Source organism: Dasypus novemcinctus, chromosome X (assembly GCF_030445035.2).
Source record: "Dasypus novemcinctus isolate mDasNov1 chromosome X, mDasNov1.1.hap2, whole genome shotgun sequence".
NCBI lineage: Eukaryota > Metazoa > Chordata > Mammalia > Cingulata > Dasypodidae > Dasypus > Dasypus novemcinctus.
Window position 1 is genome coordinate 175,014,970 of NC_080704.1, and position 144,179 is coordinate 175,159,148.

The following is a 144,179-nucleotide window of genomic DNA, read 5'->3' on the forward strand; positions in this document are numbered from 1 at the left end:
ACACCAGAGCACGAGGTGCGCCCGAGCCAGCACCTCCACCTGCAGCGCCCACGACTGCTCGGGTCATGGGGCCACAGGGGCCACTAGGCTGCGGATTGGTACCTCCAGTAATTCCAGGTCTGCGAGTGCCACTTGTGCCACCAGGTGCGTTCTCATCCCCTACATCGATGGACTCCACTCACCTGCCTGCCTCTCGGAGCCCTGAGGACATGCGTCTCTCCTCTTCATCTGCCTCTGCAGGACTGAGTCACCCCCCAAAGCTCTGCCCTCTCGGATCCCTGCCCCGCATGCTCTCAGCGTGCCTGTGCCAACAGCTTCCTGGCCAGGCTGCAGGGCACATGACCACTTCCCACCCAACTTGCCGCTGGCTCAGAGGTGCCTGCCCCCTGTTGACACTGTGCCAACACCAACCTGACCCATCTCCCATATGGCCCTCCCCCTGGCCTGAACGGCAGGACTGGGGTCGGGTGGTGGCCCTCGGTCATGAGGGGTGACCTCACAGACTGAAAGACTACAGGGCAGGTTGGAGAGGCAAGGACTTGATTGGGGATGTAGGACTTCTCCACAAGGGCGAGGATGGACAATGAGTAACAGGGCAATGGATAGTGCCTGCAAAGACTGCTGGGTCAATGAGGGCTGAGAGGAGGAGCCCTTGGGGGCTGAGGGCCAGGGTAAGGAGCTTGGTCTTGATCCTGGACGGACTAGGGCACTAGGGAGCCATTGAAGGTGCAGGGTGCAAAGCAAACAACTTCTCACAAAGTTCACATTGGAGCCTTTTGTACTACCAGGGACTGTTACTCCTCAGTCTCCCAGTGTTCAATCACTTACCATTATAGAGTATTTCAACCATACAGACACAAGACATGGAAATAATCCCCAGAGCACAGATAGCACTAAAGTGTGGTAAAATAAATATAAAGTAAATAGTTTTGAAAATTTACCAACTTTGTTTTAATATAAGAGATTGGATCATAAGGTTACGTAGTTGGCATTTTAATAACGACTTCATTGAATAACCAAGTCACAAACTTTCTGCCAGTTTATATTCCAGCATTCATGAGCCAGTAAGAGTCAACCCACCAGTGCTTACTGGTCCCTTTCACATCCTTACATCTCTGTTGATAATCTTTTCTTCTTTAAACTTCAATCAAGGACGTTTGAGTATGCCATTACTGTCCTGCTGATGCCATGCATATGTATGTGTGTGTGTATGCAGATTTTATATGTATCAGTCAGGGTTCATATTCAGATAACAAAAACCTCTCTGAATAGTTCAACACAGAAAACAAGGTACATAAAACAATCATTTCAAGAGCTGTATGTAGTCTGGAATGTAGTCTGAGTTTCTGGAAATAAGTCCCAGAACCCCACAGAACTGCCCTGCTAAGGAATGTGGGCCACAAGAGGAAGGCAGAGAATCAGGAAGCTCCTGACTGCCGCGTGGGTTCTGGGAACAAACTGTCCTATCCTGATCCAAATATTAAGAAGTTTCTCCTGCAAGCATTGGCTCCAGAGCCACACAGGCCCTGCTCGAGTGCACCGGCTATTTCAAAATGGTGCCTTGGACCTAATGGTGTGCTGGACTCTCAGGAAGGGATGGGGATGAGCCCTGATTAACAGCATTTGCTGATTTCCTTCATGTTAATGCTTCCACTGCAGCCAATTTCAAGCTACCCGCAAGACGGCAAGGAACATGGAGTTGGGACGATATGGGATCAATTGGCTCCATCCAACAAGTAAACATAAAATTATGCATATAATACCTAAGACGTGAAGTAAGCATCAATACAACAGTACGCATTTCTGCAATGAGACTTCAGGCCAAAATGTATATGAATTGTTTCTTACTTCTACTATATATGTCATAATCCCTTTGGCCTCACCTAAATCTCACAGCTGATTTTACTTCTTTATTTGATGGGATGACACAAGATTTCACCCTGCAGGGATCTGAGCACTTGCTGATCCTGTCCATAAGGGGTTGCTGTTATCTTCCACTAATTTTTGCCACTGTCCATAGCAGTACTAGCAGGCACCCCCGAAAATTCTGTGGGTCTAGAAATACATTCCTCTGACCCCACTATGTAGTAGCGATTCTATTTCCTCTTGATACTCAGGATCAGTTGTGCCAGCCACCTTAATAAGCCTCCTTTGGCTTGCCATTTCAAATGCTCAAGCTTCTCCAAAAAGTCATGTGAAGTTCTCTTAACAGTGGCTCAGTAAATTCTATTTTTTGGATACTACGATGAGGAAAAAGACTTTTAGTAAGTCTAAGGATGTTATTGCTGGCAAATCAATGCCAGTTGAGGAAGGCAGGTGGTATATATACATGAAAAAATGTCTTTTGGAGAGATTGAAAAAAATGCTGTCCCCTGCATAATAGAAGGGCTCAATATAATCAGCCTCCACCAGGTAGTTGTCTGGTTCCCGTGATGAATGGCACCATAGGTTGGGCTCTGCTGTCAGTCAACTGGACACTGGGCAGGTATTGTACATAGATGAGCCTTGGTGAGAGAACTACATGGTGCTTAGCCCATGAATAATACCCATGTCTGTCACCATGGCCACTTTGATCACAAACCCACTGAGCAAGAATATTCTCCACCTCATTATCAAAAGCCTCCTCTGTGGTAGTCACATGTGTGGGAACATTCACAAAAGATGCACATTTCCTCACATTCTGGGGCCATTCTCTAAAGTCCATGTATCTGCCTCTTCCCCAGACCATCTTGTTATCAAACCTCCAGGCTTGTCCCTTCCAAGTCCTGACCAGTTGACCAAACTATTGTCCACTTTCCATTAACCAGAGTAGATCTCCACTTCCAGCCATCGTCTTCCAGACAAATGGAACAATAAGTTCCTTTGATCGAAGTGGTGTCCATAAAGAGAATTCCCTTAACCACAGTCTTCCAGGTTCACTTTTGCATGGAGATGTAACACTACAGCAGACCACTTCAAACATTATCAGGTTATCATGCCAATCTATCTGTAATCCAGATTAAAATGATTTTCTCTTCTATCCACGGACTATAGAGAACTCACCATGAGGCTATAAGTGTAGGATGTGGAAGAAATGACATCTTATCAGGATTAGGAAGGATGAGCAACCTGTTTATGCAACTTATTGGTGCCTTTGGAATCTGGATGCACCTAGTATCTTATATACCAATTCAACTGAGGATGAATGCTGATGTTAAGGACAACCCTTAGGCCTGTTGGATAAGATAAATCTCAGGTCATTATAGCATTGTGTCACATGGTCACTTAACGTTCCATGGTACAGTAGCAACCCAGCAACTGTAGCTCCAAAGAATGGTATTCCCATTAAAATCGATGGAAAAGGTCTTGACTGCTTTGAAGAGACTGTTGGTAAAAATAAGGATGCTAAAGGCAATTCCAAAGAGACCTTAGACAGAAGTGATGAATGTGACCTTGCAAACTGGAATAAAGGTTACCCTTATTTTATAATGGCAGAGAATTTGGTAAAACTGTGTCACAGTGTTGGATAGAGGACAGAATTTGAAAGTGATGAGGTTGGATATTTAGTTGAAGAGATTTCCAAACTCAATGTGCAAAATCTGGTGTGGCTTCTACTTCCAGATTATAGCACAATGCAAGAAGAAAGGGGTATTCTACAGATTGAAAAGAAAAAACAGGAAAGAGAGGGTTGAAGGAGAATGTAGTGAGAAAAATTCTGTAAGATCATTAATTTAACATTTTGTGTGATCTATGTATCTTTTTTTAAAAAAATTTATGATCTCTTTATGTTTTTTAATGTGCCCAGAGAAGGAAAGAGTCAGGGTGTGAGAGGCCAAGAGGGAAAGAGTTGGGGAATGTGATAAAGAGTGCAGCACAGGATGGAGCCTTAAAGTGTCCCAATCTGCTGCCCAGTACCTCTCGCTGGTTCCTTAGTGGCCACCTACCTCCCAGGTACGTGGATGAGCACACAGCACTCATCTGGACTTGGTTGTCAGGGGAAAACTTGCAAGGACCAAAATGACAAAAAAACAGTAATACAAAAGCAGAAAAGAGAGAAACGGTAGTTCTAATCTTTCCTTCTCCCAGTCCTGCAGGTGGTGGGGAGCAGAATTTTAAGATTCCTACTCTCTGGAGTGCCCGTCCTGTATGATGACCTCCTCTGCTATGTGACCATGATGGATGGCACACACATGCTTAGGCTGTGTTATGTGGGAAAGGGGAAGGATTTTGCCTACGTGAAGATGGAGAAGGTGGAGGTCCCTAAGCTGTGTGAAGTAAAATGGGATGTCTCCTTTGGTATGTGATATAGAAGGTGATGGCCCCTTAGCTGTGTGATGTAGAATGGGAAGTATCCTAAGCTGTGTGAGGTGGAAAGTGATGGCCCCATAGCTGTGGTGTAGAAGGTGAAGGCACCTAAGTTATTTGACTCTGGGTTATTTAGAAGGGCAATCACCCTGGGTGGGCCTGACCTAATCAGATGTCCCAGTGCTCAGAGACTCTCCTGCTGGCTTTGTGCAAGCGTCCAGCATGAATCCCACAATGAAAAGGAAATGAATTTTTTGCACCACCCTGTGAGCTGGAAAGAGGCCCCAAGGCCTCAGATAAGACCCCCACCTTGTCCAACACCTTCCTTGTCGCCTTGAGGTACCCTAAGCAGAGGACCCAGCTGAGTTGTGTCTGGATTCCTCAACCATGGAGACTGCGAGATAATAAATGGGTGTTGTTGTAAAACTCTGATTTTATGCTGATGTGTTACACAGCAATAGAAAAACAATGCACATCCTGGAGGGGTTTGGAGAATCTCCAGATGCTTCACTAGGCATGGGCAGAGATAGCTGATGAATCCAATATATGTGTGTAAGCCAACTGTGCCCACAGACGTCACATCTTCCCAACATGTTCAAACAGAACAACTCAGACCCCTCTACCTCATACCACTCAGAGTGATGAAAGCAAAGCAGAAATTTTGAGATAGGAAAAAATGTAGATTTCCCAAACCAATGAATTTCACACACATCTGACTTATCTGATTAAGAAACAAAGATAAAACACAAGTAAGTAAGATTAGCATTGAGAAAGGGATGGAGATTAAGTGCAAAAAATTAAATCTAGAGACTATGAGGTTAGAGGAAAGATGATGCCAGAGGCAGAGATGGTTTACCTTTACCTTGATTTTAAATTATAACACTCACACATGTAGAATGAACTTTAACACTTCATCTCCCTACATTTATCTAGTGTAATTTGTTTCTGTTTAAATTAAATAAAACTTCTTTATTGCTCTATACATGTAAAACTGTATTAGATAATCTTTACCATTATATTAGACTCAATAAATTGCCTATTAAATGCTAGATAACTTTGGCATTTTATGAAATAGCTCTAGTGTATTGGGAACACATCCCCCTAAAAGCAACTATACTTTAGGGTATGTGGGCATTTCTAAGCATTGGGAGAAGTGGGAAAGAGGTTAGGAGATCCAAATAGTTTTAGTGCTTTTCAAATTCAGAAACGATGAGAAATGATTAAAATGATACAGATTTTCAAATTAGGTGAAAAAACAGATTTGATTTTGTCATTTGAAAATCATTACAATGCTAATTTTTAAATTCCTAATTAATTTTTTTAATTCCTAGAAAGGATATTTATTATTTGGCACCACTGAGAAATCATGAGGATATTGGACTTTGATTATGAAAGAAAGTACAAATTTTCTGCCTAAATATTTTCCTATTTGCTCTCATATCCATTCCTTGTTTTCACCCTCCTCTGCTCAGCTCACAAATTACATTTTCTTGATTTCTTTGCCCACTGGTTTCAAGTTAGTTTTGGTCAATGGGAGGGACTTATGTGAAACTGGAGGGCAAGAAGGAAGAAAGGGGTGTGGCTTTCCTGCCAGTGACTAAAAATCCTCTGGGATGCAGACCCCGCCAGGGGTCCTCTCCTCCATGGTTCAAGCTGCCGAATGGTGGGTCGAGCCTCCTAAGTCCTCAGCTGTCTCTTCCTCCAAGGCTTTGGCTCCCTCTGGGTAGCCCTGGCTCCTGTACTCTGGCATTACCACCTCCTTTCCTTCTCCTCCCAGCTCTGGATTTGATAAGGGCTGCAGGTATTAACTCTTAGTTACCTCATGTTCTCTTTACTCCTCTGTGACTACTTCCCTTGTTAAACTCCCATGGATGAAATTCATAACATGGAGTCTGTTTCTCTGACTGGAGGCTAATAAAAAGTAGTTTGGTAGAATATGTTAACATTATTACTTATTTCACTATTTTAAGACTATGGTGTGGGTTATTATTCCTTTATATATCCTCTCCATGAAGTGAGTATTTTTTCACACATACTCCACTTGGTTTTGAACTAAAAATCACATGAAAAATTCAATATGACCTGACAAAATCATCTGAATCATAAACTATCTATCTTAACGTGTACATCATTAATTACTGAAATAACTCACTTTCTTCAAGAGGATACTAATAGTGGCAGGAAGACCAATTTACTTCTCAGAAACTTTTATGCATAAAATCATGCTTGCTCACTTTATGACTGATTTTATTCATTTCAAAAACTGATGAACTTTATAGAAATGTTAAAATAATCCTGTTGCTCCAAGTTTCTGTGTATATGACCATATCAAATCCAAAACTGGAAACTGCACATTTGCTGGTGGAAATGTCAATTGGTATAAATGTATTGGAAATGGATTTGGAATTTTCTTATAAAGCAAAGCTTGCACTTACCATTATGACCCAGCAAACATTTCTGGGTATTTACCCAAGAGAACTGAAAATATATGTCTACACAAAGATGTTATGTGAATTTTAATATCAGCTTTATTAATTATAACCCCAATCTGGAAGTAACTCAAAGGTCCATCAACAGGTGAATTTTTTTTTTAAGATTTATTTATTTTACTCTCCCCTCCCCCCCACCCCAGTTGTCTGTTCTCTTTGTCTATTTGCTGCATCTTCTTTGTCCGCGTCTGTTGTTGTCAGCGGCACGGGAATCTGTTTCTTTTTGTTGCGTCATCATATTGTGTCAACTCTCTGTGTGGGCGGTGCCATTCCTGGGCAGGCTGCACTTTCTTTTGCGCTGGGCGGCTCTCCTTACGGGGCACACTCCTTGCGTGTGGGGCTCCCCTACGTGGGGGACACCCCTGCGTGGCATGGCACTCCTTGTACACATCAGCACTGTGCATGGGCCAGCTCCACACGGGTCAAGGAGGCCCGGAGTTTGAACTTTGGGCCTCCCATGTGGTAGATGGACGCCCTAACCACTGGGCAATTCTGCTGCCAACAGGTGAATGTTTAAACACGTTGTGGTTCACCCATACAATGTAATACCAGACAGCAATAAAAAGGAATGACTTACTGATACAAACAACAATATGGATGAATCTCATAATCATTATGCTATATGAAAAATGTATACTGCCAAGTATCAGCTAATGATATAACTAGAAAATGACCTTGAATAAAAGGGTCAACTCAGACCAGCAGAATATCTCAGTCTACATGTAATACCAGGTGTCAAACATGATTTTTGACCTTGAATAAAAGGGGGATATAGAAAAGATAAATGAGTTTATATGGCTATGAGTCTCCAGAAAAGAGTTGGGAGGTCATGAGAGGGGTCACTCTTACACATGCCTCAGCAGGGTCCCACAGACAACCAAAGTAGATACAACCCTAGGTACTGGTTCTTCTGAGGGCTACAGAGACCCACAGGTTCAATGGTCATGACAGACGGAGTTCAGTGCCATGTCAGTTGGTCCTAACTTGGAGTTTGTGTTCCTGAGTGTAAAGGAGTTGAACTCAGATGTGATCATTGTTCACAAGCCTATCCTCTTACTTTTACTGGACCTGTGGTTGGTGATGGGGTTTGGTGTATTCTCAGGGGGCCTGAATCTGTGGACTGTCCATGTGATAACCAGGCCCTGAGCCTCAACAGACCTGCAACTCCCACCCTCTGGTGTAATGAACTTACTCCAGCCATGTAACAGGGAGGTGAAGAAGGTCAACCACCACACCAGGGAGCCAAGAGTTCTTACAACTGAAAGCAGGAGAATTGCATCCAGCATCCATGTAGAATCTAAGCCCCCTCTCAATATAGAGGTGGAGTGGCCTTAACCATCCCAGGATCCACAGGGTGGAGGAATAGTGTATGGATTAGAATGGACTTACTGATATTCTATTCTGGAACTATGTTGTTTAGTAATGGAAGAAAATGTAGCATTAATGTGGAGAAAGTGGCCATGGTAGCTGCTGAATGTAGGGAGAAGGAAGAGGAGATATGATGTGGGAGCATTTTTAGGACTTAGAGTTGTCCTGAGTGGTACTGCTGGGACAGTTGCTGGACATTATAGGTTCTGCCATGACCCACTGGGTGAACTGGGGGAGACTGTAAAGTACAATATAAACCACTATACATGTGGTGAAGCAGTGCTCCAAAATGTATTCACCAAATGAAATGAATGTGCCACATTGATGAAAGTGGTTTTAGTCGTGGGAGGTTTGGGGTGAGGGGTTGGGGGTCATAACAGAACCTCATATTTTTTTAATTTAACATAAAAAATAAAAATAAATACATAAATTTTTAAAAAGTATACTGAAAAGAGTACATACAGTATGCTTCCATTTATTAAAAATTCTAGAAAAGGTCACACTAACCCATAGTGAAAAAATGCAGAACATTGATTGTCCAGGGCAGAATGTTGGGGAGGGTCTTGAAAATGAAAAGACACAAGGTGAAATATTGAGAGTGATGGAGATGATCCTGATTTAGGCTGTATATACATTTTCCTACCTCATAGAATTGTATACTTAAAATATACCCAATTTTGCATGTAAATTTTCCCAAGTCAAGTAAAAACAAAACAAATATGATAAACCAGAAAATTAATATTAGAATATTAGACTTGTATCATCCAAACTTTCAGTACTTATATTAAATGTGAATTTGCCAAACACTCCAATGAAGAACAGACATTCAGTTCCAGGAAGATGGCATCAAGTAGGAAGGCAGGGCTCAACTCTGTCATAAAAGCAATGGAGAAAGGGCAGAAAGCTATCCAAGGGACCGGTTTAGGGATTGGCAACCCAATACATTGCTGCAAAACTTCCAGGAGGGTAAGGGACAGAGAGATGAAGCCCCTGAAACAACAAATGGGAGTTACCAATCCCCCATGGCAATTGAGAAGGTCTCCCATCCCCAAGACATTAAGCCTGGCTAAAATCCTTTGCTCACTACAGCCAGCTGAGAGGCGAACGGTCATCTTCCTCCCTGTCAGCTGTAACAAGGGAGGAGGGAGGGTGAGTCCGAGGGTTTCTCTTCAGTGAATTTGGCCAGCAGACCCTGCTTCCAATCTTGGCTCTGGCCAGACCAGAAACACTGGAAAGCAGAGGCTGAAAGGAACACTTCTGTGGTAGTGATGACCAGAGAATTTCATCTGCTGGCCCTCCTGGAAACTGCAAGGATGAAAAGTTCCTTTTAGGTCTCTCTTTAGCTCCCTGGGAGAAAACCTGCACCATGTTAGTGAGTCTCTGGCCTGATTTTGATAACTTAAGCTGAGCAGGGTTTTTTTTTTTTTTCAGGTGGTAGTTTTTTTGTTTTGTTTTGTTTTTGTCTTTATTTTTTTAATGTTACATTTAAAAATATGAGGTAAGCTGAGCAATTTTGAAGACTCAGAATAAAGAATAAATTGAATTTAAAACCAAGGAAAAGCAGTGAAAAAATAGACCCGGCATGAGAAAGAAATTGGCTTGCAGAATAAATTTACCAACATATTCCGTTGTCTATACCTGAGCAAAAACTACAAGTCAAACTAGGAAACAGGAAGGAATGGCCCAGCCAAAGGGGAAATAAAAAAATTAAAAAAAAACAAATATCCAGAAGAGATTCAGGATTTAAGACAATTAACAACAATTAACATCTCTCCTAAATCATGCCCCATGCACAAGGAGTACACCCCGCATTCAGCCATCCTGCGCACGCAGTAGTGGCACCCCACACATGGAGAGCTGACGCAGCAAGATGAAGCAACAAAAAGAGACACAGACTCCTGGTGCCCCAGAGTATGCAAGTGGACAAAGAAGAACACACAGCGAATGGACACAGAGAGCAGACAATGGTGGAGGAGGTGGAAGGGGAGAGAAATAAGTAAAATAAATTAAAAAAATACATTAGAATACACAGCTAATTTGATTTCCCCTAAGACAGAATTATTGCAAGCTTTGGAAAATGATGTTTTGGTTGCTATGTTTGCAGTGGCTTCTACAGCACAGGGATCATGTCCACACAGGGTCCCTCCTCATCCAGCACCCCAGCTTAAGTGGAATGTGGGAGAGCCTCCACTGTCTCAGGAAGTGACGTGGCAGACCTGGTTTAAAAAAGTTACACAGCAAACTTCAGACGTCAAGTGCATCAGCCTTCAGCTCAGAGCTGGACCATGCCCAGGACCCCTTCACTGCATGGTGCACTGTGTGTCCATGACATCCCAGCCCAGGAAACAGGTTGTGTCACCCACAAGGCACAACACTGTGTCCGCTCACCCACAGGCTTGTGGGCACATGGGGGAGGCCAGAAACCCCCTGGAGGACCCCACCCCAGTACTTTCCCTTCTACCCCACGCTCAGCAGCAGGAATCACACACAAACACATTTGCGTGCTAACTCATATGCTAGACAGCTTGAAGTTCTTGCCTATGAAAATGAAATTTAGGGATTCCCACTCCTTGGCTGGGGCAGAGTAATAAGTTAGGGGTTGAAAAGGAAGAGCAGTGACAAGGAGAGGGAGAGTTTGGACTTTTATCTCTTTTTGATATATGCAAACAGAAACCTCAATTCTCAAGTTTTCCTGAACACAAACCAAAAATCCCACTCAACCCTTTGTCAGGAAAGAACTTTACTCAACCACCCACAGCCTCGCTGCCTGCAAGGCTGTCCAGCACAGCCTTCAGATGGCCTGGGAAACCCACGCAGAGCCCCAGCCCTTGGAAAACTTAGCAACCTCGTGAGGGCACTTCAGCCTCTGTGTCCCATAGTGGACATTTGTTGGCAAAGGTGGGAACTCGTCACATGCCAGCAGCCTCAGATGAAGACTGTTTGCGCAGGCGCACTTTGGTGGAGTCCCGTGCTGAGGGGGGCTCAGACTGACTGTTTTCCGGGGCATGGGCAGGGCCTGCTTGGTGGAACCGATCATGTGCCCTGAGGCCTCACCAGGGCTCTGTTTGCGCAGGCGCATTTAAACGAAGTCTTGTGCTGAGGAATAGAGTTTCATGAGTGAGGCTCAGTTTGATGTGCTTTCCAAGCCCTCCGGCAGAGCCCTCTTGGCGAGAACCAATCACTGCCCTGGAGAGTACCAAGAGGCCTGTTTACGCATGTGCATGAGAGTACTGTCCATCACTAAGGGGCGGAGCTTCGTGAGTGCTAGTGTGGCCCTCCACAGCCAGGGCAGGGCTTGGTTGGCAAGAACGGGTCACGTGCCCTGCCGCCTCCCTGGGAGCTTGTTTGCACAGGCGCACTGAGAACCCACGCGGCCCAAAGCGGTAAGCAGCTGCGCTTCCGTGAGGAAGGCTGAGTCCCTGGCGGCAGGTGGAGAGGGAAGCCTGGTTCCCGCAGCTGTGAGGGAGAGGGAAGGCTGAAGCGTGGCAGCCATGCAGGCGGAGGACGAAGGCGCAGGCGCTGTGGGTGAAGCGGCCTACCCTGAAGGCCAGGGTGCCATGGGTGACCCCGACCGCCATGAGGAGCCTGTGGGTCCTGACGACCAGGGCGACCCCAGCGGCCCTGATGGCCAGGGTGGCCCCGGCCGCCCCGTCTGCCAGAGCATCCCTGCTGACTCCGAAGGCTCGGGGGTCCCCAGCGGCCCTCGCAATCGCTCTGACCCCTGCGGCGCGGGAGGAGAGGGCGCTGGCGCCCGGGGTGCGCTCTGGGCCCCGCAGGCACCACGTGCCCTGGGGTCTGGAGGAGACGCAATGCTGATGGCTGGAGGAGCAGGAAGCCGCAGATTTCTGACCTTGTATCCTTTCCCAGGGGCCCCAAGGGACTGGCCAGGGCTGGCTCTAGGTGGCGGGGCTGCGATGGGTGCTGGTCTGGGGGATGAAGGGGGGATGCATGGGGGGTCGGAATGGGGAAGGAGGCAAGCTAGAGCTGGTGTGAGCTGACAGGAGGGCGGAGAGTGGGTCGCGTCCCAGGGACCAGGTGGCCCAGGTGAAGGCAGCAGAGGATGGTCCCTTAACCGCGCCTCCCCCAGCACCCTCACCATGCCCTTTGGGTCTGCACTGCAGGCGGAGATGGCCTGCAGGTCCCTGATGCTAAATTCCAACCGCCAAGGGCAAGCGGTTCAGAAGGAGTTCATCGTGAATGGCAGCGTCCTGGCTGTGTGAGTTCTGGACGGGGCCGGTTTGGAGGGTGGCGGCGGGTGTGGGGCCCATCTCACCCCGAGGAAGGTGGTCTGAGGAAGGTGGTCATGGAGACGGGGAGCCACCACAGGGTTGGGTCTCTGGAGGGAGCGTGGGGCCCCGGGCCTAGGGCAGCGTTCTCACCTTCTTCAACTTGATATTCGCCCCTCACATGTAGGAGATGGAGTGCCGAAGACCTTAGTATTCTCCGAATTGCCATCAACACCTTGTTCAACCAGCTCTCCCTGATCGTGTGGAACATCCAGCGCCTTGGGCCCCTGTTTCCGTGAAGCCTTGTCTGGGAGAAGAAATCTGAGACCTCCTTCCCCAGGGCATGGGCCCTGTAGGCCCTGACACTTTATTGTGCTCACCTAATGTGAGCTCCGGGCACACTTGTTTTGTGTGGCACTTAAATGTCTATTAACTGCATACAGTAAAGCTGAGTTGCTATTCCTTGTCTGAATTTCTTTTCATTTCCTGCACATTCAGATTGTATTACCTTGTCTTCAGGTCGAAGGGGTCGATCTGGAATTCAGGTATGCAAGTAATGCAGAGAAAATAAGGTAATTTAGAAAATGTGAAAGCATTTAAAATCAATTCTGTTCTGTCATTTAGCTTCAACCACTGTCAGTACCTTGGAATGTTTCCTTAGTTCAGTGATCAGATTTAAATATTAAATATATAACAACCATACTGTATGCTTGATAAAGTTTAGCATTAATTTTCCCTTATTTTTTCACTTAATATATGAGTTTTCCTCTTTCTAAAAATCAGTGGAATGGATGCATAAAAATACTTTATAATCTATTTGTTAATTAGTTAAATCGTTTCCAATTTTTCCCTATTATAGGTAAATATAAAATGCCATCCTTGTATATTTTTGCAAGAATGTCTACTTACTTTAGATTCCTAGAGGTAGAATTATTGAGTTAAATTAATTTTCTATTTATTTTCAGAGCTCTTGGTGTACAATATAAAATTCTTGTCCAGAAAATATACCTTCCACCAGAAGACTGGTTATAGGGGTTGATGAAGCCTGCTATGAGAAGGCCCTCTGTCGCCTCTCCCCCCATTCTGCCCCTTCTCCCTCGGGCCCAGCCACACTGGACTTCTAGTCCTTTTCTGAAGCACAGCAGGCCCACTCCTGCCTCAGGGCCTTTGCACTGGCTGTTTGCAGTCAGGCGCTCTCTTCCCCCAGGTTTCTACCTGGCTCACTCCCAGACCTCCAGGTCCTGCTCAGACACTTCCCTCTCAGCTAGGGCTTCCTGGCCACCCAATCGACAATGGTACCCACCTTCCCACCTGTCTTGACTCCCCCCTCATTGTACCCCAGCTCCTAGAGCAGTGCCTTCCTGCACAGAGCAGCTGGACACACTCACTCCTTCATCACGTCTCGCCAAGTAACATTTCCTCGACCCAGAACGATCCAGGTCTGTCCCAGCCCCACCTTCACCCTCCTTTTACAGGTGTAGGTGTCAGAGGTAGGCAGGTAGGTGCCCGTGGTGGGAGATGCAACTGGGACAGGAAGGAGCTGCCAAACTTTAAGGAGTCCTGGGAGCAACTGAAGCCCTGCAGGGGGGTGAGCAGAGGGGGACGTGACCTGCCTCACAGCTTTGCAGGATCCCTCTGCCTCCCCCGCTGAGAACAGGCTGAGGCGGCCAGGGTCGACGCAGGCAGACCAGCTATCCACGCAAGAGGAAACAGTGGCTGGGACCAGGGTGGGGACAGTGGAGCTGTGGAGAAGTGAGCAGATTGTGAAGAAATCCAGAAGGTCGAGCCAACAGGATGTGCTGAGGGACTGGACATGGCCTTGGACCTCCCCAGAATCCTGGGAAATGGCCCTTTCCCACACAGAGAGAGCCCAGCTCCACCGCATCCCAATGGTTCTCATCTCTCACCCCTGAGCCCCTCCAACTCCAGAGCTTTCTTCTCTTCTTCTCAGCCAGGGTGCACCCACTCCTGACAGGGCTCTCTGTCTGCGATTCCTCATTTCCACTCCCCCCTGACCCGACTCTCACTGCTGCCATCGGAGTGGTTCCTGTCCTGTCACTGAGACCTTCTTGGCCCCATTACCTGTCTAGTGAGCTTGTGGACACTTCTAGGTATACCCAGAGGAGGTGGGAGGAGATGTCTGTGGGTGGGAGTTTACCTGGGCCCGGAAGGGTCAGAACTCAAGAAATACCACCCAGGACAGGCAGGCAAAGCTGGGTGCTATGCCAATTCTGTACACTTTCCACTTGATGAGCATGTGTGTGTGCACGCGTGTGTATCACGTGGAAGATGCACATACAGATACCTAATACATGCATGTAGAACCATGTGTGTGGTGGGGAGAAGGCTCAGGGGCTCAGCAATCCTGGCCTCTGCAGGAGACTGGTCTGACCTGCCCACAGCTGACAGGTGAGTTTTTAAAGATACAGTTGACTTTGTCTGTGACCATACATGGGTGAGGCCGATGGAGGGAGAGTCACCACTTCCCGCGCCAGTAACTGATGAGAAGCCAGTGGGATTAGGAGTGCACTTGAGGAGGATGGGAGCCCTGCCCTGGGAGCCTGCAGGAGGGGGCTTATGGACTGGGGGACCTGGGCAGGAGCCCAGAAGGAAGCAGAGCAATCCTTCTGGGAGGACCTGCACCTCCAGCAGACCCAGACCTTCCTTTCCTCAAGCCTGGGGACTCGGGACGCCTCTTCCCTGGTGAGCAGCAGGAGTGGCATGACCAGAGAAGCCCTTGTGCCTACTGGTCACTGCAGCGTTTCAGGGCACTTGGCACTCCATCCAGGGATGCCCTTCCCACGGGCACAGGCAGTCTAGTGGGAGCTTGGCCTTCCACATGGCCCCAGAAGAGGGACACCAGGCAGCTTGGTGTGCGCAGGCTGTGCTTCCAGATCTACAACTTGGTGCACAGGCCCAGGTGGGGGCCTTGGGAATTTTCAGGGCAGAATGGAGAGGGGCAGGGGGGCCCAGGCAGAGCTGGCCACTGGTCCAGGGGGCCCAGGCAGTGCATCTCAGAGAAGGGACTCGAGGGGTGGTCACTATAAAATTAATCTCAACACTTTTCAAAGAGTTTGTATCAGAAAGTATTTGAATGTGGTGCAAGTAACATAGAAATCAATACCCAGAAGAAAACTCAAAGGAGAGAATTTTCATGTGAGCTTTTGTGCAGGGTATTAAAAGGAAGAGTATAACTTGAGATGTTTCTCTTTCCCAACAAAGAATAGGGAAGCTGGCATCCCTTTTGTAAAAATGACCTTTTATTTTGCCAGGTCAAGAAACAGGAACCTCTGAGTTAGTTGATTTGTTGTGGCAAATCCAGGAATTCTGAACCAGAGAAAGACACAAAAGAGGCATTCTAGAGAGGTGGGCAAACAGATTTATTATGTGTGGGGCCAGAGGAGAGTCAATCTCCAAATTCTGAACCCCGCTTTTCAGTTTCATAGGTTTATATAGAATTTCAGGTGTGATCAGATTAACGTTTGCTCATTGGCTAATGTGTTGCTAGGTGAAATTTTGCCAGTAGGGGGTTACAGAGGCAGAATGCAGCTGGAAGTTTGCAGAATGATTTATAGAAGGGGGGAGGTGATTGGAAAGCCACTCGTTTGATAGTTTGATATCTTTCTACTAGACCATGTTTTCACAGGCTGAATTACAGAAACAGGGCAGGAGTTGGTCACTTGATTTTCTCTTGCAAGGCCATGCCCTCACAGGCCGATCCACAGAAGTGGGGACAGGAGTGACTTGTTAGATACTTTTGTATGGTTATGCTTTTTGTTTCTCAACATTTTCTCTCTCTGATGCCCCTATACATTTTTTATAGTTTGTGTGTTACTCATGCTCAGTGGAAAAACAAGTTAAGGAAGTAAAGCATTCTAGAAGACACAAGTATGCTATTTAGATTAGTGTCCTTTCAGCTACACTCCACTTTCTGGGAATTGTAGCTGCCAGTCTCGTTCCAAACTGCCAGCTGAGCAGTCCGAAGAGGAGTAGGAACCAAAGAGAAGAGAAATTCATCTAGTCAGGTGATAGTGATAATTGGTGGGTCTGGGTAATTCAGATTTTCAAGGGATAGTCAGTTACAGGGTGTGTTGTCCTGTTGTTTTGTTTTTCTTGGAGTGTATCCTTTTAACCCTAGTATGATGAATCTAAGGGCCTGTACTTGAACCTTTGAGAGCAGTTTGAGGGCTCATCCAGGTAGGTTAGAGGGGCTCTTTTTCAGTTTGTTTTTTTACCCAAAGTATGTTTCCTAATGGGTTGGGATCCTGAGACAGGACAGTTTTGCTTATTTATGCTAAGATATTTTAACTGCTAGAGGATACAAGAATTCCCTTGAAGGTTTGAATAATTCGCTGTGGTTATTTAAACAGAACTTCAAAAGGTAAAATGCCTGAGGGTCCTGGGGTGCAGTCTGATTTAAAGAGGGCTAATGGGAGTAGATTTACTCACAGGAGGCCAGTTTTTTTTTTTCTTTTTTACAGACCTTGGCTAGGGTGGTTTTAAGAGTTTGATTTATGCATTTAATTTTCCCTGAGCTTTGGGGCCTATGTTCTGTGTGGAGTTTTTACTTAATTCCTAATGTTTGCTAGGTCTTGTTAAACGGCTGACCGGGCGTTGTTGCCGCTTATGGATAAAGGTATCCCGTGCCAGGGACGTGACTGTGGGCTGCCTCGCTCCTTCCAGTACCTTCTGAGGAGCGCTTCTTGACCCTGTTGAAGGGCCGCCCCTGAGCTGTGACAGTCCCAGGCCGGCTGGGCTTCCGGGGCCGCCTCTCGGGCCCTTTCCTCTGGCTCCAAGACACCTGCGCGGGCCTGTTCTCACCACCACTTTCTGGCCTCCGTGAGGATCCGGCGCCTCTCCTCTGTATTGACCAGGCTTAGGAGGCGTTGGCCGCAACCCTCCCAAGTGGGGCGGTGGGTGTGGAAAGTGGACTCCATGAGGTTGGTAAGAGCCTGGGGCTTTTCTGAATATGAAGGGGTGTGGTGATTCAGGTTTAAGAGATCTGCATTGTGAAAGGCTGATGAAACAGGATTGGCCTCCTGGGTTGGACAGTCCATTCTGCACTGATCTAGGCTGGGCCATGTTTAATGGAGGGCCATCTGAAGTGCAGGCTGTGTGAACCGAAGTTTTCTTGCCAAAGGGGTGTCAGGATCCCCCTCATGGGAGGCTGACGGGCCCAGGGAGACTGAAGGTGGAGGAGCCTCCGGGAGATCTGCTTACGGAGGCTCCAGGGCAGGAGATGGCCTGAAACAGCTGGAACATAAGGCAGGGTGAACTGTCTTCCTCCCGAGGTCCTCGTGGAATAATAGGCTTTCAAGGTCTGGCCACCTGCGCTACTAGGGCCCTGCTCTGACCCTTCCTTTCAGCACAGAATCGAACCTAATGGGGCAGGGTTTGGGCAATGTTTGACCAGGAATTGATGTGGGGAAACTGATCAGGGTGGCCAGGTCTTCAGTGACTGCCTGCCAAACTGCATGAACTTTCGCCGCCTCTAGGGTTTTCTCTGACGGCTAACTAAGACTAAACTTAGGTCACTCGAATTTGCACAGAATCCAGAGAGTTCTGGGGGACATAATCCCAGGAAAAGCCTTTTTTGAAGTTGTTTTTTTTTTAACATACACTCTATGACTGTGAGTTTGGACTGTGATGATCACATCCCTGAACTGGTGTCGCAGAACAAGCAAAGAAGGGGGGGCTCTCACGAGGCCACTCAGATGCCCATCAATCCGTGTCTCTCACAAGAACATAGACTCATTTTAGCTAAGGCATCCATGTAGAGTCCGAATTAGCCACTATGCCGTATGACGTAGCTGCGGAGTGCAGTTTGGGGTGCACTCGGACTCCATAGTGTACAACGTGGAGCCACAGACAGGATCAGCAGAGGCAAGCCTCTGTAGGCTCCATTCATTCACTCACTCAGAGGTTATACAGTCCCACCCAAGGGACTACTCTATCCTGGAATGTCGAATCTTGAGGTTTCAGAAGGTGATCAGTCTCCCCTTCTGTCCATAGACGGGCCTGACTGGGACTCAGAACCCTGCCTGACATCTGATATAATTCGAGTACAACCTCATTTCACTTCTACTAAATTGAACTATTTACAAACCTAGAGTCTTCACCGGAACTGAACTTAGTTTGGAGAAACAAGAAAACCTAGTTTTGATTCTGACATTTGGCTAATTATGAAATTTCTTAACAAATGAAAATCTCTACTCTGTCTTTCTATGAAGTAACAATGTGTTCAAATATTTGTAGTGAACTAAAGAGGTGACCATTTATCAAAATAATTACAATAGATAAAATAGTTAAATATTAAAAGAAATCTCTAAAAGTGTAGCAGAAAAATAGAAATTTCTCCAGTTTGGGGGTGATGTGGGCTATGGGTGACAGGCTCTTTGTCTCTTCAGAGATAATCTAAACTATCTGTGACTTGTGGGTGTGGGATGATGAAAGGCTGCAGTCCTGCCCTTGGGGAGCAGGAAACAGTTTAACAATGCAAGGTCTATAAACTTTAAGTATTCAGGGGAAATGCAAACCAAATAGGCTAAAGGCTTATCTAGAATGTCTGGAGTCCATGCTAAAAGCTTACCTAAGATGTGGAAGATATATATGCTAATTGAAGCCTATTGAGAACTGAAACAAAGGGACCATTTGGCCTTTCCTCAGGGTATAAAAGACATTTGAAAATCTTGTTCAGGGTTCGGGATTCAAACTGAAAGCTCCCAAGTCCCGCGGGCCCTCAATAAACCATTTTTCCTTCTCAAAATCATTCCTGAGTCCTGGCCTCTCTATACACAAATAATTGAGCCTCTCTCAAATTCTACAACAGGGGTAGGAAAAGCTATTGAAATCATAAACACAAGTGAAAAAATCCTAAAAGTAAAGTGATAAATTTGAAGCTATAAAATTTACAACCATAAACAGAAGGCCAAATACGAATTGGGGAAATATTTTACAATATAGGAGACAAAAGGTTAATATAGTCAATATATAAAGAACATATATGAATCAATAAGAAAAAGATGACTATAATACAAGAAGGGACAAGTCACATAAACAGTCATTTCACCAAAGAGAAAGACAATTGGCCAATAAAGAAGAAAAGAAAGACTGGATCTCGAAAGGACTTTAAAAACTAAAACACAGAGATAGAGATTTCTCTTACCAAATTGGTAACATATATTTTTAAAAAATAATATCTCTACTCTTGATAGGGTGAGGGGAAATAGTTTCATATACTTCTGTGGTCAATAGGAACAACCTTGCCAAAGGGCAGTTTTGTACAGGGATTTAAAAATCCAAATTCCCATTAACCTCATAATTATGCTGGCAATTTACGCGAAGCCTCTGAGTGTTGGCCCCTTTCCCGTCTCTCCGTCTCTCCGTGTGCTCCCCCATCATCTTGCCTTGTGTGGTGGTTTTTTGATTTCCACATCCACACCTGCAGCCTAAACTACTCCCTAAGCTCCTGACTCTTATATTCAGACTCAGCATCTCGACGTGGGTGTCTAATCGGTGTCTCTAGTTAACACATCTGTGGTAGAGACTTAATTGTCCCCAGTACTGGCTCTCCCTTTCCTGAACAATAGTATGCCTGCATGTTAGGAATACAGAACTGCACATTTTCTGGAGCTTGATGTGGTCATGGCATTAGGTTCTGGCCAATTGGATTGCGTGGCTGTGAAGGCTACTGCTGCTAAGAAGTGCTCCTAACAAAGGTGTCTGCACTTGTCATCATCATTCCCTCCCTTCTATTTTTTATTTCCCTTGGGGGGAGCGGTTCATTCACTGTTCTTTTTTTCATGTGAGATGTACTTGTTTCTCCTTAAGATCGATGGATCATTGATCTGCAGCCTCCTTTTTTCTCTAATATATACATTTAAGGTCTAAATTGCCCTCTCTGAGCAGATTTAGTTGCTATTGGCTACCACATGGTTTCAGATATAACATTTTCATAATCATTCAGTTAAAAGTATACTCAATTTCCACTGTGATTTCTCCTTTGATAACAGGATATTTTGAAGTATATCCTTAAATTTTAGACATTTTGAAGTTTTCTGGTTACTCGTATTCTTTCTAGCCTCATTGAACTCTGGTCAGAGAAAATATTCTGTATGATTTCATTACTTTGCAATTTGCTTTAGGTCTTAGCATACAGTTTGTTTGTGTAAATGGTCCATGTGCATTTAAAAAGAATATATTGTGTAGTTGTTTGGTACGGAATACGTGGGAGTAGGCGTATTTATTGCATTGTTCAACTATTCTGCATCCCTAGTGATCATTTTGTGTGCTTGTTTTACCAGTTACTAAGTGAGGCACCCTAACATCTCCATTAGGCATTTATCTAATTGTCCTTTTAGTTCTGTCATTTTTTACTTTTGAAGGGAAACTAATGAAATAAAAACATGTATAGAATAGTAAAGAGAAAAAAGCCAAAGTTGGTTCTTTGAGAGCAGTTAAATTTTTACAAGGTCAGTCCTGTCAGAGTGGCACTCATCTGCCCCCAACTCTGCCCCTTCCATCCTTTCCTCCCCTCTGCTCTGGCCCGGGAACTTGGCTCCAGGCCTGCTGACATCTCGAGCCCCACCCTCCCTGCAGCGCCTACGTGCTCCAAGCTCACTGACCTTCCCCAACCCGGCCACAGCCACTGACCTTCTGTGTGTCTTCTTCTAGAATTTATTCTTTTATCTTTTCAATTTCAATATGAACTTATACTTACAGAAAAGAAGCAAAGACAGTACAGAAGTTCCCATATAATTCTTACCCACTTTTTTTATTATTCATTTTTTTGAAAATATTACATTAAAAAAATATGAAGTCCCATTCAACCCCACCGCCCCCACCCCCCACTCCCCCCACAGCAACACTCTCTCCCATCATCATGACACATCCATTGCACCTGGTTAAGTATATCTCTTGGCATCGCTGCACCCCATAGTCAGTGGTCCACATCATAGCCCACACACTCCCACGTTCCATCCAGTGGTCCTGTAGTTGTCCCTGAAGTACCACCCAGGACAACTCCAAGTCCCGAATACGCCTCCCCATCTCATCTCTTCCTCCCATTCCCCGCACCCAGCAGCCACCATGGCCACCCTTCCCACAGCAATGCCACATTTTCTCTGTGGACATTGGATTGGTTGTGTCCATTGCACATCCATGTCAAGTGGGGGCTTAGAATCCACATGGATGCTGGATGCAATCCTCCTGCTTTCAGTTGTAGGCACTCTAGGCTCCATGGTGTGGTAGTTGACCTTCTTCAACTCCATGTTACCTGAGTGGGGTAAGTCAAATAAATCAGAGTGTAGGAACTGAAGTCTGTTGCGGCTCAGGACCTGGCTATCATATTGTCAGTCCAGAGATTCAAATCCCCTAAATATATCTTAAACCCCAACACCAACTACAATTCCAGTAAAGTAGCATGAAAGTCTTGTGAAAAGAGATTCCATCTGAGTCCAGTTCTATCACACAGAAACACCAGCTCCAAAGAAGGGCCATCTGACATGGCAGTGAACCCCGTCTGCCACGACCATAGAACCCGTGGGTCTCTTTAGCCCTCAAAAGAACCAATACCTGCGGTTGTATCTACTTTATCTGTCTCTGAGACTCTGCTCAGATGTGATTAAGGGCAATCCTTCTGACAACCTCCAGACTCTTTTTTAGAGACTCGTAGCCATATAAACTCATTTCTCCTTTCCATTTCCCCCTTACATTAAATTCTTACCCACTTTCAACTATTTTTAACATCTTGCATAATCATGATTTAGTGATGAAAACTAGGAAATTAACATTATACGATGCTGTTAACTAAATTCCAAACTTGACTAGAAAATCTTTTTAATCCCGGGGCAGTGTGTTTGGAAAAGGGTGGGGTGGAAAATAATGAAAAGAGCAATACTGAGCTGGCATTACTGCAAATGAAATTGTTGTAGAATTTGGATATTAAAAGTGATCCCCATGGTAACCACAAAGAAAATAATTTATAAGTCTACACAAAGAGAAATGAGAAGCTATCAACAGAGCTCCTTACAAAAGATTGTCTAAACAAAATGAAGACAGTAACGAAGGAAATGAGGGACAAAAATATAGAAGACATTCAATAAACAATTCACAAAATGACAGAAATAAATCTTGCTTTATTGGCAGTTTCTTAGGTATAAACAGATGAAAATTCCCAAACAAAAAGCATAAATTGGTAGAATATATTAAGTAAGATTCAACTACATGCTGTTTATAAGAGACTCACTTTAGAGGGAAACAAAAACGTAGATTGAATGCTAAAGTTGTAAAATATTTTACTGATTAGGAAACAAAAGTGAACTGAGATTACTATACTATCAGATGACATAGTCTTTAAGTTAAATAAGTTACAAGGGGCAAAAAGGACATTAAATATTGAAAAAATGGTCAATTCCATAAGAAGATATTGATGTGGGCTATGGGTGAAGGGCTCTTTGTCTCTTCAGAGATAAGTAAGTTGTTTGACTTGTGGGTGTGGAACGGTGGGGGGCTGCAGTCCTGCCCTTGGGGACTGGCAGGGGCTCCAGTCCCAGGAAATGTTTAACAATGCAAATGTTTAACAATGCGGGGGCTATAAACTTTAAGTATTTAGGGGAAATGCAAAAACCAAATGTGCTAAAGGCTTATCTAGAATGTCTGGAGTCCATGCTAAAAGCTTACCTAAGATGTGGAAGATATATGCTAATTGAAGCCTATTGAGAACTGAAACAAAGGGACCATTTGGCCTTTCCTCTCTGTATAAAAGACGTTTGAAAATCTTGTTCGGGGCTCGGGATTCAAACAGAAAGCTCCCGAGTCCGGCCGGCCGTCAATAAACCATTTTTCCTTCTCAAAATCATTGCTGAGTCCTGGCCTCTCTATACTCAAATAATTGAACTTCTCTTAAATTCCACAACATTTTTGGCGACCCAGATGGGACAATAAATGAAGGCCAGAGACGGTAGCATTTTGCTGCCCCTTCCAAATCCCCGAGGAATCCGGGAGGACTCGGGTGAACCCCAAATCTGGGCGCCCCTGGATTAAATTTAATCCAGAAAAGATGTGGGCTCCACCAGAATCTTCCCGACAAAATTGAGGGGCAATGGAAGGTCTGAAGAGAAAGATTCTGGGAACGAAAAAGAACTCCGAACATGGAAGAAGGTAAGACTCCCCGGGTGAGCACAGTCCGGAAGGCCCTAGCTTTAATTGCTAGGAAGGGGAGGCTGATCACCTCCCGAGAGAACCCTAGTAGCCCCAGAAGGCTGGGGGGAAGCCGTTCTCTCTAGGCTTGGGAAAAGGAGGAAAACCGGGGGAAAGCCCTGGTGTTTTGGGTTTGTCTAACTGCATGTTAGAATCTGGTACTGGTCTTATATCCACTAAAGGAGTGGAGTCTCGATTTTAATAGGAAGGGCTATTTATAGGTTCAAGTCCTAATGTCCTGGAAATTGGTCTAGATTAAGGAAAACAAAACTTGGTTACAGGAAAATGGATCGGCTTTTCTGGTGGAGCTTGGTCTGGGTGTAAAGTTTAAACAGTGGAAAAGTCTAGCTGAAATCTTTTGTTATGGTGCTAATTTGTGAATGAATTCGCTTTATACCAAATGTTAAGTGTTCTGAGGTTTGTGATGGCTGTGGGGGCAGCCATGGTGAAAATAAATATATAAACTTGTGGGTCAGATTAGTGACCTTTGTGCTTCTGTCTGTGTCAGCTCAAGGCTAGTGTTGGAGTTGTATCCTTATGTAGAGTGGAATTACAGCTGAGCTGGAGCCCTCCCTTGCCATTGGCAAGGGGGTGAAATGATTCTGGGGCAAAAGCTGAGGAGACTGGATGTTTGCGGAGTCTAGATGTTTGTGCATGCTCTGCTGTCTTGTCTCTGGTCTGGCCCTTTGCCGGGGCTTGGAGGCCATCTGTGTCCGCACCACGCACCCAAGTTTGTTGGGGATGTCCCAGTCAGGGTGGCTGGGTCCCTGGGAGAGTTGCCAAATTTGAGTAGGTTCTGTCTGCCCATTTTGGCTGAAAGCTGGAAAGGGGGGAGCGGCTTGCCCCTTTCCAGTGAGTCCACCATTCTATTCATAAGCCGCATTCCTGTTTGTTGTGCGCCTGACTGCCTGGAAGGGGGGGAAGTGAAGGAGGTGAAAAGCAGAATCAGAATAAATGCAGTAAAGTTCCCTCCTTAGGGTGTCAAAGCCAAAATACGTTTGCATTCTGCTCAGGTTCTTAGAAGGTATTGTAGTAACCTTAAGTAAGAGAATGTGTTCTGTGAAGGTAAAATTTGTCTTAAGGGTATAAATAATTATAAAAGTTCTACAAAGCATTGTTTAAGGTATTTAAGTGGCTAATTGCAGAAAGTCATTATTTAACAAAACTGAATTGATAAATAATAATAATAAAAGGCAATTTTATAACAAACTTATTCGGCAGCCAATCTCCCCTGCCAACTTGCTTCCAAAAAACTGTTTCTGGTATTACATGCTACTAAGTATTTAAAGTGAAGAAAAGTTCATTATTTTAACAAACTTGTTTAGTATTAATGGCAATTATATGTTGTAAGAAGTTTGCCTGGTAACTTAGTATGTGGGATATATGGAGTGTGTTTTATTGTTAAGGCAACAGAAGATGATTTTGTCCTAAGATAAAATGATTGATTATTGGAAAGAGTAGAGTGTGGGACAGAACCTGAATGAATACTGAAAGTGTAGAAGGTTTGTGGAAGGGAAATTTTTATGATTAAATTGAGTAAGATCAATATACAAAGAAAATATTTTGTCAATAGCTTCTTGTGCTTTAACCTCATCATATCCTCAATGTTTGAAGAAGAGTCTTACCTCTTTTAAAAGAACATTTTATGTTCTAGAAATCAAATCCTGAAAAGTAGCCTTTTATTTCAAACTAACTGCAAGAGATTTATTCTTTTACTTTAAAGGAAAAATTAAAGTAATGGTTAAGTTCATTTAATATGTTATAAGTTGAATGAAAGATATTTAAAGGTGTTATAAAATTAATATGTTTTAAAAAAATTAATAAAAACTGTAACTAAGAGTTAAAATCATTTATAAATGCATTTATATTATAAAACAGTGGAAAGACAATAACTGAGATTATAGCTGGATGAATTTAGCCTGAAACTATTATTTAAGTGTAAATTCTACACTAACCTTTCCTTTGTTTATGGTTACTTCAAGCCTAACCTCACCCTTTGCCTTTGCCTATGGTTATTTCATAATTGAGAAGAGCTGGGACATCACTGTCTCCTCTCCTGGTATTAGTAACCCTTTCTCTCATGAATTCAATTGTAAACTAAATAAATTGCTGCCTGATAGAATAAGGTTAAATGGCCACTGGAGTTTTATTATCTCCAAAACCAAAAAGGGGGGTGGAGGGGGAGAAGTCTCCTGCCTTGACGGTCAGTGTTCCTAAGAGTGGCAATTCATGAGAGAAAGCAGTCTGTCTCCCTGAGGCTTCAAATAGCCTCAGTAAATATATATAAAATTAATCTTGTTGCTTATCCAAAATTCTGCTAATTTCAAAGTAAAATATAAAGTTCTAAAACAAAATGGTGCTAAGGCATTGAGAACATTTTGGTTATTACAATCCATTAAGTAAGAAAGAAAATTCTTGTGGTAAACTGCATGGTCATAGTGCAAATTAAGAAGAGTTTCAAAAGTCTTTGAAAAGTTTAAAGTAACTAAAGTCATGTTGTTGTGTCAAACTATTCATGTCTGCCTATTTGCTCAAATTGTTGAGGTTAAAAATGCAGTTATATAAGTAATATGCATTTCTGGACCCCTAATTAATTAAGCTAAACAGTATATAAAATAATGCAAATTACAAGTAATATCAATGAGTTGTGTTTGTGTCTAACTCTTTGTGTCTGCCCATTTAAAAAAAAATGCTCAATGTATGCCTTCATACATCAGGATAATATCAAATTAACAAATAAAAATTCTTAAAAGAGGTCTATTCAAATTGTTAAAAATTAAATATGCAGTTATATTTATAAATATTCTTAAAGCCCAAATTGAACTAAGCAGGATGAAAAAGTCATAGAAATCTGATTATGGAAACAATTGGGAAAGGGCCTCCTCTTTGCAAGAGCTTTTAAGGCAAGACTAGGTGTGGCAGATTAAACCTATCTACTAGGCTAGGGAATTAAGAATCAGTTTGCCTGGTAATTTCCCAGTTTAAACCTTTGTTAGCCATAAATTGCAAAAAAAAAAAAAAACACAAAGATTAGGTTAATTTTCACATAAGAAAAATGTTGATGTAACCTGGCGGCCTGCTGCCTCAGTCTCCCACTCCCGGGTTGGACAGCAGTGGAGGAGACCAGTTTAGGCCAGTCCTATGGGCAGTGGAAGGATGCCCAAGAAGGAGCTAACTAAGTCGGTGCCATTTCAGCACTAAATTCTATTCCTTATTTGAAAAAGGGGGGAGCAGGTAAAAACTAAAATGGTTGGAATGTGATAGAGGAAGCAGTTAAATCAAACTTTTGCGTGGGAAAGTTAAATCTCAGATAAGCTGTAACTTCTGAAGTATCCAATCTATGGAAAAACAGGAAGAGCTTGCATGCTAGGCTTAGGGGTATAAATTGTGTCATTTTTCTTTGTTCGTGGCACCAGCCATATCTGGCTCTGCACCCCTTCTTGCAAGATTGAGAATAAATTATTTTCTTCTCCACAATCTGGTGAGCCTTAATTCTTCCAGAAGATTTCTTTCCAACGAAATAAAGGTAATTAGTGGCTCTATTAACAAATTTCAGTAAGTAAAGGAAAGTCCATAAAAACTATGGAGAGATCTTTCCTGGGTTATGATTTTAAAAAAATTAAGTAATTGTGTAATGTGTTTTAAAACCTGGTAGTCAGTATGCATGTGTTTTAAAACCTGGTAGTCAGTTATGCTTTTAAATTAATAATTTTCATAACTTAAAGAAAAGAAGTTTTTAGCTTCCTGTAAGGGAAAAAGAGAACATTCCTTGCATAAACTATTATGGTTTCAATTTTATTTAACTTGAGTGTAATCTCCCATAGTTAATTTATAAACTAAATTAACATTATGTACGAAATCTTTAGTGAGTGAAATTAGGCTGAAGGAAAAAGATTGTAGATATGCTCTCTTAAATAGAGTAAATTTCTTTCATTGGTAATTGTAATTTAGTAAGTTTATTTAAACATGAGATGTCTAGTCAATGCGGTTATAGTCAATAATAAAGAGTTTGTAAAATATCTTCCAAACTGAAAATGTTTAAATAGTTCTAGTTGTAGAAGTCATTGTTAACTAAAGAAACTTAGATTGGTATTGGTAGCAGAAACAACTTCATGATAATAAACCTGTCTGAAGGCCACTGCAAAATACACATTTAAGTAAATGGTAATAAAAAGTTGTCTTGATTCTATTGGAAATATTCTGTTTTCATTCTAACAATGAAAAATAATATTTTTCCTCTATTACTAAAGTAAAGTACCTACTGTTATCTTCATAGTAAAATTGTGTAAGTAAATAGTCATTTGATATATGTATTGCGTTAAGTTGTTTAAAATATATATAAAACAAGGAATAAACTTTAACATTGTCAAACTCTTGTGCATTCGAACCAGGCCTTGTATACATTACAGGTGGCCTCTCCATGTGAGTTATTGGCTAGGCTGGTCACTGACCCCTCAATTAAAAATATGTGCTATATCAGTCTCTGGTTCTGCTCCTGAAGTTGATGGAAACTATATTGCAGTTTCAAGCTCCTGCAGCCAATAATGACTCGGTACAGCCAAGTGTACAATGGATATCACCTCCAGACTGGCACTGTTCCATGGTGCCAGAGAGCACTATGCACCAGGCTAGTAGAATACTGGAAAATCTCTCTAAGATGAAGGATGCTGCAACTTGCTCACTGCGTTGAAGAACATGCTAAGTGGAGCCATGATACCAGGATACTGTAAGTAAAACTTAAACACAATTGGCATTATGGCCTGCTCTCATGGAGAGATAACATGTAAGGTATTACAAACCTGAAACTCAAAACTAATAATTGCAACTCTGAATACTTATGCATTAAGTAATACATTAGTTAATATTAAGTGCTGTACTTTTATCCTGTACTAAATATATGCCTAATAATTGTAATATTATCTTTTCTATTTTGGATCAAGTGCAGAAGTATATTAGACATGTTAAATCCCTGGTAAAATCATTTTCTAAACAGTTAATAACATGTCTATAGAATAAGGTGGCAGTCTCAGCCAGTCTCAGTCAACTTCTATATTCTGCTGTACTCTGCTGTGTAGCAAAAGTGAGGCTTGCTTGCTGATGGTGAGTCACCTATTGAACAAGTCAAAATTGCTAGAAATTGTACAATGAAAACCAAGGTGTAAAAATCTTTATTCTGTAGTTCTGATCACTCCCACAGGTGAAAACTAAGAGTATTTCCAAATTAGTTTTATAATCCTGAGTGAAGCCAGTTGCCCAAGGAGTGCCAGTTCACCAGGAGCATCTGACAGAGCGAATGAGTGTCAATCATTGAACAGCTTGGAATGTGTCTTCAGACAAAGCTAAGTGTCTGTTGCAATTTCTCTCTAAAGATGGATAACTTAAAAAATATATATATATGCTGTTCCCACCAGCTTTTAAGGAATGCCATCTTTATAGGCACCTAACCTTGTCTACCTCTGTAATCCAATGTTTCCCCTTTAAAAACAGGTATTCCAAATTTTTAATTAAGTTTGTTTCTTTCAGAGTGAACATCTTATTAACCATATGAAAACTTCATCCAACTTCGTACAGAATGCCAGATCCATCTTCCTCCAGTTAGAATAAATTAAAGAGTTTTACACCTTATTAGGCAATGACTACAGCCCATGGCCAGCAGGAAGCAGTTACAGAAAAGAGATCGTCTCCCTTCAGCACCCCTTTTAAATTAAAGGTGTAAACTCTTTTAAATAAAAGTAATAGATGGATCTGGAACCTGACTGGAAATCCACGTGAGTGCCAGTGGCAGCAGAATAACTGCGGGAGGCCCCTGCCCAAGATTCTGCTGTCCAGAATGAAAAGTTCTAAACTTCTAAAAACAGTCCTGGATGCTGTACTAAAGACTGATAAATAATCAATCAAGACAACAAACAGCCATCCACCTCATAGCTCCAACAATAATTATGCCAAAGCTTAGCAAGTTAAACTTTGGCAGAAAGGGGGAAATGATGTGGGCTATGGGTGGAGGGCTCTTTGTCTCTTCAGAGATAACTAAGTTGTTTGACTTGTGGGTGTGGAACGGTGGGGGGCTGCAGTCCTGCCCTTGGGGACTGGCAGGGGCTCCAGTCCCAGGAAATGTTTAACAATGCAAATGTTTAACAATGCGGGGGCTATAAACTTTAAGTATTTAGGGGAAATGCAAAAACCAAATGTGCTAAAGGCTTATCTAGAATGTCTGGAGTCCATGCTAAAAGCTTACCTAAGATGTGGAAGATATATGCTAATTGAAGCCTATTGAGAACTGAAACAAAGGGACCATTTGGCCTTTCCTCTCTGTATAAAAGACGTTTGAAAATCTTGTTCAGGGCTCGGGATTCAAACTGAAAGCTCCCGAGTCCGGCCGGCCGTCAATAAACCATTTTTCCTTCTCAAAATCATTGCTGAGTCCTGGCCTCTCTATACTCAAATAATTGAACTTCTCTTAAATTCCACAACAATATAACGATTATAAACCCATGTGTACCTGCTAGCTCCACTCTGCATTTGAACCCCTCTAGGGAGTTTTTCATCTCTGTTGTTATGGTCTTCAATTATGTTTGGTTCCCTTTTATAATTTCCATCTGTCTATTGATATTCTCTTTGTCTTCATCTATCCCTTTCCTGATTTCCTTTAGTTCTTTGTCCATATTTTCCTGTAGATGTTCGAGCATACTTACCTATGTTAAAAAATCTTTTTTCTGGAATTTCCCAGTTCTGATACTCCTCATTTAAGGTCTCTAATGATTTAATCTTCACCTTTGCCTGGGCCATCACTTCCAAGGGCCTAAATATAAGAGCAAAACCCTAAAATGCTTACAGAATAATATAGGGGGAAATCTTCATGCCTTGTGCTTTGGCAAGGAATTATTAGATATGACACGAAAAGCACAAACAATAGATAAATCGATTTCATCAAAAGTAAAAATTTTGTGCATTGAAGGACATTATCATGAAAGTGAAAATATAACCTCTAGAATGAGAGAATAATTTGCAAACCATGTATCATTTAAGGGCTTAATATCCAGAATAGATAAAGAAGGTTGACAATGCAACAAGAAAAAGGAAAAAAAAATTAAGAAATGGTGACCCAAGATGATCCAGGTTTCCATTCCCCCGAAGAAAACTGAAAAACTAGCAAACATTGGCAGAGTCATCTTCCTCAGAGCTCTGGAAAACAATGAAAAGGTTGCAGTAACTGGGCAAGTACTGAATCAAGAAAATGCCACTTAAAACTAAACCCTGCACCCCCATGTGAACAAGTCTTGGTTAGCTACCTGGATTATGTGACCTAGTCACCTTCACTGCTGCAAACAAGAGTCAGTCACCAGAAATGTGAGTGAATCCATCCTAGACCCACCAGCCTCCAGTCAATTCACCAGTTGACAAGAGTCATGAACAAACGAATCCATGCTCATTCCAGCCTAGCCCAGAATTAATACATGATTATTGTTTTAAGTTTAAAAACAACTATGACGAAGAAATTAACAGACGTTTTTCCAAAGGGGATATACAAATGGCCAGTATGAAAAGATGTTCAGCATAATTAGCCATTAGGGAAATGTAAAAAAAAATGAAAACAGGATACCACTCCATACCCACATGGATGGGATGCCTGTTAATAAATAAATTTTTAAAAACACAGTAAGTAAGAAGTGTGGGAGGGGATGCATAGTAATTAGAATTTTGGGGCATTGCCAGTGGGAATGTAAAATGGTGTGACCCCTGTGGAAAGCAATATGGCAGTTCCCCAAAAAGGTAAATGCAGAATTATCTTATGACTCAGAAATTCCACTCTCAGTTATATATACCCGAAGATAGTAAAAACAGGGTTTCAAACAGATGATCGTCCACCCATGTACTTAGCAAACTTATTCACAAGAGCTAAAAGGTACAAACAACCAAATCGTACACCAATAGATGAATGAATAACAGAATGTTGTACCTATATACAACAAGGTATTATTAGGCCTTCAGAAGGAATGAAATTCTGAGTCACGTTGCAACATGGACAAACCTTGAAAACAATATGCTCAGTGGAATAAGCAAGGTGCAGGACAATTATTGTACAATGTCAGTGATATGAAATATCTAGAAATAGCAAATTTGCAGAGTCAAACAGTGGGTTAGAGGTTACCAGAGGATGGAGGGAGGGCGATGGAGGGATTTTTGCTTGGTGAATATATAGTGTTTATAAATAAAAGCTAATAAATTCAAAATGACAAAGAAAAGAATGGCAATGTGCTGGAGTGACAGGCTTTGGTACACAGGGCTGAGTGAGCAATGCACGTTCTCTGCAGTGCCTTGAAACAGTCATCATTCATTTATTCAGGCAATATTTAGTGAGCGTTTCTTTTTTTTTACTTTATTATTATTTTTAATTAATTTAATTTTAATGTTACATTAAAAAATGAGGTCCCCATATACCCCCCAATCCCCTCTCCCCCAGTCTACCCAGTGGGCCATGGAAGGACATACAATGTTCATCATCTGTCCCTGCAATACCACCCAGGACACCCCCAAGTCCTGAAAATGCCCCACATCACATCTTATCTTCCCATTCCCATCCTCAGCAGCTACCATGTCCACTTTCTCCATCTCAACGTTACATTTACGTCCACTACTAATCACATTAGTTCCAGAATAGACTATCAGTAAGTCCACTCTAATCCATATTCTATTCTTCCATTCTTTGAACCCTGGGATGGCTATGCGCACTCCACCCCTCTATCGAGAGGGTGCCTCAACTCCACTTGGATGATAGATGCAATTCTCCTGTTTGCAGTTGTAGGCACTCTTGGCTCCCTGGTGTGGTGTTTGACCTTCTTCACTTCACCTCACTTTTAACTGGCTTGGGTAAGTCCAATAAACCGGAGGGTAGGAGTTGCAAATCTGTTGAGGCTCAGGGCCTGGCTATCACATGGATAGTCCAGAGATTCAGGTCCCCCAAGTATACACTAAACCCCAGCTCCAACCACAGGTCTGGTAAAAGTGACAGGAGAGGCTTGTGAACAAAGATCACACCTGAGTCTAACTCCATCACACTCAGGACCACAAGCACCAAATTAGGGCCAACTGACATGGCACTGAAGTCCATCTGCCATGACCATAGAACCTGTGGGCTCAGTAACCCTCAGGAGAACCAATACCTGGGCTTGTATCTAAGTTAGCTGTCTCTGGGACTCTGCTGAGGTAAGCATAAGGGCCACCCCTCTGATGACCTCCCAGCTCTTTTTTGGAGACTCATAGCCATATAAACTCATTTGTCCTTTCCAGTAACCACTGAGACCCTGAACAAGTCTGCTAAACTCCCAGAGCTTCGGGCTCATTTTCTGCAGATGCACTAACCCTTCTAGACCCAGGTGTTGTGATGTGATGATGCAACTCTAGCAGGAAATGGGGGTGCAGGGCAGTGAGCATTCCCTGCCCCTTGCTCCCTGCTTTCTGAACTGTTCCTTTAGGAGGCAATTGGTATCAGTTTAAAGCTGCCTACCTAAATATGAAATTCAGCACCATTTTAGAACTCTCTGACAGGGCAGGGCATGGCAGGGTGGGACAGACGGCAGGTGTCTAGGAGCAGAAGGACAGGGTTAACCGCCTCTCACCCCTTTTACCCTCGTTAGCCCCACCCATTCCCACAGGGGAGCCAACATGAAAAGTGATGAAAGCAGGGTCTCTGCGGGGCACTGGGCCTCCCTGTCCTGACCCACGTTCCAGCAATTGCCCTAAGCACCTCTCCCGAGGGGTCTCCCCCCACTGCCCCATTGCTCCTTAAGTCTACCTCCAGTCAGGAGACAGGCCTGTCTTGCGACTTGATGGATATGGGGGCTGCTATCAGTATCCCCATTTTGCAGATGGGGGTCTGAGTCCCTGGGAGGTGCTGTTTTTCAATTGCAAGCTTTAGCCCTTGGTGCGATAGTCATGAATAACCCCCATGTCTCCTGATCGACAATCAGCTCTTCTTTCGCCCCTGCCAGGGTTCACGCCGTCCTTCCTCCCTAAACGCCCCACACACTTTGAAGGTGCCCTGCTGCCCTTTTCTCGGCGGCCCTCCAGAGCGATTTCCCCTGTTCCTTCAGCGTCCTCAGGAGTTGAGGAGGTACACTCTGGTCCCTGCTTAAGGGACGCTCTGCAGGATGCGACGCTGACAACTGGGGGAACAGGGCCTCCCTGTGTCCGTCCTGATCCCGCCTCTAGCCCACTGTTATCTAACAAGACTTTGGTTCCCGCAGTTCTCACAAGCTGTGATGATTACAGTGCCCCATTAGGCCCTAGGGGCAGGTTCTGTCTCAAAGCTGCGGTCTGTAAGGGGACATGCCAAAGGCAATGACAGGGACAGAGAGAAGGCGCGACACACGGTGACAGAAACAAGTCTTACAAAGATAGGGGGAGACAAAGTATGACAGGATGAGCTTCACAGACAATGACACAGAGAGGGAATGTGACAGTGTGTGAGACAGACCAGGAATGTTTCTGAACAAAGGAATGTGACAGAGAAGGATGACGTGACTGAGAAAGTTAGAGACAGAGGTGACAGAGAGTTTGATGCAGACATAGTGAAAGAGTCACTTTGTGGCACAATGAGTCAGAAATGTGGTCTAACAGAGATAAGAATGTGACAGAATGTGATTGAGACAATGATGGAGTGACATAGGAATATAACAGAGAGTGTGTGACAGAATTAATATGACAGCCATGCATGAAACATGTGTAAGTCAGAGTGTGTGAAAGAATGATTCTGATAGAGAGTAACACAGAATATGATTGAGGTGTGACAGATTGAAACAAAATGAATGTGACAGCGAGTGTCTCACAGTGAGTTTGAGATAAACACTGTAACAGGTAGAAGTGACAGAGAGATTATGTGACATAGGAAAATTATTCCAGAAAGTGGGTCAGACAACACGAGTATAAGTGAATGAGTGTGACAGAGACAATGTGGTGACAGAGAGGATATATCAGGGACAGTGTGAAAGACAGGGTAACTGAGTGACTTCAAGACAAATTGGGGCACAGTGTGTAACAGAGAGAGTGAAACAGGGAGTGTGACAGAGAGTGTGTGAAAGTGTGACAGGGTGTGACTGAACAAAAATGTGAAACAGAAAATGTGGGAGCAGAGGAGAAAGTGAAAGAGGCAGCCTGTAAGAGAGAATTTAATAGATGGGGGAGAAATTAGGTGATAGAGTTTGACAGAGAGATATAAGCTAACAGGAGGAGGGTATGACAGAAAAAAGATATTGGAGAGGTGCAGAGAGACGGTGCTTGTGTTGCAGAAAGAAAATGTGATGCAGAGATAATGACAGAAAGTGTGACAGGAAAAAATATTAGAGAGTGTATGAGAAGGTGAGAACCAGACCAAAAGAGCAGCAGACAGTGGGTATGAGAAAAAGCATGTACTAAACTCAAGAAAATTGAGTTGAGTAGAGAAACAGTAGGAGAGATGGACTCTGAAAAAGCTTCGGTTTTACATAGAAAGAGTGCAACTGAGAGTTTGAGAGAGGCAGTGTAATAGTGTATATGAAAGAGACGATGACACAGAGAAATTGTGACAGCAAATGGATCAGAAAGCAAGTGTAACAAAGAGTGAGTTTGAAAGAGAATGTATGACAGAGAGGATGTGACAGGGAGAAAGTGTAAAAGATTGTAATAGAGAATATGAAGAACAGAGTGATAGAGTTGGAGTCTGACAGGGAAACAGTACCGAAACTGAATGTAAGACAATGTGATGTACAAATTATGAAGGAGAGAGAGTGTGAACAGGCAAGAAATCCGACCAGGATATCTTGGTCTGTGTAATATGACAGTGTGTGAAAGAGAGTGTGACAGAATTAGATTAAAGGATAATGAGTATGTGTGTGAAATGGGTGACAGACATGATGTGAAAAAGATTGTGAAAAATATAGGGTGATAGTATTTCTAAGTATGACAGGGAATGAATCTGACCAAAAAGAATGACAAGGTGTAAGGGTGTGACAGGAAGACTGTGAAAGAGTGTGACAGATATTATTTGGTGAAGAGAAAATAGAGACAACCTATGACAGAGTGTGATAGATTTTCCCTGATAAAAGACTATGACAAAGATAACATGATAGTGTTGGAGAGTGCAACAGGCAAACCATCTGACGGGAGCTAGAGTGTGACCGGGAGTGTGTAAAAGAGTGACTGGATGGAAACAATTTGATGAAGATGTGAGAAAGTGTGTGATAGACTGTGTGGAATAGTGCGTGAGAACATGACAAGGAACGAATCTGAAAGTGGAAGGCGACACCTTGGGTCAAAATCTGTCTTAAGCCCCAACCCTTCCCTTAGCTGGGCTGTCCCAAGGTCCAGGTGGGCGGTAGGGGTTGGCACGTCCCCTTGTCCCTCCCACCTAAGCCACATTCTTCCAAATCAGCCTTAGAAAGAAGTGATATTTTTGTTGAAACATGTCAGAGACTCATTTTCAGACGGAAAGCTGACCAATTTGAAAGGGATGAAAAAGGAGTCCACAGCAGGTGTGAGTCGAAGATATTAGTGAACTCCTTGGAAAGCAAATGATTCAGCTTGTCCAAATAACGAAGCCACGCGTTTTTCTCAGGAGGAAGCAAAGGGGAGGATCAAGCCCTATTGGCCAACCCTTCAAACTAAAACCCTCTGCTCACAGCTCCACCTTTGCACGCCCACAGGATAAACTGGAACAGAGCATTTGTTTTGTCTCCTGTAATTGATTGCGAGGGTTGAAGTCCCACTTAACTTTGTACAAGGGCATGTGCAGATCTTGCTAATCTTGCTGCCCACTGCCCATTACTCAGAGAAACTTTTTACTTGCTCGCTTTCTTCTCATGTTTGCTTCTCTGGTCAGAGTCTTAACAGAAAGAGTCCCTGAGGAAGCACAGATTGTACTTACAATCTCAAATCAGAAACCTAAGGAACTAGTAGAAGAAGAGTGCACAAATTCAAAACTATCAGAAGAGAGAAATAAGAAAGATTAGAGCAGAGAGGAATGAAATAGGCAATAGGAAAACAATGGAGAAAATCAACAAGAGCAGAAGCTGATTATTTGCAACTATCAAAAAAAATTGGCAATTTTTCGTCCAACTAAGGAAAAAAGAGGTTGTTGATGTGGGAGGAGTGGGGGCGGGTTGGGTTTCTGAGGGAACCACTTACATTTTATGTGGTCTATGTACCATAAATAAAATAAATTTTGTAAAAAATATAAAGTAATGCAGAAAAAAACTTACTTGATATAACATCCAGATGATGACCTGTGAGTACTTTCTATTTTAATTTTCATAAGATTCTTTAATTTCTTTGCTAAGCACATATTATTTTCACAATAAAAACAATGGATGGCATTTGAAAAAATCAAAAAAGAAAAAAAGAAAAAAGGGACAAAACTAATAACTAAAATCAGAAATGGAAGTGGGGGCATCACTACTAAACTTAAGAGAAATAAAATGGATTGTAAAAGTATACTGTGATTAACTGTATACCAGCAAATTAGATAACTTATATAAAAAGGACAAATCCCTAGAAACACACAAACTAGCAAAACTGACTGAAAAAAGAAAGTCTGATCAGACCTATTGTTGTAGCATTTGAGAGAAGTTTAATTATTTGAGTATAGAGAGGACAGGACTCAGGAATGATTTTGAGAAGGAAAAATGGTTTATTGACGGCCTGCCGGACTCGGGAGCTTTCTGTTTGAATCCCGAGCCCTGAACAAGATTTTCAAACTTCTTTTATACAGAGAGGAAAGGCCAAATGGTCCCTTTGTTTCAGTTCTCAATAGGCTTCAATTAGCATATATATCTTCCACATCTTAGGTAAGCTTTTAGCATGGACTCCAGATATTCTAGATAAGCTTTTAGCATATTTGGTTTTTGCATTTCCCCTAAATACTTAAAGTTTATAGCCCTTGCATTGTTAAACTGTTTCCTGGGACTGGAGCCTGTTGCCATTGTCCCTAGGGGCAGGACTGCAGCCTCTTACCATTCCACACCCACAGCCTTCAGCTTAGGTTATCTCTGAAGAGACAAAGAGCATTCCACCCATAGCCCACATCACCTAAGCTGTGTGATATAGAATGTGATGACCCCTTAGCTTTGCGATGTAGAAGGTGAAGGTCCCTTAGCTATTTGACTTTGGCTTATTTAGAAGGGCATTCTCCCTGGGTGGACCTGACCTAATCAGACATCTCTGTGTTCAGAGACTCTCCTGCTGGCCTTGTGAAAGCGTGTGGATGAGTCCCATAATGGCAAGGAAAAGAATTTTGCCAACCACAATGTGAACTGGAAAGAGATCCCAGACCTCAGATAATACCCCAACCTCATCCAACACCTTCCTTGTAGTCTTGAGGCACCCTGAGTAGAGGACCCAGCTAAATTGTGCCTGGATGGAGTCCCCTCCCATGGAGACTGTGAGATGATTAATTGGTGTTGCTTTAAGCCTCTGAGTTTATGGTGATGTGTTACACAGCAGTAGAAAACCAGTACACGTCCTGGAGGAGTTCGGAGAATCTCTGGATCCTTTACTAGACACATGCAGAGAAAGCTGAAGAACACAATATATGTGTGTAAGCCAACCTGTGCCCATAGGCATCACATCTTCCTATCATGTTCAAACGGAACAACTCAGACCCCTCTACCTCATACCACTCAGAGTGTTGAAGGCAAAGCAGACATTTTGAGATGGGAAAAAATGCAGGTTTTCCCATCCAATGTAGTTCAAACACATCTGACTTATCTGATTTAGAAACAAAGATGAAACACAAGTAAGTAAGATTAGCACTGAGAATGGGAAAGAGATTAAGTGTAAAGAATTGAATCTATGTATGTCCTCCCATGGCCCACTGGATGGAATGTGGGATAGTGTGGGCTATGGTGTGGACCACTGACCAGGAGGAGCAGCGGTGCTCAGAGATGTATTCACCAAATTCCATGAATGTCTTATGATGATGGAGGAGATTGTTGCTATGGGCGGAAGAGGGGGGTGAGGGGGGTGGGGGTATATGGGGACCTAATAATTTTTTAATGTAATATTAAAAATATATATATAAAGACAAATGCAATAACAACAACAACAACAACAAAAAGAATCCACCACCTACCACCAGGTCTTGAAGGTATTTTCCAGTAATTTCTTCTAGAATTTTCTTGCTTTTATTTTTAGTTTTTGATCCATTTTTAGTTAATTTTTGAATAAGGTGTGAGATAGGGGTCCTCTTTCCTTCTTTCAGCTATGGATGTCTAATTCTTTCAGCACCTTTTCTTGAATGGATTGTTCTGCCCCAGCTGGGTAAGTTTGACCAGCTAGTCAAAAATCACTTGACCATACCTGTGAGGGTTAATTTTTGACCCATAAGTTTAGTTCTATTGGTCTACTATATCTGTTTTAGGTCATTACCATGCTGTTTTTACCACTACAGTTAGGTGTTATGATTTAAAGTCTGGAGATGAGGGTTCATTTTCCTTTTTATGACTTGTCTGATTTTTCAGGACTCCTTACCCTTCCAAATAAATGTAATGATCATGTTTTCAATTTTTCCTTTAATGCTGGTGTTATTTTTATCGGGATTGCATTAAATTTGCATATCAATTTGAGTAGAATTGACATCTTCATGATATTTAGTCTTCCAAACCATGAGCATGGAATGTTCTTAAGGGCTTTTTTGATTTCTTTTACCACTGAGTTGCAGTTCTCTGAATACAAGTGCTTTACATCATTGGTTAAGTTTACTCCTGACTATTTGAGTTTTATCTGTCATATTTTATTTTCATCACTCTTTTGACACTTTCAGTTACTTTTATTAATATAGTCTTCATTTCTAGACTCTCTTCCAGGCCTCTCACTACTGTCTTTTCTTTTCAGGCTCTAGCACACCCTTTGGTATTTCCTGAAATTCTGATCTCTTGCTTAGAAATTCTCTCAGTTTCTGTTTATCTGTGACTATTCTAATTTTGCCTTCATTTCTGAAAGACAGTCTTGTTGGATATAAGATTTTTGGCTTGAAGTTTTTCTCTTGCAGTATCTTAAATATATCAGACCACTGTCTTTTGCCTCCATGGTTTCTGGTAAGAAATCAGCACTTAATCTTATTGGGTATCCCTTATATGTTATGCATTGCTTTTCTCTTGATGCTCTCAGAATTCTCTCTTTGTCTTTGGTCTTTGGTATTCTTATAAGTATGTGTCTTGGAGTTGGTCTATTTGGATTTTTTCAGGTGGGAGTGTGTTGTGCTTCTTGGACAGGGATATCTATGTCCTTCAGTAAGTTTGGGAAATTTTCTACCATTATTTCTTCAGATATTCCTTCTGCCCCTTTTCCCTTCTCTTCTCCTGCTGGGACACCCATGACACATATGTTTGCACACCTCTTGCTATAATTTAGTCCCCTGAAACCTTGTTCAATTTTTTCGATTTTTCATCTGTTCTATTGTATGTTCACTTCCAGAGGCCATTTCTTCTAGCTCACCAATCCTTTCTTCTGCCTCCACAGATCTGCTATTATATGAATCCAATGTCTTTTTTAGTTTCATTTATTCTACCTTTCATTCTTATAAGATCTGCTATTTTTGTATTTATGCTCTCAAATTCTTCTTTGTGCTCATCCAGTGTCTTCTTAATATTCTTAATCTCTTTAGCAGGTGTCATGACAAAAATCAGAGAGATATCCATCAACCAGTCTCCTGCAGAAAGTGGGTTGGGTTGGGAAGCAGATTTGGCCCAATGGATAGGGTGTCTGCATACCACATGGGAGGTCCAAGGTTCAAACCTAGTGCTTCCTGACCCATGTGATGAGCTGGCACACAGGCAGAGCTGATGTGCATAAGGAGTGCAGTGATGTTGTAGTGGAGAAATCGGGTATGCGCGGTATCGAAGGCCAGGACACGAGAATACTGAGAAGGAAGGTGGTTTATTTCGACTGGCCGGGCTCGGCGGACTCTTGTCCTAATAAAAACCGAGCCCCGAACAGCCTTTTCCAGACCCTCTTATACAGAGGATATAGGATTAGGAAGACTAACAGTGATGGTAAACAGACCTTTGGTTAGGTTCTTCAGTGTTTGATCTTAGTATCAGATAGGTTATTTCCTCCAGGTGAGTTACATATTCTCCACATCCAAGCCAGTTTGGATTAGCATATCTTCCACATCGTCTGGAGGCAGCCCTGAATACACACTCAGTCTCACATCCCTTCTGAACATTCAAAGACTGTAGGGCCTATATTACTTATTTGGCCATCTTGGAGACTAGGTACTCTTGGAAATAATTTTGATTTAATGCACAGGCTATATCAGTGTCTTCTGCATAGGGGAGCCCCAAATGCAGGGAGTGCACCCCACAGGGAAAGCCGCCCTGCAGGAGAAAAGTGCAGCCTGCCCAGGAGTGGAGCTGCACCCATGGAGAGCTGATGCAGCAAGATGATATAACAAAAAGAGACACAGATTCCTGGTGCTGCTGACAAGAATACAAGCAGACACAGACGAACACACGTGAATACACATAGAGAGCAGAAACCTGGGGTGGGGAGAAGTGGAGAGAAATAAGTGAAAAATAAGATAAAATCTTTAAAAGAGATTAAACAAACTTGTCAGAATAATGATTTGGCTTAGTTTTATGCAACCATAACTTCTCTGCATTTTAAATACCTAGTAGCATGCAATTCTGGAACATTGATAGTTCAAAGGGGTTCTTCTCAGTGATATGTTATGAAACTTACAAGGACACATTTCATGAAACAGCTTACTGGAGGCAAGTTATCAGAGGTGCTGGTTGCTATCAGGGCTAAGTCATGATTTAATTTCAGGTTTACAAAAGCAGATGGCATTTTATTTTATAGAGTTGTCTAATTCAAAACTTACCAAACTTAAAAAACAACAATTTCCTTAATGTGGTTATCAAGACCCAATTAGAATTAACATGGAAACAGAACAGAGAACATTAATGTTGCAAAGTTTTCCCACTTCTGTAGCCGTGCAGTTAAACCAATTCAAGTTGTGATTTCTTTGACAAAACGAATCCAATTGCAAGATAGTACAGAAATTTAAAGATTCATTTTTACGTTACTTTTCACTGTCATCCAATTTATGCTCTGGGCAGGCCACGTTGTAATAGAAAATCTTTTTTTTTTTCTGAAGGGCTTCCCTCCAACTTTAGACCAATTCTCTAATATACAACCCAGGGGAGACATAGCTATCACATTCCGAGTGTTTCCCATGGGTAGGCCACCACAACAAAAGCCGCAAAGCACACCAAGAACTGGAATGCCTCAGTCAGCACGTTCCTCAATTCAAAATACAAAATCAGCAGGCAAACCCTAAATATGATTTATGAGCTTGTAGGTATGAGCAGACTGACAAAGTGAAAGAAAGCCCAGAGCAGAACCAAAGAAAAAGTTTCACATACTTGCCTAGCACTGGGAAAGACCCAGCTTCAAAATCACCTTCACACGAAGCTCTCAGCGTCTGTCCACAGGACCAATCTCTCCTGGAATCTCTCGCTTTAGTCCTCCAGGGAAATCCCTGGGCAGATGCTGGGCATGGAGCTGAGAGATCCAGGGAAACCCCATGGCCAAGGAGACACGGATTAATGTCCCTCAGGGTCTGCATCCCAGAGTAGTATGGCTCCTAGCTGTCTTGCCAAATTTTTGTTACCATAAGCACAGCTATATGCAATAGAAGCACTTGCCCAATCCGGCGCCCCAAAGGAGAAGCACGTCTCTCGGTGAGAAGGTGATTTATTGTGAGTGCACAAGTAAGGGACTGGAGTAATATACCCGAAACCAGTTCAAAGTGAGAATGGGAGCTAGGGTTTTATAGGTAAAGGCAAGGGAAAGGGGAGAAGCAAAACAAGAAAGAAAAAAACGAACAAAACAAACCAGTGATGTCAGGGATGTCTGAGAAGATCTGGTTAATTGGTTAATGTTTGGGGAACTAAGAACAAAGAGTAAAATCTTCACATTAGATTAATAGAAAACTATCTCAGTTATGTCTGGGAAGATCCAGAGTTGCTCAGGTGAAGAAATTTTTAATAAGTACATACTGAAGCTATCAATTTCTCCACCCCTTAAATCTGGGCTCTGCTTGGTGACTTGTATTGACCACAGGACATCAGCAAACTTCCCTCAAGCAGAGGCCTGAAGAGCACATGCACATCGGGGCTTGCCCTCTCTCCTTGTTGCGAACACTTTTTGACCGTGTGATCAAGCAGGCGCCAACCTCCTGTAGCCTGAGAGATCACATGAAGAGAAGAGCCAGACATCTCAGACATCATAACCATCTTAGACACGTGAATGAGAACATTAGATCCTCCAGCTCCAGGCCAATTAGCCTAAACCAGAAAAATTGCCTAGCCAATGCACAACACTGAGAACAATAAGAAATCCTTGTGGTTTGAAGCCATTAAGTTTTGGGTGATTTGGTTTGCAGCAAAAACTAACCCAATGAGTGTCCATATATATAGATTTGTTTAGCCTTATACAATTAAACTTTTTTCAGAACTTTCAGAAAAACAGAAAGGTTACAGTGTGCGATGCGATCAAAACAAAAAGTTGAGTTAAATATTTATGTGCTTACATCACAGTATAACAACATTCTTAACTAATCAATAATAGAAAATATGTAACTGTCCATTAATTTCATGAATTCTGAAAGAACTTCCAAGATTAGATGTTTGATAGGCAGTTGAACCAATTAAACCTTATTCCAAATAACGTGTAATGCCCTAAGAACTCTTAGAACTTATCTCTCTGCAAAAGTCTTTTATTAGATTTGATGGTCTTACAACGTCCCCATTTGATAAATTCTGTTATCTGGCATGGTCAGGAGAAACAGAAACCTTCCTTATTTTGTTTTTTGTTTTTGTTGTTATCCCCCCTTGTGGCTTTTTTTCTGTGCTGTGTCTCTCTGTCCATTCACTGCACATTCTTCTGTGTCTGTATTTATTTATTTCCCCTCCCCCCTTCTTGCGGCTTGCTTGCTGTCTGCTCTCTGTGTCCCTTTGCTGCGAGCTCTTCTGTATTCTCGCTTGTCTCCTTCCTTTTTGTTGTGTCACCTTGCTGAGTCAACTCTCCACGGCATCTGCAGCCAGGAGGCTCTCTACTGCGTGAGGGCGAGCCTGCCTTCTCAGGGAGGCCTCGGGAAGCAAACTGGGGGCCTCCCATGTGGTAGGCGGGAGCTCCTCTGATTGAGCCTCAGCCACTTCCCCTCCTTTTTTAGTTTTTGAACATCGAAGGAGAAACTGAGTTGGCGGATGTGAAATAAGGGGAGTGAAATGCCACATGAGGAACTGATGGCAAATCACAAAAAAGAGAGCCACAATGACATGATTTTACATAGATGCTGATAAAGCAACACAACACAAAAGAGCAGCACATGCCACAGCTAACCTTCAGGTATTTCCATAACTTGTGTTACATTTCTCTTTTCCTACATCAGGATAAAAGGGAAAAATATCCTATATTACATTATCAAACCCAAATAAAACGTAGGGAAAGAATGGGGCAGAAAGAAAGGGATAAAAACAGGTGTTAGTAAATTGCTTTTTTTCCACTTACAAACAATACAGGATAAAAGGTAGAAAGATGGAAGATGCTACTTTCTAATAGCTTGTTTCAGTAATTCACTTCACAAATATGCCCCAGCAAGGAATGAAACAGCAAAAAATTCCTAATTGCATCTGAAATGTATTGAGGGAGAATATTTGCACAATGTTTCATTTCAAGAAATAAGAAAATGATAAAGAAAGAAAATGAATTTAAATTAAACATTTTACCAGAAAGAAAAGAACAAAATACTGCTAGAATAAATTCCTTACTTAATCATTACTAAAGCATCTGTCAAGCATGAAGCAGTGAATGCAGCACACTTTAAAAACGTGATGTTTAATTAGCTGTTTAGGCATCTCCCTCATTTCCCAGTCATTTAAATGACAAAATAAGTATTTTTTTGGTAACCCAATTAAGGCCTAGAACCATGCAACTCAGGTTCAGAGTGGAGTTAGGGTCTAAGAAAGAGTTCAACAGCACAACGTACGTCGTGGTTCAAAGCCTTCATTTGCATATCTTAAAATCCACTAAAAGAATCTCAACACATAATTCTTTCTCCTCCCCTATCCACTTTTATAGCACCAGGCAAATACACACAGCACTTCCCGGATTTCTTCTCACTCTTCTCAGTCTTTTTCTTTTTGCCTGAATTATATAGATCGACCTAAGCACTGTTTAGCAAAAAAAAAAAAAAAAAAACTCCTCTTGTGACTCTGTATCTAAGGAGAAAACAAAGGAAGTTACAAGATTCTCTTTGGCCCTGAAGGAGGGTGTTTTAAAACTGAGGCCCGACTCTGTTCTAAATTTTGGTCTATGACATTTCTTGCAACAATTTCAACAACACAGAATTGCCTAAATTCAAATTGTATTTTGTCTTCATGTTTAATCCCAATATCTGATTAAATTTTATTAACAAATTGATTGGTATCTGTCATCAGTTTTTCCCTTTATTACAGAAAAATACACAAACATATTTACTTAAATGGAATATATCTATGTTCCTTCTACGTAAATATACCTAGATGGTTGTTCTTGCAAGAGAAGGAAAGAGTAAAAGAGGATGGGCAGACAAGCAAGAATACCTCAGTCATATGGCAAATGAACATACAAAACAGGAGCATCTACTAATTCAGTACAATTGTTCACGTTGCTGTAATGTAATCACTCTCCATCTCCATAAAACTTACAAAATCAAAAATCATGTGTGACTGTGTGTGTGCACTTGGGAGGCCAGGAAAGAGGGAACATTCAGGAAATGACAGCGATCCCTGTCTGGGCAGATGGCATGGGAGAGGAAAGAACTTTCCTGTAATGCAGGGAGCGGGGGAAATAAAGGAAGAATTCAGAGTGGACAGGCAATTGGAGGCGACCTTGGTCATAGGGTCATAATGCGCTGAAAATCCACTGAGTTGTCATTATTATCACTGGATCCTCCATAGACCATAGAACAAGAGTTGAAGTCACATTTCTTAGTTTCTAAAAAGCAAGGTGATCAAAGGCAATATGTATGTCCAACTGTAATCAAAATATTGCCCTCCACATCTTAATAAAATTAAGAAAACCTATGTTGATTATAATTTTCCCTTCTTTTCTTTATCCCTGGGAATTGCCGGAACTTGATGTTTCTCAGTACGTTTGTGATAAAGATTGCTTATTTTTTATCACAGATGTACAGATTAAAAGCAAGTTCTGATTTATAAGAGGCTGCCAAAAATTTAAAATGAGATTTTAATTGCTATGAGGATAGAAAATTAACAAGGAGAGATTGTATCTTGCATCATTCAATGATTTTATTCATGCAATCCAAAGGGAAATTTGAGAGGACGTGTGGTGGAGGTGAGTGAAAAGGTAAAATCATTACCAAGATAAATTGTAAGCCTTTACATGGATGACGAGGCTTGTTTTGATAAAACATGGATAGGTAAATAGTTACGGTGTTTGTGATTGGGGACTATTTTGATTGCTTTCCTGAGTGCACAAAGGTAAAAACATAGGGTGATCTCGAGGTATTGGTCAGAACCCATGTTTCTCTGGCTATAATCCAAGAGTAACAAGGGTTCCATGCATCACGGCCATGGAGAGGGCAGGCCTCTATTTTCATTTCATTTTTATTGCTTACTTTTTTGTAAGATTATATCTGAAGAAATTACTCGATATCTAAAAATAAGTTTTATAAACCAGCCAGCGAGCCAATGATAGTATTTTAATTTGGAATAAGTAAGAGCAATGGACTTCAAATTATATATCTTTAACTGTTCTCCAGTACAGCACCCTTTTTTTTTAATTGATTCTGTAAAAATATTACATTAAAAAAAATATATGAGGACCCATTCAACCCCACCACCCCCATCCCACCACTACCCCCCCAGCAACACTCACTCCCATCATCATGGCACATCCATTGCATTTGGTAAGTACATCTCTGGGCACCTCTGCACCTCATGGTCAATGGTCCACATCATGGCCCATACTCTCCCCCATTCCATCCAGTGGGCTCTGGGAGGATTTACAATGTCCGGTGATTGCCCCTGAAGCACCACCCATGGCAGCTCCAAGTCCCAAAGATGCCTCCACATCTCGTCTCTTCCTGCCATTCCCCATACCCATCAGCCACCATGTCCACTTTTCCCAATCCAATGCCACCTTTTCTCTGTGGACATTGGATTGGTTGTGCCATTGCACCTCTATTTCAAGAGGAGGCTCAGATTCCACATGGATACTGGATGCAATCCTCCCGCTTTCAGTTGTAGGTACTCTAGGCTCCATGGTGTGGTGGTTGTCCTTCTTCAACTCCATCTTAGCTGAGTGAGATGAGTCCCATAAATCAGATTGTAGGTGCTGGAGTCTGTTGAGTTTCAGGGCCTGGCTATCACATTGTCAGTCCAGAGATTCAGATCCCCTAAATATATCTTAAACCCCAACACCAACTACAACTCCAGCACAATAGCATGAAAGTCTTATGAAGAGAGATCCCATCTGAGCCCAGATTCATCACGCATAAACTCCAGCTCCAAAGAAGGGCCATCTGACATGGCAGTTAACCCCATCTGCCATGACCATAGCACCCATGGATCTCTTTAGCCCTCAAAGGAACCAATACCTGGGGGTTGTATCTACTTTATCTGTCTCTTAGACTCTGCTCAGTTGTGCATAAGGACAATGCTTCTGACAGCCTCCAGACTCTTTTTTAGACACTCGTAGCCATATAAACTCATTTCTCCTTTCCATTTCCCCCTTACATTAGGTCAAACAGCATTTTAAAATCATGTTATTTTATGTAGACAGGGATATTCTGCTGATCCGCATTGAACCTTCCTTTCCAGGTCATTTTCCAGTTGCATCATCAGTTGGTAGTTGATAGTGATCCCTCGGTGCCAGGGAGGCTCATTCCCGGGTGTCATGTCCCACGCTGGCGGGAAGGCATTGCATTTACATGCTGAGTTTGGCTTCGAGACTGGCCACATTTGAGTAACATGAAGGCTGTCAGGAGGAAATTCCCAGGCACAATGCTGCTCTAGGCCTTGTTCTTATTTCAGGCATATCAGCTCACAAGCATAGTCATTAGCGTCAGGGGCTCACTGTTGGACCCTGATTCCTTCCCCGGTCCTTGCTGCTGCACCTGGGAGACTGTCGCTGCTCCCCTAGGGACCACGACAGAGCACCTTCGGCCAGGAACCCAGTACTCCCCCAGCTGTAGTTTTTAATTGTTGCCACTATGAGTATATCCAAACATTACCATGCACCCTAGACATATGTCCTGTATAGCTCCCTGTCAGCCATATATCACCTGTCAATAGTATCCTATACCAGTATTCCTCCATTGCCATTGTTGAACCACTCTGTGATCCAGAACTTCCTGAAAATTGAAGCCCAATATAATGTCAGGATCCCTTACTAGCTAAATGGCATATAGCGATGGGTTTAAAGGTTAGATATAGAATACGTGTTGACTTGGAAAAAATTCTACATCCTATCTTTTTCCTTTTTTTTTTCCCCTAATTATTGAACTTCTCTTAACAAGAGCCCTAGACCACAGCAATTCATATATATAATATACAGCACTCCCACACATCCATCACAAAACCTTTTCCCTTCCACAGCGATACTCTTACACCCTATTCACATCATATTTACTTAAATTGATGTATAGAGTCTGAGACAATAGCTTTCAAACAAAGTGACATCTGTGCTTACATTGTGGTGCATACTTTAGGATACACAGTTTTCTAATTTTTTAGTTATCCTATGTTTTACATTATGGTTTACATTATCAGTCTGTTGTCTCCTATATGTTATGGTGTAATATTACATGTTTTATATCCATCCTGTGTACTCTCGCGAAACTCCTCTCTTACCCCCCATTTACCTTGGTTCCACACATTTAACATCCATTTTCCCATCCACCTTGGTGCCCACGGTGACAGCCAACCTCCGTTTCCCGAGGAGCCACGTCCTGAGATAGTTGGAATAGTGTTCAGGGCCTAACTTGCTCAACTGCTCCAATGCCCTGGGAGCCACCCTTTCTCTCGAGAGATACAGTTCCCTCTATTTGATGGCATTAGTCCTCCCCAGGATGTGGGTCCACCCCCACTCTCACTACTTGGGTCTCTACACAATGGTGCCACCCACTCTGGCAAAATGAGCATTCACACATTCCCCAGGAGCCCGTCCCGCATTGGACCATCCCCTCCAAGCATTCTAAACAGGTAACACTCTTAATTATATTTTGATACGATTTTCTCGGCATTTTACTCTCCACCAACACCTGACACTCTCCTATGTTCGTATGCTACCCCTCCCTCCCCCTACTTTTGGGCAATATTACCCATCCGCCCATCCCCAGCCACCCTCAAACCCGCAAAGCCCCTCCCAAAGGGAACCCCTTGCCCCCATTTTATCTCTTCTTTGTGTTCATACTTACCACCAGCCCGTCGTAAATTCCACCCCTGCAGACATCGGCTCACTTCCTTCCTCCACCCCCCGATTTCCTGTAAGCCTATCGTTCAGTCTCTTACTCTCTGAGGCAGCTTGCTTATTTCATATCATTGAGGTCATATAGTATTGTCCTTCAACGCCTGGGTTGCTTCACTCAACATAAGGTTCTCAAGATTCATCCATGTTATCACGTGTGTTTGTAGTGTATTTGTTCTTATAGCCGAGTAGTATTCCATTGTATGTATATACCACATTTTATTGATCCACTCATCTGTTGATGGGCATTTGGGTTGATTCCAACTTTTGGCAATAGTAAACAATGCTGCTATGAACATTGGTGTACATATATTAGTTTGTGTCCTTGTTTTCAGTTCTGATGGGTATATACCCAGCAGTGGTATTGCTGGGTCATATGGCAAATCTATGGCTAGTTTTTTGAGAAACCGCCATACTGTCCTCCAGAATGGTTGGATCCTTCTGCATTCCCACCAGCAGTGGATGAGTGTTCCCCTTTCTTCACATCCTCTCCAGCATTTGTATTCTTCTGTTTTTTTCATAGCTGCCAATCTTATTGGTGTAAGATGGTATCTCATTGTAGTTTTGATTTGCATTTCCCTGATAGCTAGAGATTTGGAGCATTTTTTCATGTGCTTTTTAGCCATTTGTATTTCTTCTTTGGAGAAGTGTCTGTTTAAATCTTTTTCCCATTTTTTAAATGGGTTGTTTTCTTTTTATTTTCAAGATATAGGAGTTCTTTATATATGCAAGTTATAAGTTTCTTATCAGATATATGGTTGCCAAATATTTTCTCCCACTGTATGGGCTCCCTTTTTACTTTCTTGACAAACTCCTTTGAGGTGCAGAGGCTTTAATTTAGAGGAAGTCCCATTTATCTATAAGTTCTTTTGCTGCTCGTGCTTTAGGTGTGATATTCATGAATACATTTCCTATTACAAGGTCCTGTAGATGTTTCCCTACACTGCTTTCTAAGGTTTTTATGGTCTTGGCTCTTATATTTAGGTCTTTGTTCCATCTTGAGTTGATCTTTGTATAAGGTGTGAGATGGTAATCCTCTTTCATTCTTCTACATATGGCTATCCAGTTCTCCAGACACCATTTGTTGAATCGGCCACTCTCTCCCAGTTGAGAGGGTTTGGTGGCTTTATCGAATATTATGTGGCTATATATGTGAGGTTCTATATCAGCGCTTTCAATTCGATTCCATTGGTCTGTGTGTCTCTCCTTATGCCAATACCATGCTCTCTTCACCACCATAGATTTGTAGTATGTTTTGAAGTCAGATAGTGTGATTCCTCCAATTTCGTTTTTCTTTTTCAGTATGTCTTTGGCTATTCGGGGTCTCTTTCCTTTCCAAATAAATTTCACAGTTAGTTTTTCTAGTTCCTTAAAGAAGGCTGTTTTGATTTTTATTGGGATTGCATAGAATGTGTATATCAGTTTTGGTAGGATAGACATCTTAATAATATTCAGTCTTCCTATCCATGTATAAGGAATATTCTTCCATTTATTTAGGTCTTCTTTGATTTCCTTGAACAGTCTTGTATAGTTTTCAGTGTATAAGTTTTTTACCTCTTTAGTTAAATTTATTCCTAAGTATTTGATTTTTTTACTTACTATTGTGAATGGTATTTGTTTCTTGATTTCCTCCTGATCTTGCTCATTATTGGTGTACAGAAATGCTACTGATTTTTGCACATTGGTCTTATAACCTGCGACTTTACTAAACTCATTTATGAGTTCTAGAAGCTTTGTTGTAGATCTCTCAGGGTTTTCTATGTATAGGATCATGTCATCTGCAAATAATGAAATTTTGACTTCTTCCTTTCCAATTTCAATGCCTTTTATATCTGGTTCTTGCCTCAGTGCTCGAGCAAGTACTTCTAAGACAATGTTAAACAGAAGCGGAGACAATGGGCATCCTTGTTTTGTTCCTGAGTTTAGAGGGAAGGATTTTAGGATTTCTCCATTGTAAACAATGTTGGCTGTAGGTTTTTCATATATACTCTTTATCATGTTCAAAAAATTTCCTTGTATTCTGATCTTTTGAAGTGTTTTTATCAAGAATGGGTGCTGTATTTTGTCAAATGCTTTTTCTGCATCTATAGATATAATCATGTGATTTTTTTCCTTCAGTCTGTTTATATGGTGTATTACATTGATCGATTTTCTTATGTTGAACCAACCTTGCATACCTGGAATAAATCCCACTTGGTCTTGGTGTATAATTCGTTTAATGTGTTGTTGAATACGATTAGCAAGTATTTTGTTAAGTATTTTTGCATCTAGGTTCATTAGAGAAATCGGTCTGTAATTTTCCTTTCTTGTGGTGTCTTTGTTTGGCTTTGGTACTAGGGTAATGTTGGCATCATAGAAGGAGTTAGGCAATGTTCCTTCTGTTTCGATTTTTTTGAATAGTTTCAACAGTATTGGTGTTAGTTCTTTCTGGAATGTTTTGTAGAATTCACCTGTGAAGCCATCTGGCCATGGGCTCTTCTTAGTTGGGAGATTTTTAATGACTGAGTCTATCTCACTGCTTGTGATTGGTTTGTTAATATCATCAATTTCTTCTTTCGTCAAAATGGGTTGCTTATGTGTTTCTAGGAATTTGTCCATTTCCTCTAAATTGTCATTTGTTGGAATATAGTTTTTCAAAGTATCCTCTTATGATAGTCTTTATTTCTGTGGGGTCAGTGGTGATATCGTCTTTCTCATTTCTTATCTTGTGTAATTGCATCTTCTCTCTTTTTTTCTTTGTTAGTCTCGCTAAAGGTTTGTCAATTTTGTTGATCTTCTCAAAAAACCAGCTCTTTGTCTTGTTTATCTTTTCAAGTGCTTTCTTATTTTCTATTTCATTTAGTTCTGCTCTTATCTTTGTTATTTCCCTTCTTCTTCTTCCTGTTGGGTTACTTTGTTGTTGTTTTTCTAATTCCTTCAAATGTGCAGTTAGTTCTTCAATTTTTGCTCTTTCTTCTTTTTTGATATATGAGTTTATGGCTATAAATTTCCCTCTCAGTACTGCTTTTGCTGCATCCCATAAATTTTGTTATGTTGTGTTATCATTATCATTTGTTTCAAGGGAGTCATTGATTTCTTTTGAGATTTCCTCTTTGACCCACTGTTTTTCTAAGAGTGTGCTGTTTGATTTCCAAATCATGGTGTGAAATCTGGGCCTCTGTCCCTTGCAAATTTCCTGCTTGACTCCACTGTGGTCGGAGATATTGTTTTGTATGATTTCAATCTTTCTGAATTCATTCAGCCTTTCTTTGTGGTCTCGCATATGGTCTATCTTGTAGAATGATCCATGTGCGCTTGAGAAAAATGTATATCCTGCTGTGTTTGGGTGTAATGATCTATATATGTCTATTAGATCCAGCTCCTCTAATATATTGTTCAAATGTTTTGTTTCTTTAGTGATTCTCTTTTGAGATGTTCTGTCCAGAGTTGATAGTGGTGTATTAAAATCCCCCACTATAATTGTAGATGCATCTATTCTTTCAATTAGTTTTTCCAGTGTTTGCCTCACATATTTGGAGGCACCCTTGTTAGGAGCATAAATATTAATGATTGTTCGATCTTCTTGACAGATTTTCCCCTTTCACTAAAATGCAGTATCCTTCTTTGTCTCTCACAATTGTTTCACATTTAAAGTCTATTTTGTCTGATATTAATATAGCTACTCCTCCTTTTTTTGGTTGTTGTTTGCTTGTATGATTGTTTTCCAGCCATTCACTTTCAATCTCCATGAGTCTCTGTGTCTAAGATGTGTCTCTTGTAGACAGCATACGGATGGGTCATATTTCCTTATCCAATGTCCCAGTCTGAATCTTTTGATAGGTGAGTTTAATCCGTTGACATTCAGTGTTATTACTTTCAAGGAATTGTTTGTGTTAGCCATATTTTAATTGTATTTGTGTTTGTCATATTTTCTATTTTTTTCCTGCTATTTTTGTCTTTTTTTGTTCCTCTTATACTCTCCTCCAACTCTGCCTGTCCTGATTTTTCCTTTCTTCCTGCAGAACTCCCTTTAGAATTTCTTGAAGGGGAGGTTTCTTGTTGGTATATTCTTTCAGTTTCTGTTTTTCTGCGAATATTTTGAACTCTCCCTCCATCATGTTTGAATGCTACTTTAGCTGGATAGAGTATTCTTGGTTGGAAATTTTTTTCCTTTAGTACCTTGACTATATCATACCACTGCCTTCTTGCCTCCATGGTTTCAGAAGAGAAATCAGCACTTAATCTAATGGAGCTTCCCTTGTAGGTGTTGGTTTTCTTTTCTCTTGCTGCTTTTAGGATTTTCTCTTTGTCTTGAGCATTGGATAATTTGACAAGTATATGTCTTGGGGTGGGCCTGTTGGGGTTTATGACTAGTGGAGTGTGCTGTGCTTCTTGGATATGTACATCTGTCTCTTTCAGTAGATTTGGGAAGTTTTCAGCCATTATTTCCTGCAACACTCCTTCTGACCCCTTTCCCTTCTCTTCTCCTTCTGGAATGCCTATAATACCTATGTTTGAGCGTTTTGCATTGTCATTCAGGTCCCTGAGTCCTAGCTGGATTTTTTCTATCTTTTTATCCACCCCTTCCACTATCTGTTTGATTTCTGATGTACTGTCTTCCACGTCACTAATTCTCTGCTCTGCCTCTTCTAGTCTGCTGATATTGGCTGCAAGTGTATTTTTGATTTCTTGAACTCTGGTGTTCTTTCCCATCATATCTGTTATCTTTTTGGGTATGTCGGCAATTTCCCCTCCAAGTGTTGTCTTCATGTTGTTAACCTCTTTCATTAGTTCATCAAATTTGTCGGTCATAAATGTTCTGAGATCTTTCATTGCTTGTGCGAAGTTCTGCTCTCCTTCCTGATTTTTAGTTTGTTGATTGGATTCAGCCATGTTTTCCTGATTACTGGTTTGATTTGTAGTTTTTTGTTGCTGTCTTGTCATCATTTTATCTTGACGGGTTTATTCAGTTCCTTAGCTTCTTTGTCTACTCTTGGAGATTAGTTAGCTGTTGTTTTTGCGTAAGTGTTATATCTTCTCTTTGTCACTTTGTTCTTCTTATTCTAATTTCTTGTTGCTGGTTAAGTTCACTTTAGAGGAAAGTGTTAGTGCCAGGGAAAGGCAATTGTGTAAGCAAGGAAAACGTGTAAAGTAGTATTGGTGATATATGTTAACAAAGCAAGAATATGAGATCTGGGACAGTGGAGGTTAGATTCGTGTAAATTTTGTAGAGTTATAGCAGTAGGTAGAATACCTATTATGAGGTAGATGACTGAATATGGGAGGAATATGGTATGCGCTAAAAAGCTATTGTTTTCGTGAGAGAGGGAAAGAGAAAAGAAAGGTAATAGTTTCAAGAGTCTATAACAGACAGAATACAAAACAGAGGTATTAGAAATTAAGAGTTAGACACTTTGTGGATCAAAGAAACGGAGGTGGGAGGTGGAATATAGGAGAGACAGTAGATGATGGCAGATATCAAGATGTAGGGGAAAGAGGATAGTGTTGGTAGCCGAAGTCAGTTCACACAGAAATGAGGCAGTGGAGGATGCGAAAACCCAGCAAATGTGAGGTTTTCCCAGCAGCACTTATTGTATAATTGATTTAAAATGAAATAAGTAGAAAAAAAATTTTAAAAAACCCTAAATAACTGAATAAAAAAAAGACTTTAGGGGATATGCTGGGAGAAAAGACTAGAGGATAATGCAATAGTAGCAATCAGGACATTAAAAAAAATAAAAAAATAAGGTAAAATGAAAATAAAAACAAAACAAAATGAAACGATAAAGAAAAAACGCAAACGTTGAAGGCTAGGGCATTCAAGGGTCTCAGATGGATCTCAGGGCGTGATGGATTCAGTGGTGGAAATTCTGAGATATTGAATACTCAAGAGGTGTGAGTCTCGGGTGTGGGCCACCAGAATTTAGGGGATTTAGATCTGGCAACGTCAAATCTGGTCAACAGGGAGCCTAGGAGCCCCGCCGTGTAACACAGCCCTCAGAGAGCCCCGCAGCTGGGTGTCAGCCCTATAGGGGAAGTCAGATCCACAAACTCTATATTATGTCTGAACCCTGCAATTCACTTACTCAGTAGGGTTTTTTTTTTTTTTTTAGGTAAATCGACAATTCAGCTTTTGGACAGCTCCCACCCTGTGATTCCCAAAAACGGCCAGCTGAGGGCGCCTCTACACCGCAGTCAATTGACTGAAGCAGATCCGAAGCCCGCCGAGGGTTGGGTTACGGTTGGAAATGCTGAAAACGGATTCCAAAACTGGAATTCCCAAGCTCGACGAAATATTCCCCAATTGGCTTCCTGACGTGTCCCCCTCCCTCACCGCACCCTGAAACTACCTCCCAATTACGTCCCTTTGTTACTAAGAATCTAATTTCGTTGCATATGGGCAGCACGGCCTGGGGGACGGGGCTCCAGGCAGAAGCGCTATTATTTGTGTCCGCAATCAAAAATTCCCCCGCTTTACAAAACACCGTCTGTCTCCCCAAATCGATCCGCAAAGGCGTCCGTTCCCTCAACCTCCCAACAGCCCGCCGAGGATTCGCGAATTCCCCAGCACCGCAGAGCCGCCAAAAGCGCAGCCGGAGGGCCGATACCCCGGTTCCCCGCCCCCCCAAGGAGTGAGCAACCCGTCTGCCGGTCTCACCTCCGGGCAATCGAAGCCAAATTATAGCTTATAGACCAATCCTCTCCGTTACCTTTCCACCAAATCAATGTCCAGACACTTCCTGCCCTGCAAAAATCCTGAAAAAGCCCGGCCTCAGAGAATCTCCTGCAGCGCCCAGCCTCCTTTTCCCACGAGAGACCGCAAGGCAAGTTCACTCAGCCACCATCTTGGACCCTCCCCTACAGCACCTTTTAATAAAATTTCTAATACTTTATATCTCAGTGATATTAAGAAGAATGATTCTCTAACAAAATAAACCACAGTTTGTCTAATACGACATCACACCTTTTTTTGTAAAAATTTAATGTGGATTCTTTGAATGCACTAACATTCATTCTCTCAATGAAATAAATGCCGCTGAGATGTATGTTCTCTTTTGAATGAACACATATCTTAATACAATTTAAACAATTTTTTCTTGGGACACTTTTTACCTATCAGGCACGATCATAGGAAGTAGACAAATCAATTAGACCATTTGCGCCTTGTACTCTTTCGGAATTCAAATAAAGTGCTTCATACTCCTTTTGCAGAATCCATTATATCTGTCACTCCTAAGAGAAAAATGACCTGCCGTAAATTTACTGGATGTGCTCTTTTAGTAGCTATTAACTACAGTTGATCAAGACACATTAGAGGCTCATGAAATTAATTTACTGGTCTTAGCTAGAAGGTATTAGATCAGAAAAGTTTAGATTGTATTGCCTCTTACAATGTGCTGTGTATTTCTTATGGTGGTTCACGTTTTTAAAAAGTGTGGATAGCGCTGAGCTAATGCATGCGCTGCTGAGAGGTACTCTCTGGTTTGCTCCTGGAGCCTTGGGCTTTTACAATAAATTCCATTCCTCAGCACTTTGGCAGCTTCCCCTTGAAACATAATGCTAAATGGAATAGAAATTGTGAGCCTACGCTCTCATGTGGATATATGAATTTGGGCCAGAGAAGAAGCCCACTAGCTGGAGAACCATGTCGTTCAGCCCAATACAAGAAATGTCACTGCTGCCTCATTAAAATCCTATCCCCTGGAGACTGGCATTCAATAGAGTGTGTGTCCATTTTCAATCCCATCTAGGAAAAGTTCATAAAAGACCTAGGGACTTGCTTCAAGGCAAGTTCCAAAGCATGAACTTCAAGAAACATATTTTAGAGAAAATCCAGTGTTTCACCAAACATGAATAATGATGGATTTCTGAGGTGATCCCCTTCACCTCTTTCCCGATAAGCCTGCTGTTTCCATTTATCAGCGCTGGTTGAACACGTGGGTATGGCACGCCTGGATTTGCATCCTTGACATGCAACCTTAATTTTTTGGCTCTGATGTTCAGCAAGGTCTATAACTTCTTCAAGCCACGTTGTTTATTCTCATCTGTAAAGTGAGTAGATTAATGTTTTTTGCCGTTTGGTTGCTTTGAGAATCAGATGAGAATGTATGCCAAAGCGATTGCACAGTAGCTCACACCCTGAAAGTGCATAATAATTGTCCCGAGGAGGGATTCAAGATGAATAAATTGTTATTCAAGACTTAATTTTTTGAGCTACTCTGGGACACATAATTCCTAACACGAAATTGTACTGTTATACCAGATTTCTGTAAGGCACTTCAAGATGTGCAGTACTTACTAGCATCTCCATTTCTCTCTTTGCTTAATACATCCCCGTTCCCTGTCTCTGCAGTGAGCAGTCCCGCCAGATCAGATATTTTTACAGACCAACAGCTCGAGATGCTTTGTCCTAGGTTTGCTAATTCCCTTCATTCCCAGGGAGATGGGTGTAAGTTTAGGCCTGTGTGTAGTTGTGTGTGCGTGTGTGTTTTGGTGGAAGGGGAGAAGGAAAACTACAGACTGGTTTAAGTGCCTTTAAAGAAAGACAATGACATTTGGAGTGATGGAATCTTCTCTTCTTTGAAAGGTTCCCATGGGTGTCTGAGAACCAAGGCCAGTTAGAGGGCAAGGGCACAATCCCCAAGAAAAAATAGAGTGAGTATAACTAATTTTAGAGTCTTCCCAATGTTTTAAATCCAAGGAATACTGCACCTTCACGAGCAACTTCACCTACATTTTTAAATTTACCAACATCAAACTGTCTCCCCATTAATGAGGGTTTCCTAACATATTAATTTTTAAAAATTTTAAACTAGGAACAATGTGCCCAAACGGTCTCCATATTTTAATGGCCTAACGCAGTACTCTGCAAAATAAACTATCCAAGCCCTGCCCCCAAAAGTCCTTCTCAGGTGTTCAAGTGTGAACATATGTTGTCATGTTTATGTACACACACACACAAAGAGAAACATGGGCTTCCATGTTATTTTGGAGAGGGTAATGTATTGCTAATAAAAACGATGTTAGAAGATTTAGATTTGAGGTCTAGATTAGGTTGCATGATTTGAGGCAGCTGACCAGCGATATGCAAATACAAACCCTATCTCCTCGTGTACAGCAGTGTGGGCTAAGCAGGCTAATATGTGTTTACACTTGGGTGGACAATTGTAAACTGAACTAGAACTTAAAAGGAGGTGGGTTTTCACAAGATAGGATGGGGAGAGAGGGTTTGGAAGCCACGGTGAGCACTGACAAAGCCCTCTCTTGCATCTAGAATCTGAAAGTCCATGGGGTGGGAGAGAAAGAGCTGCTTCCCTCTGACAAACAGGGCTGCGGAGGATCCTCAGGGGAGAGCTGGCAAGACGGTGAAGACCATGCTTTGAGAAGAAGTTACAAACATAGGGCAGGGTGTTAATGAAATAAGGTCTCATTGGAAACACAATGAGGCCTTATGTCTCTAAATCCCGATATCAACCTTGTGAAGTAGGGGTCATTATTTCCATTTTACAGGTAACAGAAAGCAGGTTCAGAGGGGTTGATCGCCTTGTCCAAGGTCACACAGCTATTGATAGGACTTTAGGGCTCAAATCCCCGTCCTTCTGATTAGAGAGCCCAAGATCCTAAAAACGACACATATTGACTGTGCCAATATGATAAAGGACCTGGGTAGCACACAAGTCCCAAATTGACCAATCCAGACGAAACCATCCTGACCCGCATTTGAACACAGAGAAAAAAGGGGACTGAAGGTGCCACCTACCTATGTAGTTCATGATAAATCCCTGACCCTTCCCAAAGATGAGGCCAGCAGGGTCCGAGTGGAATGGGATGTTCAGCTGGGGCGTGGAGGGGGACAGCTTCTGGGGGCCGCCGTTCCCCTGGCACTGCCCCGGAATGTGTGGCCCGGCCTCGTCACCATCGTACATGATCAGGATGTGGCTGCTGAGGAGGGTCAGGCTTGCGGGGCAGAGAAAAGAGGCGGGAGGGTTCTGCAGAGCGACGGGCATTCAAAGAGGCTTTTGTTTATTTTTTCAGGCTATCCATGTTCTCCAAAGAATTCTTAGGGTCAGGCCCTGGGCTAGGAACCGGGGGCGAGGCAGGCAGAGACCAGAAGCGGGAGGCAGCCCTCCTGCCAGCGCAGCACACAGGGGCGCGCGGGTGAGTCGGGTTTCCAAAGAGGCGCTTAGGAAACTGTCTTGCCTGCCAGCTGCCCTGGGGGCAGAATTGAATGCTGCACGGAAGAATGGCCTGCGACAGTCCCTTCCTCCCCAACCACAACCGTGTAATGCGCCACACGGAAGCGGCAGGCACGGGGCTCCTCCTTCTTCTTGGATGTGGAACTTGCTGGTGGCTGGAGGGTGATAACTTGCCTTTTTGAGCAGGCGTGTGGCATGACTGAGCAACTCACTGCCAGAGGACAGGAATTCCAGGACCTGATGCAGACTGTCCACGGCCTTCCCACCCACAGCCTCCGCCAATGTCCTTGATGGACGTCCTTGACAGGTGCCTCAGCAGTGCTCCTTCTCCTGCCCACACCCAGCAGCCGTCTTTGCTGCCAGTCCTGGAAGGGGAATGGAAACTCTCCATGTGGATGCCTCAGATGGTAAGAATCAGAAGGAAATAGAACAGAGATGCAGAGCACATCGATGAAGGGTTGCCTCTGGAAGGCAGGACTGCAGTGTATCCATCGACGTAGCTTCTATCACACCTCACACAGGGCTTTGCATGAAGCTTCCCCAGGGCTTGTGTGGGGAGATTCCAATGGCCCCCACAATCTCCATCAGTGTCCCCCAAACCATCCCCTTCCCTCTACATCAAAGCTGTCTGCTTGGTTTGCACAGGTGGCTTCAGGACAGAGCCCCTAGGATTCCCGCCCCCGCCAGTTTCCAGCTAGACCGCAGCCCCTACACCCCTACTATATTGAAATTGTGGAGCCACCCCTTTCCCTTGTACACAGAAGGTGCTCCATAAATGCTATCATATGCAAGAGGGGGGCCGAGGCCTGCTCCTGACCTATGGGAAGGAAGAGCCTCTTGAACTCTGAGTACCGTGAAAATACCAATAGCTCATGAACGGGGTGAATTCGACTCGTGTGAGGCGTGGGAGGGGGCAGGGATTTACTCCTCACGCCGACCTCACAGCCACCCACTGCTAACAGCGCGCTCCAGACAGCGACCCCCTGGACTTCATTTATCAGTCATCTCCATAACATAACTGCAGTAGAAGGATCTTCAAAGGTGCAGATAGCTTCCTTTTAAAACTCTTTGTTGTGGGTCACACAGGAAGGAGCAGGGCACTGGAAGGAGCACTGTGGCTTGGAAATCAGGAGGACTGGGTTTGTTCTCAGCCTTGCCACTTTTAGGGAGAACATGGGGGTTTCCTGAAGTTCCTTAGCTCTGAACCGTGGTGAATATTTGATGTTTGAGTTCCTCTGGCTTTGCCCAGGCTGCTCGAGGTGGGGGGGGGGGGGCTAGGCGGACGCACAGCGGGCGCGAAGAATGCTGCGGAGACGGCGAATGGTGGCAATGTGCAGTCTGCTTTATTCAGGAAGTGCTGGACAATATATATTGTGGGGTGAGGGGACGGGGCAGGCAGGAGACGCGTGTGGGGCATTGGTCGGTTGGGGCTGGTGGGAGTTAGGCAATGTGAAAGTTGGCCGGCGGGGATTGGCCGGTGGTCATTGGATGGCATGGCCCCGGCGAGGGGGAAGAGGGGGAGGCAGTAGGTCCGGCTCGGCGGTGAGGCGGGAACGGTCGAGAGGGCGTGGCTCGCCCGTACCTCGGCAGAGCGGGCGGCCCGTTCGCCAGACAGGGAGGGCGGGACTCGCCCATGCCCCTGCGGAGAGCAGGAAGCCCGTCCGTTCTACCGGTTCCCTCGGCCCACCGCAGCCCGCCTAGATAGCCTTCCCTCAAATATTTCCTATTTTTGTCATGGCTTTGGGAATAAAAGATCTGGGAGCAAATCCCAGGTCCATCTGAGCAGCCTCAGTCTCGTGCTTTGAGCACATACTCCAATTTCCTTACCTGAGGAAGGGGCGCCACCACCGCCCCCATCATCCCTCTCTGGATTCCTTTCTATGCCAGATAACAGCATGACATCAGACGACTTCAATCAGGCTCTCCACTGGGTGCAGTATGGCCACCCCCACCTGCCAAGAGACACCTGGCAAGGGCTGGAGATGGTTTTGGTGGTTACAACTGGGGGTGGGAGGTGTGCTACTGATAATCTAATGGTAGAGGTCAGGCGTGCCACTAAACGTCCTAAATTGTACAGGACAGTCCCGCCCCTCCCATCCCAAAAAATAATTCTTGGATCCAAAACGCCCGTCGTGCTATAGCTGAGAAACCCTGGCTTCCGTGATTGCCCTCTGTAAAGGGTATGTCACACACGAGGCACTGCAGCTCCTGTCGTCCTGGAGTGTCATCGGGGCCCCCTGAGCTGAGCATCCCTCTTCCTAAAGGGAGATACTGGACCACACTGAGCAGAGTCCGAGCAGGCCTGGGGTGCAAGTGTCTTCCCTGGGAGGCCACCCCAGCAGGTACTGGTGGGGAAATGCGAACAAGGAAGGCAAGAGGAGGAGCCGACGCAGGGGCCATCTGTGAGCAGGTGCCACGGCGGGCGCTGGACTCAGCCCTGCGGGAACTCTGAGGGATCAGGCAGAGGACAACTGAGAGGAGGGGGAGCTGGGGTGCTTAGCCTGCAGCTGCCACGCCTCCCAGGCTGGGTGTGTCCAGTCGCCAGCCCCTCTGGCCCGCCCCATGGCACAGGCTTGGGTGGAGGCCCGCGGGGGCTCCTGTCTTGGTACAGTGGCAAGTGCCGCAGGGCATGGCTAGGGCCCCAACGGCACCTGCTCTGCCCTTGAGGCAGCTCTTCCAGGTTGAGGGCTCCCCCAGCTCTAACTAGAAAGAAGTCGTTAGTGTGGGAGGAGTGGGGGGTGGGGAGTGGGTTATATGGGACTCTCATATGTTTATTTTTTTTTTAATTTTTTATTCATTTATTAAAAAAGTATTACATTCAAAAAATATGAAGTCCCATTCAACCCCACCGCCCCACAGCAACACTCTCTCCCATCATCATGACACATCCATTGCACCTGGTAAATACATCTCTGGGCATCGCTGCACCCCATAGTCAATGGTCCACATCATAGCCCACACTCTCCCACGTTCCATCCAGTGGGCCCTGGGGGGATCTACAATGTCCCGTAGTTGTCCGTGAAGCACCACCCAGGACAACTCCAAGTCCCGAAAACGCCTCCCCATCTCATCTCTTCCTCCCATTCCCTGCACCCAGCAGCCACCATGGCCACCCTTCCCACACCAATGCCACATTTTCTCTGTGGACATTGGATTGGTTGTGTCCATTGCACATCTATGTCAAGTGGGGGCTTCATATGTTTTAATGTAACATTTTGTGTGATTTATGTATCTTTAAAAAAGATAATAAAGTAACAACTAATGTAACACATCGATTATATGTAGTAGTAAAAAAAAGGAACAAAAGAAGACTGAAATTGTCCTCTGTCGTTGAAGAGGCTGCCTTGGGGGGAGCTGTCACTGTGGGCGGAGTATCACAGGAGGGGGGTCAGAGCATCACTGTCACCTTAAGTCTGTGAGAGTGGCTCGGCAGGCTTCCGTGGGAGTTTGAGGAGCAGTGGCTGGATTTGATGCTCGCCAAGGCAGGAAGAGGGTACAATCTTATTGGAGCTGCCCACCCGCCCAGGGGCAGGGCAGAGAGTGCAGGGGTGTTGGGAGGGGGCTTCCTGTCACGGAAGAGGGCAGGGCTGCTTCCCGGGGATCAGCTATGCACCCCACAGCGGTGCCTGACAGGGTGGCAGGGCCCCAGGCAGTGGAAAGTCAAAAGCCCTGCTTCCAGAGGCTTCGGCCCTCATGCACACCAAAGCAGAATACCAGAAACCCGCATTTTCATAACTTCCAAAGCACAAGCGCTGTCGAGGTCAGCCTTCCTGCGTCTTTCCTCAGAAAACAGCAGCCCTTTCTCCTGCAGATTTCCCAGGCTGAGAAGCCTCTGCAGAGGGAGGTGTGAAGTTTCAACACAACTAAGATTGAGAGTTATGCAGTTGTTAGACCGAACTGGACTTCTTGTGACCAGAACACCTATGAAACGAAGACTTCACCCTGAGAAGCAAAGTAAGAGAATGTGTGTGAAGGAGCAATGAGAGAAAGAAAAATAGGTACTCTCTGTTGCTTCCTTCAGAATCCACCACCATTTATTTATGTATTTTTAGTATCATTATTTTCACTTCACCCCGAGATGGCTCCCTCATCTGTTTGCTTGTTTTCTCTCATTGTCTGCTCGTTGTTGTTTTCTTGCTTGTTGTCTGCTCATTTTTTTTCTTTAGGAGACACTAGGAACTGAACTCGGGACCTCCCATGTGGGTGGCGGGCACTCAACTGCTTGAGCCTCATCCACTCCTACACGTTTGTTTCTGTCCATTGTCTGCTCGGTGTTTTCTGCTTCTTGTCTGCTCATTGTCTTCTTTAGGAAGCACCAGGAGCTGAACCCGGGACTCCCATTTTGGTGGCGGGAGCTCAGTTGCTCGAACCACATCCGCTCCCTCCTGAAACCACGACCGTTTTTGATGGATAGGTTTCACGCATCTACACAAATATTAGTGATCTGGTTTTTTTCCCCTCCTGCAATCCAAAGACAAGCCTGCATTTTTGCTTGCTCATCCAGCAGCATCTGACAGGCCGAGCGCATCCAGGGTCTGGGCTGTCCTGCACAATCAGGGTGGAAATGCAGAGGATTATGGGTGAGGAGACTGGCCACAGGGCAGAGCGGGACTTAGTGCTGAGGTGTGGAGCCAGATCTAATGCCCATTGCTTGGCGGTGAGAAATCGGGGCGCAGTTTGACTCCAGCACAGACGGGGGATGGAGAGGGGCTGCCAGGCAGGCGGGTTGATTGACTGGAATTGGGTACAGCAGGATCACCCTTGGGGAGAATCCCAGGGCAACCCGAGCTTCCCAAGGCCAGCCCTTCCGAGCTGCCGGAGGGAAAGGCTTCCACCTGCGCAGCCTGCAACCTCAGCTGCTGGGAGCCCCCTGCAGCCCGCCCCTTTCTCCTGGGTCCAGTCCCCGGGGTCTCCGCCCTCTTTCACTGACCTGCTGGGACGGCCCCTCACCGCCTCCAGGGCTCCCTTCCTGCCTTGCTCCCTGCGTGGGGCGGGCGAGTCCTCCCCGCGCAGCAAACTGGCCCCTTCATTCCCTTGCTCAAAACTCACCCGGGTAAAGCGCAAGCCTGTGGGCCTGGCTTGGTTTGCTGACCCTCCCCGTCCCATCCCTGCATCCAGTCTCCTGCTACCCCTCCATCCTGCTCTTCTGCCCTCCAGCCAGAGTGGACGAGCTTCCCCGCCCTGGGTTTCCACCCGCCCTGCTTCCTCCTCCCTCCCTGTCTAGACCCAGGCCGCCCCTGCCCACCCTGCAGCCTCCGCCTCCCCTGATCCCCTCACCGGAGGCCCCGCCGCCCCCTGGGTCTGGGCTGGGAGCGCCCTCTGTCTTGTCCCCCACAGGGAGCCCGTGTGCCAGGCTCTCAGCACAGGGCTGGGTGGGTGGGGCGGATGAGGGGCAGCCTGCACCGAGCGTGGCCCTGGCCTGGTCTCCGCCTGGGACCCCGAAACCCCAGGACTCTTAGCTGCTCCCGCCTCGGGAGGGGCCTCCTCTCCTCCCTCCTTCAGCACAGGTGGCCCCCAAGGATTGCCACCCTCCTGCCCTGCCGGGCTCCTGCTCCCCACCTCCTCCATTCTTCTTGAGCTCACAGGTCCCCAGAATCAAGTTCGATGCCCCCGACACCCTCTTGCCCATCACATAAGAATCTGCCCAAGGGAGTGGGTGTAGTTCACGTGGTTGAGCACCTGCCTCCCATGAACGAGGCCCCAGGTTCGATCCTCAGTACCTCCTAAAAACAAACAAACAATAAAACTAACTTTCACTGTGAAGACGATGTTGCTCAGTGGTTGTGCACCTGCTTCCCATGTAGGAGGTCCTGGGTTCGATTCCCGGTACCTCCCATGGAGAAAAAAATCCAACTTAGTCCTCAAACCTAGGTCCCTTGGACACCAAAACTTCAGCCTGGAACCACTATTTTATAAACCTCCCATGAAAGACGTATATACAAATCTCTAAGACGTGTGGCCAGGTTCAGCTCCGTGTTTGAAAATGTGGGTAACAGCGGGAATTCTGCCGCATGAGGGAGCCGCATCTTACTGCTTCCCCCACCTGGCAGGTCTACTTAACTACTCTTAAGGTTATTTGCTTAGACCTGTGATTTCTGACGTTTAATTTCCCACCAAAGTCCTCTTTCTTCTCTCACTTTGGAACACCAGTTTTAAAAAGATTTTCTCTCTGAAATATTTTATCTTTACTGGTAATGCTGAAATTGATCTCGTTTTGTTGTTGGTCATGCACAACAGCAGTAAAATCACTGATAAATTTGTTACTTATTCTGGGTGGCTTTCTTTTGGTGGATATGAGATTTCTCTTACGGTTTTTGAAATATTTTTAAAAAGTCATGGAAGAATACATAAACAACTAGTTACAATGTACTAGCTACAGAAAGTACAAACTACAGAAGGGAAAACAGAGTGGGGTAGGGGCTTTTGCTGGGGAAGGGAGAGAAACGTAATTTCCACAGGATGCCCTTTCGTTCCTTAGAATTTTGGATTATGTGAGTGTATTATCTACTCAAAAAGGATAAAAGCAGCCTGAGGGAACTTCATTATTGCTTTCACTAGGGTCTAGAGAGGGGAAGAGGTGAGAGTAGAAAACACATTTGAACATTTTTGGTCTTTATTTTTTGAACGTTACATTAAAAAAATATGAGGTCCCCATATACCCCCCACCCCCCTTACCCCACTCCTCCCCCCATAACAACAACTTCCCCCATCATCATGAGACATTCACTGCACTTGATGATACATGAGCTGCACCTCATGGTCAATGGTCCACATCATAGCCCACACTCTCCCACAGTCCACCCAGTGGGCCATGGGAAGACATAGAGTGTCTGATAACTGTCCCTGCAGCACCTTCCAGGACAACTCCAACCCCAGAAAATGCCCCCACATCACATCTATTCCTCCCACTCCCCAATCCCAGCAGGCACCACGGCCACTTTCTCCACACCAATGCCACATTTTCTTTGATTGCTAATCACAATAGTTCATGAATAGAATATCAGTAAGTCCACTCTAATCCATTCTCTATTCCTCCATCCTGTGGGCCTTAGAAGGTTTGTGTCCACTCCACATCTATATCAAGTGGGGGCTTAGATTCCATCTGGATGCTGGATGCAATTCAGTTGTAGGCATTCTAGGCTCCCTGGTGTGGTGGTTGACCTTCTTCACCTCCATGTTAACTGAGAGGGGTAAGTAATAAACCACAGTTTAGGAGCTGGAGTCTGTTGAGGCTCAGGACCTGACTATCACAGTCTAGAGGTTCAGGTCCCCTGGGTATACCTTAAACCCCAGCACCAACTACAGTTCCAGTAAAAGTAACAGGAGAAACTTGTGGACAAAGATTGACACCAATTAGGAAGCCTTTCCCTGGTGAAGTAATTCTTCTCCTCGCCAGTGGAGGGCAGCGCACGCTCAAGCATGGCATAGACTCTAACCCCTGCAGCAGGCTCGCACCCCCCCCCCCACCTCTTACTCCAAAAAATCAGGAGCCTGGATGTGTGAGCATGTGGGGGGGGGGGGGCGGAGGTGGTGGTGGTGGGTGAAGGTTTGTAATTACTGAGATGGAGTTAATACTCACAGAAGGCATGAAAAGAAATGATTAGCAAGCCACCTTGCTTTTCTTTATTCCTGTGGCCCTTCCAGGAATGTATCACGTGGCCATGCCCACAGCATTTTCTCCTTCTGGGCGATTTGTAAAATTAGTGGGTGGGGCCCCAGCCCTTCTACATTCTAAGTCAGGGTGCAAGAGCTGACCTTGACAGAAGCATAATCAGAGGGTGAGGCTGGATTTGTATGCGTGTTGTTTGTGCACGTGTGGGCTGTGGGCTGTGCGCACGGTTGTGCGAGCTGTACAGTGCGTGCACGCGGGTGCGCATGCACGGCGGGAGGTGGGACGCGGGTCTGCTTTGCTGGAGGAGGGTTCTAGAGCCTGGGTTCTTCACCAGGGGTCTGTGGGCTTGAATTGAAATTCAAAAAACATGATTCCTGTGGGACGTGTTGGTGCGTGTGTGATAGCTTTATTAAATAACACAGAACATAGGAGTCCGTGGCTTTTACCTGACTGGCAAAGGGGCCCGTGGAACGGAAAAGGATAAGAAGCCCTGCTCTAGTCCTTTTCCCAGCAGGAACTGACAGTGGCAGATACACATTTCCTGCCATTTCAAACCCCCAGCACCCTATGTTCTTCAAGGCGTCCCTTCGCAAGGCCTGGTCAGCAAACCCCACCCAGGAGGCCACCCTAAGGGGACCGGGTGGGAACTCTCCTCCTGGAAAGACAGGACCCTTTCAAACCCGGGGCTTCCCCAGGGCCTGCCCTGTCGCCTGCCCGCTGCTTCCCTTCCTTTCCCTTCTTGCCGGAGGGCACCGTCTGAACCCCAGACCTGCCCACAAGGCTCACCTGCTGGCAGCTCTCGGGAGAGCCAACTACTCTCAGGGTAAGTTTGTTTCTGCTGTGTGAGGCAGGGTGGAGAGGCGATGGGGGGCTGGCACCCTAAGTGCACCTGGCGAGCCATGTGACTCACCCCTCTGGGCCCCAGTTTCCTCCTCTGCAGCGTGGGGGAAATAATAGTACATAGCCAATGGGGCGTGTTCAGGACTAGAGCGCTGAGCAGACAGGAAGGCTCCACCCCGGGAGTTGTTTCTAGAGCGCCGGTCATCTAGTGCAGGATTAGCCACTGCGGGCCTCAATAAAGACCCGTGGAACAGTAAACGCACGAGCCTGGCCCAGGTCAGGGGTTCACAACACAGGCCATCGTGGGTCCCTGAGGTGTCGGGTGTCATTGCATGGGAACGCATGGGGCTTGCAGGGATGCGCCGGCAAAGCAGCGTCTCAGCCCGAGCCAGGGGAGCAGATCCCACCCATGGCTGCTCTTCCCCTCACCGAGGCTGGGAAGAACCTGGCAGGACCTATTCCAGGCTCGTATTAAAGATGCCATGGCAATCCCATGTGAGCTGGGCAGGCGGAGGTAACCCGCCAGGTGGGATACCTGTGCATGACCTTCCTCGTTCCCGCCGGTCGTGCCCAAACCTCAAATGACAGGTCAGGGGCAGTCCTCCTCTGGGAAGGGGCTGTTTAATGGCCCTCAGTCTGTGCATCAGCCATGGCAGGGATTACGCACCATTGTCATCCTAGCCGCAAATTAAGTGATTGAATGCCAAGCGCTTCTGCACCAAGTGCCATTTCATCCTCCCAGGAGCTCTAAAAGGTGAGTACCATTATTGTCTTCATTTTAAGGACAGGAAACAGGCTTAGAGAATCCAGGGACTTATCCAAGGTCGTGCAGCTGAAAATGGAAGAGTTTGGATTCGAAGCCAAGACTTCCTACCGCACACAAAGACCATTTCCTCTTCCCGAGAAAACTCTGGATCTTCCCAGAGTGTGTCCACATGTTGAAAGCATCATCATGTAGAGAAATGAACATTTTCTGAGCTTTCTATATGCCAGCACCACACCCTCAGAAAGCTCTAGGAAAAATCCTGTCTCCTTCCCTCGCCACTTGTGGGAACATAGGCAAACTCCCTTACTTTTCTGAGCCTCAGTTTCCCCATTTATAAAAGGGGATAAAGATCCCTACATCTTAGTATCACTGCACAGAATGATGTCATGGGACGTTTGGACCAAAACCTGCAGAGCTGAGTTCTAATCCCTAATCCTCTTTGACTAGGATAGTTGGAGTTCAAACATGGCCCTAAGTGTCCAGTAATCTCTACCCACACCCTTTGCAATGAGGCATTGAAGAGTGTCTTATCAAGAGGTGGAATCTGCTTCCCCATCCCTTGAATCTAGGCTGGCCGTCTGACTTGCCGTAGAACGTGGCAGACGTGCTGCTCTGCCCAGTGCAAGCCTAGTTTCTCAAGGCGTCTTGCATGCTTCTGCTCTCCCTCCTGGAACCCTGAGCACCTGCCATGATGAGAAGCCTGAGCTAACTGTTGGAGGCTGAGAGGAACATGGAGCAGAGACGAACCATCCTGAGAGAGAGGCCAGCCAAGAACAGCAGACCCACCTACCCCACCAGGAACAGCCTACAGATACACAAGTGAATCTAGGCGAGACTGGAAGAACCGTTTTGCTGATATGTGCTTGCTGTTTCATGGCACTGGGCTGGGGGTTAATTTGTTAGGCAGCAATAGCTGACTGATAAAGTGATCTTGTGGCAGTCTCTCCCCATCCATATGCCTCACTTCCCGCCTCTATAACATGATAGAATTTGGGCTCCATCAAGTTTGCTGTTCCATTTATGAACCCTTTGAATTTTTGACTCCAGACAGATGTGTCTCTTGCTAATGGGTTGGAAGTTCTGGGTGCAGCCAACTTTATTTTATGTGCCCAATTCACCCATGATTTCTGCTGGTATCTGGATATCTATCCTCCTGGGACGGATGATGCCCTAAACAGTTGACTCACTCCCCTGCCCTGGCAGGTCCTCAGCCTGAATTTGGGCAGCTGCAAGCAGCTATATCTCTACTTGAACGACTGAAGTACCTCTGGGCAAGGCACTTAATTTTTAGAGCGTGAAATAAACTCAGCACAGAACAGGTTGGCAGCAGCTGAAGAGAACTTTTCTGCAGAGACCAGTCATGTAGTTACGGGGTTTTGTTATTAGGTCTTTTATTTCCTGGTTCCAGCACTATGTTGGGGCCCATAAACAGGGACAGATATTGGGGATGGGTTCAGCTGTGCAGCCAAGGAAGGCGACGTGGAGATTGGCTGAAAATTCTTTCTTGCTGAGATACAAGAACATAGGCAATAACTGCCCGGGAAAGAGGGTGAGGAAGACCTCCCTGAGCATGTTTCCTCTTCTTTAAGACACGGCTTGAAATTTCTCCTTCATACGCTGTCCTCCGTCATTTCATTGGTGATTTTGATGCAAGCTTTGTTCCCTGAGAACTGGGTTCAAATTCTGACTTGGCCACTTCTTCGCTGTGTCTCTATCTTTGGGCAATTGACTTGATCTTTCTTGGCCTCAGTTTCTTTTTCTGCTAAAAGGGTTGTCATGGGGATATCACATGTGATTCTTGGTAACAGTTACACTAGTTAATAGTGCCTGGCACTATTACAGTTACAGCTACACTAGGTAATAGTGCCTAGCACACAGCAAGCACTCAGTCAGACATGGATTTTTATGATTCACCAATGAGATAATGCATGCCAAGTATTTAGCACAATATCCTACAAATGGGGTGAAAATAATATTAGCTAAGGTTAGCATTTGCCTGTTTTATGCCAGAAACCTTACTAGGAAATTTCTAGGTTATTTCATTCATTTATACTCTCACCATATCTCTCTTCTATATTCAACAGGTATTTTCTGGAGCACTTACCGTGTACTAGGCACTGCGAAAGAGGTGGCCAAAATACCGCAGGGTGAGACAGAGCTAGTGAGCTGCAGGGCAGGAGTTAAAGGCAGCTCTTTTTAACTCTAGAAGAGTTTGTGCTTTCCTCTATCACATCAAGTTTGGGGCCCCTGTGCATGCTCCTGCAACCAGGCTGTTTTTCTGGTCTTAGTGACTTGCTGTGTGATGATGGGCAGGTCACTCCACCTCTCTGGGCCCCTCCCAACATTTTGTTCTGTGATGTCTTTACCAGTAAGTCCTTATTTACCTTGTTCTCCTTTTCTTTATTTTGAGAAACTCATGTGCACACCCTCACCCACAGAGAGGGAGGGGAAGAAGAATTGAGGAAATCCGGTTTAGCATTTATTTATTTTTTTTTTATTTTTTTTAGCAGTGGTTTTTATTTTTTTTATTTTTATTTTTTTTTAAATTTTTTAATTTTTTATTGACTTTGTAATAATATTACATTAAAAATATATATGTGAGGTCCCATTCAACCCCATTCCCCCACCCCCCCTCTCCCCCCCCAACAACACTCGTTCCCATCATCATGACACATCCATTGGATTTGGTAAGTACATCTTTGGGCACCTCTGCACCTCATATACATTGGTTCACATCATAGCCCATACTCTCCTCCATTCCATCCAGTGGGCCCTGTGAGGATTTACAATGTCCGGTGATTGCCTCTGAAGTACCATCCAGGGCAGCTCCATGTCCCAAAGACGCCTCCCCGGTTTAGCATTTAAAAGGACCATATTCACCTATGCTTTTAGGGTGAGGAAGGTTCCGGATGAATCTGGAAGGCATGTAATGGGACAGTCACTCGGGCAGTGAAGGTTGAGTCAGGGGGCTCCTGAGATTTCTAGATGGCGACCTGACCCGCGCCCCTCCCAGCATCAAGAATGCAAGACAGAATTCGTACTTCGTGCCACATCTCTGGACACCCATTCCATGCCTCACCGTCACCGCTCTCATCACTTGAGTCCTTTCCTGGAATGCCCTTCCCCAGTGCAGGAAGGCCAGCTGCCACCTATCCTCAAGATGCTGCTGGAATGCCATCCTCTCTGGGGCATTTCCACAACTGCTGGAGATAAAGCCTGTGCCTTCTGCCCCACCATCCCCCAGCCACAGCACTTTGCCAGCATCCCACCAGGCTGTCTGTCTATAGCTCTACTTCGCTCCCTGAACTTTGAGTTTCTGGACGCCCAGGAAAGTCCTTGCCTCATTGCTGAGTCATAGAGCGGGCCCCCCGAAAAGCTGTTCAAGCCAATGAAATTGGGGCCTGTGGGGTACACTCACATCCAGGCTCTGCCTGCCCTGTGCTAGCTGTGTGACCCGAGGCAGCCGCTTAACCTCTCTGTGCAGTCACTTCCAAATTCATAAAGACGTGATGATGATAATACCTGCCTGATGCAGGGAATCCTGATCATCACAATCTCCATTCATGAAGTGCCAACCATGTGGCAGCAGATGCCATGTGACGTGCTCTGCATATATTGTACTACTTTGGGTAATTACCCCTCTGTAATTATCTTGACTCACATTAGCTCTAATTCATGTAATTATTATCTCTAGATAATAAGGTTCACGTTCATTATTACTTTGGATGTAAAGTCCACAGATCAGGGCCCAGCACATAGTAGGTCCCTAATAAATGGTGACTAATTTCCACTGTTATTCAGATGCCCACATTATCCAACAGACCTGCCCAGTGGGCGAGGCACTGGGAAAAGTCCCCACTAGACGGGCACACCTAGCATCTCTCATGTCCTCCCCAGTCAGCAAACACTGGCCCAGCACTTAGTAGGGGCCACCTACTCAGCAGTATAAATTCCTGTCCCCTTGCTGATGTGATAAATAACAATGACAAACACTTAGGTAATGCAGAGGGGCCCTGAGGATGGAATTATTTTTACTTTCAAATCCAAATTGGTTGACTGAAACTGTCAGTGGATACCAAGCAAGATACATTACACTCAGCAGCTCTTGGGCATCACGTAGTACTGGCTGCTGAGATGCTATTTTCACTCCCACTGGGCGAGGGAGGAAGTACCAGGCCCAGATGCCATTCTGCCACGCGTGTGCCTGAGTTTGCTGGAGAGAGCCTGAGGCTGGTGGCCGAAGCCTCAGCTCCCTTCTGCAAAGCTTTAATCCCTGTTAAAGCTCAACACCCTGGGAAGTAGAGGTGGCTCAAGCAATTAGGATCCTTCTACCATATGGGAGGTCCAGGGTTCGATGCCCGGGGCCTCCTGGTGAAGGTGAGCTGGCCCGTGTGGAGAGCTGATGAAACAAAAAGAGACACAGAGGAGAGATGGCGGGGGATAGAGCAAGAGGTGGCACAAGAGAACGAGCACCTCTCTCCCACTCTGGAAGATCCCAGGATGGGTAATCGAGGCTGCCTAATGAGAAGACAAGCAGGCACAGGAGAATACACAGCAAATGGACACGGAGAGCAGATGATGGAGGAAGGGGGGGATAAATAAATATATCTTAAAAACAAAAAAAAAGCTTTATCCCCTTTTCTTTCTTCCCACAATGGGCAAGCCCATGCTCTCTAAAGTGGCCATCCTGTCCTGCATCTCCGAGACCCAAATACACTTCCAAATGCTTTGGGAGGATCCCAGGTGCTGGAGACACAAGTCCCAGGTCTGATGCTTCCTAACAATGTGATCAGTAGCTCCTCTTTTACCTCTCACAACCCCAATGCACTCATCTGTAAATGAAGGTAAGGAAGGAACCGACTGCATGTGCTTATGCAAGCTCATTTATGTCAGGGGGTCAGAGGAGGCGTACTACGTGAGCTGAGACCCAAAGGAAGCAAGGGCATGGCTAGCTATGCAGGATTTGGAGCAGACTATTCAAGGGAGAGGAGAGACAGCCAGTGCAAAGGCCCTGAGGTGTGTCCGTGGAACAGCAAGGAGGCCTGTGTGCCAAGTGGAGAGAGTGGAAAGAAGTGACGGAGATGGATGGAAGCCAGATCATACAAGCGCTGCAGATTTTTGTAAGGATTTGGTTTTGATGCTGAATAAAATGGGGAGCTTTTGTAGAATTTGTAGTAGAGGAGGATGCAATCTGACATTTAAGTCAATGAAATCTGCTTTTTAGTCTTTCGGAGATTTTAGCAGCGTGGTACAACTTGAACAGAAAGATAGTGAAATTTCAAGGTTATGGAAGCAATATATTTGGCCCCTTTTATTCACTCTTCAGGATGGACAGAAATTTCCAAAAGGTACCAAGTGTGAGTTTGGTTTCCAGTTAACACTGGAAAAATACTTGATGAAACTCATTTAGTGGCACCACTTAGGACCAAGCACAACACAATAAATACAGAATTGTTTCATCTTTTAGAAAGGTTGCTGTAAGTTGAGCACATTGTTATTAAAGAAAGAGGATCAGAGTCCTCGTTGGAAATCCTACAACCTGCAAGTGGAAGGACTGACTTAGGTTTTCATGAGATGAATCAGGGTGCTGGGTTAAAACCAGCTCAAGGGGGCGAAGGCGTGAGCAGGGAGACCAGGGAGGGGCTTTGGAGTAATCCTGTGGCTTGGACGATGTAGTAATGGTAGAGGGGTTCAAAAGGCTTGGATTCTGAGTCTGTTTTGGGGTTTTTTGGAAATAATAATGGCAGTAGGGGATCGCTTTATTTAATTTATTTTTTAACACTTTATCCTGAAAAGTTTTATTTAGATGAAGCAATGATTAGAAACTGTGCCCTAATGAGATTTTTGCCTTGAGGTACTTTCATCCATAATTTACCCATTAGTCCCTCCTTTAACTTGACCTCTGTCTTGTTGCTGAGTAGAACGGGGCCTTTGTTTTTAAGGATTTTCTTATACTTACGTTTTATATTTGATTTGGAGAGGTATTTCTTTTTGATTCCTGAACAGCCATGAATTTTTAGAATCAACAGGATTTTCTGAAGGTTTGGATAAAGCGGACAAGAGAAAGAGAAGAATCCAGTTGAGAGCGTGCAGGCTGGAGTTGGCTCACAGTGGCTGGAGAGAGTGGATTGTTAAATATCCGGGGATTATGTGCCACCACTGTGTTCATGTTGGTAGCCTGAAATGGGCCATGATGATAGTATTTGTACCATGGAAATTGGCAAAAGCTACAGATCGAGGTGTGTTCCCCCTACCAAGGCCCCCAAGGGGTTTTGCCTGTACAGCTGGAATTATGGATTCCTTCTTAGTGAGGCCGAGAAGATTCTGTGGAACAGAGCATGGGAGAGAAAGTCAAGCAAGTTTTCTCTGAGATTGTGTCCTGGACATAAGCCAAGAGGGGAGAAAGCAGGTGGATGTAAGCTGAATACAGCAGTTGTATGTATTTGTGGATTACTCTGAGGAGTGAATGAATGAATGAATGAATGAATGAATGGAAAGAACCCAGCAAATCCTAATTTTGGGTAAGTGATTCAATGATTGGGTGACATCTGTTAGAATCCTTTTCTTTCCTAGAGACTTAATACTCCAGCTTTGACGCTGCAAAGAAGCCAGGGCGCTCGAACACCGTTAGAATCCAGAATTCTAAGGTTCTGCGATTCTGGAAGTGTAGTAGAAGCCCTGTGTCATCCCGTGTATTCTTAGTACTCACGGTTCCCACATTGGCTCTCGGCTTCCTCCGCAAACTCTGAGATTCTCTGCCTGAGGGCTTTTCCTGGCCAGGCCTGCTCACCCAGCACAAAGAACAGTGGACCTGTCATTCCCGTGATGGATGGGGAACAGCGGGTCAATACTGTGAGCTCCCAGGTGCGCTCAACACAGGCTACCAGAGGTCCCCGGTGGGACTGAACCCCAGTTGCCCACAGCAGCCAACAGTTCACTAAGGCATCCTTTCCCAGCCTCACTATTCATGTGGCTATCAGTGTTCTCTAGGATCAACTCCGAAATAAACTACTTGACCTCACATCTTCACCTGCACCTCTGTTTCCAGGGGTACCCAACTGAAGTCAGTGAAGTTAAGCATCTAAATACCAGTTTTCTAGAATATGCAAGTTTTAAGATTCCGGGTTCTATGAATACTACTTAGAGTCCACAGATGTGCTCTTGCTTGGATTTTGCCTTGTGCTGTTCCCCTGAATTGTCATGCACATAACTCTATTTTCTCTATTTCAACTTTTCTGTCACACCAGGAATCAAGGTTCTCTACTTCTGTCCTGCTTTCCACAGAGCCAAGTATATGGCTCAGTACAGAGCAGGTGCTCAGTAAACACCCCCACTTTCTTCAACAGCACAAAGGGGCATGCAGGAGAAAGAAGGTGGCAATGCAGGAAGGCGGAATTCCATTTCCTTTTTTTTGCCTCTTCCCTTACTCTAAAGTGTGGCCCAGGGCAAGTTTAGATGCCCTAACTTATTCATCTGTAAAAGGAGGAGGCTGGAGTTGAAATCTCTGAAATCCTCCCCATCTTTCCCAGTTCTTCCTTTCCTGACTCCCTTGAAACAAAATTTCAGCAACTTCAGGCCTCCAAATCTCTGGGCACATTCGAACTTTCTGGGAGGGCAGGGGGCTGGGCAGCGACCCACTGAGGGTTACCTGTCCTTGTCATTCAGCAACAGCCTCTCAAATTGCAGGTGAAGCCTCTGACCCTCCCGGGCTTCGATTGTCCCCAAGCAGAACTGGCTCCTTTGCAGTTTCCAGGGTAGATGGGGGAGGTCGCAGCCAATGTTGGCGTTGTGCCCTGCTGCACCACAAGGCTCTGGGTCCAGAAGCAAGGTGAGTGGGGAAAAGAGATGGATTGAGAGAGAGAGAGAGAGAGAGAGAGAGGAAGTGAGTGTTTCCTCTTCCCTGATTCCTGCCTCCACTCCTTAGCCAGGGTGAACCGTCAGAAGCCTAGGTAGGTGAAAAGAGGGTGGGAGAGGGAGATGACGGTGGGGACCTATTCTCCTGGGGAGGGTCTCCTATTTGATGGGGCGTCTCATTCGTGGTAGGGAACGACTAGGATTCAAGAACTCTCCGGTGCTGAAGGGCCCTTGATTCTTCATTATGGAAACGGCAGTGAAGAAGGGCATACACAGGCAGCTCACCCAGGAAGAAATAGACATACTTAGTCAGCTCTAAAATGTCAGCCTCACTGGCAATAAAAGAAAGGCAAATCTAAACTGTGCTGTATTTCCAGCTATGTAATTGGTAAGATGAAAAGCAACAATAGAATCCCGAGATGGTGGAGGTGATGGGAAATGCCTGCTCTTGTTCACGGCTAGTTAGCATGCAAACTGCTGTGAACTTTAAGGAGGGCCAGTCAGAGTAAAGACTAGAACATATGTACAAACCCTTTGACCTAGAAATTACGGTCCTGGGTATTTATTCTATGGGAAGATTCAGAGATTCCCACAAAGATTTATGAATGTGGATATTCAGTGCAACATTGTTTCTAAGAGTGAAAAATGAGAAACTTCACAAATGTCCACTCACGGGTGTTTGTTGAAACAAATTACATGCCATTCATAAAGTTATCAAAAATCCATGTTCTCAAGGAATACTTAAGAATATAGGAAAATGTTCGCTATTTTTAGAGGAAAAAAAAGCAAGTTAGAAAGTGCCCTGCCGAACCCTTTTCAATAAGCTACTTGCAAATATCAGCTGAGACCATGAATATAAAAGTGATTTGCTTCTGTCTTTTCCACTTACGTATTTCTTAAAATTAATTTTACAAGAAATATAGGTTATACATTTATCATAAAAATCCAATAAAGAAATATTAAAAAGAGATTTGTGACATGGGAAGAATTATATGCATGCGAGGGGGGTATTCTTAAGCTTATTCTTGAGATATAATCAGTTCTTAGAAACTGTTTCCTGGCCATGGTTTAGGAGAGCTGGTGGGCAGCAGGGACCTCTCCCTAGACTCACTAGTCAAGGAGCAAGGGGTACAGAGCACACTCAGGCAAAGCCCCCACCCAGGCCAGGATTGCAAGCCTGGGAGTCACCCACATTTCTTAGGAGAATCAAAGCAGACTCACATATTTTTTTTTTTTTAAGATTTATTTATTTATTTAATTTCCCCCCTCCCCTGGTTGTCTGTTCTGGGTGTCTATTTGCTGCGTCTTGTTTCTTTGTCCGCTTCTGTTGTCGTCAGCGGCACGGGAAGTGTGGGCGGCGCCATTCCTGGGCAGGCTGCTCTTTCTTTTCACGCTGGGCGGCTCTCCTCACGGGCGCACTCCTTGCGCGTGGGGCTCCCCCACGCGGGGGACACCCTTGCGTGGCACGGCACTCCTTGCGCGCATCAGCGCTGCGCATGGCCAGCTCCACACGGGTCAAGGAGGCCCGGGGTTTGAACCGCGGACCTCCCATATGGTAGACGGACGCCCTAACCACTGGGCCAAAGTCCGTTTCCCCAGACTCACATATTATCTTTCCCAAGTACAGGTCCCTGTCTCCTCCCCCATCTTTGGAGCACTAGAAGGCCAAGCAGCAAGAGTGGAACTGGACATTTGGAACAAGATCACAGAGGCTAAAGAGCTTGAACTCTGCCTTGTGGACAGCATGCCCTCATCCTCCTGGCTCCCTCTCTCTGCTCCTACGGATCACTGCTAAGACGGGGCCTCCCCTCACCATCATCATCGTTATTCCATTCAGTCTTCACGGCACTATCACCGGTTGGGAACAGAACATACCTCTCTTGTGATGGAGTCCTCCATCTAGACTAGGTAGGCTTCACAAGAGCTGGAACGCTGGATTTTGTTTTGTTTTCTTTCTACCACTAGCACCTAGAAGAGTTCTTGGTATGTAGTATGTGATCAGTGCACAGCTGCTGAATAACCGTCTAACATCATTTTTGCATAGCAGGAAAAAGAATCAATTCAGAAGCTTCAGACCACTTGCTCAAGGATACCCAGCTAATAAGTGGAGGCATTGGGATTTGAGCTCAGGCTGCCCTCCTCTAGGACCTGTTACTGTAGCCACTGATCCTCTGACTGTGTCTTATTCATGATGATATTCCTGTGAGCCAGAAAGGGGCATAGAATATAGTAGGTGCTTTATAAATATGTGTTGAATGAAAACATTTTTTTCTTCATCTTTGAACCTGCAGCACCAACACAAAGCTTTGCACCTGGTGGGTGTTCATTCATCATCTATTGTACAACTGCAAGGCTGAGTGGGGCTAGCGGCAGGAGAAAATGGAGGGCAGCCTCCTCTCTGCTGTGGTCAATCACAAAGACACTGCCAAAGGGGCGCTGTGCCTCTTTCAGGACCAGAGACAGAGCACTGGGCTCCTTCTGTCTCTCCTGGTTGCTGCCTGCCTTGAGTGGAGTATTGTCCTCTCAGTCATCTCCAGTAAGCCAGACCTAGGTTCAAACCAGGGCCACTTACCTGCTGTGGCTCTAAGACAAGGCACTTAGGCTCCCTGCACCTCAAGTTTGAGCCCCTAAAATGGTGATAATAATTCCATCCACTTTAAAGACTGGTGAGAAATCAGCACGGTGATGCATGAAGAGGGCTCAGCATAGTGTCCGGCACAGAGTAGATGCTCCAAAACGTAGCCAACACTATTGGAAGAGACAAAGGACAGTGGTCTCTGGCAGAGCGGCCTCGGCAATCTGTCCTCCCCGAGCTGCTGCTCAGCTGCTGCCACTCAGCTTCCCTTCCTTGCCTTATTAAGCCGACTGATCGCTCTGTTTGGCTTCAATTCACCAGCCTTGGCTCCCTATCCATCTTTCTTAGGACAAATTGGGGCTTCATTCCTCTCTGATTTCACACATAGGAAACAATTAACATGAGAGAGGTGTGGTCACCAGCTGTCTTATGATTTGGGTTTCTTTTTTCCCCCTTTATATAAAAAAGAAAAGAAAAACTCTGGAGGAACTGGGAGAACATACTACAACAAAATGAAATCTCAGAATTGATCATCAGCTCTCATTCGCTTCTTGGATTCCACTTGACTATGAACTTCTGCAGGGCAATAATTGGATCTTCTTTTTCCCAGGATTCTCCTTGAACAGACCAATATGGGCAGCCCATACCCTCCCAGTCACCAGCAGGATTTTTGAGAGTCTACTAGGGTTGTGCCCTCTAGATGGCTGGAGATGGTCAAGGTTGTGCCAGCTTAAGCTGACAATGGCAGACCAGTGCTTCTCAAATTAGAATGAGCACATGAATCACCCAAGGGGCAGGAAAAAAATCCAGACTCTGACACAGGTGGCCCAGGGAAAGGCTCAGTCTTATGCATTTCTAACAAGATCTATGGCCCATGAACCACAATTTCAATCATGAGAATGGAAGGGAACACCTCAAAAGAGAGGGCTGTGATGGTGAATTTTCCCTTCTTTTTTTAAAGATGTATTTGTTTATTTATTTATTTATTTATATCTCTCCCCTTCACCTCACCACCCCAGTTGTCTGTTCTCTGTGTCTGTTTGCTGTGTCTTCTTTGTCCGCTTCTGTTTTTGTCAGCGGCACGGGAATCTGCTGTGTTTCTTTTTGTTGCGTCATATTGTGTCAGCTCTCCGTGTGTGCGGCACTATTCCTGGGCAGGCTGCACTTTCTTTCGTGCTGGGTGGCTCTCCTTATGGGGCACACTCCTTGCGCGTGGGGCTCCCCTACCTGGGGGATACCCCAGCGTGGCTCAGCACTCCTTGCGCGCATCAGCACTGCACATGGGCCAGCTCCACACGGGTCAAGGAGGCCCGGGGTTTGAACCACAGACTTCCCATGTGGTAGACGGATGCCCGAACCACTGGGCCAAGTCAGTGTGACTAGGTCATGGTGTCTGTTTGGTCAAACCCTGGCCGAGCTCTTACTGTGGAGGTATTCCATAAATAGGATTACCATCTACAGTCAGCTAAACTTAACTAAAGGAGGTGACCTTCCATTCTGCAGTTGGGCCACATGCAATCAGTTGGAGGCCTTCCCAGCAAGAAATGAAGGTTCCAGGGAGTGAAGAACTCCTGCCACAAGACTTCAACATCAAACCTTACTGCAAATTCCAGCCTGCCAGCTTCCCCTAAAGAATTTGGACTGAAGACTTTAACATCACCTTTCCTGGAATTTCTGGCCAGTTTGGAATTCAGACTTGCCAACCCCCACAACTGTGGGAGCCAATTCCTTATAATCAATCTCTTGACACCCACATGCCCACACATCTTCTACTGGTTCATTTCTCTGGAGAGTCCTGATGAACACAAAAAGTCTGTTTTCACTTCTTTTGGATTCACTCCTGCCACATTAAGGAACTTACTTTCCAACTCTTTCAGGCTTGTTCTCAACCTGTTAGTCCTGCATGCATAGTCAAGAGCTCCTGTGAAACAGCAGATGCTGTCCTAACTGTTCTCCTTGGGTCCACTCTGACCACCCCAATCATCTGTTTGCCACCTAGAAGGCAAACTTAAAATGCAACTCTGACCACGTCACTCCTATGATTAAATCCTTTCGAAAACAGTCGACTCTCATTCTTTGTGCTAGCTGTGTTCTAGAAAGTTGCCACAGACTCTGAACCATTGCTCCCAGGGGAAATACATGGTTAGGTTCCTGCAAGCCTCCATCACAACATTTCTGCTCACTGATGAATACGTGGCTTGTTTCATGTGGGTTTCTGTTTAAAAGAATCTTCTCGAACATATATTGGTGCTTCATGAGCATTGAGCTTACGACCCAAAGCAGTATGTAACTCACGCCAGAATGAAACTCGTCTAATACAAGTATTTTCTCTGTATGTCACATCACAGCTTTCTTGCACTTGGGAATACTAGACAGCACTTCAGCACTATGTAGGGGGAAGATTTTAAACAGCGAAATCATCACCTATAAGCACAAAAATGCAAACACCATGGCATTAAATATGCTGTGAAAATGACATTTGTTTACAGTAAAAGAGCTCAAGACAGAAGGCAGCGCATTGCCTGGTTCCATCTCAGCTGGAAACTCATACATTGTCTAACTCAGCTGTTTTGCTGCTCAGCACGGATCCACGCATGACTCTGAGTAGTGGTGTGGGGATTAGAAATAAACTTTAGTGAGAAGGTGAATTCATCATACAGATGATGGGATAAGGATGGACTGTATTTCCTGCCTGGTCCACATATTTCCTAGAAACCCTGAGCAATAGTGTTGCTAACCCCTAGCCCAGCCTCATATCCTGCAGTATTCTCTGCCCTTCTGGACAGGGGGATCCTGTTTCACGCCCTCCAGCTCATCAAGTTCCTTTCCAGGTCTGCATCTTAGCATCAGCTGGTTTCTCTGCCTGCAACAGTCCTCTTTCTACCTTCAGTACAATTTCCCCCTCCTCAGCGTCCAGATCTCAGATTAAGAGTCTTCTTCCCTGACCCCTCTCTTACCACTGCTCTCCCAGGTCAGGTCCCCTGTCCATTTCATCCCTGCCCTGCTTCCTCTTTCTCCACCGTAACGCCTCTCACAACCACAATGGATGTATCTCTTCTCTCCCATTTACTCTGTCACTCTAACTGTTGATTTCCTTCCTGATCCTTTAGTTCATTACTTTCTTGTTGCCTCATTTCTTTACTTGTTTCTGCACTGTACCTTGCACTAGACTAGAAACTCCATGAAGCGGGGACTGGTGCAGGGTCCCCGCAGTAGTGGCAGCACCAGGCACAGTGCCCTGCACTCACGGAGGATGCTCAGTGGATGAGTGTCGAATGATCACTCAATAGGAAAAGCTCTCCATGGCATAAGAAGCACACATGTCGGCTTAGATTACGTCTGTCCTTTCAGTTTCAGATTGATCTGTAGCCCCAGGAAGCCGAATTCTCATTCCTACTGGGAGTGAGCGGGGCTAGGAGGCTGCCTTCAACAGTTCCTATCTTTTGACTTAGGCCAAGTGTCATCACCTCCATGAGCCCCAGTTTCCTCCCATGTCAAACAGGGAGAGTGGTTGCCTCTATATAGGATTTCTGTGAGGATTAATTGCCTCCTATAGGCATGGCCCTCAGGACATCATGACCAAGCTCAAAATATGGCAGCAGTCACCCCAAAATCACAAGCAACAAAATAAAAAATAAACTGGGCTTCATCAAAACGAAAAACTGCTATGCACAAAAAGGTAACTATAAAGAAAGTGAAAAAACAACCCATGGAGGGCGGGAAAATATTTGCAGATTATGTATATATAAAAGGTCCAGTATCTAGAATATATAAAGAACCGCTACAAATCAACAGCAAAATGGCAAGCAACCCAATTTAAAAAAGGACAAAGGACTTGGGTAGACAGTTCTCCAAAGAAGATATACAAATGGTCGATAAGCTCATGAAAAGATATTCAGAATCCTTGGCCTGTTAGGGATATGTAAATCAAAGCCACAACGAGAAAACACCTCACACCACCAGGATGACTGTAATAATAACTATTAAAGGAAAATAACAAGTGCCGGTGAGGATGTGTAGAAACTGGAAATCTTGTACATTCTGGTGGGACTATAAAATAGATGCACCGTGGAAAACAGTTTGGCAGTAGCTCAAAATGTTAAACATAAGAGTTTATCATATGGCCCAGCAAATTCCACTCATGGGCATATTCTCAAAAGAATTGAAAACAGGTGTTCAAACACAAGTTGCCCATGAAGGTTCACAGCAGCATTATTGACAATAGACAAAAGTTAGAATTGATCCAAATATGCATCAACTGAGGAATAAAAAAACAAAATGAGGTATATCTACACTACAGAACAGTACTCAGCCATAAAGAATGAAATACTGATACGTGCTACAATGCGTTTGAGCACTGAAAACACTTTGCCAAATGAAAGGAGCCGGACACTGAAGGCCACGTATTGTGCGATTCCATTCATAGGAAACATCCAAAACAGGCAAATCCATAGAGACCGAAAGGAGATTATCGGTTGTCAGGGGCGGGGGTGAGGGGAACAGGGAATGTCTCTCTGGGATGAAGGAAATGTTCAGAAAAGTGAAAGTGGCGACTGTCACGCACTATTGTGAATGTACTAGAGGTCGCTAATGCTAAATATTTTTTTGAGCTTACTGGCTTTATTTTATGTTTGTTTTCTTTTTTTTCTTCTTCTTCTTCTTTATTTTCTTTTAAATGTTACATTCAAAAAATATGAGGTCCCCATATACCCCCCACCCCACACACGCCACCCCTCTAATTTTATGTTAAATGTATTTTACCACGATAAAAAAAATAAAAGAAACAGCAGCAGACATCTGAATTTGGAGCACCCCCTTCCCTGGCTGGTCAGCCATTCCCTAGGTTCAGTCCCGATGCCCCTGGGGACAGGTCTCTCCCCTCTGGTTGGCCGGCCTGAGGCTGGCACACAACTGAGCAGGTGGGCTCCTGGGTGATCCAGGGGGACTTGGAGGTGTAGAGGCATATCAGCGTCCTGGCGCCCTGCAGCTTGTAGCTCAGGTGGCAGGGGAAGTGGGCCACCCCGCCAGAGTGCAGGTCCATCATTGTGACATCCCCAAAGTCGGGCTGGTGGGGAAAGTGTCAGCTCAGCATGAAGGCTGCAGGGAAATGCAGAGGCAGACACAGTCACTGTGCGGAAGGGTTGATGGAGAATGTGAACCCCCTCCTGGGAGCCCATTTGTGCTGAAGAGAAATGATGAGGATGCTGGGGACCCTGGAGTCACCAGAGGAGGGTCCTTCTTTGACTGCTGTTGATCACGTGGTGCGGAGAGTGCCAGGCTTGCCCTCCCCCTGGGCTGAAAACTCCCCAAACTGCCTAACCATGGATGGAGGTTTGGGGTGCAGAAGAGTTTCCGATACCTCATCTCAGTCTCTCTCCACGTGAACAGAGAAAGAGCCTCCTTAGAGCAGTGCCTGGCACGTAGTCAGCCCACACTAGAAGAAAGAGTACTCGGGGTTCTGCTCGGGGTCTCAGCTTTCATATGGAGAGCGGTACCCACCCTAGCTCCTGCACCATACAATACCTGTATACTCTCCCCCAACACAGACCACCTACATTCCCAGTATTAACTCATCACTGATTGTGCCTCAACAAGCTAATTTTTAATTAACAAAGACAACAAGGGAGCCTCACTATTGAGAAAGTTGTAATGAAATAGACAGTCCCATCCACAGTTGACAACCTGTTTCAGAAACATCTAGGGAAGAGCTACCCGTGGTTTCCAGGGATCTGGTCAATTCAATGGAAATGTGGATTGTCTCTTCAATACCCAGACATGGGGCTAACAATTTCACTTTCTAAATTTTGGCAGAAGAGGAACTCCTAGTAAAGCACAGGAGGGCTAGAGGCCCTAGAACTGCTCAGTAGGTAAGTAATGTATGCCTGAGAGTGAGGAAGGAGTAGATAAGAAAGCGTGAGAAAGAAGGAAGATTTGAGAATGGAGGGTGGGAAGGAAGCGAGGAAAGGAAGAAATAAAGGAAGCAAGAAAAGAGAGAGAGAAAGAGAAGGAAGAGGGGCAAGAAGAGAAAAGAGGGGTGAACAGAGAGCAAAAGAGGCTTATTTTCATTAACTCTACTAAATTGATGTTTCCTTCAATCATGAATGGAAGTAACAAACCACAATATATGGATCTAACCCGAGTCTTTGCCACCCAAATAAATTGCAGGTATTTTCATACCACAATGGATTTCTTGATGTGTTTTATGTTTCTCAGTACTTTGAAACTGCAGTCATTATCAGAACCATCACTAGATCTTCTTATTGAATGTATTAATAAAGGAGCACATGGATTACTAAGTCATAGATTGAAATAATATTTTGACAACTGCAATTCAATATAAGCAGTTTCCTTTTTAAATTGTATATATTTTATTTTATGCTTTTAAAAACATTATTCTGAGGCACGGTTCACAGAGGGATCCTTGGACAAAAAGTCGGAGACCTCCTGCCTCCAGAGGGAAACTGAGGCAAACGCCGGCATCGTATCAGCCTTGGCCAGAGCCTACCCTGCTAGTGCAGCTGGAAGCTCCTAGGGCCATCATGCTGGGAGGTCGGGAAGTAGAAGGTGGGGCTGTGGATCACCTGCCCCTCCACCAGGAGCGTCTGATTGGCCCAGACGGTCACCATGCGGCCGCCCACCCCACGTTGGGGAGCAGCTCTCCCTCCGACAGTTTCACATTCTTCACCTGGGGACAAGTGACTCTCCTCTGTGAAAGCTTCCCTGGTGGCCAGAATTTGCTGTTGCCTCCAATGAGATTCTACAGTGTCCCCTATAAATATCAACTAGAGTTCTTAACACACAGCATTCTAATGTCCTTGAGGCGTGTCTGCCTCAACCATGAGACCGGAACTCCTGTACGACAGGCACCGCATGATTTCTGCTCATCACAATACCCCCTCAATGTGCACAGCTGTGCTTGGCACATAGTAGGTGTCTGATAAATGGCTCCATATAGGACTAGACACAGAGTGGGTCTCTTCATGGTATGAAAGAAAGGGTCCTTCAGGCAAGCCACAACTCTTCTCTAGGTTATTTTAGTTCCACTAACGTTTAGGAAGCATCTACTCTGTGCCCCCCACTGGGCTCAGCTCTGGGGCTGCAAAGACCACCAGCTCTGCTCCTGAGGGGCATCCCTTTTATCCTTCCTGTACGAGTCAGGTACTTTTTCCTAAAGTACAGTTCAGATCGGGTCTTGCAACCGACCCAGCTCAAAAAGTTCCAAAGGCTTTTTGTTTTTAATAGTTCATTTTTTAAAAAAACAAATCAATTGCATTGATAAAGCATACGATTCCCAAAGGCTTTTTATTGTCCATAAGAAAAGGAAACCAGGCAGCGCTGTAACCTTGGCCTAGAGGGTCTGCCTCCACCCAGCACCAGCCTCCTTTTTTTGGCTTCAGTGCCCTTCCCCTGGGGAACAGTAAACTGAACAGCTCATCACTCCCCAGGCAGGCCTCTCTGGTCCACTTTCAAAAGGACTTCCACAGAGAGGGCAGTTGGCTAACAGCTGGCACCAGAAGGGTTGCACAGTGAGGAGACCTGCTGACCTGCCAGCAGCTCTCTCTCTGCTGGGCTCTGGCTGACGCCTCTATATTCAGGGCTGCATTTACTCCTCCCTGAAACTCAGTAAAGCACCATCATTATTATCCCTAGTTTACTGATGGGGAAACTGAGGCTCAGAGCAGTCCCTTGCTCAACATCTGCACACTCCACTGGCAGTGCTGGGCCTTAACCCCTGGATGGCTGATCCCAGAACCCAAGCTCCTACGCACGCCCTGCTTTGCCATTCTCAGCTCACAGGCCACCCGCAAGAAGCAAGTGGCTCAGGCGGGGCTCCCGGGAGTGTGTGTGCACGGAAAGGGCCACGCACGTGTGTGATTGAGAAGCGGGGCATCGGGGGATGGTCACGACGATTCGTCAGCACGGCGCCTCCACGTGCCTCCAGCTCTTGCAGCTGGGCACTCGACAGAGAGAAACAAACTGAGATTGGTTAGGAGGGAATCACCGAGGCTGACTCGGACAAACGTCCAGAGGCCTCCTGCTGGGTGGGGCTGCCAGGGCAGGGCAGCTGCTGCGGTGACCTGGAGCTCCACCAGGTAGCCGGTGTAGACGGTCACGATGTACGTGCACTCCAGGAAGTTGTTCAGGGGCAGGGGTGGGTAGTCTCTGGAGTCGATGTACGCCTCGAGGTCAGAGAGGCTCACACTGCACAGAGATGGAGGAAAGACTTTAATTAGGGCCAGCGTATCTATGACTTCTCAGATGGCCATTGCGGGGGCAGGGGGGCAGCCTCTGGAGGAACCTTTGTTCTCCTGTCCTTCACCCCACTCTCCCATTGTTGCTGATTCTCTTTTGGCTCCAACATCCACATGACAATAAAAATAACAACGTGAACATGCCATGATCACTTAGAGTACCTGTTGCAGGGCACGTGCTAACCAGTCCATAGGGGAGACCCCATTTCATGGTCTTAGGTGCCAAGATTTCAACCCCATTTTAGAGACAAGAAAACTAAAACTTGCATACTCAATATATACCTCATAAAGTTGTAAAATCAGAATATACGGAGGGCATTATGCTTTGTATACTCTTTATCTTCAGGGTGAACGTTATTTTTAAGCTGTAACTTACATCATGTAAAACTTGGTTAAGTAAATTAGTAGGTAATTGACATTTCAGTAGAATCAAGAGAAATATAAATGAGGAAAAAAACTTGGCAATATTTGTTTTTGATAATAGGAAATAATGCAATAATGAATCCAAATGGAACATAAGGCCAGTGTTTAAAGTTCCTAACATCTAAACAAACACACAAATCATACAAAAATTATTTCTGAATGTAATATAAAAAAAGCCAAAAAAATAGAAAAAATTATTTTGGTACCCAATTGTGCAGAATATAATTTGGTGTAGGGAAACGGACTTTGGCCCAGTGGTTAGGGCGTCCGTCTACCACATGGGAGGTCCGCGGTTCAAGCCCCGGGCCTCCTTGACCCGTGTGGAGCTGGCCCATGCGCAGTGCTGATGCGCGCAAGGAGTGCCGCGCCACGCAGGGTGTCCCCCGCGTAGGGGAGCCCCACGCGCAAGGAGTGCACCCATAAGGAGAGCCGCCCAGCGCGAAGGAGGGAGCAGCCTGCCCAGGAATGGCGCCGCTCACACTTCCCGTGCCGCTGCCGACAACAGAAGCGGACAAAGAAACAAGAAACAAGACGCAGCAAAAAGACACAGAAAACAGACAACCGGGGGAGGGGAAATAAATAAATAAAAAATAAATTAATTAATTAATTAAAAAAAAAATTTGGTGTAAATAAGGTGGACAGATTTCCAATACGGATTGATAGCCAGTCAACAGCCTTTGAAAACATGTATAGCCAACTAGCAATTTCCTAAGACAATGTGTGTTTGCAGTGAAAGATTCCTACTAAAAATCAACTGTATTTAAATGTGTCTTACTCAAGTAGGATGTTCATGATACTAGCAATCTTTTAAAAGTGAATACAAAACAGCTATTACAACATTACTATAAATAAAAATTACAGAAGAAAAACCAGCAAAAATCTAAAGCTCAGAGTGGGGCAGTGCCTGGGCCGGACTCACACAGCAAGCAGATAGCAGAGCCAGGGTTCCAATCCAGAGCTCTCCCTTTTCAATGACTGGCCACATTGTGTTTGTCCTAAAGTGGATGTATGGTTGAGGCTTCCCTGTTCGAAAATGGAAGAGAGGATGGAAGGCGGAAGAAGAGACCCCTCAAGTGCATTTTATAATCAAGTCTGGGGAAGTGGAGGGGAGGATGATCTGAACGCAGGCTGAAGAGGCCGGTGTCCTCTAGATGTGTGGATTCTGAAAGGGTCTGAACCCGGCTGGCTTTCACTGTGTGACCTCGGGCAGGTCGAGGCACGTCTCTGGGTCTCAGCTGCCTTTAAAATGGGGAGAGCAATGGAGAGCTTGCAGGGTCAAGCCCTGGGCAGGTTCTCAATTGGACGTGACTGGCCTGGGGGTGCGGGGTCCCCGGAGCTCCCTGTCCCGTGCCCTGCGCACACGAATCCCACCCCCCCGGGCCTGCTCCGTGGTGATGACGGTGGACGTCGTGGTCTCCTGGCTCTCCTCGGAGGCTGACCCCGTCAGCTCCTTCTCCCCTCCCTTGTCCGGCCCGGCCTTGTCTGGGAAAGCCTCGGGGGCCTCCTGGGATGCGGAGGGGTCCGGGGGGCCGGGCCCCTGGGGGGGTGGTGTGAGGGCTACGAAGGGCTACGCTGGGAAGAGGGCGATCTGCAGGGGCGCGGGCATCGTGGGCCCCGCACCTTCCTTCGCTTCGGCGGGCAACTCTCCTCCCAGGGGCAGGAGGGGCGGGTCCCCCTGGGGGAGGCCCGGGGAGGAAGGGACCAGAGGGCATCTTGCCCTCTGGAGGTCAGCCGCCAAGGTCGCCCGGGGCCTCAGCTGCCTCCAGGCCGCCTTCACCTGCTGCGGAGAAGGCGGCCCTGCTTGGGGGTTGGCGTCAGCGGGAGCGGCGTGCGCGGGGGGCAGGGAGCGCGGCGGGCGGGATGCGCGGGGGGCGGCGTGCGCGGGGGGCGGCGTGCGCTGGGGGGACCCCGCGCCTCCAGGGGCAGTGCCGACCAGGCGAGAGCGCCTGTAGGGACCTAGGGGGCGCCCCCGCCAGCTGCACCTCGAGGAGGCTGTCCCATCTGGCGGGCACAGTTCAGCGGCGTTGGGGTCACTCTCTTCCCCGCGCTCTGGGCTCCGGCTCCTGCTCCTTGGTGCGCTAGAGGACTGAGGGTACGCGGCCAAGGAGCCGGCGTCTCCATCGGGGCGACCATCTGGGGAAGAGAAGTAAAGGCCAGTGAGCTGGGCCTGGGGGGTGGGGGTGGGGGCTTATATCTTCTGCCTTCTAGCTGTCAGACAAGGAGGGTGGGCCTCCTGGGGGGTCCCAAGGCTTGCCAGGAAGCTGGCACAGTCTGACAGATTGGAGGTGCTGCTTCAAAAATCCCCTTCTTCCCTTTTGATTCCTTCCTTTCTTCCCTTTTACCTCTTTCCCTCTTCCCCCTTCTTTTCCTGTCTTTTTCCTTCCCTCCCTCTCTTCCTTTCCCTGACTTAGGAGACTTGGCATTGACTCTGCAAGGTGAGCTAGGGGCCAGGCTCTGGCAGGTTCTGTGCACGCTGCTAACTCACTGCTCTTTAGTTTTGTCTTTAAAGTCAAGTCATAGAAGAATTTCAAGTGAGCCTTGACCAGAGCCGCTGTCTGGCAGAATTGTGCCTGCAATGGGCTTTGTTTACTTATTGAAGAACCAGTCGCGCCAACCACCTGCAAGCTGGCAGGCGGATTTGCCTCTCTGAGCCTCAGTTCCTTCAACTGTAAAATGGGACTGTTATTTGCCTTCAGGTTGTCATTCGAGGTGTGTCATGTCTCACCTGTAGTGAGGACTTAGTACATGCCAGCCTTCGTCTTTACACTCATCATTGTACCCAGAACCGTTGGGTGGGAAGTTGGTGGGGCCAGGAAGCTGATGAGGTGATCTCCAGGTGGAGAAGAGTTACATCGTGGAGACAAAGGCCCTCGAATTGATAGCTCCCCTTGTCGATTTTTCTGCAGAGACACACTCACTCAGTCCCAGTTTCTGAGTTTTTCAGTACCGTCCTTTAAATTTATTTCAGCAGCCACTGGCAAAGCTTATTTACTTTCATGGATTTGGTGGCAGTGGCTTCATCTATACATACCGCAGCAGTTTGCAAGTAGCATCTACGAATGTTCCTGTTGTGTAACACTGATGACCAGCCAGAGTGCATTCCAGGCTGAGGGGAGCGCTGGGGCAGGAGAAGGCTGGGAATTGGGTAGGAGTGGAATTGGGTGTGTGGATGACCTGAGGGCAAGTCAAAGTCGATTGGGAGCCAACCTGGCTTCCTGATCCAAGGTGGGAAGCATCAGGGCTTTAGAGTCAGACCTGTGTTCAAATCCTGCCTTTTGCAATTACTAGTTAGATTTGCCTGGGCAAGCCAGGGAACCTGTCTGGAGCATAGCAGCTGTTCTTGGTAGAGAGAGAATTCCATCCACCTCAAAGATTAGATCGGATGTGGAGCTGCTCAAAAGTAATGGTTTTTAGGCTCAGTGTTCCTTTTCTCAGATGATTGATGTTGCCCATCTCTGTAAAGTGAGAAGAGGGTGATGGGACAGAGAGAGTAAGAGGGAAGGGGTCAGGAGACCAGTTCCTGAGCCTCTGCTGTGGTTTGATGCAAAGAGATTGGCCCGGGAGTTGAGGGACCTGAATAGAGGGTCTTACTCTTTCTAGCTTAGCTGTGCATGGGTTTCCTCTTTTCCCATCTTCTACCCCTGTCTGTCAAAGGGGAAGCCAGGCTAGATGAGGTCTAAGACCTTCCAACTATAACACTGCCGGCTTTTGAAATGACCACGCAACTGACAATTAGAATTCGAACCATTTGTTAAGAACCAAGTTGACAGTCTCAGGGCAGACCCCGGTCTGTGAGTCTGTTGGGTCCTTTAGCCTGCCTTGGTCCCAGCCAACCCCTTCACAAACACATCCCCTTGATTATGACAAGGGACAAGCGAGAGAGAGCGATTTGGAAAACACGTTATGTCATCTTTATACCTACGAGGACGGTAACAAGCATATTACAAATGACTGAAGGCTTGTCTATGCCCCTTGACCGTAATACAAGTGATATTTGTAATGTACATTTTCTTGCTTTATTGAGTGCAAAATAAGTGCAAAGCATACACTGAACTCTTTGCGTTACCTCATTTATTTCTTACTCAACCTTATTAGGTAGGAATTATTATTCCACTGTTACAGATGGGGAAACTGAGGCTTAGGGATATTAAAATCATGCAGCAAAACCAGGTCTCAAGCCGAACTTTTCTGACCCCAAAGACCATGGTATTAATCTTTTAACAATAGGCCGTTTTGTTATCACTTGACATCTCCTTCCTCAGGTTGAACAGCCTCTCCTCCCTCCCCACCTCCTTCTTTCTAAATTCTCATTTTTGCATTTTCAGGTGAGTGGGTTTGAGTGGATTTTTTATGATTTTAAAAAATTTATTCTCTCTCCTTCCCTTGCTGTTTTGCACTATTTAACATCAGCTCTCTGAGGCGGCGCTGGCCAGCTTGAATTCACCAGGAGGCCCTGGGAATCAAACCTGGGGTCTCCCATATGCTGGATGGGCGCCCACTCACCTGAGGCACATCTGCCTCCCTTGAGGGTTTTTTAAAGCTCCTTTATAAGAAATTGCCCCCATGTTCCTTGTTAAAATACAAATTATTAGTCCTTCTTACTGTCCCACTGAATCTGAATCACCAGGGGTGGGGTTGGAAAGCTGCAGTTTCAAAAGCTGCACAAGTGGTTCCTATTATCAGGATTATAAGAGAAACCCTGGAAGCTGTGATCTAGTTTGCCTTTCATTCCACATTATCCTCATAAATGTTGCCTTCTAGGTGCCTGTAATTGCAGGTGATGGGAAACGGTGTTTCTTTTTGCAGGAGGCTGTCAATCTTCCCGAGGCCTGTGACCTCTCCTGGTTGACCACAGCCCACCAAGTCCTGGACACAGCCAACAAGAGCAGAAGGCAACACAAGAAAAAGGATTCCTCTCACGGCCACTGGTCCTGTCCCACTGGGGACCCTAACCATAGCAGATGCATAAACCCAGCTGGGCCAAGATTCAGTCTTTTCCCATGAAAATCCTGGCTGCCAAGAGCACTGAGTTTTTGTAAATCCATCTCCCCACCTGCCCCTTAGGGAGCATACCTGCACACCCTGGGACTTGATGGCTCCAAATTTGTGGCCATGTTTAGGGGAGCTGCGTGTGTTTCTGTGGTCTGCAAAGTCTGGTCGGGTAGAGGAGATGGTGGCCAGAGGAAAGCTGCTCAAAGCCAAGTCCCACTGGGGCTTGGTCAAGGATTCCAGGGCCGCAGGGATCCAGGGCTATGGGTTGAATCATGTTTCCCCCAAAGATATGTTGATGTCTTAATTCCTGGGTCTGCAGAATGTAACATTTTTGGAGCAAGGGCCATGACAGGTGGAAATAGGCAAGTTAAAATGAAGTCATTAATGCATTAGGACTGGTGTCCTTCTACGAAGAGTGAGAGACAGAAGGACATGAGAGGGGACGGCCATGTGGAGGTGGAGGCGGCGATGGCAGCGAGGCTGTCGCCAGTCAGGGAAGGCCAAGGCCAGCCCCGCTGGAGCCAGGAGGGAGGCAGGGCCAGGCGCTTCCTGGTGGACCTCAAGGGGGCGGGGCCTTCCTGCCTTCCTTCTGGAACTCTGGCCTCCAGAAAAACAGGAAAATCGACTTCTGGTGTTGAGAGCCACCTAGTTTGTGGGACTTGGCTAAAGCAGCCCTAGGAAATGAAGACAGCGGCAGCTTGTTAACCTGCTCTAATAGGCTGTCTTTCCTGGGTCCCCTAGGACCACTGCATTCAATGAACTCTTTCTCAGAGCACGGAACAGCTTCTCAATTGCAGGCTTACGTTTCGTGCACACTCACTTCCTTTACCATGTGTATTGGGCGCCCCACTCAAATGCTGTCACTCAATCCATCAGTGCATTACATGTTGAGCGCCCACTGTCTTCTCTGAGTGATATTAAGCAGGAGGAAATCATTGCTGTAAGACATGGCTCCAAGAATTAGGAAGGCAGACACCCACTGACAGCCAAGTACAGGACCAAACAGAAGAGCAGGAGGTTTCATTAAACACATGCTGATGTTGCTGTTCTCCCAAGGACAGTGCCCCGTGTCCTTGAATGGAAATTCGAAACCATTCTTCTTGTGGGGTCGTGTTGATGCTGGTGTGAGACATATATTCAGTAACACACCATGTAGTGTGGACTTCTAGGGGGTCCCTGGTTTTCCCTGCCTGGCAAAGGGGCCTGTGGAACAAAAAAGGTGAAGAGCCCCTGGTCTAGGGAGAGCTGAGCAACGTAAAAGGCAGCTGAGCCTTTGTCCTACCATACAGGGAGATCATCTCTCTCTTTTTCTAACTTTGAGGGGGAGATTAGATTGGAAAACATCCCATTAAAGTGGAAAAAGCACACGTTCTGAAGCAGAAGGTGTTTAAAGAGCCAGCAGCAGAGGGATGGCTGGAAAAGACCTGGAATTCTAAGCGATAGCCTCTCGTCCTGCAGACACACAGGGATGTGAGTGGAGGAACAAGGCTGGGGGATGCTTCTGCTGTTATGTTCAGTGTAAAGAACAAGACATAAAATTCTAGACCGTGCATGAAAATGACTAGAACAGCCAGGTAAAATAGATAGCAATGGAGAATTGTTTCTTTTGTTTGAAGGCATGACATCAAAACAGCGATCCCGATAGCCTCTGGTTGGTGGAACTGGTGAGGTTGGCATTTTCTTCCTTTAAATTTTCTTCAAAATGTGAATAGTAAGCATTTAATACTTTATTGAATGGGAAAAATTACTTACAAAAACAGATGTGACTCAACCTGTTGGGCACCGGCCTACCACATGGGAGATCGTAGGTTTGGATCCCGGTACCTCCTAAAGAAGATGAGCAGATGCTTGCACTCACCGCAACAAGCTAGACACCACACGCCCACAACAAAGAGATGCCTAAACAAGCAGAGGCCACAAGCCAGCAGACACTGCAGCTCCCCATGTCAGAATGGGGCTCGGGCATTTGGGCACTCGCTTCCCACAGGGGATGTCCTGGGTTTAGGTTCCTGGTACGTCCTGAAGAAGCTGAGTAAACAGTGAGCAGACAGATGAGAGAACCATCTGGATGTGGATGAGGGAAGAAAGAAAGAAAGAAATAGAGAGAGGAAGGAAGGGAGGAAGAGGAAGAGAAGAGAGAGAAAGAGAAAGAAAGGAAAGGAAAGAAAATAAATCTTTCAAATAAAAGATGTGGGTTAAATGCTGGCTTTGGCATGTGGCAGTGGAGGCCTTTGGAAGGCACACACATTTGTAATTAAGGAAGTTTCCTTTGCTGACATTTACCTCATTGGAACTGGTAGGGACAATGAGAATTCCTCCCTCATAGCAAGATTCACACAATGAGTACCTTTAAGAGGTAGGTTGGCAGGTGAATAAGCTGAGATATTTTTGGTAAAGGTCCTAAAATACATTCCTCTCTTCCAATCCTTCTTATACATCCATGATACAGGGATTTCTTGTACTCTGAGGATCCACAGTGAGGACTTGCCCAGCCTGCCCTGGTTAATCTGGCTCCAACGGGGACAAAATCACAAAGTAGAGATTGTATCTTAAAGCTCAAAAGGCTCCCCTAGATCGTGCTGACCAACTGCGCAGGTGCAGAGAGGTGCAATGGGCTGCCCAGGATCACACAGCTACTTAGTGCAGTTACAGAATAAGGCTAGGAGAGGCTTGAGAAACCACACCGAACAAACAGACCACACCAGAAATAAAGCCGGAGGCACGAAGGGAGTAGTTTTTGGACGACCTGGAGAATGCCACTTAATTCTCCTCTGCCTTCTCCACTGGGCTGGCTAATTCTTTTTGCCCTGTAAGATGTGGTGCAGCATCCCTGGCCTCCGCTCATTAGATGCTAGTAGCACTCTGCCTCCCCCAGTTGTGGCCATCATAAAGGTCTCCAGACATGGCCAAATGTCCCCTGCGGGCCAAATCGCCCCCCAGTTGAGAACTCCTGGGTGAACCCCAGTCAAGAAAACAGAGGCAAGCTGGCACTGCCTCTAGATCTGAGCAGTTCTACCCCTTTCGTTCCCCAAACTCTGATCAGCTTTGTTTCCTTCATCGATGAATTTTAGGGTTGGAGAGAAACTTCAAGATCAATCCCCATTTTGTAGGTAAGGAAACTGGATTGGGCGCTGTCTGAGTCTCCTCCTACCACTCATGTTTGATGGATGCTTCGTTCATTCCTTCAGTCATCCAGGTCCTACCACGTGCCAGTCACGGGGCCAGGCGTCAGGTGCTGGCCCTCCAAGGTCCTCCTGGGATGGAGAATGACTGATTGACACAACCCATTCCTTTCAGCCAGAGAGGACGCGGCTCACTGGCGCCAATCCTGGGGAGGTGAGGACTGTGGGATGCACTCCCGGTGCTGATGCCACCTGAACTTGGAGAAGGCTTTCTAGGTCAGAAGGCGAAGGGCGGGGATGGGCTTGGGGGCGGGGGCTCTGGAATCTGCTCCCTCAGCTGCAGCCCACGCTGACCGCTCTGATGAGATAGAGATGGACGCTTTACAAAGTGCATTTCCAACCTCAGCCCCATGGAAGCGTCCAGCCGCACCGTGAGGTTGACATTTTGATTTTCCCACTTTATAGCGCAAACAGGGATAGAGCTGGACACTTTCGGTCACAGTTTCCTTGTGCTCTTTCTCACACCCCCAGATGTTCTTTTCCGCTATAAGATGGCTTATTCGGAAAATGTGAGAATATCTACAAAAGGTAGGAAATCGGAAGTCTGAGTGCAGCCCCATCTCCCCTGCCCGGCTCAACAACCCTGCCCTCTAAAGGGAATCCCTGTTAACAGCATATTGTTTAATTTCAGAGAAGAAAGGGCAGCAGCGCTGAGGAGTGTGCAATTGGGAGTGAGAACTGCTCGTGTTCACCCCTGGTGAGATGTGGCACGGCCCCTGTCCCTCCCTCGTCCTCACTCTTCTCACCTATAAGGTGGCCGATACCAGCCCTTTTCTCTTAGGGCCATTAGTAAAATGAAATAACGCCTGTACAACACACCACCTGCATCCCGTCAGCTGTCGTGAGAGTCATGGTTATTTTCCGTCTATCTGAATGTTGACCAAAACATCCCATTATACATATTGTTCTCACACCTACTAAGACATTTATTTTGACTTATTTCCATCATTCAAAAACCTAAAGACTAAGACAACAAACACCCATAACTCCAGCCTAAGAAAAGGAATATAACCAATGCAATGTGGGTGCTTCCCCTACCGGTGGACCTACCTAGTGTCCTGAATTTGGTGTTTGCTCTCCTCATGCATTTGCTTATTGCACGTGTCTCTACACCTGAACAATATATGATATTGGGTGGCATGTTTTAAAACATTATATAGGGAAATGGATGTGGCTCAGGCAATTGGGCTCTGGCCTACCATATGGGAGGTGTAGGGTTCTATGCCCAGGGCCTCCTGGAGAGGGCAAGCTGGCCCATGTGGAGGGCAGGCCCATGCGGGAATGTGGGCCTGCACAGGAAAGCCGCCCTGTGTGGGAATGCTGCCTCACACGGGAGCGCTGGCCTATGCGAAGAGCTGGCCCAGTAAGATGATGCAATGAGAGACAGAAAATAAGAAGATGGAAGAGGAGAGGAGAGAAAAGAGGATGTACCAGAACAGGGGAGCTGAGGTGGCTCAAAACAGTAATCCCTCTCTCCCACTCCAGAAAGTCCCAAGATGGGTTCCTGGAGCTGCCTTGCATGAGAATACAAGTAGAAACAGAAGAACCTACAGCAAATGGACACAGACAGCAGACAATGGGGGAAATGGGGGAAACAGGGGGAGGGGCTGAGAAATAGATAGAAAAAAGTAAATCTTTTAAAAATATTTATATAAATGCTCTCATCCCGTAGGAATCCTCCTGCCACTTGCCTTATTTTTCTTGCTTAACACTTTGTGGGATTAATGCATCCTGATAAGTGTAACTCTGATGAATTCATTTTTCACTGCTGCGTAGTATTCCACTTACTTAGTGTTCTACCACCAAATTTTTATTTAACATCTGTCATGGAAATCATGGGTATCTTTTCATGTTAGCTATCATTGAATGTAAGATTTATTCTTTGCGAGAGTATCCTAGAAGTTGCATTGCTTGGCCAAAAGATTTACCTATTAATATTTGAAATACGAATGACACTGTAAAATCACCCTCCACAACAATCCAAATCTCTTTCTCTCCTCAGCAACTTTATATGGGAGGGCTGCTGGCCCCAGCATTGCCCACTTCTGATGACTTTTGACTAGACCATCTATATTGGATCTGGGGCAGTCAGACTCAGGCACAGCGCGTTTCTGAAAAGCTCGTAGGTGATTCTGAGATGCTCTCTACCTTCTCTCCAGTCACTTCTTCCTACCTGAAGCTGTACCCACAGTAGGAACTGACCTGTCACCTGCCTCACCACATTGTTTTCTCAAGAGCAGCCTGGAGCCAGGGCCTATGAGGATGCTTTGCAGGCCCACCCTGCATCAGCCAGAGTTATGGAACAAACCAGGCCAATGAGGAATAGTGTGGATATAAAAGCCCAAGAGCATTTTCGGGGGTTGGAGTTGTCCTTGGTGGTGCTGCAGGGACAGTTACCAGACAATGTATGTCCCCCCATGGCCCACTGGGTGGACTGTGGGAGAGTGTGGGCTATGATGTGGACCAATGACCATGAGGTGCAGCGGTGCTCAGAGATGTATTCACCAAGTGCGATGCATGTCTCATGATGATGGAGGAGGTTGTTGTGATGGGGGGAGGAGTGGGGTGAGGGGGGTGGTGGGTATATGGGAACCTCATATTTCTTGAATGTAATATTAAAAAATAAAGACAATAAAATTATATACTTAAAAAAAAAAAAAAGCCCAAGAGCAAAAGGGGCCCATTTATACAGCAATACTTTTCTAGAAAAATCAGGTGCTGAGTCATGGCCCATATCTGGTCATTGGTATCCACTAGAAATGTACATAATAGTCAAAACACAAAGTATTATTTGTAGACATGAAAATCCAGAGGCACCTTACACGTCTATCCATAGGACACAGTTCAATGACTTTAGAAATGCACAATGAAACACACTCAGTGTTCAAAGGCATGAGATGAGGCCACTGGTGAATTACATGAAGAATAACATGGCACTAAATTTCAAAATCACAGGCATATCTTTCCTTTGTCTCAGCCAGTCCATTTCTGGCAATTTGCCTTGCAGAGATATTTGCACATTTACAAAACGAAAACATGCAAGGTTAAACCATGCAGTAAGTGCTAGAGACAAACCAAGTAGCTGTCAATAATATGAATCAATTTTGGAAAATTCATTCTGCAATGCTGGGCAACCGTAAGAAAGAAAGAGGAAGTATACAACAAATTAAAATTTTAAAATGACAGTTATGTGCCAACACGATTCAGTATCAAGTGAAAAATATCAAGACTGAGTAGAGTTTGTCTACTAGCTCTCAACGTGTGTACAGGGGTGCATTGGAACACAGTAATGGGGTTGCCCCAGCAGAGCAGGACCGAGGTTTGGGGTTGGGGAAGAGCCTCGCTTTTCGTCATGTATCCTTTTATATGGTTTGATTATTGTGCCATATGCATGCTATTTTTTAAAGACTTACTTATTTATTTCTCCCTACCCCCTCATTCTTTGTACTTGTCTGTTCATCGTCTTTGTTTCATTAGGAGTCACCAGGAACCGAAAAGGGACCTCGGATATGGGAGGGAGGTGACTAATTGCTTAAGCCACCTCCATTCCCTGCTTTGCTGTGTCTCTCATTATAGTTTTCCTCTTTGCCTCTTTTTGCATCACATTGTCGCGCCAGCTCATCATCCTGCTCGCCTTCTCTTTAGGAGACACTGGTAACCTCTGCTTCCTGCTTTTGTTTTGTCACGCATTTTGTTTTCCTTATTGTGTCTCTTGTTGCCTCACCTTGTTTGTGGGAGGAAGGGCGCCCGGCTTGCCACAGTAGCAAACGGTGCGGCAAGAAGTGATACCGCCTCTGCCCACTGGGCCTAGATAAGGTGACCACGCCTGACTAGGCCTTTGCTGCTAACGGCTGGCCGGTGCTGCCCTCCCCCTTTCTATCTCCCGCCTAGCCCAACATCCGGCCAGCTCTCACTCCCCCTTTCCCCTACCCTATTCCAAACCTCTCCGCCAGCCCTCTGCCTAGCAACCACTTACAATCACCTATCAGGAAGCAGTACCCGCCCGCACCTATCAAATCCTTCCACGCAGTCCCTAACCCTATAAAGCTATGTCCCCTTCCGCAATAAACCGGACTTGCGTACCAGACCTGGTCTCCGCGGCATTCTTTCTCCCCTCGCCGCGCGTCCTCCACGCCTGAGAGCCCCTCTGAGGCTGTCTGCCGCAGCCTCAGACGCCTTTGCAGCCAGCTGACCCCTCCAAACCCCCCCGTCAGCGTCGGGGTGCAAGCCGCCCCAGCCGCACTTGTTTTCTCATCTTACCATGCCTGTCCATTGTGCCAGCTTGTGGTCTTCTTTAGGAGGGACCAGGAAGTGAACCATGGACCTCTCATGTGTTAGGCGGCAGCCTAATTGCCTGAGCCACATCTGCTTCCTGCATGCAATTATTATAGTCACAATTAAAATAAAAATAATAGCCTCCCTTTGTTTCATCACCACAATTTCAGAGCAGGGCAAGAACAAACCCCAGAAGAGGTAGCCTTTATCTGGCTGTCTAATTGTTCTCACATTCCCATGGGAGGCAGGAAATTCTACCTTCCTCATCTGGCAGTGTCCAGGAAACAGACACCTCTGCTCCTTCTTTCCGTCTGTCCCTTGCTCACCTGGGGGGGAGGAGGGATTATCTGGCTGAAGGTGTCAAGGCCTCGCTGGTGCCCATCCAGTAAGTCCTGTTTCCAAGGCCGGGCTACTGCTCTGGAAAGTGACAGGGTAGCACTTTCTCTCTCTCTACTTATATCTGGGTACCCAAGTTGAATCACTTGAAGAGGACACTGTGGAAAAGTCCACTTGGTGCTCAGGTCCCAGCTGTGGTCTGCAGCCCAGCCTGACCAGTACTAAAGGTTATCCCATGTGGCTTCTTGAGTCTGTTTTCCCGTTGCCCAAAATCATAGATGAGGGGAGTGGATGAGCGTCAGGTGCTTGAGCGCTTCTTCCCACATGGGAGGTCCCAGGTTGCATCCCTGGTGCCTCCTAAAACCAAACAGCAAACAACAAGTGAACAAACAGAAAAACCGACTCAGGGGAGCCGATGTGGCTCAGTGCTTGAGCTCCGGCTTCCCATGTACAACATATACAAGGTCCTGGGTTCAATCCCCTGCCTTGGTACCTAAAAGCAAAAATCAGAGATGAGGGTTGGTGAGGTGGATGGAGACCATAACCGCCCCCCCCTGCTGACTAAGTAGTGCTCAGAGTCTCCAGAGCCCCTTCTAAGACATCTCCATCACCGTCTTGTTTACTATAGTTATGCAAAGCCCAGGTAACGTGGCTTCACCTAGCAAACCACGCTGTTCCGGGGAGTACTGGCTGTGTGGTTAAATCAAGTGACCTCGTGGTCCTCCACTTTCAGTAAGACAGATGGGAATATTCAGATGCACGTCGACCATCAGACACGGCAGATTTTCCACCTCATCTCTGAAAAGCATCTCCAGTTAAGATTTGTACCAGAGTGCTCCAGGAAATGCTCAAATAATCAAACACTCTATTTTAATTTGGGGGAAAAATCATCAGGAGTGGGACTTCTTTTAAGTTAGAAATAAGATCATAGGGCCTCTTAGCTTGAAACCCAGCAGTGGCTTCCCATCACATCGAGAATAACATCAAAATTCCTTTCCATGGCCTACAAAGCCTTTCGCATTCCAGCCTGGGACCGCCCTCTCCTTTACTACAATAAAGCCACACACAGGTTTTCTCTGTTCCTTAACCCTCCAGATTCATTCTGCACCCCAGCGCCCTTGCACATGCGGTCCCCGCTTCTTTTACATCTTTGCTAGACTGGGCTCTGCCTGGTCATTCAGATCTCATCTCACCTTCCCAAGATGCCCCTTAGCACTATCTAGCTCACTGCACATTCCCCGGTTGAATTTCCTTCACAGTGCTTATTGCAATCTGAATTCATCTTGATGACTTGCTTTCTTGTTCATTGTCTGTCTCCATGAGATGATTCACCTCCATACTCATCGCCTCTCCTGGCCCCACGGTAGAGTGACTGTGACAAACAGGCACCGTGTAGGAACCCCAGGATCCCCTCTGCTCTTGTCCCGCCTGCTGTGTTGTGCTCTGCCCTTCATTCTCTCCTAAAGTTAAGTTCCCTGAGTGCCGGGGAGAAAGTGAAAAAGCAAAAGCATGTAAACTTCCTTTATGTTGTCTCCCCTTCCATCCCCCACCACCTACCACAGGGTCTTCCACGTAGAAGAAATCCAGTAAATATTTGTTGAATCCATCCAGGAAGGAAGTCAGAAGAGCAACAAGAGAAGGAAAGATGGGGTGGATGGGAGGAGGGCAGGCGAGGGGAGGCTAGTGGTCGTCTAGACTTCCCAGAGCGTCAGACACCCAACCACTGTCAAGGGAGAAGACACAGGGTGCAGTGGGGTGTTCAGCAAGGTCCTAGAAGCCGAGGAGGGTTCTCTCTAATCCAGAAATCTCAGAATTCTGTGTATGTGCGTGGGTGCTGGGGAGCATGGCGTTGGCCTCACTTACACAAGGCGACGTGCCCGAGCCTCGTCATTAGGAAAGCTTTGGCAGCCTTGTTCCCCACCTTCTCGTGGGACAGTTGTTCTAGTTTCCTTCCTTTTCTCCCAATTTATATACTGCCATTTCCCTCCACTGCCAGGACCTCAGTGGCAGCGAAACGAGTGTCAGGAAAGGGGAGACGAGAAGGCTGGGAACATTGACTGGCTCTCTGTGATTAGACCCCGACATCGTGAGCCAAGACTGCTAGCCTTCCTCTACTCTCAGGAGTGGCCATCACCGAGGAGAACGTGGCCCCCAGGAAAGCTCTCTACAGGCAGTTGCTCTCCATGTCAAGACACATGGGAAAATCCCCTCAATACAGATCAGCCTCAACCAAGAGTTCGACTCCACCAGGCTCAGGTGTCCAGGGCTCTGAACAGAACTGCTGAAGGTGATTATTGGTGGTGCCATCGTGGGGTCATAGACCAGATGGGGACTGTCAAGGTGGGCCAGTCCCCTGGGGCAGTTGAGGGACCAGGTTCTGTTCAGCACCATACAGGGAGCTGGACTTTTCATTTTTACAATACACCAAAGGGGCTGGTCCTACCAAGAGAGAAGCAAAGCGGGCCCGTGTTATCTTCAAAAGACATTTTGGGATAGTCGCGTGTTCCTAGTCTTCACTCCCTAACCCCCTGCTGACCGTCCTTATCTGACCTCCAGCAGCCTTTTCAGTGGCCTCCCTGCTCCCACTCTTGCCCCTCAGCCACTCCCCCCATGACAGCCAGAGGAATCCATCTTGACCACTCTCCTTCAGCGGCCAGTGGTGCCCTCTGGGTAAAGTTCCCTGACTGTTCCTCAAAGTGCCCCGGGGATCTGTCCCAGCAATCTCTCCCATCCTCACTTCTTGCTCTCGGCCACATCACACCCCAGTCCTTTCAGGCCTCCTAAGCTCACTCAAGCAATCAACCTCAAACTCTTTCCCTCCCCTCTGATCTCTCCGACAGTTCATAGCTGCTCTTACCTCCTCCTGGATCACACTTCTCTTCCCCTAACTCCTAATGTCACGAGGAGGTAAGGCGCGGCACTCATCACGCTGCCTTGTAATTGTCTGCTTACTTCCCTGTCTTTCCTCCTAAAAGTAAGTTTCCTGAGGGCAGGGGTCCTTCGTGCCCTCTTCTTCACTGTCTCCCCAGAACTCATTCCATGGTCATGGGCCTGAAACATCGTAGTCCCCTAATGCATGTCTATTTAAAGGATTAGGAACTAGGAACGTAGCTACTCAGAGAGAGCAAGCCTCAGCCTATCAGAAGACACCAAATCTTTAAATAAGGGATTACAGAATCTCAGGTGGTTTGCACGCCTAGCCGTCATAAAGGTCAATCCTTGGTAAAGCGTAATCCTAGTAAACAGGCTTCGGATGGAGAGATGCCCAAGGTGAAGATGCAAACCTACTTGTTCTAAAGACAAAATACCACTTCAGCAAGGTCCAGGCAGAGAGCCAGAAGGCAGCTCAGCCACCTCAATCACATGCTTTTTTTCTAAACAGAAGCTAGTTGGTGAATTTCCCAGTATGTCTCTTCAGTTTTCTGGCACCGTGCAACCCGTCACCGTCACGTCGATGGAGGGGAACTTTTGGCACAATGCATGCGTCTGTCGTCTAAGCAGTCCACCCAAGGGCTCACCCAGACCCCCTCTGAGGCCAATGCAGAGCCCAGGGGACCGCCTTGGACTCTGGGCAAGTGTTGAATGTATGAGCTTGTTCAAGCAAGAAAAGACCCTCTCAGTGTTTCAGCTACAAGAGTAAGTCTCTGATCCTTGTCGTCTGTGAGCGGCTTCTCCCCCATGGACGGGCCTCCTTTGTCATTCATGTTGAGTTCAGAAAGCTTTGAAGGCTCTCAGTGGTGTGGAGGTTGGGTGGTGTATCCAGCTTCTCCATGAAAGAGCCCAAATAGCTGTTGGGACGGGGTGGGGGCTGGCAACCTGCCCTTGTAGCTTTAACCATCTGATTAAGTGTGGCTGACATCAGTGCCAGCTGATTAGCTTTTAAGCACTCCTCTCCCTGCCCACCTCCCTCCCCACCCCACCTCCATTCATAGCTGAGGTGTGACTGTGTGATTTCTTGCTGGTAGTGAGGGGGAGAGAGGAAAACCGTGATTTGTGTCCATGGAAATCACTGAGTCTTTGAGGATGGACTCCGGCAGCCCAGGAGAGGAAAGCCTGGAAAGGAAATCTCTCTAGACTGGATCACCTAGGTACTCACAGAGGCCAAGAGAATGCGTGGGGAAGAGCAAGCCAGTTTAAGAGACATCAGGACTGAATTCATTTCCTTCATTCAGACCTGCTCTTTGCTCAGATTCACAGACAAGGACAATAGCAGGCCGGCACCCCAGCCCGCTTTCAAAGATGTGCTCCCAGATGGAGAAGATGCAGGAAACCAGGAGACCAGCGTTCGAGCTCAGGCTGTGCCAACATGCTCCTTTCTGACTTGGAGCAAATGCCAATTCTCTAAGTCCCGGTTTCCTCCTTTGTACAGCGAGGATGGCGCTCTCTGCCCACTCAAATTCAGAGAAACCAAAAGCGAGGCCGAGGATGGGAGGGTTATATGTACGATCACTTTTGAAGATGTTTAAGGCTGTTTTACAGCTGCAGTGCTCAATTTATTTTATTTGCAATGAGAGCCATTTTCTCTTCAAATGTAATGGGGATAATAGCATCTTTGTTGCTGTGGTCATAACAGATTCTCCTTATGCCTTGCCAGAGGGCATTAAGACGTTTAGTTTTGTTTTTCTGAGTAGCAGGTATTGCTGCTCTCCTTTTAAGGATGAGAAAACCTAGGCCAAGATAGGTTCCATAGTGGCTAAGGGGCAAAGTCGGTATCTGATCCCAGGGCCATCTGACCCTTTTACCCATACCCCAACGAGATGAGGGAAAGGGCTCCCTTTGCTCTGTGTCGCTCCTGCAGCTGGCTGTGAAGCCTGGCCTGACTGCTTCTGTGTCAGCTACCATGAATAAAGCGAGGATCTGCTCTAAAAGACCCCTGGAGACCCCTTGGGGCAGAAACCCTGGGGATGAAGGAGAGTGCTGGATGTGTGCAAAGAGTCACAGAGAACCAGGTCTTCTTTCCATGGACGGGGCTGCAGAGAAATGCAGGGAAACCGGCTTCCACCAAGGCATACCCCAAAGGCCTCCTAGAGGAGGGGGATCTGGTCCAGCACCCTCTCTTTACAGATGGGCAAACCGCGACCTGTGGTGCCAAGGAGAAAGCTCTGGGTTGGGACGGTCAGGAAGCCCCTGTGGCCTTGTGGAAATGTCTGTTCTCATCTCTGGGACTCGATTTTACCATCTGTTCAACGGAATCGTTTCTTCACATAAAACCTCAAGAGGAATGACACACATAATTGGTCAAAATCAGAACCACGTGGATGTAATTGGGAGTCTGGACCAGAAGCTGAGAACTGCACCCCAATTTTCCCCCCTACCTGAGTGAACTTTGATGATCATAATGATCATGACAGTCATCATGGAGAGGATGGAGAGGATGGTGGTGAGGATGGTGATGGAGAAGATGGTAATAACGGTGGCTACGGGTGATCAGTACTTCTGATATGCCAGGCCCTGTAGCAAATGCTCTTACATGGGTCATTTTATTTACTCCTCTCAACACTCCTGGCAGGTAGGTGATATTATGACACCTATTTTACAGATGAAGAAACCAATGCTCAGAGTTTAGTCATTTACCAAAAGCAACACAGCCAGTAAGGTGTGGGTCTGGGGTTCGAACATAATTTGAAAAGCACTAGACAAGGTGGTTTCTAATATCTCTTCCAGATATGACCTTTTATGGATAGGAGATTCTAAGCGACAATTTTTGGGGAATTATGGTTGAAAATGTTGAGTCTTGGGGGAAGACATAATTTCTGCTTTTCCCTACTATTCCTCTGCTCTCTAGGGGGACTATGTTTATGCCACGTGCACACCTGCCACCTTTTATGTCAACGCCAAGGGGTATTTAGGTCCCACATAGAAGAAGCAAAAGTCCTGAGTCATTACAATCCATGCCATTCCACTTCATCCAATTCCACCGCAGTCATCCCACCCACTCCATCCTATTCTACCTCACCCCATCTCATCCCATTTCCTTCCACCTCATTTCATCCCATTCTATCCCATTCCATCCTACCCAATCCCATTCTATTCCCCATCCCAACCAATCCCTTTCTTTTTTTTTATTCATTTTTTAAAAATACTACATTCAAAAAATATGAGGTCCCACTCAACCCCACCACCCCGACCCCACCATTCCCCACACAGCAACACTCTCCCCCATCATCACGACACATCCATCGCACCTGGTAAGTACATCACCGGGCATCGCCGCACCCCATGTTCAATGGTCCACACCATAGCCCACACTCTCCCACGTTCCACACAGTGGGCCCTGGGGGGATCCACAATGTCCTGCAACTGTCCACGAAGCACCACCAAGGACAACCCCAAGTCCTGAAAACGCCTCCACATGTCATCTCTTCCTCCCATCCCCAGCACCCAGCAGCCACCATGGCCACTTTTCCCACACCAATGCCACATTTTCTCTGTGGACCTTGGATTGGTTGTGTCATTGCACATCCATGTCAAGGGGGGGCCTAGATTCCACATGGATACTGGATGCAATCCTCCTGCTTTCAGTTGTCGGCACTGTAGGCTCCATGGTGTGGTGGCTGGTACTCTTCAACTCCATGTCAGCTGAGTGGGGCAAGTCCAATAAATCAGAGTATAGGAGTAGAAGTCTGTTGAGGTTCAGGGCCTGGCTATCATATTGTCAGTCCAGAGATTCAAATCCCCTAGATATATCCTAAACCCCAGCACCAACTACAATTCCAGTAAAATAGCATGAAAGTCTTGTGAAAAGAGATCCCATCTGAGTCCAGTTCCATCACGCAGAAACACCAGCTCCAAAGAAGGGCCAACTGACATGGCACTGAACCCCATCTGCCACGACCATAGAACCTGTGGGTTTCTTTAGCCCTCAAAAGAACCAGTACCTCGGGTTGTATCTACTTTATCTGTCTCTGAGACTCTGCTCAGGTGTGCATAAGGCAATCCTTCTGACAACCTCCAGACTCTTTTTTAGAGACTCATAGCCATATCAACTCATTTCTCCTTTCCATTTCCCCCTTACTTTAGGTCAAACAGCATTTTAAACTCCTGTTATTATATGTAGAGAGGGATATTCTGCTGGTCCACATTGAACCTTTAATTCAAGGTCATCTTCCAGTTGTATCATCAACTGGTATTTGGTAGTGATCCCACGGCACCAGGGAGGCTTATCCCCAGGTGTCATGTCCCACGCTGGGGGAAATGTATTTCATCTACATGCTGAGTTTGACTTTGAGACTGGCCATATTTAAGCAACACGAAGGCTGTCAGGAGTAAAGTCCCAGGCACAGTGCTGCTCTAGGCCTCGTTCCTATTTCAGGTGTATAGGCTCACAAGCATAGTCATTAACATCAGGGGCTCACTGTTGGACCCTCATTTTGTCCTGGTCCCTACAGTTGCACCTGCGGGACTACCGCCGCTGCCCTAGGGACCATGACAGAGCACCCCCGGCCAGGAACCCAGTACCCCCCCAGCTGTTGTTTTTAATTGTTTCCACTATGAATATATCCAAACATTACCATGCACCCTGGACATATGCCCTGTGTAACTCCCTGTCAACCATATATCGCCTGTCAATAACATCCCATACCAGTATTCCTCCGCTGCCATTTTTGAACCACTCTGTGATCCAAAACTTCCCGAAAAGTGAAGCCCAATATAATGACAGGTTCCCTTACTAGTAAAATGGAATATAGCGATGAGTTTAAAGGTTAGATCTAGAATACGTACTGATTTGGAAAAATTCTACATCCTTTTTCTTTTCTTTTTTCCTAATTATTGAGCTTCTCTTCACAAAAGCCTTAGATCACAGTAATTCATACATACAATATACAGTACTCCCACACATCCACCATAAAACCTTTTCCCTTCTACAGCGATATTCTTATAACTTATTCATATCATATTTACTTAAACTGATGTACAGACTCTGAGACAATAACTTTTCAAACAAGGTGACATCTGTGCTTACATTGTGGTCCATACTTTAGGATATACAGTTTTCTAAATTTTTAGTTATCCTATGTTTTACATTATGGTTTACATTATTAGTCTGTTGTCCCCTATATGTTTTTGGTGTAATATTACATGTTTTATATCCATCCTTGTGTACTCTCGTGAAACTCCTCTCTTGCCCCCACATTTACCTTGGTTCCATCCATTCAACATCCATTTTCCCCTCCCCTTGGGGCCCACAGTGACAGCCAATCTCCATTTCCCGAGGAGCCACGTCCAGAGATACTTGCAACAGTGTTCAGGGCCTGACTTGCTCAACTGCCCTAATGCCCTTGGAGCCACCCTTTCTCTCGAGAGATACAGTTCCCTCTATTTGATGGCATTAGTCCTCCCCAGGATGTGGGTCCACCCCCACTCTCACTACTTGGGTCTCTACCCAATGGTACAACTCACCCTGGCAAAATGAGCATTCAGACATTCCCCAGGAGTCCGTCCTGCGTCGCACCATCCCCTCCAAGCATCCTAAACAGGTAACCCTCTTAATTATATTTTGATACGATTTTCTCAGCATTTTACTCTCAACCAACACCTGACCTTCTCCTATGTTCGTATTTTGCCCCTCCCTCCCCCCAATCTTCCGGGCAACATTACCCATCCGCCCATCCCCAGTCCACGTCAATCCTGCAAAGCCCCACCCGAAGGCAACCCCTTGCCCCCATTTTATCCCTTCCTTGCGCTCACACTCACTGCCAGCTCATCATAGATTCCACCCCTGCAGACGTAGGCTCACATCCTTCCTCCAACCCCCGATTTCCTGTACGCCTATCCTCCAGTCTCTAGCTCTCTGAGGCAGCCTGCTCATTTCACACCATTGAGGTCATGTAGTATTTACCCTTCAATGCCTGGGTTGCTTCACTCAACATAAGTTTCTCAAGATTCATCCATGTTATCACGTGTGTTTGTAGTGTATTTGTTCTTAAAGCCGAGTAGTATTCCATTGTATGTGTATACCACATTTTATTGATCCACTCATCTGTTGATGGGCATTTGGGTTGATTCCAAACTTTAGCGATAGTGAACAATGCTGCCATGAACATTGGTGTACATATATCGGTTTGTGTCCTTGTTTTCAGTTCTTCTTGGTATTTACCTAGCAGTGGTATTGCTGGGTCACATGGCAAATCGATGGTTAGTTTTTTGAGAAACCGCCAAACTGTCCTCCAGAGTGGTTGGATCCGCCCGCATTCCCACCAGCAGTGAATGTGTGTTCCCATTTCTTCACATCCTCTCCAGCATCCGTACTCCTCTGTTTTTTTCATAGCTGCCAATCTTATGGGAGTAAGATGGTATCTCATTGTAGTTTTGATTTGCATTTCCCTGATAGCTAGAGATTTGGAGCATTTTTTCATGTGCTTTTTAGCCATTTGTATTTCTTCTTTGGAGAAGTGTCTGTTTAAGTCTTTTTCCCATTTTTTAAATGGGTTGTTTATCTTTTTATTTTCAAGATATAGGAGTTCTTGGAAACGGACTTTGGCCCAGTGGTTAGGGCGTCCGTCTACCATATGGGAGGACCGTGGTTCAAACCCTGGGCCTCCTTGACCCGTGTGGAGCTGGCCATGCGCAGCTCTAATGCGTGCAAGGAGTGCCGCGCCACGCAAGGATGTCCCCCGCGTGGGGAAGCCCCACGCGCAAGGAGTGCGCCCGTGAGGAGAGCTGCCCAGCGCGAAAAGAAAAGTGCAGACTGCCCAGGAATGGCGCCGCCCACACTTCTCGTGCCGCTGACAACAACAGAAGCGGACAAAGAAACAAGACGCAGCAAATAGACACCAAGAACAGACAACTAGGGGAGGGGGGGGGGAATTAATAAAATAAATTAATTTAAAAAAAAGATATAGGAGTTCTTTATATATGCAAGTTATAAGTCTCTTATCAGATATATGGTTGCCAAATATTTTCTCCCATTGTGTGGGTTCCCTTTTTACTTTCTTGACAAACTCCTTTGAGGTGCAGAAGGCTTTAATTTTGAGGAAGTCCCATTTATCTATTTGGTCTTTTGCTGCTCGTGCTTTTGGTGTAATGTTCATGAAGCCATTTGCTATTACAAGGTCTTTTAGATGTTTCCCAACACTGCTTTCCAAGGTCTCCATGGTCTTGGCTCCCACATCTAGGTCTTTGATCCATCTTGAGTTGATTTTTGTATAAGGTGTGAGACGGTAATCCTCTTTCATTCTTCCACACATGGATATCCAGGTGTCCAGGCACCATTTGTTGAATAAGCCACTCTCTCCCAGCTGAGAGGATTTGCCAACCAATCCCTTTCTATCCCACCCCATCCCACCCTATCCCATTCCATTCTATCCCACCTTATTCCAACTTATCACATTGTATTCCATCCCAACCCCATCCCATTCCATCCCACCGTATCCCATTCCATTCCATCCAATCCCATTCCACACTGGCCCATTCCATAATCATGTATTGAGTGCCCACTCTCCTGGGCAGATGCACAGATGCCTAACTCACCATCTCTCTTTCCAGTCTCCATGGTCAAGGTTCTTGCCAGGCAGATATGGCCCCATGCATGCTGTAGTGGGCTGGCACCAGACCAAGCCCCGGGCCCCACCATTCCCTGTACCCTGGGCCTATTGGAGTCCAGCCAGCATCTCTCCAGAGCCTAATGAGCTCCCCAGGCCCACAAGAGCAGCACCTCATATGTGTGTGGGCATGAGGCCAAGGTGCCGCCCAGAGCACCCCTTCATGGGGCTCCGGCCCATGGAGTAGGCAGCTGGTGGATGTGGGACTGGGTGAAGCTCTGGAGGAGGAGACTGAACGATCCTCAGAGCAGCCATTGTCAGTCCCCTGACTTGGCAGGGACTACACAGAGAGCTTCAATGCCCCGGGCCCACCTTACTCCCTTCACGGACACTGTGCCCACAACCGTGGCTCTGAGCCATCTCCTGGGAGTGGGGGAAGAATGCCAGGGTCGGCCAAGCACACGTGGGACTTGTGGCACAGACAGAGAAAGAGAGACAGAAAAGATGGAAAAGGAAAGACGCTCTCTCCATTTCTCACATACAATACCGTGGTTTCATTCACAATACCAGGAGTTTCTAAAAGAATGGCAATGACGGCCACCACTTTGGAAACCTTATCACGCGCAAAGTGTCTTACTTAATCCTCAGAACTATCCTGTGATGGAGGCAGTATTACATTCCCCATTTTCCAGATGAGGAAACTGAGGCTCCGAGTGGGAATTTCACTAGACCAAACTGACAGAGTGTGATAGAGCGGTGATTCAAGGCCAGATCCATCTGATATATTAACTCCTAGCTCTAATTCATCTCAGCCCTCCAAATCCATAATCTTGTTTAAACTTCACAACTGCAATTCATTCATTCATCCATCCATGCCCTCATAGAGTCATTTAACAAACACTCACTAAGTAACCCCCGGTGCCTGCCCTGTGTCAAGCAGTATGGAAGGAGATTTAAATATAGCTGTCCCATTCTGGAGGGAGGAGGTGAATGGGAAGTGAGCTCGCTCCTTTGCACCAATGCCTGTCTGAGGCTGTGGAAATGGGAGCAAATGGTACCCTGAGGTTTAGCCTTCACCCCTGCCTGGACCGTGTCTGGTTTGCCACTTGTCATAAGATAACCACATGCAACCTGGGCAAGAAGTTGGGTGTCCTGTGTCCAAAACCCAAAGGGGCCATATTAAAGTCTGTTGGTCCCACACCTACCACTTAATGTTCTTCATAATCTTTCATGGCAGTGTAATGGATATATACAAAAGTCCATTGAATATAAGACTATAGCTTGATGATCTTTCTCAAACTGGACATTCCAAAAACCAGATCAGCTCCAGGGGTAACCCTGTTTTGCCTTCTACCACTGGAGATTAGTTTTCCCTGCTCATGAAGACATTAGATTGGAATTGGAAATACACAATTATTGCATGTGGCACTTTTCACTCAGCATTATGTTTGTGGAAAGTATCCACGTTATGTGTAGTGGTAGTTCATTTCTTTTTTATTGTTGCATAGTATTCCATTTGATGACAATACCACAATTGATCCATTCTGCTGCCAATGGGCATTTGAGTTTCTTCCAGTTTTAGGCAATTTTGTATATTACAACTGTGAACGTTCTATTACATAGATTTTTGGTGCATATGTATGCCCATTTCTGTTGGGTATATTCCAAACTCAGTGCTGGTTTTGGGGTATGGAATATTCATTTTTGGTAGATATTGTCAAAGATACACTACAATCTTCCAGTTTCAATGAAATAAAATTTATCCAGCTGCATTCCAGTGATGCAAAACCAATAGACCAGCAGAATTTAAGGCTGTTTATGTAAATTCTAATAATTTTTTTAGTATTATTGCTGCTCCATGGTACTTATCCTCCAAGGACTTGGGGGAAAGACACATACTAAGTGGCAAAAGAATGTTTTGGATAAAAATCCAAACCAAATGAACATCTAAATAGGCCAAGCACTGCTGGGTGCGGGGAATGGGAGGAAGAGATGAGATGGGGAGGCGTTTTCGGTACTTGGAGTTGTCCTGGGTGGTGCTTCACGGACAACTACGGGACATTGTAGATCCCCCCAGGGCCCACTGGATGGAACGTGGGAGAGTGTGGGCTATGATGTGGACCATTGACTATGGGGTGCAGCGATGCCCAGAGATGTACTTACCAGGTGCAATGGATGTGTCATGATGACGGGAGAGAGTGTTGCTGTGGGGGGAGTGGGGGGTGGGGGCGGTGGGGTTGAATGGGACCTCATGTTTTTTAATGTAATATTTTTTAAAAAAATGAATAAAATAAAATAAAATAAAATAAAATAAAATGGCCGTATCATGAAAAATAAAATAGACCAAGCAGGCATGATTCCAATATGAATATCCATTTTCCAAGGGTCAGCTGGTCACACGTCATCCGCGTTCTTGGATCATTAGTGGACACCTCATGACATACTTGAATGGGCATTGCTTATCGCAGCCATCTCTTTCACTAAGCATGAAGTGAATCTGGTGACTGGGCTCGCCCAAGATGAGGTTTTAAGATGGTGGCCCACTTACGGGGTTAGGAGGCAAGTGGAAAGGATTTGAGGCAGAAGAGGGATGGGAAGCATCACAGGACCTGCCAGGAAGGGCCTCCCATGGGAGCCAGCCTTAGGCAAATAGGCTTTAAAAAGTTCTTTCTTTTTTTCTTGCCTCCCCCCCTCCCCTTCCCCGTCCCCTGCCCTCGCCCTGCTGTTGTTGCTGTCTGTGTCCATTCGCTGTGTGATCTTCTATATCTACTTCTCTTCATGTCTGCTCTTCTCGTCTTTCTCTTCTAGGATTCACCAGGATTTGATCCTGGGAACCTCTGATGTGAAGAGAGTTTCCCTGTCAATTGTGCTACCTAGGTTCCTGGTCTCTGCTGTGCTTCACCTTGACTCTCCTCTTCTTCTCTCTTTTGTTACATCATCGTCTTGCTGTGTGACTCACATACGCGGGCACTGGTTCACCACGCGGGCACTTGGCTTTCTCTGTGGGCACTCAGTGCGTAACACGGGCACTGGTTATTGTATGGGCACTCGGCTTTCTCAATGGGCACTTGGGGTGCTGTGCGGGCACTGTCTCACCACGTGGGTACTCTCTATGAGCAGGCACGTTTTCTCTTCCTCTTTGTTACCAGGGGGCCCCAGGGATTGAACCTGAGTCCTCACATATGATAGGCAGAGGCCTTATCACTTGAGCCATATCCGCTTCCTGGCAACGAAGTTTTGAGCTGGAGGCAGTGCACCCCCCATAGCCCAACCTGACCTCCTGCTGGATGAGGAAGAGCTGGAAGAAAGGGCATAAAAATCGAGTTGCCCAATTCTATGATGGTCTATTATTAGATCTCCAAGAGCTCTGAATCCATGCCCTTTTCTGCAAGGCCCTGAAGACAGAAATTGCTCTTACGTTGCCAAATTGCTTCTTCCCTTTTTTTGCCATCATGTGTTTGCTTATGCTGTTCCTTTTATTAGGAACGCCTAATTCCCTAAAGACACAGAAACACACACACACAACCATCAGCACCCACGTTTCTTAGCTCACAAATTTCTGATGATTCTACTATTACAACTTAGCCCTCTTGCTTTTTGTCTTTTTTAAAGAAATGCGAAGGAATTCTCATTTTATAGCTGGGGGAAAGTCATTTCCAATGTTGCTCAGGAAGATGACAACAAAACAGCAAAAACAACAATCAAAACTGACCTTTATCAAACCTTTACCACGTGTCAAGTGCTAAGCGCAGCACTCTAACGTATAGCATCTTTAATCCTTATGATGATCTTCCATGTCAGCTCCGATGTTTTGCCCATTCTGCAGTTAAGGGAACTGAGACTCAGAGCAGTGAAATGATTGGCCCACAGCTAATGTTTCAATATGACTAAGAATGAGAGTTATGCAGTTCTTAGACCGAACTGGACTTGTTGTGACCAGAAGACCTATGAAACTAGGACTTCAACCTGAGAAGCAAAATAATAGAGAATTCTGTATCAAAGAGCAATGGAAGAAAGAAAGAAAGGTACTCTCTGTTGCCTCGTTCTAAATGCACCACACAACCGTGTGTAATCATTTTTGTGCCATGAATCCTCTGACTCCTTCTCCACTGCCCTTCTTTTAATAACATTCTCCTCTTTCCCTCTTGGATGGCATCTCCTCCCTCTTTTTATTTTACTACTGTCTTCTCCCTGTGTGGAGGAGGCCTGTAATATGAGAATGACAATTCCTTCAGTACAGCTGGAACCACATCCGTGGGCGAGATGATATCATATTGATCTTCCCACGATAGACTCTGTTCCTTGTTGCCAAATGGGAGGGAGATTAATGCAGGACCCTGGCTCCTGGACAAACAGCATCTGTGATGAGGCTTCTGTGACAGGAAGGAGAACGTGCTTTATTAGCCTCATGACAAGACAGTGTTTTACCATGATTTTTGATCAGAGGCGGGGGCATGTTAGCATCAAAATATGTTTGGGAGGCGGAGGTCATGGTGCAGAAGTAGCAATTGAAAAATAAAGTCAGTGGTGGTTGCTGGTGGGCTGGGAGTTGGTGTTCACCTCAGTTTTCCAAAGGTACAGGGAAAATGCAATGAGACTGGTGTTCTGAGGCTGACTCTGGGGCAGCATTGGTGATACATTTTCCTTCCCACATGCCAAGTTTATGCATCTATTTAAGTTCCGAATCCTCTGCCAGAGAGCCATTGCTAATGCAGAGTCTGGGGAACTCAAACCTTCCCTGAGACCATTGTTTCTCACAAGACCACTTGCAGCAGAATCTCCTGGGCTGGTTTGTAAAATGCAGATTCCTGGGCCCCAACCCAGATCCCCTGAATTAGATTTTCTGGGGGTGGGACAAGGAGTCTGCATTTTTATCAAGTATCCCAGGTAACACATACACCCACTGCCATTTGAGAATTGCTTTAGGGAATTCTGGGCATGGAGAAAACTATGTCCCAAAGTAGGCCCATGATCATACTATTATACCAATAAAGTTGCCTTGAACTGTGGGATAGGTAATTATGTAATATTTTTGCAGCACTTTTACAGGTGCAGTGACAGGAATGCGGTCACCCCTCGGGCTGAAGTGTGGCCCGGTGGGGGAACGGCCGCGGTAGACCTAATTCCCCTGCCCCCATAATAGGGTGGTTGGTCGGGCCCACCGCCACCCCTGAAGGAAGCTCGGCATGGGCGCAGAGTGCCCTCGGGTCTCCCCTTCTCGGCAGCCATGCTTCCACGGCCGCCCCTCCTCCCAGATGGCGCCACACGATGCCTTGTGGGGCAGCACCCTTCTTCTTCTTTCTCCCTGCGCAGGCGCAGGGCGGAAAATTCCAGTCTGCCCTTTTCCCCTCCCCCGACAGCAGCAACAGCCAGGCATGAGCGGAAAAATCCAGTCTGCCCTTTTCCCCTCCCCCGACAGCAGCAACAGCCAGGCGTGGGCGGAAAAATCCAGTCTGCCCTCCACCCCAGCAACAGCAGTCACCAATCCCTAAACCCTGCCCCTTCCCCCAGCAACAGTGACAGCCAATCCCTAACCACCACCCCTCCCCCATCCAGTACCGCCCACTGACCTTTCGCCGGCAACCAATCAGAACAGGGCGTAGCTTCGACCAATCAGCCTTCCCCAGCCCCTATAAAACTGTTGCCTCTCTCTCAATAAAGTTGACTTGCGTGTTTACCTTGTCTCCGCGGTAGTTCTTCTGCCGTGCGCCCTCCAGTCCTGAGAGCCCCCGACAAGGGCCTGGCCTCCCTTGACCCCAGTTCGTCGCCTGCTTCTCCGGGCGACCCCTTCGTCGCCGGCTTCGCCGGGCGACCCCGTCAGCCGAACCGCGCAACCCCTGTGAGACCGACCCCTCGTCTGCTGCCGGACCGACCGCTCCTCCCAAGTGGGACCGACCCCTCGTCCTGAGCTGGACCGACCCCTCGTCCGCAGCCAGACCCCACCTCTACTGACCGAGCAAGCCGTCGCACAGGAACAGCCATTGCTCTATTTAATCCTGCAATAAATAATCCCATGGGTGAGAACTGACCCTTCCTTCACATTTTCTAAATCAGGAAACGGAGGCTCAGAGCGGTAAAAGACCACGCCAAAGCCATCATATCTGGTAAGCAAACCAACCAATGTGTGCTCCTTAAAATTCCTTCTAAGGCATCTTGCTGTCTAGACCCTTTCCCCTAGCTTAGGGGTTCTCAAGGAGGGGGTAATTTTGCTTCTGAGATGACGTCTGCAAAGTCTGGAGACATTTTGGTTTGTCACAATTGAGGTGGAGGGGTGCGACTGGCTCCCAGTGGTCCAAGTCCAGAGATGCCGCTCCACATCCTACAGTGAGCAGAACAGCCTTCTCCCCTCCAACAGCAAGCAAGGATCTAGCACAAATGTCAACAGAACTGACACTGAGTCACCCTGTGCTAGGTGCACTCTGCTCCATTCCACCTAGATTTTTCTTTTAAAGATTTATTTTACTTATTCTCCCCACTCCCTTGCTGTTTGCACTTGGTATATCTGTTTGTTTTCCTTGTTTCTTTAGGAGGCACTGGGAGGCGAACCAGGGACCTCTCATGTGGAAGGGACGTTTCCAATCGATTGAGCCACCTCTGTTCCCTGCTTTGTTGTATCTCTCATTATGTTTTCCTCCCTGTATCTCTTGTTGTCATCTTCTTGCATCAGCTCACTGCACCTGTCCATCATGTCAGCTCATTGTCTTCTTTCGGAGGTACCGGGACCTGATCTAGGGACCTCCCATGTGGTAGGTAGGAGCTCAGTCTCTTGCGCCACACCTACTTCCCAACCCATCTAGAACTTAATCTAATTTTAACTGGTGATCCTGGGGAGATTCTAGCACCAAGGTGTTATAGGATCAGATTAAGGCACTGGATACCTCTGGCTGCTGAAGGGAGAGTGGGCTGTAGTGCAGAAAGAGAGAAAGCAGGGAGACCCATTTAGGAACCATATTTAATGGTGGTGTGACCTTGGCCATCCCTCCTCACAGAGCCTCAGGTTGCTCTTACGTAAAACAGGGCAGTGAGTTTAGGCTACACAAGACAGCTGCCATTGCTAACATTTTTTCCTAGGATCTAATTTTATCTCATTTTCTGTCAACGCCACGTGAACTCCTTTGAAAGGGGAGACGAGATCAGAGAGGAGGGCTCTTGTGAAAGGCCGAGTCATTGTGCAGTTTGGCCAATCCGTCTTCCTGCCTCATCAGCCAGATTTGCTCCATGTTCAAAGCAACTCCCAAGGCAGAGAAAGCTTTGGAAGGAAATAGGATTAGAACTGAATTGATGGCCTGGGCACTATGCCACAGACTTTAAATTGCCTGGAAAATCCAGGCTATTGTTCTAGACAGAAGCAACATGGCTTTGTGTGGCTACTACTGTGGGTATTAATTCAGTTTCTTCCCTGCTGGACCCTCCATGAGTAGAAGCCTCTCTTTGATGCCAGTGGACCAGATGCAAGCCTGTCCTGCCAATGACCTTAAAACACATCCTGGCTAGGTCGGCCTTGGATGCAGCAGAGCCTCCAAACTCTAACTGCTGCCTCTTAGTCTCTCTAGGCTACCATCTACCCTGCAGCCCTGATGTCTCCTCTCAGCTGCCTTAAAATCTCTCCAAGGACTCTCCATCATCTATGCCAGCAACCCCCAATTCCACTATTCCATGGGCAATTGAGAGGTGGGCCACAAAATTAAGTTCAAAGAGGCTTTCTCCTCTTCTTGGACAACAGCAATGCCCACCTTCAGGAAAAGGCTCTGACAAGTCCTGCAGCAAAAAGAAAATGAGCTCCAGAGTACTATATATTGCATGATTCCATTTATATAAAATATAAATATAAATCAATATATAAAGATGAAATTAGATTAGTGGTTCTGTAGGGCTGGGGAGGAATAATAAGGGACATGGGTTCTTTCATTTTAGAGTAATGAAAATGTTCTAAAGTTTTGGAGATGGTTAGTATACAACATTGTGATTATACTAAAAGACATTGATTATACACTTTGGATTGATCATATGGTATATGAATATATCTCAATAAAGCAGCAATAAAATTGCTTAATAAACAAATAAATAATTACGCAGGAATAGCCAGAAATACCTGCTCTGTACAGCAGGGGAAACAGTGCAATTCAGTGGTAATGAATTTTCTGTTTGCCTTTTTTTATGATTAATATTATTACGGAGATAATGAAAATGCTCTAATAATGACTGAAGTAATGATTGCACAACTATGTGATTATACCAAATATGATTGATTGTACACTTTAGATGAATTGGATGTTTTATTAATATGTATCAATAAAATAGATTTGTTAAAAAAAAAGAAAATGTGTTCAACTTGGTTTAAACCATACTGCCCAAGTCATTTGCATATGTGTTCCCTTCTCTTTTCCCCTTTCCCCACATCTCAATCATTTCCATCTTGTAAAACAGGGTTCCAAAGAATTTCTGTTTGGGGAACACTGACCTATCAATGGAAATACTAAATATTTTTCCTGGTATTCAAGCCTCTCTATGGAAATTCCTACCTTCCAACACTCCCCTTCAGACATCTCAAACTCCAGGGCATTTTCCAAACCCTACGCTTTGGTAGGCCAGGCAATAAATCCCAGTGGTTTCAACTGAACCTGGAGTTACACTTCTGCCACTTCTTAGTCATGTAAGCTTAGGAGTTCACCTCCATGACCACAGTCTGCTCATCTGTGAAATGGGCATAAGAGCAGCCCTGCTTAGGAGTGTTGAGAATTCAATGAGCAGATGCAAATAAAGAGCCTAGCACATAGTGAACACTCAATCAATGTTATCTTTTCATTTAATTACAGGACTATGACTTTGCACACATTATTTTCTCTATTAGCAATGCCTTCACTTTCTTTGGCCATCCAGTAAACCTCTGCTCATCTTAAATATCTCAGCCCTGACATCATCTGTCAGTAGAGTCTTTGCCACCTCCCTTCGGAAGAGAGAGGTACTCGATCTCCTGTACTCCTGCAGTATTTTGGCTTCATTCAATCATAGGTTTATTTCTTCTTCCTTTATTCACTCAATTTTTCTTGAGCCCCTTCTCTGTGCCTGCACTGGGGACACAGTGGAAATAGGACTGTCTTGTTCTGCATCCTCCTGCTTCTGGCAGTTTGGAGGGGAGACAGACAAGAAACACTAACGTAGCTAAATAACTGCAACCAGGATGAGAGCTATGGGGACCCTTACCAGGAACCCTGGTTTCTATTTTGGTTCTGAGTATGCTGTGATTTAGTGACTTGTTTTCAGATATATCTCCCCAGGCAGACTGGAAGTCCCTTCAGGGAGTCAGAGTGATGCCAGGAGCCTAAAAGTTGCACGTGAAATATTTGTTAATTAGGAGAAGGGCCTGGGAGCAGTAAAGGTTGGGAATGACCCCTGACCCTCTGGTCCCTTTAAATAGACATGTACCAACTAGCTACTGAGAGGTCAAGGCCAGCCACCACCACTTGCCACCAACTGCAAACCCAAGCCCTTAAAGAGAAGAAGACAGACTGCCCTGGTTGATTCTATTTGAAGAACTCAGAGTTCCCAGTGCCCTGGGAGGCTTTCTAAGCTCCATTATTACTGCTTAAAGAAAAATAATAAACCAGGTTAGCACTAAAGAAGATAAATAGGAATAGAAGCAGGCTAAATGGTGGACTGCACCTCTCTGAGGTGCTTTCCTTGTCAGTTCCAGCACGAAGGAGAGAGAAAAGACATGATTCTTTAAATAGCCTTTCTCATTTTGAGAAATAAATAATCTTCTCAATTAAAACACAGATCAGAATATTTAATGGCACAGAAAATGATTTTGATGCTATTTAAATAATTTCCCCCTGGAGAACATGGGTATTACTTGGCCTAATTTGGTGGAAACATTCATTTCCTTCCCAGCTCAAAATCTGCATGCAGGAGGTTCTGTTTGCACAAGGAACTCTGGGATTCCTATCCGCTTCAGAGGACTCTCCTAGTCTATTAGAAGGAAAAGGAGCCTAAGGATGGTGACTCAGGTCAGCCAGCAAGGTGCATCTGGTGGGTTAAAGAAACTTGCCCCTGTTCTACCATCCTCGCTTCATTCCAGGGTCAATTTCTGGGAGGGCCAGCCACTTGGAGGAGCTTTTAGGCATTGGGATTTCGGGGTCCTGTACACACTGTCCATGATGTCATTAAGAGCAAGGCTCAGATGGAATGGGTCAGTGATGGATGGTCTCACATGTACATTTCTCCCTTCCTGAAATATATACGGTGCAGTTTGAATTCAGAGGACTGGCGGGACATCCATACACTGGTTCTCTCTAGTTGCCTTTCTTGGAAGAGAAGATATGAAGAAAGAAGGAAATGAACATGTATTTTTACTTAGCCACGCAAAAACCTAGGCATTTGCAGCTCCTCTATGAAGATTCCACATCAGAATCATATCTCCTTTTTTTTTTTTTTTTTTGAGGTACCAGGGCTGGGATCTATCCCGGGACCTTGTCTGTGGAAAACCAGCGCTCAACCGTTAAGCCACATTGGCTCCTCAGAGTTGGTTTTTTCATTGATTTGCTGGTTGTCTTTTACCTTTTAAAGATTTATTTATTTATTTCTCCCCCCTTCCTCCGTTGCTCTCCATTTCCAGTTGTTGTGTGTTCTCCTGTGTCTGCTCGTATTCTATTTAGGTGGCTCCAGGAACTGGAAACTTCTGGATGGGAGAGAGGCGATCATTCTCTTGCACCACCTCAGGTCCCTCATCTGCTACATCTCTTAACTCTCCTCTGTTTCTTTTTGTTGTGTCATCTTGTGTGCCTGCTCTCCATGTGGGCCAGCACTCCTGGGTGGGCCTGCACTCCTGTGTGGGGCAGAACTCCTGCACAGGGCAGCACTCCTATGTAGTGCAGCACTCCTGTGCAGGACAGCACTCTGTATGGGCCAGCACACCTCTGTGGGGCAGCACTCCTGTGAGGAGCAACACTCCTGTGTGGGGCAGCACTCCTGCATGGGGCAGCACTCCTGCATGGGCAAGCACTCCTGCATGGGGCATCACTCCATATAGGCCAGCACTCCTGTGTGTGGCCACTCCTGTGTGGGCCAACACTCTTGTGCAAGGCAGCACTCTGTGTGGACCAGCACACCTGTGTGGGCCAGCACTCCTGTGAGGAGCATCACTCCTGTGTGGGGCAGCACTCCTTCATGGGGCAGCACTCCTGCATGGGCAAGCACTCCTGCATGGGGCATCACTCCTGTGTGGGGCAGCACTCCTGTGCGTGGCCACACTCCTGTGTGGGCCAGCACTCTTGTACAGAGCAGCACTCTGTGTGGGAAACAGTCTTGTTTGGGGCAACACTGTTGTGCAGGGCCACACTCCTGTGTGGGGCAGCAATCCTGTGCAGGGCCACACTCCTGTGTGCGGCAGCAATCCTGCGCAGGGCAGCTCTCCATGTGGAACAGCCCTCCAGCCTGGGCCAGCACTCCTGTGCAGGGCAGCACTCTGTGTGGGCCAGTTTGCCACACGGGCCCAATTGCCTTTCACCAGGAGGCCCTGGGCATGAACCCTGAACCTCTTATATGGTAGATGGAAGCCCAATGACTGGATCCACATCTGCTTCACTTTGCCTTTGTTTGTTTGTTTGTTTCAGGAGGAACTGGAAACTGAACCCAGGAGTTTCCGACATGGGAAGTAGGTGCTCAATCACTTGAGTCACATTCATTCTCCTCTCTTACATTTTGATGAGGTAAAATCCATGGGTTCTAAAGCAAGTTTTGGCAGACTATAGTCTACGTGCCAAATCTTGCCCGCTACCTATTTTTTTAAATGTTTTATGTATTTTTTTTATTTTTTTCTCTTCCCCCTCCCCCCCCCACTCTGCTGTTTTTGCTGTTTGTGTCCATTCACTGTATGATATTCTGTATCTATTTCTTTCTTTTTTGTCTTCTCTTCTGATTTTCTCTCATGTAGGATTTGCCGGGATTCGATCCTGGGTTCCTCTGATGAGGAGAGAGGATTCCTCTCACCAGTGCAACCTCAGTTCCTGGCCTCTGCTGCACTTAACCTTGACTTTCCCCTTTGTCTCTCTTTTGATGCATCATCATCTTGCTGCGTGACTCACTTGTGGGGGACTGGCTCACTGTGCAGGCGCTCAGCCTGCTGTGTGGGCACTCAGCTTGCCTCCTGGGCACTGGCTCACTGTGTAGACACACTTTATCTCTTTCTCTTTTATTATGAGGACCCAGGGATCAAACCCGGGTCCTTCTGTATGGTAAGAGGAAGACCTATCACTTGAGCCACGTCTGTTTCCGCCACCATCTATTTTTGTAAATAAGCTTTTATTGGAACATGGTCATGTTCTTTATTTTGTTTTTTTAAATGAGGTATGGAAATAGAACCCAGGACTTTCCACATGGGAAGCAGGTGCTCAACCACATGAGCTACCGCCACTCCACGATGCGTTATCCCTAGCTGCTTTTTCCCTACAACAACTGAGTTGAGTATCAGCAACAGAGATGGTATGGCCTGCAAACCCTAAAATATTTACTCTTGGCCCTTTAGAGGAAAAGTTTTCTTAACCATGTTGAGAAATATAAACATGTGAAATTATCATTTTAGTCAATAAAAAAGGGTCAAATATCTGCAGTTTCACACAGTTCAATCTACTGCCACATTTTAGTGTTAAACACTATAGTTTGTACAGCTCATTTCATCTATCTTTTTCATTTGCGTAGTGAACAGGATTGAGGCTCAGAGATGTTAAGCGACTGGTCTGAGGTCACACAACTGTAAAGCATCAAGCTTAGGGCAAAACTCAGGGGCCTGACTCCAAGGTAATGGCTCTTTCTGCTCCCCAGGCTTCCTCTCAGCAAGCCCTCCCAAAGGGTGTGCTCTACTGTCAACCCCTGTGCCCTCAAAGTCATCAAATAGGAACATCCTCCCCTGCAGTCCTTGCCCAAGCATATGCACCTTCGGTGTCTGCCAAGGATCCAGAATTGGAATGACCCTGAGCTTACTCATTTAGTAGCCCTGAACTTTGTGATTGGAAACCTTGATCTGAGAGATGGCTAAAGCTCATCTCGGCAGCCGGCGTTGAAAAGTAGACATTTTCCTAAGAGCTATGGGGTATCAATGAGGAGTTTTAAGCACGGATGTGAAGGCGACATAACCATGTAGCAAAGATCACTCTGCTTTCTGGATGGAACTTTCAGAACATGGAAGCAAAAGACAAGTCCAGGTGAGAGATGAGGAAGCTTGGCTAGCAGTGGAGACTGAAAAGTGAACAAAATTTAGCAGAGATCTGTTTAGAGCCAAGAGGTCTTGGAAGTGGATCAGATATGGTTTGAGGGAATGATTGAAGGAGCAGAAGGTGTCAAGGATGACACCCTGGTTTCTTTTTGAGAAGTCATGTGGAGAGTGGTGACTTTTCTGAGAATGGCCCAGTTTTGGCAGAGAGATAAGACTTGTCATGCAGGTCACGGCAGAAAGGGAAATCTGTCTATCTCAGATGTTTGTTGGTAGAATTAAATGAGATTGCATTTGTGCAAAGCTGAGCAGACAGTCTGTGTTTTTAAAATGCATGGTGCAGAAACATGAAATGATATCAACAAAGCCATTGTGGTAAGAAGGAAAAACTTGGATTCTGGAATCATGGCATCCTGAGTTAAAATCCAGCGACAGCCACTTCTTCGTCACATGACCTTGAATACCTTATTTCACCTATCTGAGTCTCAGGTCTTCTTCTGGTTATGGGAGATGAATAGAGTAGCCACTGTGAGCCAGGGAATGTGCTATGTGATTGACAGGCATGTCTCTGTGAACCCTCACACCCATCCTGAGAAGGATCCCACTGTCAGCCTTGTTTAATGGACGAGGCTCAGAGAATTGAATACATCTGTCCTGGCTTATACGAATACTGGCCTGCAGGATCTCAGCATCTCAAGTGCTCAAACTCTATGCTAGATTGTCTCTACCGTGATGGGTATTGGGGGAAAATCATCTGCCTCCTGAGTGGATGTAGGAATGAGATCATTGGGAGGGCTAATGTGGTATCTGGCACTCAAAACTGTGAAGTACCAACAGCCCTTCCCACACGAGTTTATTGGATGTGGGGACACTCGACCTGAGATGGCATGGTAGTCAACCTAGCCTGGCGAGACCATGAGAAGACTAGGACAGATATTTCTACACCAGTGTTCACAGCAGCATGATTCACGAAAGCCAAAAGGCAGAAGCAGAAGAATGGATAAATAAAATCCATTATTCATATAGAGTACAATATTATTCACTTGTAAAAAATAAATGAGTTTGGGAAGCAGATGTGGCCCAACAGATAGAGCATCTGCCTACCATATAGGAGGTCCAAGAGTACGATATCCAGGGCCTCCTGGCTCATGTGATGAGCTGACTGACATGCTCTGCTGCTGTGTGCAAGGAGTGTAATCTCACACAGGGGTGCTCCCACATCGGGGTGCCCACCACTCAAGGAGTGGCCCCTGTGTAAGGAAAGTCACCCCATGTGAAACCACAGCCCAGCTAAGGTTGGCACTGCACACATGCAGAGTTGACACAGCTAGATGACGCAACAAAGAGAGACACAGATGCTCAGTGCCGCCTGATGAGAAAAAGAGAACACAGTGAATGAAAGAGCAGACAACAGGGCAGGGGAGGGGGATAGAAATAAATAAATAAATCTTTTAAAAAATGGAGATTCTGATACATGTTGCTAAATGGATGAAACTTGAAATCATCATGTGGTGTGAAATAAGTCAGATACAAAAGAATAGATATTGTACGATTCCACTTGTATGAAATAGCTAGAATATGCAAATTCACACAGAAAGAAAGTAGAATATAGGTTATCACAGGCAGCGATTGGAGGTGAGGGGTCATGGGGGTTAATATAAAATGTGTATAGGGTTTCCATTGGAGGTGAGAGGAAGAGTCTGGGAATGGTTGTTGGAGAGGGTATTGTGAATGTGCTTAATTCCACTGAATGGAATGCTTGGAAGTGGTTGAGACAGGAAAGTTTATGTTGGATATAAGTTTCTCCAGTTTTAAAAAGAGAGAGAAAAACCTAATACTTATTTGAAAGACAAAGAATAAAAGAGGGGAAAACAGGAAGTTGGATGTTGCTGTTCTGAAATACGAGATAAGTCAGTTGAGGCTTGAAAGGGAATAAACGTGCTCAGTCTTGTGCGCAAACCATTCCCTCTTCCTTTTGATTTGCTTTGAGATCCTAGTGACCTCATGCTGGCCTTTCTTTACACTCTGAGCTTGCTCATGAGAACTCACTTGGGCTTCATATCTTTTGGCAGCCCCCTTGAGCCTGTTCACGTGCTGGTCCTTCTTGTCTCAATTTCCTGCCTTTTCTTGCTCAGATTTCAGGCCCTCTGTTAGCAAAGCACCTCCACAGCTTTCTAGACTAGGTGACTTCCCTAGTACTGCGGGAGCTACCTGTGATTCTAATTATTACCTGCTCCACACTTGTCCTTGTCACTAGGAATGAAGCCTGAGTGTGGGAATTACATCTGCTCTTACCAAAGGTTTAACAGCAACTCCGAGTTGGGCACATAGAAGGTGCGAAATAAATATTTGAATGAATAAAGGACTGAATGAGTTTAAAGATTGCATCCTGGTTCCTTATCGTGAATGGTTTAATTTATTTCTCCTTCCCGCAGCTATCTCTGTAGATTGACATGAGATGTGCACCTGGGTTTCACACCTACAATATATGTCCCTCCACTCACACAGAAGCTGAAGATTTTCCTTTTTTGAAACCCAATTCTGCCCCTTGTCACCAAATCACTATTCCAAGAATTACTCTTTCATCCTAATACAACTCACCTGCCCATTGTTGAAAGAAGATAAAACTCATATGGTCTGACTTGGTTTTCAAGACACTCCAGGACTGTACCAAACAAACCTCTCCAAACTTATTTCCTTGTAATTATTAATTCATCTGCGCTTCTCTCTTCTCCACCCCTGAAACATTCACCAGATGGTTGCCCTGTGACCCCCTTTACTCCACTTTGAATAAATCCCACCAACTCTTCAAACCCATCTCCAATCACCCCAGTCCAAAAGGATGTCTCTGAAATCCCTCCATCCTTTTTGTTTGAGCCACTCTTTATGTTATTTTATTCTTGTTTCATCTGTGGATACACTACCCTCACAAATATACAGCTTGAAATGTGAGACCAGGTCTTGGGGAAATTTATGTGCTTATAACACCTGTGCCTTCGATTTAGAAGGCACACACTACTTACCTCCTACGTGGAACACTCATTTCACTTGTAATTACTTATTCAGTGTCTGTTCAGACATTGAATTATATAAGTTACGTGAGGGCAGAAACATGACTCACCTCCATACGCCCTGCCTCCCAATTCCTTGAGGTATCGTAAGTGATCAATAATTGTTTGTTGGAAGAATAGAACAAATACTTGATCCAAACTGGTGTTTACCTTGGAACTGTCTACATTGATTTCCCCCATTAGGTCTCTGAGAACCTTAAGCATGTCAAATCATAATATTGGGGTGTTGGTGGGGATCAGTTCTATATCCAAAAGCATGTCAAATCAGGATATTGGGTTTGAGGGATGAGTTCCTACCCAAAAGCATGTCAAATCAGGATAAGAGGTGATAAGTTCACCACCCAAGTTACCGGAGGGGAAATCATTATATAATTGGTGGAAACATAATCAAACATCCATAAAATTAGATACCTACGCTTGTAAGTCAAGGCTCAGTCTTTTTTTCTCTTCCTCATTAGCACAGAAATCAGTTTTTTCATCAAGAAATTAAGGACAATTATGAGCACTGGGAGAGATGTGACAGATGTGACAAGAATTCAGGATTAGAAGCAGCACGTGGAGCACAACGATATTTCAGGACAACGGACAGCAGCCACATGGGCTTCCAGATGCTTGAACACTGCCTGTGTTGAATACTGACCAAAAGGGATTGTGCCCTTAGGAGCTCATACGTCTGTGGTAAGACCTCAGTGCATCCCTTCAAGTGAAGTCTCCTCCTTGCCCTCTGAATTCTTATTCTGTCATTCACTCTCCTGCTGTCTCATTTCTTTGTCTGCAGGTTTTGCAACTTCCTGATCCCTTTGGGTCTGAGCCTTCGTCTTTCCCAGTAGGCTTTTCCAGCTGAGTTAAGAAGAAAGTCTGGCTAGAGCAAAGTGCATCTTGCAGGTGTGGCCCTTGTGTTCCTTACCTCTACCTGCTCCTCAGGTTGCCCTCCAAAGCAAAGCTCTCTTTTGAACATCATTATTATAGACATAGCGTAATTGTCCCCCAATTTCTTCCTATATTGTCAGGGATGGGGGGAGATATCAACAGTTAATAACCTACTTCACTGGGTGCCAGGCCATCTCATCCTCATATTCTAGCTGCACTCCTAACCCAAACATCATTTCTTCGCTCATTTGGAGATAAAAAAATAATAATTTTCTTCTCATCTCAGCTATTGTGGTAGTGCTATATCAAGCCAGAAATCGGGAGGCTCCCATTTTTTCCCTCTATATGCAGGCAATCACTAAGTCTTGCTCATTTTCTCAAATATACCACTTCTTACCTTCTCACTGCACCATGCCCATTGGTCAAGCCACCCTCACCTCTTGCCTGGATGATTGCAACAGCCTCCTCACTCGTTGCACCGAATCCAATAATTCCCTCCAAAAGATCATCCTTCCAGGGACATTTTTCTACATTTCAAATATAATCACGCTATTCCCTACTTATAGTCACTCTTTGAAGATATGTGTCCTCCAATGACTGAGTTTGAAACCCTCCAATCCTTGCAACATTCCCCTCCCTACCCCACACCCCATTATAACTCAATTATAAATTTACACAGAAATATAGATAATTTTCCAAATAGATGTAGTGTATGCACAGTAGTTTAGAAATATGAGTTCAATAGTCAGACTGCCTGGGTTGGAATCCAGGTCTTCAATTTACTAGCTCTATATCATATCCTTGTAACCACATTTCCTCATTTGAAAATGAGAAAAATTATCACAGTCTACTTCAGAATGCTGTTGGAGTTTAGGTGATATAATTCACATAAAGGCAGGAATACAGCGCTTCTTTAATTATCATTAAATATGCCTGGTTTTCTGTGCTTTGGTTCATGCTGACATTCATGACCTCTCTTCTCTGCCTGGTTCCGTCATTGCTAAATCCTCATGTTCAATTCTCAACTCATGCATTGCATCTTCAGGAAGCCTTCCTGGACTTGTCTTGGTAAATGACTTTCGGCTCCCTGCTCACTGCTCACACTGTACTATGATCATTCACACATCTGACACATCCGACATGTCTGATCGGAGCCCATGTGAGTGGGGCTGTGTCTTTGCTTTTCCCATACCCGAGTGCCTATCACAGTGCCTGGCCTATGGTGCTATGCTTGGGTTGCATCTGTTGAATGAATATGTAAGAATCTCCCTCTCTTATGAGCTCCTTGTCTTTCAAAGGTAGAGGTTGTGCCCTCAATCCTGTCCCCCCAGCGCTCTGGGCAGAAACAATGCTCACAAAAGACTTTTTAGCTTGACTGAATTGGAAAGGACAGACTAATTCCAGGAGTCCTCACGTGCCCATCGTGATGGGGTTGTGGATGGCTGGCTGGCAGGAGCATGTAGATAAAGCAGGTCAGAGTTGGTATAAGCCATTTATTCTCCTGAAAGAATTAAAGCTAATCTTTCATGAGCAGTCTGGTAGGATTCTCATTTCTAATATAGATGCTATCAGGGTGTTAGTTGTGATAACGTCCCTGGGCTTTCCATAAGACTCAGAATGCCACTGGAGTTAAATGCCTCTTCTCCTCCTAGCTCTGGGAGCTCCCTCCAGATCAACGAGAGGCAGACACCGACTGCAGGGAAATGCCAGATTCTCCTTGCAGGCAGGAGTAACTGGGATGGGAGAGCCCCTGCTCCCCATGGCTGCCCCTCTTCACTCTCCACATTTCAGCCTAAACCTCACCATGCACTTCACCTCTTTAGCAGGGCCGTCTCCAGCCAACTGAAACAAAGGAGTTTTACTTTGAACTCATGGGGCAGAAATCTTCCCATTCCAATCCACCAGGTGCATCTTTCCTTCGTATTACTGAGTCTTCATGTAGCTTTGTCTAGCTTTATGCAATTAAACTTTTCTCAGAACTATCAGAAAAACAGAAAGGATACAGTGTGCAACGCGATCAAACCAAAAAGTTGAGTTAAACATACATGTGCTAACATGACAGTATAACAAAATTCTTAAATAATCAAAAATAGTAAACGTGTAACCGTCCATTAATTTCATTAATTTGGAAATAACTTCCAAGATTTGATGTTTGAAGGACAGATGAGCCAATTAAACATTATTCCAAATAACATGTAAAGCCCCAAGAACTCTTAAAAGTCATCTCACTGCAAGTCTTCTATTAGATTTGATGGTCTTCCAAGGTTCCTATTTGATAAACTCTGTTATCTGGCATGGTCAGGAGAATCAGGAACCTTCCTTATTTAATTTATTTTTTGTTATCCCCTGTCCCTTTGCGGCTTTTTTTGTGTGCTGCCTGCTCTCTGTTCATTCGCTGCACATTCTTCTGTGTCTGTATTTGTTTCTTTCTCCTCCCTCCCCCCTTGTGGCTTGCTTGTTTTCTGCTCCTTGTGTCCATTCCCTGCGTGCATTTCTGTGTTCTTGCTTATCTCCCTTTTTGTTGCGTCACCTTGCTGATTCGGCTCTCTGCTGTATCCGCAGGCCAGGGTCTCTCCGCAGCGGGTGGGCGAGCCTGCCTTCGCAATGAAGCCTTGGGACGCCAACCCAAACCCTCCCATATGGCAGAAGGGGAGCTCATCTGATTGGGACACAACCGCTTCCCCCCCTTGTTTATTTTTTGAACATTGAAAGAGGAAACCGATTTGGGAAAAGTGAAGTAAGGGGAGTGAAATGTTACATAAGGTACTGATGGAAGTCACAGAAGAGAGAGCCAGAAGGACATGGTTTTACATAGGTGCTGATAAAACAACACAACAAAAAAGAGCAGCACGTGCCACAGCTAGCCTTCAGGTATTTGCATAACTCGTGTTACATTTCTCTTTCCCTTCTTATAGGGAAAGAATGGGGCAGAAAAAAAGGATTAAAACAAGTGTTAGTAAATGCCTATTTTTTCCTTCACAAGCACTGCAGGATAAAAGGTAGAAAGATGTAAGATGCTACTTTCTAATAGCGTGTTTCAGTAATTAAATTGGCAAATATGCCCCAGCAAGGAGTGAAGCAGCACACAATTCCTAATTACATCTGAAATATATTGAGGGGGATATTTGCACACTGTTTCATTTCAAGAAATAAGAAAATGACAAAGAGAGAAAATGAATTTAAATTAAACATTTTACAAGAAAGGAAAGAACAAAATACTGCTAGAATAAGTTCCTTACTTAAACATAACTAGAGCATCTGTTAGGACTGAAGCAGTTTAGTGCAGCGCACCTTAAAGAATGTGATGTTTAATTAACTCTTTAGTCATCTCCCTCATTTCCCAGTCATTCAAATTTCAAAATTAGTACATTTTTGGTAATCCGATTAAGGACTAGAGCCATGTAACTCAGGTTTAGAGCGGTATCAGGGTCTAAGAAAGAGTTCAAAAGCACAATGTACATCGTAATAGTGCAAAGCCTTCATTTGCATATCCTAAAATCCACTAAACCATTCTCAACATATAATTCTTTCTCTGCCCCTATCCACTTTTATAGCACCAGGCAAATACACCCAGCACTTTCCAGATTTCCTCTCCCTCTCCTCACTCTTGTTCTTTTTTCCCGAATTATGTAGATTGACTTAAGCACTGTTTAGCAAAAATGATCCTCTTTTGCGTGTGTATCTAAAAAGAAAACAGAGGAAGTTACAAGATTCTCTTTGGCCCTGACGGAGGGGGTTTTAAAAGTGCGACCCCAACTCTGTTCTAAGTTTTGTTCTAGGACATTTCTTGCACCCATTTCAACAACACAGAATTGCCTAAATTCAAATAGTATTTTGTCCACATGTTTAATTCCAATATCTGATTAAATTTTATTAACAGATTGATGGGTGTTTGTCATCATTCTTTTCTTTTTTATTACAGAAAATACACAAACATATTTACATAAATGGAATCTACCTATGTTCCATCTATGTAAAATATACATAGATGGTTGTTCTTGCCAGAGAGGGAAAGAGAAAAAGAGGATGGACAAAAAGGTGAGATTAACTCATTCGTATGGTAAAATGAATTTATATTGTAGGGTTATCTAATATTTCATTAAAATTGTTCACATTTTCGTAATGTATCACTCTCCATCTCCTTAAAACTTACAAAATCAAGAATCATGTGTGACTGTCTGTGTGCACACAGGAGGCCAGGAATGTCGGAAAATTCAGGAAATGACAGCGATCCCTGTCTGGGCAGATGGCATGGTAGAGGAAAGAACTTTGTTTTTCTTTTTTTTTAATTGTGAATGTTTTAATAGAAATTCACCATCATTTTTGTTTCTCAGACAGAAATAAAAGGGTTTGTAACAATCACTAAGTATTCAGTATTCTGTCACCAGGATGAAGCATAATCTACTGCATGCTGATACGCCCAATTACACATAGGGCCTGAGTTGAAAGAACATCAGAAGTCAGTACAAATAAGTGTTGACAGATTTACAGTCATGCAAAATACCCTGCAGTGCAATGAATTTTTAAAAAATCAAACAGCCTTTGATAATTAGATGTTTTAGTTCTAAATTTCCATCCTGGGCTCAAAGAAACAGCATAACTCCATCTCCTTTCCCCAAAAACAATGGGAATAGCAGAGCTGAAAGAACGATTGTGCCTTAAGTCCTTTTACACAAGCATCACTTCTTCTAAACTTTTAATTTACTTGGTTTACTTGGAATGTATTGGAAGAAACTGATTTTTTTGTTTTGTTTTGTTACTTACTCCAAATTTTTTTATGAAAAGTTTCAATCCTTTAACAATATTTCCCATTAACATTTCACTAAACTTAATCACATACCTTTATATTCCTCCATCAGGTCTTCATATTTTTAGTGCATTTCAAGGTAAACTGCAGACATCAGAATATTTCCTCCTAAATACTTTGTCATGCCTGTCATTAACTGCTGTTCAATATTTACAGATTTTTCTTTTAATGAGAAATTTACAAAGAGTAAATATACAAATCTATATACGAATCTTAAGGAAACATTCACTGAGCTTTTGCATATACATATATACACACATACACCAGCATAATCCCAACCCCTTTCAACATATAGAACCTTACTATCACCCCTGAAAGTAGTCTTTTTTTTTCCAAATTCTACTCAATTTATTCACTTTTTTTAAAGATATTACATTAAAAAAAATGAGGTCCCCAGTCGCCCCCACCGCCCCCACCCCACCACTCCCCCCACAGTAACACTCTCCCCCATCATCAAGTCACATCCATTGCGTCTGGTGAGTACCTCTCCGGGCATTGCTGCACCCCATGTCCCGTGTTCCACACCATAGCCCACACTTTCCCATGTTCCATCCAGTGGGCCATGGGAGAACATACAACATCTGGGAATTGTCCCTGGGGCACCACCCAGGACAACTCCAAGTCCCGAGAATGCCTCCACATCTCATTTCTTCCTCCCATTCCCCACACCCAGCAGCCACCATGGCCACTTTTTCCACATCAATGCTACATTTTCTCGATTATTAACCACAATAGTTCATGAATAAAATATCATTAAGTCCACTCTGATCCTTACTGTAGTCCTCCTTCCTGTGGACCTTGGCTTGGTTGTGTCCATTCCACATCTATGTCAAGAGGGGCTTAGATTCCACATGGATATTGGATGCAACCCTCCTGCTTTCAGTTGTAGGCACTCTAGGCTCCATGGTGTGGTGGTTGACCGTCTACAACTCCATGTTAGCTGAGTGGAGTAAGTCCAATAAATCAGAGTGTAGGAGCTGCAAGTCTGTTGATTTTTTTAAAATAGCCAACCTTCATAATGTCTACGTGTTTTTCCCTTCCCCTGTTGTTGGTGTGTTTCTGCCAGGAATCCTTTTTTAAAGGATCAGCTGGTGGCTCTACAGCCATTGTTCACCTTCAGTTTCCACCGTAATACTGCACACAGGTGAAAAAGCCAATCTAACAGTAGCAGGAAAGAAACAGGCATTTTCAAAAGCAGTCCTACCACTCACTCTGATAAGCATACAAGTACATGGACACAATGAGTGCAGAGGGAAAAGAACTGACATTTTCATGTTTGTTCACAGCTTAACACAATTTTGAAGGTGTTTTTATTAAGTCTGACCTATTCGAATGCCTCCAGTTTGCCACGGGCATGGTCAGCAGCTGTCTTACTCCCAGTTTAACCCACGTTTGCTCCCTTGGGTTCCAGGAGCAATGTGAATTTGGAATCTTTCATAATGCCATCTTTTTCTAAATGTTTTCTCTTTTTTAGTGTTGAAAATAGTTCAGATTAAGTTAGGAATGAAGGGTTCACAATGTTAAAAGGTTCTGATCGGTTTCTCTCAAGTCCTTCTGGGCATCTCCAAATCTCACCTGGTAAGCACTATGCCATTTAGAGGCCCAATAGATGTCAGATCTGATAGCCGTTCTTTAGCCACCACCCTGACCAAGAAATACTGTATTAATGACTAAACCTAACCGAATTACCAAAAGATTAATGCCAGTTCATTTAACAAGTAACTCCTTAGGTACAGAATATACTAGGTCCTACGTGAGTCATTTTTTAGCTTCTATTAAACAATAATCTTGCTTTTCTTCATAAGCAATAGCTGAGAAGAACAAATCCCAACTGTGAGAATGGCCATTACATTGTAGGATAGGGCACTGAAGAAATATCCCTGGCCCGTATGAAACTGATTGACTGGACATGGAATGAGATAGGGGCAGGGCTGAGACTTTTGCTCTCGATAACTGAATACACAAAAATGAACCTGTCATCAGATATCAGGAATCCACGTGATGCAACTACTACATTAAGATGATACAGTAATTTCAGTAACGGTGCTGGGGGAAAGGGAGAGCTCCTCACTGAGAATTTAAGTGTTTACAAAACAAAACTATTACATCAACACAATACAATACAACTGTAAGAATCATAGAGTAAGCTCCAACTGACAAAAAGCCACAAAAAGAAATCTCTTTTTAGTGAATCTTTTTCATTTTTTGTCCATAAATCTGCCTGCGCTGTTTATAAAGTTGACAGAAATTTATGTATAACCCTAAAAATGACATTATAAGTTAAATCTGAAGAAAAAAGGAAAATCGAAATTTGATTTTCATTGCATATGGCAATGTGAAACTGAATCTTCCTGTTTCATTGACTATTGGAATGGACTGGATCTCTGTGACAGCTTCGCTCAAACATCGCAGAGGATATAAGGGAATCCACACAGTGTAGTGACGCCATGTGAGCACTTTCCAATCCAGATCAATGCAGGAAAGCATGTAAAGGGGAAAACCAAAATTTCAGTTGTGCTCCACAGATAAAACACAAAGAAAACCACAGCACTGTTTTGCATTTCTTCCATGGTGCCAAGGATGATAAACAAAATGAAATTTCTTCCAAGAGGCTAGCTAAAGGGAGGCAATACTGGTGAATTAGTGACTCCAATCACTGCATTGATAGTTTCCACAGCTGCCACCATCTGGCAGAAATGCATCATGTCAGCCAGGGTGTCTAAAGCGTCAGAGAAGGACTCTTTCCCAAGATAAAGAATCGCACAGTCCAATTAACAAAGATACACGAGGATCCCAAAAACTGTACCAAATTATGCATGAACAGGTATCCTTTCTTCAAGCTTGCAAGAGTTTCAGGGGAGCCTTCGCTTTCAAGTCTGAGTTTATTTAGGCATTCTTCTTCCTTGGCTCTGAGTTCCATTTCCTCGTCAGACTCATCTAGCCAGCTATCAAAGTCAGGGGCCAAAAACAGTGGATGCTTCTCCTGCTTGGTGAGTCACTCCCACCTTCTTCTGTACTGTAATGTTTACCTGCCTCTGGGTCAGGTTGTAAAGGGGCTCTGGCTTCACAAGTTCAAAGAACTCCAAGTGAAATTCATAGATGTTGTCCCTTTGGCTCCATGTCATTGAGCTTTGAAATGTACAACATTTTCAGTGATGCTGATGGCAGCATTCTGAACGTCACTCAGCTCCACGTGCAGATACAGCTTGCGGTGTAGCTGAGCCAAGTACACGTGCGGCGTCAGCACCTGGTTCTCCATGACCACAGTGCCCATGGAGTGGAGAGGCTCGGCTCACTGCGCCTTGCTGTCTCAGGTAGTGTGCGGCTGGAGAGCCAGAAAAACGCAAGCCGCAAAACCAGCAATTCCCAGAGTCTGCAACCCGCAGCCCCAGAACTTTCATGTAATGCAGGGAGTCTGGGAAATAAAAGTGGAATTCAGTGTTGACAGACAACTGGAGGCGGCCTTGTTCATAGGGTCATAATCCCCTGGAAATCCACAGAAATCTCGTGACAATCACTGGATGATCCAAAAGCAATAGAACAAGAGTTAAAGCCACATTTCTTAGTTTCTTAAAAGCAGGACGATCAAAGGCAATACATGTGTCCACCTGTGATAAAAAATGTTGCGCTCATCATCTTAATAAAATTAACAAAACCAAATCGATGTCGATTATACATTTCCCTTCTTTTCATTATCCCTGGGAATTTGCAGAACTTGATCTCTCTCAGTAAGTGTGTGATAAAGATTACTTATTTTTTATCACCAATGTACAGATTAAAAGCAAGTTCTGATTTATAGGAGGCTGCTAAAACTTTCAAATGTGATTTCAATTGTTATGGGGATAGAAAATTAACAAGGAGAGATTGTTTCTTGCATCAATCAATGATTTTATTCATGCAAACCAAAGGGAAATTTGAGAGGACGTGTGGTGGAGGTGAGTGAAAAGGAAAAATCATGACCACGATAAAATATAAGCCTTTACATTAATGACAAGGCTTGTTTTGATAAAATATGGGTAGGTAAATAGTTGTGGTATTTGTGATTGGGGACCATTTTGATAGCTCTCCTGAATGCACAATGAGAAAAGCATAGGGTGATCTCAAGATATTGGTCAGAACCAATGATTTTCAAGTTATAATCCAAGAGTATTAAGGGTTCCATAGATCACTGCCATGAAGAGGGCAGGGCTCTATTTTCATTTCATTTTTATTGCTCTCTTTTTTGTATGATTGTATTTGAAGAAATTACTCCATATCTAAAAATAAGTTTTATAAATAAGCCAGCCAATGATAGTATTTTAATTTTCAATAACTAAGAGCAATGGACATCAAATTACATGTCCTTATCTGTTCTTCAGTATAGCACCTTTTAATAAAATTATTAATACTTTCTCTCTCAGTAATGTTTGAAGAATGTTTCTCTAACAGAAGAAACCTCAATTTGTCTAATATGACAGCAAACCTTTTTTGTAAAAAATTGAATTGTATTCTTTGAATACACTAACATTCATTCTCTCAATAAAGTAAATGTCACAGGGATGTTGGTTCTCTTTTGAATGTGCACATATCATAATAAAATTAAAAAAAATTTTCTCTAGACATTTTTTACCTATCAGGCATAATCATAGGCAGCAGACAAAAATAATAGACCTTTTGTCCCTTATCCTCCTTTGGAATTCAAACACACTGTTTCATACTCCTGCGGCAGGATCCATTATATCTGTCACAACTGAGAGAAAAATGACCTGCTGTAAATTTATTGGATGTGCTATATGATTAGCTATTAACTATAATTAATCAAGACACATTAAAGTCTCACGAAATTAATTTACTCGGCTTAGCTAAAATGTATTAGATCAGAAAAAAATTAGATTGCATTGCATATTACAATGCACTGTGTATTTCTTATTGTGGTTCATGTTTTTTAAAAGTGTGGATAGCACTGAGATAATGCATGCACTGCTGAGAGGTACTCTCTGGTTTGCTCCTGGAGCCTTGGGCTTTTACAATAAATTCCATTCCTCAGCACTTTGGCAGGTTTCCCTTGAAACATAATGCTAAAAGGATAAGAAGAAGTCATATAGAAATCGTGAGCCTATGCGCTCATGTGGATATATGAATTTGGGCCAGAGAAGAAGCCCACTAGCTGGAGAACCATGTCTTTTAGCCCAATGTGACAAATGTCACTGTTGCCTCATAAAAATCCTATCCACTGCAGAGTGGCATTCAGTAGAGTGTGGGCCCATTTTCATTTACATCTAGGAAAAATTCTTAAAAGACCTACGTACCTATTTAAAAGCAAGCTCCAAAGCATGAATTTCAACATACATATTTTAGAGAAAATCCACAGTGTTTTACCTAACATGAATAATAGTCATATTTTGAAGCGATCCCCTTAAACTTCTTACTGATAAGACTGCTGTTTCCATTTATCAATGCTGGTGGAGTGCATGAGTATGGCAGGCCTGCATTTGCATCCTTGATATGCAACTTTATTTTTTTGCTGTGATATTCAGGCAAGTTATATAATTGCTTTGAGCCACATTGTTTATTCTCATCTGTAAAATGAGTAGAATTATGTCTTCATCGTTTAGTTGTTGTGAGAATTGGATGAGAATGCATGTCAAGGCCATTGCACAGCAGCTGCCACACTGTAAGTACATAATAACTGGCATCAGCAGGGATTCAAGATGAATTAATGGGTATTCATAACTTAATTATTTGAGACAGTCCGGGAAAAATAACTCCTAACATGAAATTGTATTGTTTTATCAGATTATCGTAAGGCACTTCAAGATGTGCAATATTTACTAGTGTCTCCATTTCTCTCTTTGCTTGATATATCCCTTTCCCTGCAGTGATTAGTCCTGCTAGATCAGATATTTTTACAGAACAGCAGCTCGAGCTGATGTGTTCTAGGTTTGCTGATTCACTTCATTCCCAGGGAGAGGAGTGTAAGTGTAGGTCTATGTGTTCCTGTGTGTGGTTTGTAAGAAAGGGAGACGGAAAACTACAAATTGGCTTAAGTGTCTTGAAATAAAGCAAATGACATTTGAGGTGATGAGGTAATCTTCTCTTCTTTGAAAGGCTCCAAGGGATGTCTGAGAACCAAGACCAGTTAGAGGACAAAGGCACAATCTCCAAGAAAAAATAGAGTGAGTGTAACTAATATTAGAGTCTTCCCAATGTTTTAAATCCAAGGGATATTGAACCTTCATGACCAACTTCACTTACACTTTTTTATTCACCGACATCCAACTGTCTCCCCATTAATGAAGGTTTTCTAACATGATATTAATTTTTAAAAATTTTAAGCTAGGAACAATGTGCTCAAACTGTCTCCATACTCTAAAGTTCTAGCCCAGTACTCTGCAAAATAAACTAGTGAAGGCCTGCCCCAACAAGTTCTTCTCAGGTGTTAAAGTGTGAACATGTGATCTCATGTGCGTGTACACACACACACACACATACAAAGAGAAACATGAGCTTCCATATTATTTTGGAGAGTATTATATATTGCTAAAAAGCAAAAAAAAAATGGTGTTAGAAGATTTAGATTTGAGGTCTGGATTAGGTTGCGATGATTTGAGGCAGCTGCCAAGCGATACGAAAATAAAGACAATATCTCCTCATGTGCAGCAGTGTGAGCTAAGCAAGGTAATATGTGTAAAATATGACCTTTGCACATGACAGCATTTCATGTTAACGATTGTTAAACCATAATCAGTAGTTCCATGAGTGATATCTGTGGTTGTATCAATGAACACCTGGGTTGGTTCAGGGGCATCGGCAAATCACCTAAAAACTGTATATAAATATTTGCCTGTGTTTGTATTTCCATATTTTCATCAGGTTGAGGTGGATCTCACCAAAAATCTCTGATGTTACAAATATTAAAAGCACACTGTTGCACACCTGAGTGGATTACTTGAAGACGTTTGGTAAGTACAACAGAGGAGGCTGTAGTTCGTCACAACTACAAAAATTAAAGTCCTATTCTTTCGAGTGTTGGCAGAAAGTATGCAAATATTTACAACACATTAAGTAGAGGAGACAGTGTGTATCCGGAAAACAATCATAAAAGTCACTTTTACAAAGAAGAGGGGTTCAGGGGAAGCAGCACTGATTCGAGGACAGCTGTTCATGCTTCATTCTGAAGAACTTTGTTCATTCTGCTTCCAGGAGGACATACTATTGGCTTTCTTCCTCCCTTATTAACCTCTCCTCCTTATTCTGCTGGTTCCTTCACTTCTGCCCTAACTCTTCAAGATTGGAGTGCCCTAGGATTCAGTCAGTAGATCTCATGTTCTCTGCCTTCACTCATTTTATTGGTATTCTCGTCTAAATTACATATATCTCCCCACTTTACATCGCTAGCCTTCAACATGAGCTCCAGAGTTTAGTAGAGGTCATACCGAAATTGAGAGAGATCTCCATCAGTCAGACATTCTGTAGAAAGTGTGTTGGAGAGCGTCAGCTGCTTAAGGCACACTTGAATATATAGGAATCGGTGAGCAAGTCCAGGGTGGAGAGTTACTTATAAAACCAAGGAGAGGCTCTTGGATAACAGGATGGGAGGAGCTATTTTAGATGTTCAGAGAAGCAGTGATCAGCAAAAGAGGAAAGTCAAGAGGATATGATCACCACACCTGCTTCCCCCCAAAAAGAGTGAAGATGTCCCTAACTTTTAGTCATATAGATATTAACAATAAAAATAATAATGAAGAAAGGTTTTGAGAAAGCAAGAATGAATAGGATTTTTAATAACACTGAAAGGGCTTTTTTAATTCAGAGAAAAGGATAGTAACTTCTGGAGAGCAAGACATTTTGAAAGGAGGTGGGAGGAAAATCCAGGAAGTTTAACTTGGAGAGGTTCAGTCTTCTCAGAGAAGGGGAAAGCAACACATTCTGTTTGAAATAAAACTGGGATGGGGTGAGTTTCTTATTAGAAACCTCAATTGTGTCTCATAAGATAAAACAATGATGAGAATTTCAAAACAACACTGAAGATTTGTCTTGATAAGAAAACATGTATACTTTTGTTCAGGTGACCACACACTCCAGTTTTTCTGGAACAGTGTTGGTTAATAACAGTTTCTATAGTGTGCCCATTCACACTTGTATTAGTAAGCCTAAAGGGTGCTGATGCAAAATACCAGAAATCTGCTGAGTTCCTAAAGGGTAATTATTTAGGGTAGACGCTTACAGGTTGAAGCACCACTGCTCCCCTCCTATAGTATTGGTGGCCAGGGATGGTGCTACAGTTGTCTAAGGATCCAGTCTGTGTGGGCTGAGAATACCTGCAGTTGCCCATAGAGGCGGGTGCAGGTTACCCCAGCTTCCTCCCTACCAGAGTTGGGGTGGGAGCTTAAGGTAGAACTGCAATTAGATCTGGGAGGAAAGATCCATATGCCTACTGTCACTGTGATTTTCAATCAGCCCTACTTCCTCTCATGACCGGGGTGGAATAAGATGGACAGTACCAGCCTCTTTCAGAGTTGGACAAGGTCAAACATTAGCTGTTCTTAGGATTATACCTTAAACTGCTAAATGACAAAACAGCAGCTGAAGTCTGTGCCTGACCATCTCCTCCTCCCCTGGTTTTGGAAATGGAGCTTCCAATTCCAGCCACAGAACAGCTCCCAAGGAGGCTTGTGCCACCAGTGGAGGATGGGCACTGGCCTCTGTGGCTTGGAGTGCTCTACTCACAGATTTTCACTGCAGATGGACAGTCTCTTCGCATAATTCTTTCAAGGATGTTGCAGGATGCTCTTTTGGTCTCCTGAGCCCCTCCAAACAGGTGTTTTAGACAGCTCTGCTTAGATTACTGACTGTCCTGTAGCATGAGCTGATTCTTGGAGCTCCTTACTCTGTCACCATCTTGCTCTCTGGCCAATTTATTTTATTTTATTTTATTTTATAATAGATGGTCTTTTATTTTTTTAATTCATTTTTTAAAAAAATATTACATTCAAAAAATATGAGGTCCCATTCAACCCCACCGCCCCCACCCCACTTCCCCCACAGCAACACTCTCCCCCATCATCATGACACATCCATTGCACCTGGTAAGTACATCTCTGGGTATCGCTGCTCCCCATAGTCAATGGTCCACATCATAGCCCACACTCTCCCACGTTCCATCCAGTGGGCCCTGGGGGATCTACAATGTCCCATAGTTGTCTGTGAAGCACCACCCAGGACAACTCCACGTCCCGAAAACGCCTCCCCATCTCATCTCTTCCTCCCATTCCCCGCACCCAGCAGCCACCATGGCCACCCTTCCCACACCGATGCCACATTTTCTCTGTGGACATTGGATTGGTTGTGTCCATTGCACATCTATGTCAAGTGGGGGCTTAGATTCCACATGGATACTGGATGCAATTCTCCTGCTTTCAGTTGTAGGCACTCTAGGCTCCATGGTGTGGTGGTTGACCTTCTTCAACTCCATGTTAGCTGAGTGGGGTAAGTCCAATAAATCAGAGTGTAGGAGCTGAAGTCTGTTGATGGCCAATTTATTTTTGACAAGGCTGCCAAAACCTCTTGACTGGGAAAGAATACTCTCTTTGAAAAAAGTTACTGCATATATCAAAAAAATATTTTTTCCATATTCAAAAAAAAAAAGAAAGAGGAACTTTATCTCCCATCATATAAAATAATAAATCAAACTTTAGGAAAATCCTAACTAAAAAAGCCAGGAGTATAAAAATCCTAGAAGAAAATGAAGAGACACATCTTCAGGATCTTGTGTTAGGCAATGTTTTTTTAGACTTTATACTCAAAGCACAAGCAATAATAGAAAAAAGAGATAAATAGGACCTCCGCAAAATGAAAGATTTTGACTTTGTCGTGAAAGTGGAAAGATAACCTCATATAGGAGAAAGTATTTGGAAACCATATATCGTTAAGGATTTAATATCTAGAATATATAAAGAAAACCTACAAATAAACATAAAACCTATTAAAGTAGACAAAAGATTCAAATAGATATTTCTCCAAAGAGGAAATTCAAGTGGCTAAAAAGCACATGAAAAGTTGCTCAACATCAGTACCTATGAGGGAAACCCAAGTCAAACCATAATGAGACATCATTTCACACTAACTAGAACGGGTACTATTAAAAAATAGAAAATTACAAGTATTGGAGAGGATTTGAAGAACTAGGAACATCCCTTCACTGCTGTTGGGAAGTTAAAATGGTGCAGCCACTGTGGAAAATAGTTTGGCAATTCCTCAGGAAGCTAAATTTAGAATTCCTGTATGACTCAGCAATCTAAACACTATGTATTTACCCAGAAGAATTGAAAGCTGGGAATCAAAAGGTATTTGCCACTGATCTTCTTAGTGGCATTGTTCACATTTGCCAAAAAATGCAAGAAACCCAGGAGTCAACCAAGCGATGAATTGATCAACAAAATGTGGCACAAACGTATGATAGAATGTAATCAGCTGTAAAAAGGAATGAAGTCCTGATGCAGGGGGCAACATGGGTGAACCTTGTGCATACTATCCCGAGTGAAATAAGCCAGACACTACAGGACAAATATTGTGTGATATCATTTAGTTGAACTAATTATAATAAGCCAAGCTCACACAGTAAGAACCTAGAGTATAGGGTACCAGAAGATAGACTGGGGTAGAGAATGGGGAGGTGATGCTGAGTTTGTGCGGAATTTCTATTTAGGTTGATGTAGAGGTTTAGAGGTGGATGGTGGTGATGGTAACACTTTATTGTGAGTGCAATTAACAGCGCTGAATTGTGTATCGGAATGTGGTTGGAAGGCGCATTTTGGGATGGGAATGAAAGTTAGAAGAGAAAACATGGGACTGTCTAACACAGTCCACCCTGTTGTGGACAATGACTGGGGTTCATAGTACAAGTGTAAGAATGTGCTTTCATGAATTACAACAAAGGTATAACACTAATACAAGGAGTAGTAATAGGGTGGAATAATGGGAAAATTGCATGTAATGTAAACTAGGGACTCCAGTTAATAATAATGTTTTAACATTCATTCATCAATTGCAACACAGGTACCACACCATTGCAAAGTGTCAATAATAGGGTGTATGGGGTCTCTGTATTTTTTATATGACTTTTCTGTAAACCTTTACACTTCTCTATTTGAAATAATACAAGTTAAGAAAAGCATTATGCTCAGTAAAAGAAATCAGACACAAAGTATTACATCTTCTATGATTCCATTTGTGCAAAATGTAAATATAAATGAATCTATACAGGCAGAAATGGATTAGTGCATATACAGGGCTGGAGAAAGATAGAGGGATTGAGGAGTGACTGCTAAGGGTAATGGGTTTTTCTTTCTGGAGTAATGAAAATGTTCTAAATTTGATTGTGGTGATGAATGCACTGAAAGCCACTGAT

The 144,179-nt window shown here is 44.9% G+C and overlaps 2 pseudogenes; both read right to left on the minus strand.

The window, feature by feature from the left end:
* Positions 1-13,751: 13,751 nt before the first annotated feature.
* Positions 13,752-106,594, minus strand: LOC131277142 (seizure 6-like protein; annotated as a pseudogene).
* A 28,380-nt stretch (positions 106,595-134,974) lies between these two features.
* On the minus strand, positions 134,975-136,049 carry LOC131277287 (very-long-chain (3R)-3-hydroxyacyl-CoA dehydratase 3-like; annotated as a pseudogene).
* Positions 136,050-144,179: the final 8,130 nt, after the last annotated feature.